General features: G+C 37.7%; 3 protein-coding genes across 4 annotated transcripts; 2 read left to right on the top strand and 1 right to left on the bottom strand.

The window, feature by feature from the left end:
• Window positions 1-38,972: 38,972 nt before the first annotated feature.
• LOC143711421 (uncharacterized) lies at window positions 38,973-44,160 on the top strand. Its single transcript, XM_077202867.1, has 5 exons — window positions 38,973-39,725; window positions 40,297-40,393; window positions 42,429-42,582; window positions 43,440-43,567; window positions 43,668-44,160. Coding segments are annotated over exons 1-5 (705 nt in total). The 5' UTR covers window positions 38,973-39,401; the 3' UTR covers window positions 43,670-44,160.
• A 304-nt stretch (window positions 44,161-44,464) lies between these two features.
• Window positions 44,465-55,687, bottom strand: LOC143711420 (leukemia inhibitory factor receptor-like). Of its 2 annotated transcripts, XM_077202865.1 has the most exons (14): window positions 55,487-55,538; window positions 55,119-55,245; window positions 54,065-54,237; window positions 53,630-53,766; window positions 53,508-53,541; window positions 50,757-50,897; window positions 50,574-50,653; window positions 50,254-50,473; window positions 49,885-50,019; window positions 49,688-49,786; window positions 47,892-48,035; window positions 47,598-47,747; window positions 45,617-45,701; window positions 44,465-45,274 (listed from the first exon to the last, which is right to left on the bottom strand). In XM_077202865.1, the coding sequence occupies exons 1-14, from the start codon at window positions 55,536-55,538 to the stop codon at window positions 45,235-45,237; spliced, it is 1,617 nt and encodes a 538-aa protein (XP_077058980.1). In that variant the 3' UTR covers window positions 44,465-45,234. The 2 variants fall into 2 exon arrangements, with proteins under 2 accessions (XP_077058980.1, XP_077058981.1); XM_077202866.1 differs by lacking the exons at window positions 49,688-49,786; window positions 49,885-50,019 and having other exon boundaries at window positions 55,487-55,687.
• Window positions 55,688-56,232: 545 nt separating this feature from the next.
• On the top strand, window positions 56,233-142,463 carry wdr18 (WD repeat domain 18). The gene is made up of 10 exons (XM_077202926.1): window positions 56,233-56,479; window positions 60,935-61,045; window positions 61,741-61,874; window positions 71,518-71,659; window positions 92,908-93,051; window positions 99,790-99,854; window positions 102,404-102,528; window positions 130,269-130,435; window positions 134,959-135,027; window positions 141,973-142,463. Exons 1-10 carry the CDS (start codon window positions 56,270-56,272, stop codon window positions 142,099-142,101), a joined length of 1,296 nt encoding a protein of 431 aa, XP_077059041.1. The 5' UTR covers window positions 56,233-56,269; the 3' UTR covers window positions 142,102-142,463.
• Window positions 142,464-144,179: the final 1,716 nt, after the last annotated feature.

Below are 144,179 nucleotides of genomic sequence, written 5' to 3'. Positions count from 1 at the left end.
AAATGCCTGCTCACATTTAGTCTAGAACTACAATAACCATCATGTTTACACATCTGCAGTTAGTCCCGATTTCTCTCAACATGGGGACTGGAGAGGTGTCAGTCAATAAACAGCAAAACAAAATAACTTTTGTTATTCGAAAAAGTAACGTAGATATTTTGCTGTAAATTCAAAAGTAATGTGTTATTTTACTAGTTACTTGAAAAAAGTGATCTGATTACATAACTCATGATTCTTGTAATGTGTTACCTCCAACTCTGTTGTTGGGCCAGTGTAAACTAGCAGTGATAAACTATGACTGTGTTAAACATAAGACTGGAACAAAGGTATGCCGAGGGCACTACATCTGACCATCACTGATGTCTGTGGATGACACTATTTTTGGAGCTATTAGCCCTGGCAGTGGCTGTCCGTGGTGTAAGCAAATTCACTTACCAGAATAGAAGCTTGAAAAACACATTTATAACAAGTTTGTTCTGGATATTAAGTAAACAAGATGCCCAATGTCACATCTAATTTTCTTAGATGCCAGCGTATTCCCGAATTGCAGCTAATGTCTGCCTTGTTTGCCAATGACAGTCCATATCAGTGATGTTGTTGTATAAAATGTGTTTAGAATTACCATGGCTATTCAAAACAATGCAAAACAAAATAAGCATGTTAAAAGTGTCTTTACCCTGAAGTTTTGCTCACTTGTTGTTCTTTACCAGGAAAACTGGAGTCCTAGTTACTCTAGCACGGAACCTGATTGAAAGCATGCGTGACATTTGAGTTCCAGCCTAGAGAAAGAGGCACATGTGTGAGGAATGAATGAAGATTGTAAACACTTAAAAAAAGTTAATTTTCATATTTTATTATTTTCCAGGGAGGCCATTTCTGGGAACCAGCGGAGTGCAATGGAAGCATGTATGCTGAGCTATCGTAACAACCTGCCATTAATACAGAGGTTATTAACTTCAATTAGACAAACAAACAATGTTTGGGAATAACTATAAATAAACTACAAATAGCGATGCTACCAACTTAATTACAGTTTTCAGTAAGTAGCTCGACTTCTGTAAAAATAGCGTAGCCTTTCTAGGAATGCCAACTTTTCTAGTTTGCTAACAACGTGTAAGACAAAATGCAACATTACTATTTTTTAGATGTTATATTTTACACATGAAAGATATATTTTAGTGAAACTGTTCATTCAAACAGTTAATGTCAATCAAATGGTTAAAAAATAATGATTACTTGACTCGTTTGAGTCCATGCAATGCATTTTATATCTCCAAATGCTATGGTGTGAAAATGAAAGAGCAAGCCAGGGAATACAAGCATGTGTCCATGAGTGTGTTAGGGTGTCTGGAACGGTCAGAGGGGTTCGAGTATAGTAGTGTCTGGGAGGGCTGGGAGGTTACAGGGATATCTGTTGTACTGGCTTACTCTGGTTTGCTCCGCATTTACTTGGCTGTGCTCCAGGATCTCAAGGCAGAGATGGAGAAGGCGGATCAGCTCACACCTTGTTTGTCCTTTCGTGCAACAGTCTTGAAGGGGCGACTTGGCCTGGTCTATATAGTGCTCAATTTGGACCCCTGAGTTCTTCCTTTCCATTTTGAATGTCACGTCAGACCATGGATTTCATAATATGTCCTTTGGGTATTTTTAAACAGCTGGTACTGACAGTACTGTACTTAATAGGCCTACTTAGATTTACATGGAAAAGCCAAAAACAGCTTTATGTAGCCTAATACAAAAACATTACACACCTGTATGATGACTTAAGAACTGACTGGAAAAAAACATGCAAAGTTTGAAAGTTATTTTTTTTTTTAAAGAAGAAAAAAAAAGGCAATTTTAGGGTACGTTGACACGACGACAATGTACTAAGTTTTCCTTTATGTTTTTTGCACGTACAGACAATATTGTCAAATGGCACAGGGCTCGGCTCGGTTAGCTTTTCCACTGCTGTTAGTACCGCTTCAAAGTGGGTGGGATTATAGGCTGATAGTTGTTGCGCCGCATCTACTGCCGTAACAACATCGTGACATCAACGACGAAAAATGCTGTATTCTGCTGCCAGGCCAGTAGTCGGCGATGTCACTTTGTAAAAAAAAACTACATGCCTATAGACTGAACACATAATACACATGCAAATGAGTCAAGTCAAGACACTTTATTTGGCATTTTGTAGTTTAACAGATACAATAACAGTGCTGATTTCAAAAAGTTTGCATGCAGGCCCCCAAAATGTTGTTACTGGAATACTGTGCACACACTGCCACAGCATTCCAGAAGCTTCTAGCTGGCACAGTAAGTGTGTTGAAGTCCGAGTGGGAAGTTTGCATTTACGAGGTGGGAAGTCATGTTTACGACGTCGGTTCATGTCATTTTCGTCGGAGTAAGATGGTGGTGTAGGCTACCTTATCTTAATGAACTACAAAAAAAATAAAAAAAATACAGCAAAGTTTTTAACTAGCCTATATTTCTATAACTATAACTATAAACTTTATTATATATGCCTATTATTATATTAGGCTACAATGCTAGTTAGACTCGTATTTTGCGCAGGCAATTAGCTTACTTCGTTGTAAATAAAAAAAAACCTGACCATATCACTGCTAAATATTCTGTCATGTTTCTGACACGTCCCAACTCGTAAACATCAGGTCTTGAGGAAAATCCCGAACATCCCGCTCGTATTAATGACATTTTGGCATTCATGCGTGTTCAACCATAAGACACGGGCATCTTTCTTCAGTGAGTGAGGACAATATTCCAGACGTGTCTGTCCCGTGACCCTGCCTGCGTTCTGGCTGTGGCTGCAGCAGATCTTTGTTTGTGTATTGTGTCAGCTGGGAGAAACAGGAGCTTGTGAAAGAGAATCCCAGCAGGAAGCAATGCACAGCTGTTCGGAACACAGGGTGTTTATCCTAAAAACTTAAGTCTAAGTTCTGATGACATTAAATTATTCGTATTTCTTAACATTTGTCTTTTGTGAACATTCAGGGTGTTGATTGGTTCCAAACAAATTCCATTTAAAAAAAACTTTAATTTAGCTTTTGTTAGTTATTTTGATTTGTAGCCAAACAAAACTCTGCATTTGGAATTTTTATGAACCAAAAACCATATTATCCCTCACCTTTTGGATGTCTTTGATTATTTTAAACTGGATGAAAAGCCAGCTTGGCCAAATGACCAAAGGCTATACATTAATTTGTAGTACAGAAGCAGCACAAATGAATTGCACTTTTAGTAACACTGGGTTGAAAATTTAGGAAAAAAAGACCTCTGCACCTGGATGTGCTTATGATTATTTATTGAAGGAGGTCAGAGGTCCTGACCACCTCCCCAAAACAACTTCAGATAACAGGAAATCTGGTGCATTAGTATGGAGCACCTCCATTTGCTCAAATGATGCTTATTAAAAGGCTGCTTATGGAAATGTACATGTAAAGGATGTCTGATGTTATTCTAATTATCATTAAACACATATTTGCTTGTTAACCCCTTATTTGACTATTAGGTAGATTCATGTGGCCAAGCTGCTTTACATTGGGGATCTGTGTGAAGTCTGGATCATTCTCACTGCTCTATCACAAAGTAATTTTACACAGCATTTTATGTGGTATTTATGTAGTGAAACAATTTAGTTACATACTACTGCTTATTACTGTGTTTTACATTATGTATACAGGTTGTCTGAAATGTTGTTTGTGGTCCCAACAGTTTTACTCCCAGACACATTTCAGCCAAGAGGGTCGTTGCAAACGCATAAAAGGATTTAATCGCAGTAGTCTCTTCTTTAGCTCAAAACAATCACTTGAGAATATTCAAGAAAAAAAAAAAAAAACACGTAATGCGCACATGCATGACGTCATCTTCTTCACAAATTCTCGTTTTTGTTGTTTACACGGAGAACATTTTCAAAAACTTGGATTTTTAAAGCTGTTTTCATGCAGTTTGCGTCCAGGCACCCCTAAAAAACCTGCTGTATTCTCCTGCCAGGCAAGTATTTGGAAAAGAACTTTGTAAAGAAACACTGCCTATAGACTGAACGCTTAATACGCCTGCGCATGATGTCGCAGTTTTCACACGTTCTCGTTTTTAGTTTGCATGGAGGCGATAATGGTATAGTTTTTAAAAACTTGCAATTTGAATCCTGTTTTCAAAAGTCTGAGGTTTCAGGCCCCCAAAACGCCATTGTGATGTAAATGAATTGCTAAACCAGATTAGTTGAAAGCTGTGTTTTGTAAACGGACCAGACTCCAAAACAAAACTCAGACAGACCCCTTACAAGTTCTTACAGTCGACTGTACACACATTTGAGGATTATATGAAGAATTTTATTAGAAGGAAAAATCTTATTGGTTTATGGTAGATGATTTTGACAGTTGTATAATTTCAAGGAATTAAAAAACATATTTTATTTTATATATATTGTTTATTATTCTATTACTTTTAGACATACATTTTACATGTTCATAAAAAGAGATGACCAGACCAAATTTAATACTTTCAAAAATACAGCACTTGTTTGAAAAACTGAATTAAAGATGGTTAATGTTCCGATTAAAAAAATAGCCTGCACAGCAATATACAGAATTATAAACAAAACAGCCAGACAAAGCATCCATTCATAAACCACATACTAAATATTCACATCATACGAGAAAAACAAAAAAACATTTTCTTTCTTAGAGCCTCGTTTTGACAATCATTGTATTTAAAATAAAAAGAAGCAGCAAATCAATTTGACCGAATCATTAAAAGGAACTGATTCAAAAGAGTGATTCATTCTCAGTTCCGACATCACTGGTCTCTTGCACAGCACGTTCTATAAATGTATTCTAACCCTGTCTCATGTCAGCAGCATACTGTAGTTGGTGTGACACTAAAATATCAAGAGTGACGGTCTGGTCTATTTCTTTCTTTCCTCACATGGATGTGGCTGCAAATTCTGAGTCATGCAACCTCAGTAATGTTTGTGAGACATGCCTATGCTAATCAAGGCCTGTGACGTCCCCATGACACATTATATATTACACAACGTAATAAAAGACACCTGGACTCAGCAACCCCTTGATCAGCTAAATGGGGGTCCTCTTACACTTCCTAGTAATCTGTTCCATAGACCCTTCCAGGAGACGGAATGTCACCAGAGCGTTTGAGGGAAGGAAGTTCATGCGGTCCTACGTCTGAATCAATGACACACAGAGAGAGAGAGAGAGAGAGAGAGAGAGAGAGAGAGAGAGAGAGAGAGAGAGAGAGAGAGAGAGAGAGAGAGAGAGAGAGAGTGAACAGACTTCTGGAAAGGCCCTGCAAGTCGGTATGCACTGGTTCAGACCGGTTTCTCTTCCAAAGTGCGGACGAGTAAATAGCGGCTTGGAAATCTGCCAACATTACTCACCATTCTCTCTTATGGGCAAGAGAGAGAGGAGAGAGGAAGTGAGTGTGTGCGGCCTGACACTTCCCAGAGTCCATCAGTTTGTCTCTGTTTCAGCACACTCATGCTGTCAGATGCTAATATGCCTGTGTTGACATGAGATGAGCTCATGAAGAGAACCAATTTGATCTGTTATAGCTTTTCCATCTCCTTCCTTCCTTCCTTCCTTCCTTTTCTTTTCTTTTCTTTTCTTTTCTCTTTCCTTTCCTTTCCTTTCCTTTCCTTTCCTTTCCTTTCCTTTCCTTTCCTTTCCTTTCCTTTCCTTTCCTGTCCTGTCCTGTCCTGTCCTGTCCTGTATGTAGATAGTGGTTAAACATGAGATATAATTAATTTGGGGTATATCAAAGGGCAATCGTTGAGTTAAAGGGAAAATTAAGTTTCAGAACTTTATATTTAGGCTAAATTTAACTTAATCCTGTACTAAAGCGCTGCTTTTGTACATTTTAACTGAATTGTTTGCCTGTGTTTATTGCCTGTTGTCTTTTATAATGGCTACTGTTGTTCATTTAAATATCTTTGTTCAATAAATATTTTATATAAATAATATGCCATATTTGGTATTGAGAAATGGTTTGTAAGTGATGGTGATATGGACTTCAGTGACAGTTACATTATTACGCCATTAGATGGCAGTCTTTATGAGTGAGTAAGAACAGTCTCCAGACAACTTAAAGGGGCATTCGGCAACTCTAGCTATTTCTTCGCTGATTTTCACTTTTGTTGTCGCATGTTTTCTCAACGAGCTCCCCCTACAGCTGTGAGGCGTATATTTCACAACAATGTCGTAAAAAAACTCACTTGCGGCACCCTCCTCCCCCTTTCTACCGCTGCTCATGTACATTTGCTATTATCGGAGCCGGCCAACTTTATCGTGTGGAGCTGTGTCTACTGAGGTGGGTAATACATCATACACATTGAGGGTGGCGTGTGTGTTTATGTCGAATTGCCGTAAAGCAGTTAGTGTTTCTCGCTCGTTCTCGTTTCTCACGAGACTTCATATTTCCAACTTACCGGGACGTTAGTCCCCATGTTGCAAGGTTGGTTTTATGCCTAGGAACTTTGGGGAAAGCGGGGAAAGTCACCATTCTCACCAGAACAGGTTATTAAACCATCCAAATTGTTTATAAACGGTTTTATTAAGTTGAAATAGTTGTCGAATGCCCCTTTAATGAAATCTTTGATGAATTAAGTAGCCTAAATGTCCCATATAATATCCAAATGGCATATACGTATATCACAAAGATAATACTTGTAATGTAATTTTCTGGAAAGTTATCTGGAGACCAGTGGACTACGTGTCTACAACGCTCTCCATGGGATAAACTAGCGACGTCTTGAGGACGTGCCCTCGACGTTTCTGGAACGTTAGCCAAGATTCTAAAAAATGGAACTTCCTCACAGCGTTGACATAAAGTATATCGACCTGAAGAATGAATGCTATATCAGATGCAGGTAATAAAGTTGTTTAGTCAATCCCTCTCTCATATAATCCTTCGTTACTAGTTCTAACGTGACGTTTTAGTAACGGAGGCTTGGGCTCAACTGTTAAACTGTCCAACTTTAGATTTGAGTCCGTGTATATAAAAGAAATATTAAACCACCACTTTTGCAGTGTATTGCTGGATGGAGTATTTAAAAAAATCATGTTTTTGTCATTTCATGTCTAAACATGTTTCTGTTTGACAAGGTGATGTTGATATAAAGAATGATTTGGTGTAGCTAGGCAAGATTGAATCTGTTGGTTAACCAGGCTTCACCTGTGAGGCACGTCGAGGCCTGTCCCTCTTACAGAGAGATGAACCTGTTCAACAGCACCTCTGTTACACACCGAGTCTCCAGTGCTCAGGCAACATTTCTGAAAGGCCACTGATAGTCTGTAGATTAGTCAGTTAGACCGTAAACAAGTACCAGAAGGTATTGTTCCTGAGGCCATGCAAATATTTAAACCCTGCCCTAGTTTGAACAGTTTGTACAGTAAGGATTTCCCTATGCGGACTCACTGTAAAAAACGCTCAAAAACAAACAGCAGCACGTAACTGATGTTTATGTCAAAGAAATTGGGTAGAGATTAATTCACTTTTATCCACATGCTCAAAATAAAAAAATATAAATAAATGTCAGTAAAAGTTTGCAACTTTTAATAGACTTATATGTTTATGATTCACATGGAGTGCCGGTACACAAGTCTCCATGTGCGCACGAGTCGTGTCACACTTCAGTGTAGTCAGCAGAACTGTCAATAGCTGCATACTCAGAACTGTCGCCCTACTCAACCGATCAAACTCCATAGGATATGAGAAGTTTGGCCTTAATTCATTCTTATGGGATTCCTCAACCTCATATGCTACATGTGTATAAGACATTGATGCATTAATTTATAAAATTGATGCTGGGACAAGGTGTTTTTTGTAACATATTGCGCTGAACACATGAGTTTAACTTTCTAGCTTTATATATATATATATATATATATATATATATATATATATATGTGTGTGTGTGTGTGTGTGTCTGTGTGTGTGTGTGTGTGTATATATATACTTTTTTTGCCATTTGCTATTGGAGTCAAAAGAGAAACTCATTAATTAAGCCTGTTTATTTTTTAATTTAATTAGTTTATTTTAATATTCATGAAGAATGAAGAAGACATGAAGAATTTTTTATAAAGAACAGAACAGAACAAGTGTCATGCCAACTGTTACTGAAAGTTAATCGTCTGTGTCTGTCTGTACTGCCCTTCTCATGACCTTTACTGAGGTTTTTAGTAAACAGGTCTTACTTTAAACCGTTAGCGCCCCCTTGTGATTTTTCAGTCGCATTGTTGTCTGCAAATTAATAACTGGGTAGGACTGAATGCTTATATATTGTACTCTATAATAAACACTAATGTTTTGCGTGTATCACATAAAAGCAGGAAATGTGTTGAGGTGCAATTTAAAACAACAACAACAACAACAACAATATTAATAATAATTTGTATTTTTATAATAAATATAAAAAGTATTTTTATAATAAACTATATAAATATAATATAAACCGCATTGTTTGCATCACATAAAAGCAGAAAAATGTGTCTTGCTATAGAATAGCTGCAAAACAAAACAAAACAAAAAATTATTTACAGTTTTCATGATTTGCATCACATAAAAGCAGAAAAATGTGTCTTGCTATAGAATAGCTGCAAAACAAAACAAAACAAAAAATTATTTACAGTTTTCATGATTTGCATCACATAAAAGCAGAAAAATGTGGCTAACCTAAGAAGAGGTGCAAAAAAAAAGAAAAAAAAAGAAAAAGAAAAAAGTATATCTTTTTTTATGATTTGCATCACATAAAAGCAGAAAAATGCGTCTGGCTAACCAATAAATAATGTATATACATTTTAATGGCAATTTAAAGGATACAACAATACATTTGTTTAAAGAAAATTCTTTTTTATTTTTTATAATAAACAGTCATATTTTGTTTGCATCACATAAAATCAGAAAATTGTGTCTAGCTAACCAAAGAAGAGGTGCATAAAACAAAAGGTATATACAGTTTTCATGATTTGCATCACAAAAAAGCAGAAAAATGTGTCTGACGTGTCTTAAAAAGAATCACCATTTTCGAATAATGTGAACTACACAAGGAAAACGCATCAGCTATAATGAGAATTTGGAAGCAAAATGGAAAATCCGAATTCTTATAAAAACAGGCTTCACATTTTTTGTTAAAGAAATTTTTATTTTTTTATTATCTTTTCACCCTTTTTGATATTTCAGTGAAATATGCAGCAGATGGATCTCATGAAATGTATCGAGGTCTGCAGAGGGACGACTCTACCCTATCATAGTAAAATGGTCCTTTGTATGTCACCTCACACCTGTACAAATTCTCACGACTCCATTTATGAGCGAGAACCGTGTACAGTCCCACAGCAGAGAACGTACCTCCAGGCTCTCTGTGCACTTGTGGAGAGCTGGTGTGTTTGTTGAAGCCTGTTGCACCGTTCACCTTCCATGTGATCCTCACCGCTTTAGACTGTAACCCGGTGATGAGACACACAAGTGTCACTCTCTCCGAGCGCTGCTTCTGAACTCCAGCAGGCAGAAGAACAAGCACCTTCGGAGTCACCAGGCGATCAACACGAACATGTGGAGCTAAAAAACATATCAATAAGATGAAGATTAGTATGAAATGAGCAACCAGGGGCAAAATTACATTTAGATAGACTTCCTAAGGCATACTTTCTAGGGTATGTAATAGTTAAAAGCACATCTTACCCTCCACAAGAAGTCGAAGTCCTCTGCTAAACATCTGGTTCATTTTTTCCTTCTCACCTGAGGCAATGCTGTAATAGATAAGCTGCTATGAGCTACATGATCAAGACATTGCACGATTTAATTCATTTTTGTTTTTAAAATCTCACCGTAATAGAAAAAGAGAGATAATTATGATAATCACACCCGGTGCCTTCCCATTCAAATTCATTTCTGTTTTGTTTCTTTATGTATCATATTTGATGTGTGCTGCTGCAGTATGATTTCCCTCTAGAGCCAGTGAAGCTTGATTTGTTTCAGTGTTGGCTCTTATAAAGTTGACACAGTTGACGGTTAAGGGAAGAACGTCCCATGTGCTTAAATGTCGTGTGCAGATGGTCCATTTAAAAGCAATCAACCATTACACTGCTGAATTCTTTACAGGCTAAATGAATTAGGTTTCAGGGAATTATTTGAATTATACATATTTTTAATATTATTGTACTTTATTGCTATAAAGTAGTTATTCATTTTGTTTCCTTAACAACGCTGGAATGATATACATTTATTTCAGTTAACAATAATAGCCATTATGGGCAGGCTGTATGTTATGTTATGTTATGCTGTTTTGTTTTTTAATGAATTCATATCTTTCACTTTTGAAAATCACACTGAATCATTTATACTTCATTGATCATGCCACGTGTGTGAGGATCAGTAAAAAGATCCAAGTGCATTGTTAATATATTATATATATATATACATAGTACACACACACACACACACACACACACACACACACACACACACACACACACACACACACACACACACACACACACACACACACACAGTTAAAATCGATATTATTCAACCCCCATTGCAAATCAGGTTTATTGGCAAAATGTACAGACTTTCAGCTGTTTGCACTGAACAAATGAAACAAAAGTAATTGAAATAGCTCAACACAACAAATGTTTCAAGTGGTTTCCCCAAATTCAGCTGAAAATGCAACTTTTAATGACTTCTGCAGTCTCAAAAGTATTCAACCACCTGAATAGAATCCCTTCAAATAGCACAAATCTGCAAAACAGGCGTTGTCTCAAACACACCTGATGCAACTAATCAAGGGCTTCATTAGTTGCACCAAGTGTGCTTGAGCTAGAACACATGAAATATTTGAACTGGCTAGGTTTGTTGAGTGCCATGTTTGACTGCATTTAAGAAATATGGCTCAAAATAATTGTCCAAAAAGTTAAGAAAAGATATCATCATGTTTCACAAACAAGGAACAGGATACAAAAAGATATTGAAGACACTAAATGTTCCTATAGACACATTTGTAAGCATAGTTCACAAGTTCAAAGTTAAATGAACAGTGGTTACACTACATGGACGAGGCAGAAACAAAACTGGAACTTCTCGTGCCTATAGATCAGCGGTATGTCTGGAGGAAGAATAATGAAGCATATGCTGAAATGAACACTCTGTCTACAGTTAATCATGGTGGGCCTCGGTGATGCTCTGCGGCTGCTTTACATCCTCTGGCACTGGAAACCTGCAGAGTGTGGAAGGCAAGAAGTATCAGGAAATCCTAGGAGAAAACGTCAAGCCGTCAGTGAGGAGGATGAAACTTGGTTCTTGAAGATTGGAGATTGAAGCTTGAATCTTCCAACAGGACAATGATCCCAAGCAAACCTCAAATTCCACCAAGGGCTTGGTTACAGAAGTCCTGGAAGATTCTACAGTGGCCATCACACTCACCTGACATGAACCCCATAGAAAATCTCGGGTGGGATTTGCAGAAGGCGGTTACAGCACGCAAACCCATGAATATTACTGAACTGGAGGCCTTTGCTCATGAGGGAAGGGCTCCGATTCCTCAGATACGCTGACAGAAGCTGCTGTCTGGTTATACATCTCGTTTGCAGCAGGTCATAACAGCAAAAGGGTGTTCTACGAAGTAGTAAAGATGCTTGCCATGAAGGGTAGGGGTGTCGAAATTAATCGTTTCTACGATGCACCGCGATGCAGACGAGGACGATTCGGTATCGATCAGTAATAGACCATAACCGATTATAATGTAGCTACTGACGCTTTTCTGACATAATTTTTCGCGTATGTGCTTTGTCGTGCAAGCATACAATGGCAGAGGGAGAAGAGACGGAGTGCGAGTAATTAAAAATGCTCCAACTAGTCTTCTTTAAAAGCCTACATCTGGGCACATTTCGCCTTTTATGAACAACCTGGTAAGCACGACCTGGAGAAGACACGTGCTGTGTGTGCCCATGTCACGCACAAATAGAATATGCAGGAGGTAATACCACTAACTTGATAAACCACGTTAGCAGTTTTCACCCTGAGCTGTAACGCCTGGCAGAGTCTGACTGCTTTAGAGTAAGCGGATGAGCTCCAACGTCACCTGAATCCGCAGCCAAAACAAATCATCCACCTGCCACAATAATTTTCTATGATTTAAGTATCTGCACCCGATGGTCAAATTACAATTATTCTGTGTTGTTACGCGTGATTATAAATGGATGATCATCACCTTCAACAGCGGACTCGGCGACGGTTGATGCGCGCATCTCTATACACTGATGAATTAGCGCTGCTTTTAAATGAACATTTCTTTAAAACAAAATTGATTTTATATCAATATTTTCTGTAATCAAGAAATAACAGACCGCATTCTACATTAAAATTCAACCAAGCCATGTAATAAATATATATAGCCTAGTTATTTTTGCTTAAATGTAAACATTTTCTGAAGGGCAAAAGGATAAAGTGGACACTTGCTATTGTGTTTTATTAACATTTTTTGCATGATAAACCTGATACGAAAATATTGTTTTTTTTTTATGTGATATGCTGCACATAAAGTAGCTGTATGTTAAAAACATATTTTACTGTTATTCGGTTAAGAGGGACACAAAAACAGGAAAGAGCCGTTGGTTTACTGGCAGAGACAGATGCATGTTCTATCACAACACAGCAGCACTTCTGCACTTCTGATCTCCTGGGATCCAACTAATCCAATTAGAAGAAAGGTTGTGGGTTTTGCAATGTAAGCCAGAAATATTTGAACATTGAAAAGACAGTTTTCATTATAGAAATAGAACGCCTGAAAATGCATGTTTATTTTCCCCCATAAATACTGTAAAGTTCATTTGCACAGAGATGCATTTAAGAGAAGTTAAATATTTAAAACATACAATACAGCATTTAAGCCAAGTCAAGTCACCTTTATTTATATAGCGCTTTATACAATACAGATTGTTTCAAAGCAGCTTTACAGTGATAACAGGAAAAATTATACATTTTGGCTGTTGTTCAGCTGAAGACAGTTCAGTGTTGATTCAGTTCCGGTGTAAAGATCATCAATTATTAAATTAGTTAATTTCATCTATAAAGCAGTTCTGCAAAAAATTGTTTAATGGTCTAGCTCAGTTCAGTTCTCATACAACAGCGTCAGTACAGTCAGATCAATAATATTGTTGAATTTTTTAAGCATTTGTATTCAATTGTAAAACATTTGCGTACGGCTTTTGTCTGAAAACCCGCAATAATAAGTGCCAGTGTCATTTCGCAAAGTTGTGATGATTTGTAAGAGGTGAAGGAGGTTTAACCCTTCCCGGGTTAAGATGACATATCTGCTCTGGTCCAGTCGCGAGCCGTAGTGCACCTGTGAAGTGTTGGTCACATTGTAGGAGAGGATCAACTCTGGCCCCTGCCCAGGAGTCTGTTTGTACCAGCTCAAAACCCCCTTGCTGCTGTTGGGCATCAGTGGGCAGCTCAGTGTGACATTTTGACCTTGCTGCACAGAGATGTTCATTGAAGTCTTCCAGAAAAAGCCTGAAATGACATGCACACTTAAATGTTTACATAGTCAAAGTGTAAATAATACAATTAGATGAGCATGAATGTTCTCAATATGTTTAGTGTTACAATAATTGTTTTTTGTTCATTAACATTATACAATTCTTAAAAGAGCAGGAAAAATAATTAAAAAATGAACAAAAAAAAAACAGATATAAAAACCAGTATGTTTATTTAAACATCAAATAACAAACTAAATATATATGAGGAGAAAATATGATTTTGAAACACTTACAGTGCAGTGCAAGAGACAGAAGTGAAAAAAGCTTTATGTTGCTTGTTTGAAGATCCATTGTTTTATCATCTATATAAGTGAAGTTAGACGAGAGCTGTTGAAATGTGTCTGTCTGTATGATGCCACTTCCTGTAGGATGGTTATGGCAAACCGTTTTAACTTTTATTCATTTCCAGGATATGAATTCTTGATATCAACAATTCAATTTTAACTAGTTAAAATTATAGTTATTGATATCAGGAATTAGATTTATACTAGTAACAATGGCAATTTTTGATATCAGAAATTACATTTCCACTAGTAACAATGCTAATTCTTGATATCAACAATCACATTTTTACTAATTAAAATGCTCATTCTAGATATCAAGAATTGTATTTCAACTAGTAAAAACTATAATTCTTGATATCTGTAATTGTATTTTCACCAGTGAAATGTCACCATAGGCTGCCATTCAAAATCAATTGTTGATATCAATAATTGATTTCTTACTAGTTGCAATTCCAATTTCACATATCAGAAATACAATTTGACATCAATAATTCCATTTTCACTAGTGACTATGTTAATTTCTGATATCATGAATGTGATTGTTACTAGTAAGAAGCCATTTTAGATATCTGAAATAATATTGATATCAGAAATACATTTTCAGATATCAAAAATGAAAGTTTTTACTAGTAGCAATTAAATTGTTGATATCAAGAATAGACATTTCAACTAGTGACAATTGAATTATTGATATCAGGAATTCACATTCTTACTAGTAACAATGTAATTATTGATATGAAAAATTATATTTCTACTAGTAAGAAATCAATTGTTGATATCAACAATTAATTTTGAATGGCAGCCTATGGTGACATTTCACTAGTGAAAATACAATTACAGATATCAAGAATACAATTACAGATATCAAGAATCTAATTGTTGATATCAAGAATTAAATTGTTGATATCAATAATTAAATTGTTGATATCAAAAATGTAATTGTTGATATCAAAAATTGAATTGTTGATATCAAAAATTGAATTGTTGATATCAAGAATTCATATCCTGGAAATGAATGAAAGTTAAAACGGCTTGCCATAGGATGGTACGTTCAGTCCCTACAGTCTTAAAGGGTTAGTTCACCCAAAAATGAAAATGATGTCATTAATGACTCACCCTCATGTTGCTCCAAGCCCGTAAGACCTCCGTTCATCTTCAGAACACAGTTTAAGATATTTTAGATTTAGTCCGAGAGCTTTCTGTCCCCGAGAGCTTACTGTCCTTGTCCAGAAAGGAAATAAAGACATCATCAAAGTAGTCCATGTGACATCATGGGGTTAGTTAGAATGTTTTGAAGCATCGGAAATACATTTTGGTCCAAAAATAACAAAAACTACGACTTTATTCAGCATTGTATTGTCTTCCGGTTCTGTTGGGGTTCTGTTGTTGTAAAAAATGGTGAGCAAGGACTTTTCTCAAAACAAAAGTAGCAAAAACCATCGGCTTTATTCTACGTTAACAAAAAAAAATGTCCGTGTTTTTGTTCCTGATGTCAACTGTGGTGAAAACAATGAAGAAATCTCACAGTACCTCAGCTCCCTTAAATCGGAGACAAACAATCGGGTCACAGCAGTCAGCACGATGAGCAATGCCACTCTTCGTATCACACATACACGCAGCTCGTGAAAGCAAAAGGGTGATTCTATAATTGGAGATACATTTTGCATTTCAATAAAAAAATAAATAAAGGTTGTTGTAACGGTAAAGAGGCAAAGGATTCAAGTGCAAGTAAAAGTGGTTTATTTAAGGAACACAGAAGGATGATGGAAGTCTCTAGTAGAAGGCACAAGGTAGCACAGGGACACTGTGGGTGAGTCCGCCACAAACGGTAGACGAGTTGAATTGAAGAGCGTGCAGTGAATCCAAGTGACAGGAAGAATGGAGGAATCGCTGAGACAACCAGGGAGCCAAGACGAGCGAAAAACCAACAGGACTGGAACAACCGGAAACACGGAGAACAAGGGACAGGCGGGACCACTGGTACATCCAACAACGAACTGACAAAGACAAGGTAAAAACAGAGGGATTAAATAGGGCGCGCTGATCGACTACAGTTGGCGTGCTGATGAGCCGCAGCTGGTGAAGATCAGAGGTAGTGGTCAGCGCTGCCGCCCACACGCATAAACACACACCCACAACATATACACGAGACAAGAAGGAAATAGCGATTTCATCAACCATGACAGTACCCCTCCCTCTAGGAGCGCCTCCTGGCGCTCCCAGAACTCCTTACCTGCTGATTGTAATCATCAATCAGGGAGTGATCCAGTATGTCCCTAGCAGGAACCCAACTTCTCTCCTCCGGACCGTAACCCTCCCAGTCCACCAAATACTGAAATCCGCGTCCCCTCCGTCTCGAGTCCAGAATACGATTCACCGAATACGTGGGTTCCCCATCTACGAGTCGCGGCGGTGGAGGAACCGGGGCCGGCGGATTAAGGTGAGAATGAAATACAGGTTTCAATTTGGAAACATGAAAGGCGGGATGAATTCTCCTGTATGCCGGAGGAAGTTTGAGTCGGAATGCCACCGGACTAAGGATTTTGGTGACAGGAAACGGGCCAATGAATTTGGGAGCGAGTTTATTAGACACGGAGCGGAGCGGAATGTTTTTGGTTGAAAGCCACACCTTTTGACCCACAACGTATACGGGAGGCTTTGACCGGTGGCGATCGGCCTTAGCCTTGGTGCGCGCCCCCACCTGGAGCAGAGTCTCACGGGCTCTGGTCCATGTACGGTGGCACCTCTGGACGAAGGCGTGAGCGGAGGGGACCGCGAATTCGGATTCCAGACTGGGAAAAATTGGTGGCTGGTACCCTAGACTACACTCAAACGGAGAGAGGCCCGTGGATGACACTGGTAACGAGTTGTGAGCGTACTCAACCATAGACAGTTGTTGGCTCCAGGAAGAAGGATTCTTGGACACCAAACATCGCAACACTCTTTCCAAATCTTGGTTGGCTCGCTCGGTTTGACCATTGCTCTGGGGATGATAACCCGAAGACAGACTGACAGTAGCTCCCAGTAATCTACAAAACTCCTGCCAGAATTTGGACACAAATTGGGGGCCCCTGTCGGAAACCACGTCCATCGGGAGGCCATGTAAATGAAAGACGTGATCTACGACAGTCACCGCTGTCTCCTTGGCAGAGGGTAATTTAGGCAAGGGAATGAAATGTGTCACCTTCGAGAACCGGTCCACTACAGTTAAAATAACTGTCATGCCATTAGAAGGCGGGAAGGCGGTGACAAAATCTAGCGCTATGTGGGACCAGGGTCTCGAAGGGACAGACAGCGGTTGGAGCAGCCCATCAGGAGGACGGTTAGACGTCTTACCAACGGCACAAACCGAACACGCCAGCACAAAACTGTGAATGTCGCGAGCCATTAATGGCCACCAGAATCGTTGCTTTACTAAACAGCTGGTGCGGTTTACTACTGGATGACAAGCCACGTTGGAGCAATGACCCCATCGAATAACGTCGGACCGTAACCCCTCCGGCACAAATAAACGACTCGGTGGACACCCGGGCGGAGGCGTTACCCCTTCTAAGGCCGTCTTGACCTTCGTTTCGATCTCCCATGTGAGTGTGGAGATAACTATTTTCTCGGGTAAAATACACTCGGGAGTAGCTGGGCGTTCGGATGGATCAAAAATACGAGATAAGGAATCGGGCTTGATGTTTTTGGAGCCCGGGCGGTACGAGAGAGAAAAGTCAAAACGTCCGAAAAAAAGTGCCCATCGAGCCTGCCTGGAGTTGAGTCTTTTAGCAGATCTAATATATTCAAGGTTCTTGTACCCCCGACCCTTCTAACCAATGACGCCATTCCTCCAACGCCAACTTGACTGCCAACAACTCTCGGTTACCAATGTCATAGTTACGTTCGGCAGGCGATAGACGATGGGACAAAAACGCGCAAGGATGAATCTTGTCGTCTGCGGAAGAGCGTTGAGAAAGCACTGCACCTACCCCCACCTCTGACGTGTCGACCTCTACCACGAACTGACGTGAGGAATCAGGGGCGACTAAGATAGGAGCCGAAACGAAGCGGCTTTTGAGTTTAGTGAACACAGACTCGGCTGTGTCAGACCACCTGAACGTCACCCTGGGAGAGGTCAAGGCGGTCAGCGGTGCGGCTAGTTGGCTGAAATTGCGAATGAAACGCCGATAGAAGTTGGCGAATCCCAGAAACCTCTGTAGGGCCTTACGGGAATCTGGACTTGGCCAATCCATCACAGCCTTAACCCTGTCAGGATCCATACACACTCCCTCAGACGAGACGATGTACCCTAGGAAGGAAGCAGACTGTGCATGAAACGCGCATTTCTCCGCCTTGACAAAAAGCCCATTCTCTAGCAACCTCTGAAGCACTCGTCTGACGTGTTGAACATGTTCCTGGAGAGACGATGAAAAAATCAATATGTCATCCAGGTAAACATATATGAACTGGTCTACCATGTCTCTCAACACGTCATTGACGAGTGCCTGGAAAACCGCTGGGGAGTTGGACAGCCCGAACGGCATGACCAGATATTCAAAGTGACCCCTGGGGGTGTTGAACGCGGTTTTCCATTCATCCCCCTCTCTGATGCGAACCAAATGATATTATGCGTTACGTAAATCCAGTTTTGTGAATATAGATGCTCCCTGCAACCGCTCGAAAGCTGAAGACATCAGCGGCAAAGGATAAGTATTCTTTACCGTGATGTTGTTCAACCCTCGGTAATCAATACACGGTCGCAGAGAGCCATCCTTCTTACCCACAAAAAAGAATCCCGCCCCCGCTGGAGAAGAGGAAGGGCGGATGAATTTGGAAGCTAGAGAATCAGAAATATATTTCTCCATGGCCTCCCTTTCTGAGACAGAAAGTGAGTAGAGTTTGCCTTTAGGCGGAGACTTACCTGGGAGTAAATTTATAGCACAGTCATAGGGACGATGCGGAGGAAGAGAAGCAACACGGGACTTACTAAACACCTCCTGCAGATCGTGGTACTCCGCGGGCACGTTTGACGAATTCGCCGCCTCCTTCTGAAAGACAGAACTGGACACAGACAAACAGGCAGACAGAAGACAAGATTTATGACACGAAGTGCTCCAGGCTGAAACGGAGTTGTGTCCCCAGTCAACCCTCGGGCTATGCTGTATGAGCCAGGGGTGACCGAGGACAATGGGTGCCATGGGTGAGTCCAGAAGAAGAAATGAAATCTGTTCGGTGTGATTGCCGGAAGTGACCAGTGTCAGGGTGTGAGTGCAGTGAGTTATAGCAGGGAGTTCTTGTCCATTGAGTGCACTGACTGCGATGGTGTTCTTAAGAGTGGTGATGGGTAATCCAAGTGTGTGTGCCAAGGTGAAGTCTAAAAAGTTACCCTCCGCTCCAGAGTCCAGAAGGGCTTGAGTGGGATGGGACCGGACTCCCCACAGCAGTCTTACCGGGAGGAGAGTAGAGGACGAGGTCTTGCTTACGGTGATTCCGCCCGACAGTAGCCTCTCTATCACTGCCGGGCTCGGTCTTTTACCGGGCAGGTGTTCAGGTAATGCCCGGCTCCACCGCAATAGAGGCAAAGACCTCGGGATCTTCTACGCTCTCTCTCCTCCCGGGAAAGCCGAGCTCTACCCACCTGCATGGGCTCGGGATCGCAGACTGGGCTGACCGCATCACTGCAGCTGGACGGAAATTCCCTGACGCTCGCGGGACGCTGAGTCGTTCTGTTACGTTGCTCCAGTTGGTGTAAGCGGGCGTCCACCCTTAACGCTAGCTCAAAGAGTCCGTCAAAACTCCCAGGCAGATCCAGCGTGAAGATCTGTTCTTGGATGCGGTCAGCCAACCCATGCAGGAACATGTCCCACCGCGCTTCCTCGTTCCAGTGACACTCGGCAGCCAGGGTTCGGAAATCGATGGCGTAATCAGATACGGAGCGGTTCCCCTGGCGAAGATCGGTGAGCTGACGAGCCGCCTCCCGTCCGGTAGTGGCTCGATCAAAGACCCGCTTCATTTCTTCCGATAGTGTCTGGAACGAGGAACAGCACTGATGTTGATTTTCCCACACCGCCGTCGCCCACAGCGCTGCACGACCTGTGAGTAGTGTCAAGACGAAAGCCACCCTCGCTCTCTCAGTACTGAAGGTTTGGGGCTGTAAGGAAAAAAACATAGAGCACTTAGTTAAAAATGCTTTACAAAAGTTCGGTTCCCCAGCATACATCTCGGGTGCGGGTAGTCGTGGTTCATGTTGACGAATGGGTGCTGAAGGGGGTGGGGGAATCGGCGGTGGGCTGGGCGCAGTGGGACAAGCCAGGTGTTGGAGCTGTTGGGTGAGCTCGGACACCTGTGCTACCAAGGCTTGAACGGCACGTCCGGTGACTGCCAGATTCTCCTCCTGTTGATCCATTCTGGCCATATTACGAGATAGGAACTCGTTTAACTCCGGCGTGCTACTCGCTGAATCCATCCTTGGTCAGTTCGTTCTGTAACGGTAAAGAGGCAAAGGATTCAAGTGCAAGTAAAAGGGGTTTATTTAAGGAACACAGAAGGATGATGGAAGTCTCTAGTAGCAGGCACAAGGTAGCACAGGGACGCTGTGGGTGAGTCCGCCACAAACGGTAGACGAGTTGAATTGAAGAGCGTGCAGTGAATCCAAGTGACAGGAAGAATGGAGGAATCGCTGAGACAACCAGGGAGCCAAGACGAGCGAAAAACCAACAGGACTGGAACAACCGGAAACACGGAGAACAAGGGACAGGCGGGACCACTGGTACATCCAACAACGAACTGACAAAGACAAGGTAAAAACAGAGGGATTAAATAGGGCGCACTGATCGACTACAGCTGGCGTGCTGATGAGCCGCAGCTGGTGAAGATCAGAGGTAGTGATCAGCGCTGCCGCCCACACGCATAAACACACACCCACAACATATACACGAGACAAGAAGGAAATAGCGATTTCATCAACCTTGACAGTTGTCATACAGACCCATTGTTTAAGAATTACCTTGAAAACACTTTAAAGTTGATATATTCTGTGCTATACAAATACAGATAGTTTATTATTTTCTCTATTTTATCAAAATATCACCTGTTCATAGATTTTCTCATCAATTCTGTTACGGGCGAACAACCAAATATATAGAAGTAACAGTACATCAAAAAATTATAAATCTTTTTAGTTTAATTTGTCATGTAGTCCTTTTATTCAGGCCTTTAAAACAGATACTAAATGTTATATTTATACAACTTCAAAATTAGATTCACCCCCGGCAATAGTGGATTATCCAAAGGGTGCAGTTTTTAAAAAAAATCAAATTACTTGAACATTACAGGGTAGAGATAAAACTATAACATATATCTTACTCTTCCACAATATAAAAATAACAATATTAAGTAGTTTGATATTTCAATGTATTATCTCATTAATATTCAAGATGAAACACTAAAAACAGAATTGACACATCTGGCAACAGAATTGACGGGGGTAACAGAATTGACCCAAACCAACCAGAACATGCCTATAACAAGAAAATAACTGCTGAGTTATTGAGAAATACTCGACCAGATATCCCTCTGGATCTCTACATGCCGTGTCACATGTATTTTGTAAATTTCCTACCGTAAATGTATAAAACATTTATTTTTGTGAGTGAATGCAGCACAATCGCGAACATAAATTGACAACTTTAAAGGCGATTTTCTCAATGTTTAGATTTTTTGCACCCTCAGATTCCAGATTAATTCAAATAGTTGTATCTCGGCCAAATATTGTCCTATCCTAACAAACCATACATCAATGGAAAGCTTATTTATTCAGATTCTCTTTAATTGGAGATACATTTGAAGTCCGAAGCCATTTATTTTTAACAGCTTTACCAAAATTTTACTCCAAAAACACATTTTATTTTATTTTAATTCTTTTTAAGAGTCACAAAATGTTAGAGTGTAAAACTAGAAAATATTTTATTTTAAAAGCTATTTCATGATGCTGAAAGTCATGATATCATACTGTCCTTAGTGGGTGGTATTTTTTTCAAACAAGGGTAAAATATGCATACATACAAATTTCTGGTTGGGGTTTTAATTATTTTCCTTATAAATTATTATTGATGACAGTTTCCAAATTATGCTAAATTAATTTGTTTAAAAGTAACTTTTATTGTTGAAAAATACCAATCCATAAATCCTGTGTCAATTCTGTTACTACATGTTATTGTCTCTTTAAATTATGCTTATCTGTCGCATCAGTATCCTAAGCAACGCAAGATGATGTCACTTCCCTTTTGGTATTAAACTCTGAAGAACTAGGAGGTATGTGTTTTGTTCTCTCTGAAGCCATGTAATCTTACAGGCACTTGCACCAAGAGTTCTTATATAACATGTCAAAACTGTTTCAACAATCTCATAGGGAAAGCAAACTTCAAAGATATTAACAAAAGGAGGTATTAAAAGTTTTTAAAATCATCTTTAGTATCAGGCCATGTGCTCTTAGCCTTTATGCTAGCAATACATTGTCTACATTCCATATACTACACACTTACCAAACACAGGCTTACCTGTGGGTAATGTGGAATCTTAGACATCCTCTTTAAACATAACACATTCTTTGACATTTTCGTTTCACATGTATTGGCACTTTAAACCAAATTAATGTAATCATCCTTTTATCTTATAGGCAATCTACCCTGTGTTTCTCTCTTCAAAAGTCTGACATCAGGTACCACAATAGTGTCAGCTTCTGAAATGTCAGAGTCTTCAGATTTCACATTACCCTCCTCACATACCACTCCACCATCGACTTCCCCAGGTAAGCCTGTGTTTGGTAAGTGTGTAGTATATGGAATGTAGACAATGTCTTGCAAGCCTGAGTCTGACAATTCTTTTTCTTTTCCTGCATGTGTAACCTGCCTTGTGGTTGAGGGGAAGGTACAGTGTCTCCATTGATCCCTGTGAACCACCTTTGTGGAACCTCCCTGCTCAGGACGTACAGTAAAGACGGATAAACTTTGCACTATCAAATACGGTACGGACTCCCACTTATCTTGGATTTTGTTTCGTCCTCTAAACTTGTGGTTACGCAACAATACTCAGTGTCGCTCATGTCACCAGGTCTAATGAGCGCTACTGAAGCCTTGCTCTCATAGACCCTCTTCCTTCTCCTGGAAGCTTCTTGAGCAGCAACCTTCACCGTCTCCACTGCACTTCTTAGGCGTTCATGGTTATTCTTTACCCACTCATCTAGATCATCCGCCTTATCATCAGTTAGGTCTTTTCCTCCTAGTACATCCATGGGCAGCCTTGCATCCCGTCCAAACATTAAATAAAATGGGGAGTAACTGGTCGATGAATGAACGTGGCAATTGTAGGCCATCGCAAGTTCAGGCAGGTTCAGGCAAGTTCAGGCAAGTTTTCCAATCTTTCTTCTTTTCCGCAGGTAATGTCGTTCTCCCGTAAAGACTACCAACTGCCAAATCTCCTCTTCTTTCTCGAGTACAGCGTTACACACAGGTGCTATACAATGATCCTTCCTCTGTTGCTCTTTGATGGATGACCAGCTATAACCATCAACACCCTTCCGTATGGCTGCTTGTTTGGCAACTCGGACTACAGACTTGTCAACCCCTTCTTCTTTACCTGGCCACAGGCATCCCCGTACCTCGTCTGATGTCAACCGAATATCAGCCTCCCCTTTTTTCGTCTCAGAGCTCCGATTCTAATGTTCCTTCGGTTCAGAAATTCGTTCTACGCTGCAAGCGCACCTGGATGAGAGTTAGAGCCGCTCTTTGTCGCTCCCGAAAACGGACTCGTAGAGCTAGTAATCGCCATCAAATCAAAAGCCCCAGGTACGTCTGTGGGCAGAGAGTATGGTTATCGACCGCTAACCTACCTCTTCAGTCTGTTTCTCGCAAGCTTTCCCCTCGTTTTATTGGGCCCTTTCGTGTGTCTAAGAGTATCAGTCCTGTCACAGTCCAGCTTAAACTTCCTAATCATCTCCGCTGCATTCATCCCGTTTTCTATGTGTCGTGTATCAAGCCGGTCGTTCGTTCCCCTCCATGCTACTCCTCTCCTCCTATTCTCATCGAGAGTCCTCCGGTCTACACTGTCTGTAGGTTGTTGGACGTCCGCCGCCGGGGTCGAGGTCAAAAGTTCCTCGTGGACTGGGAGGGTTATGGTCCTGAGGAGAGGAGCTGGGTACCCTCTCGAGACATCCTAGATCAGTCTCTCATTGATGATTTCCTACGGTCAGGGGGCGCTTCTTGAAGGAGGGGGCACTGTCATGATCCTTTTTCTTTCTCACAGTCACACATTACGCTATTTTCCCATTTTCGCACACACCTCCTCATTATCCTTGTTTCTCCCTTCAGCTGTCTCTCGTTTACTCATCGGAGCTCTCTCCCCATCTTCACCTGAACCCTTTTCTTCTGATTAGTGTTCCTATTTCTTCTCCTCTCTCTCCACCTGTCTTTGCCTGAGTATTACATTCTCTAATGTGTATTAAGAGCCGTTTAACCTTGTGTTTCCTATCATGTCCTAGTCCTGTCGTGTTGGGAGCTGACTCATAAAAGGTGATCACAACTGTGCCGGAGAATCGCCGCTTGCCTCTACTCTCCTTCGGGAAACGCCAGCCCGCTCCACTTCCCCGTCATACGGAGCTTTCCTCTGAGTATTTCATTTCTTCTGGGCTGACTGCTGTTTTTGTTATCTACAAGCCGAGACTTTGTTTGACCTTTATACTGCTATCAATAGCGCCAAGTTTCCCTTTGTGAAACCTTTTCTGTTGATTATTGAACCCTCTGGCAAGCTCTCTATTAAAGTGACATTATTTCTCAGCATCTGCTTCCTGGTCCTCTTACCTTCATGACACTGAATTCCTCATTATTATAGCTCCAGAGGCCCCTTTTCTATCCCTTTTCTGATGTGCGTCTGAGAGCAACTTGTTTTGGTGCGTTCTCTTTAAATGCAAATGAGACACTTCATACCCCGCCCCCTCTCCAGGTTGCAGAGGTGACACTTGTTTCAGCTCCACTGCCATTTTTGTAGTTTGATAGCAGAGATACGATTATCTAGCGGCACAGAAACGTTTTATTCACACGTTATTAACAAAATGTCAACAACGGAAGACGTCCATCAAGCCTTACATGTTCGAGCCAGAGCCGGAGCGAGATGAAAATGAAGAAGACGACGAACCTGCAGAACAACGTCTTCATATGGATGTATCACAATGGTATGTTACTGTATTTACAGTAACTTCTCCATCCATGCCCACTACTACATTTCCATGAAAAATAAAACTCAAATAGGCACTTCGAAGAGGTTCTGATGCTGGGAGATGGTGTAATGAAGCGTGTGGGTTACTACATCCAACAACCGAACATTTTGACTTTCCTTCTCGTAACTTCTGCATCCTTGAGCTTGGGCTACAAAATCGCAGCGAGAAATTAAAATGGCGGATTGCTCGAAGTGTTGGGCCGGGAGTCGATGTCCTTATTTGGCAGTTCCGCTGCAAATACTGTGACGTAATTGTTCAAAAAAACGTCATAGAGAATAGAAAAATCGGAACAGGTTGCAAAATATGACCAAAACAGAATATAAAGATATCAACGAAGCACCTGAAGAGGCTAATTTTAACTTTTCTTTATAAACACTCCAAATATACAACAAAATGCATTTACGAGCTAAAAAAGTGGATTTCGCATGAAATGTCCCCTTTAAGGGCAAGTAACTCCAACTTGAAGGAACTGTAATACTTGTAATTTCTTTCAGATCCCTTTAGACTTCTGCTCGCGTAGGCAATGACACGTTCAAAGCCCCCCTGCTTTTGGCTCCCAGTCCATTGAGGCTCCCATCCGTCGTAAGTATGATCGGACACTGGAAATCAGGCAAAGCCAGCATCGGAGGTGACATGAGACAACTCTTTAGCTTGCTGAATGCGGTCTGACACTCCTCACTCCAGACAAACGCTTCTGCCGACTTGCCTTTGTTACCTTTTCCCACCAGGGCATGTAGGGACTTTGCCAGCTTTGCGAATCTTGGAACAAACTTACGATACTAACTCATAAATCCCAGCAGCTGTCTAACCTCCCTAACATTCGTCGGTGAAGACCACGCATCCAAGCACTGAACCTTGTCCTCGTCCACCTGAACTTCCTTCGACGAAATTGTGTGTCCCAAGAACCGGACCTCTGGCCCGGTTTCAGCTTCAGTCCGTGCTGATGCAACCTTGAGAAAACAAGCTCCAACTTCTCACAATGACTCTTGAAATCCACAGAGAACACGATAATATCGTCAAGATAGATCAAGAGAATGTCAAAGGCCAGATCACCAAATGCTGCACTCATCAATCGCTGAAAAGTGGCCGAAGCATGAACCTAACGGCATCCGTGATTACCAAAACAACCCGAACGGTGTTGCTACAGCAGTCTTCTCCCGATCTAATTAATTTACCGCCACTTGGAAATAACCCGCCGTGAGATCCAGTGTAGAAAACAACTGTGCATTCCTCAAATCATCCAAGGATTCCTCCACACGTTGAAGGAGGTAGGCATCCTTGAATGTGACTTGGTTGAGTCCCCTGTATTAGCAGAAACGAACACCTCCGTCTTTTTTATCACAATGACTGCAGGCGAGGCCCACGGACTGCGACTCTCGATCAGTGCACCTTGACTGACAAGATCTTGCACATGTCACTTAAACTCTTGAAAAACGTGAGGTGGGACTCGCTTGCGTTGTTTTATTGGCTGTGCATCTACGGTAGGTATGTTATGTCACTGTTGTTGTGTATCCATAGTCTGTGTCGCTCTTGGAGAAAACATCACTGTAACGTATCAGCAGAGCATTTAACTCCTCCCGTTGCATCTCAGTCTGTCCGGATTCATCTGAGCTGGAATTAAAAGTTTTTCGGGCTGGCTCTCAATCTTAATGCTGCACTGTACATATCGTTTAATACGTAACTCATCATCATCCTCTTCGAATTCAACCATTTGCTTTGGGACTATTTTTTGAGGTTTAGACACAACTGCAATCCTGGACCACTGCATCAACCTGACAGTTTCTTGACAGAGATTTAACTCTCGCACCAGAACTTTACAGGCAAGTATCCTGGGTTCGAATCCACTGTGAGACACCAATGTGTCCCTGAGCAAGACACTTAACCCCTAGTTGCTCCAGAGGCGTAGGACCTCTGACATATAGCAATTGTAAGTCGCTTTGGATAAAAGCGTCAGCTAAATGAATAACTGTAAATGTAAATGTAAAATGTAAATGTAAATGCAGTGGCCTTCCACAATCTTCAGAATCAGAATCAATTTTATTGCCAAGTAGTGTTGTGCACATACAAGGAATTTGCTTTGGTAATAAGGTGTTACCGAGGCTGCTATAATCAGCGCCAACTTGAGAAAAATACAGCATGACATGAGGAGAGGTGAGGAGAAAAAAAGGCGACCCCCAGACTATGCTCCTGTAAGGAGAACAGTCTGGGAACAGGAAAAAACACCTCAGCAACATTAGCACATAAACAGTACACTCTACAAACAAGACATTGCAACATGGTTGGGAGTGGGGGATGGAGTTACTCCAGCCCAGGCAAGCAGCATCCGGTCCTGCAGCCATTACGGCGCTGGACACAGACCCGTCTGTCAGACTGGGGGTACGAAGCGGCGAAGGCGTGGGATGGGGTGTGGGGCAGGTGCATATCTGTGTATGTGTAAGTTCATGTGTGTGTAGGCCTGGAGAGAGTCACTAAGCCAGCCCCATAATCTAGGAGCCTCAGTCCGCAGGATTGTCATAGCGATACACAGCAAGTTGCCGTGGAGACAACCTTGATCATGTCCCAGGCAGAGTCAACAATCACCAGGTGTCTGAGGAGTCGGGGAAGGAACGCAAGAGCGGCTCACTGCAGCGCTCTTCCGGGAGAGCTGTTGTTCCAGCAGCGGCCTTGGCCAAGGCCAGTGCTGGTTGGGGGGTGCCGAAACAGATAAGATTGGGATTGTTTGGTCTTGGGGCGAGTAGCCGCATTCAATTTATACAGGCTATTCTCCTGGTCCATTTTGGTCTCTGAAACGATCCATATGCCTTTGCAAAGCTGTGAGCTTCTCCATGATGTTATCCATATTGTGGTTCATAGACCCAGTCTGAGTGCTGACAGCTCTGCCCACCGCTTCAATCATCACGGGCAGCCTTGCGGGGCTTTTGACAGCTGTCACCGTCTGCTTAGTTCCTCGATAAACCAGGGCAATGCCTAATCCAATCAGCATAAGACCTGTTATCATGTTGCCGAATAGGTAGATATCTTCAATGACCTCCACGGAAAGAGCCGCCAGACACACGTCCCGCCACCTCTCCCACGCGTCCATCGTGTAGCCAGCTGCGAACGTCCCGGCAGGGCAGTCAGGTTCCCCCGAACCCAAGCTTCTCGTCGAGAAGATGGTGTCAATTGCGTTGAGAGACCAGTTGATCAAATCCATAATTTCTTGGTTTTGGAGAGCAGTGTAGCGAGAGTCTCTCAAAGTACAAGACATTAGACGTGACGAAAGAAGCAAAGCAGGAGAGGTAAGGGGAGGGAGAGGGAGAGAAAATGCGACCGCCTTTGTTGAGAGCCAAGAGGGAAGGCTCACTTCTCATTTAAGGTGGGATTATCACAACTTGCTTCCCAGATACCTTAACAAATCCTATCCTTCCCTCTGGGCCCAAGAGTCCTTCCTCTTTTCTCTCTCTTGCTATCACTCGCCTGACATTAGTATCTGCACGTTGGCTCACTTTACTCTCATTGTTCAGACAGTACAAGGTTTTTCAATTCACTAAGCACATACATCCCCACGATTCCAACCAATCCCTTCATCTCCTTCACATCAGGGTTTGAGTCTGCGAGCACAAAAACACACTTCCCTGGATGCAGACTTCCCATGCACTCTATATCTGCCTGTAGACGTCCAAGAACAGGAATGTCTAGTCGATTCGCAGTAGTGAGGCACACCCAGTTAGCAGACGACAGCTGTATCTCTTGCCCTCTGAAATTTTGTTTAAAGTGAGACTCTGAGATGGTGGTGACCTCTGAACCGGTGTCCAACAGGCATTTGGTGAGCACCCCTGCTATTTTTACATCCACTGTCAAACAGTCTCCAAAAGCACTATCCCTTAGTTTTTCTGGTGCTATATCTGCATTCCAGTCAGCTGTATGGCTCCAGATTGCTGAAGGCCCATTGGTGCTTGCCAAGTCACCCTACAAAGCTCCTCTTAACACCTCAGTCACTTCAGCCATTTGTGATGACGCAGTACCCCGGTTACCCAGCTCCTTACCCAGTACCCAGGTTCCCTACTTGTGTAACAGCTATATTGCCTTTCATTGCTTCCTCTTCCTCAGACCATGTGATGGCGTCCTGCATCAGCTGTGTAAAAGTCAAGCTTTGCTCTTCCTTGACACTTCGTTTCATCTCTCTTCTTAGGAAATCATCCCTTAGTCCAAGGACTAACTGCTCTTTCAGAACACTCTCTTCACCTGAAACTCGTCTGGGCTCTCTGCGCTTTACCTTTTGTAAATCATATGCATAGCCACGTATGGTCTCAACAGGTGCTTGTTTTCGATCATAAAAGTCTTTTAACCTTTTGCCAATAGGTACCTTGTCCCCATAGGTTTCCTGGAGCAGCTAGAAGATGGACTCCACACTGTTATCAACTTCTTCCAGCATGAACTTCACATTATCTTTAGCCTCCCCCTTTAGGTGCTGCTTTATCAGCTCCACTTGGTCTTCCTCTGGCACCTTCATGACTCGAAAGGCTGATTTCATAGAGGCAATCCACTCGTCCTTCTCCAGGTTTCTTGGTGCCAGTGAAATCGGTAAGTTTATGATCTCTTGAGATATAGATCGTTGCTGAGGGTGCACTAGTGGATGCTTGCTGCTCCATTACTGCTCTGGCCAGTGACAGGGCTTCTCGCTGTTCCGTTCTGTCATGATCCAATGCCCTGACTGGCTCCGCTAACTTCCTCTGCATTTCAGCAAACTCCTTCTTCAGTTCTTCCAGTTCTGCCATTTTTCTTCTTGCTCACTGACCTGGGACAGAATACTACAACAACAAAAAATTAGGCTAAGCATGAATCCTGTTCGTGACGCCAAATAAATTTCACTACAATGTAGGGGTAAGTATTTATTCAGCAATATCTTGGACGCAGTAGGAAAATGACCAGTACGATTAATTCCTGTACTTATTATTTTAAGTATGTTTTAATCTGCCTTGATAAAATATGCTTTCTTTTTAGCAACGACTGGTGAGGAGGAGGCTGCAGGACTTAAAGTGTACACAGTAGCTTTTCCAGAGTGTAATAAAATGTAATTAAACTTTTTTCCTACTAACAGCCTACAAGACAGGAGGAATGCCCCTACTCCAAGACGAATGCCCCTACTCCAAGACTAATTTATGATGACACAAAAAATACAATCACAGAAATAAAGCTTCACTTAGCTTCAAGCTTTTGTTCAGTCTCTTTCCTTTAAGCAGCAATACTCAAGTCAAACAGAAACAAATAAACATCAGTTCCAATAGAATATTCAAATGAAAACCAGTTTACTCAACAGTACATAAATAAATGTTAGGCAGCCTAAATTTCAAATCAGATACTTTTCCTCATGTCAGTCAACATACCTGAGTGAGATTCACAACCCAAGATTTAAATTTTACCTCGCTGCAGAACTGGGCTGGACTGTCCAGGTATGGCAGAGTAATCAGATCAACTATCAGGAACCTGTTTAAAGATAGCAAGTCTCTTCTTTTTTCAAACACAGGAAAATGAATGTTTTTAGAAAAAATAATAAGAGGAAAAATATTATTTCCACAAACTTTCTCTGTAGACGAGACAGTCCCTTGGAAAACCCCCCGAAATGGATTAACTCAATCGTGCAAAATAAATTTTCAGTTCACAAGTCCATGTGGTGAAACAACAATGAAGAAAACTCACAGTACCTCAGCTCCCTTAAATCGGAGACAAACACTCGGGTCACACAGCAGTCAGTAGAATGAGCAATGGCACTCTTCGTATCACACAGACACGCAGTTTAGCTGCGATCATGCTTAAAACTCGTAACAGCACAAGCTTGGTTCAGCTTCTCGTCACGCTTAAAACTTATGACAGCACAAGCTCGGTTCAGCTCCTCGTCAGCTAACCTCAACACTTGTCAACTGCTGTCCACGTAAAAGCAAATAAATCACTAAAAAACTGTTTTTCCCCCCGTCTTTCACTTCCGCTTCACTCGCGCTCCCGATTGTCTCACTCACTTCCCTTTGCGGTTGCCGTATTTTTCCAGAGAAAAACTTTCAAAATAAAAGTCCTTGAATACCTCCACATCAATATCTGCCTTGAATCTCTGATGTTTGTATGGAGAGATGTTTGAATCTCTCCATACAAATTAAACTTATAACAGAGCCACAAATTACCTTTATATCTAATGCATGGTTCCCAACTGAGGGTCATGACCCCAAAATGATACATGCAAATAAAAATAAGGCAATAAAATTATACATAGTTTGAGGGGAAACGAATAGGCTTATTAACTTTTAAAAGTGATAATAAATGTACTGTTGAGTAAACTGGTTCTCACTTCGTATGCAGCATCTTTTACTTTTGACTAAGGGCTGTGCATCCAATCATAGGTTATTTTGGTATAGAATAAACAATATTTAATAACATAAATATAAAAAATAAATATTGGCATGGTTTTCATAATGTAACTATACTCTTGTTTTTCTGGAAACAATATTTAGTTGTTTTTGAAAGTCTATGGACTTAAGTTTTTTTTTTTACGACTCTCTGACTTCAATACAGAAGTTAAGGCTGTTAAGGCATTCAAAATGTTGAAAAGGATACTTGATGTATTAGATGTATGATGTATTGATTTTATGATACAAAATGCAGAATTGTGATATTAATTTTTTATTGATTCAAGTGTTTTGTATGACTCTGTATCCCCCTATTGTTATTGTTATTGCAATAAAAAAAAAGAACCCAAAGCGAGTTTCTTTTCTGTCAACTTAAATTTCACCTCAGCGAAACAGTGCAATATTTCGTTATTATGACGTATGTTAACATTATGGATACCTGACGCTGTGATTTCATTTGTCCTGTATAGTGAGGCACCGAAATGAAAATTCTTGGCTGAAACTGAAAACCATACCTCTGGACTCCTGTGCTTTATCTGATTTTCTTATTACAGTTTTTTTTTTTATTATTTGCTTTGGTACTATTTTCACAAGTAAGGTGTACATTTTCAAAACTGTAGTACAAAATTCCAAACTGATCACACTTGTAACACAGCCAGTGTTTCATTTTCAAAAGTTGTATTCATTTGGATTGTAACCACTGATTCAAAATATAATGGTGCTTTTCCACTGCATGGTACGGTATGGCACGGTTCAGTACAGCACGCTTTGGCGTTTTTCCACTGCATCGTACGGCTCGGCTCGGTACGGTATGGCTCACTTTGTGGCGCTTTTCCACAGCATGGTACGGTACGGTACGGCTCGCTTCGGCTCGCTTTAAATGGTACCACCTCTGGTGAGGTTCCAAGTGTACCATACGATACTAAAATGTGACGTGAAAACACTGCAGATCACTGATTGGTTAGACAGAATCGTCACTACCAGCGTCATTGTATTTGCGAGACATCAAACCCGCTAGATTTAAATAGCCAGTAACAGCCACCGCTGTAGCACCTGTTTTGGAACTACTTGCTTGAAGAAAAAAGAAAGAAAAAAAAACTTCCAAAAAAGAAATGGCTGCATCGTGGTCAGTGGACGAAGTGCAGATGTTCCTCTCGTTGGTTGCAGAGGAGCGGACAAACTATAAAGATCAGTCTATAATCCCAACCACTTTCAAGAGGTACTAACTGCAGTGGAAAAGCAAACCGAGCTAAAGCGAACCGAGCCGTGCCGAGTCGTAATGCAGTGGAAAAGCGAAGCCAGCCGAACCGTGCCGCGCCGAACCGTACTGAGCCGTACCGAGCCGTACCATGCAGTGGAAAAGCACCATAAATTTCTCGTGAAATGTCAAGAGAACATTTGGTTTAATCACCAAAACACAACATAATCTTTTCAATTAGTCATTTCAACTTCCAGTGAATCCAAAAACAAACAATGCAAGATTCAAAGTGAAAGTAAAAATGAAAGTAATATGCTATAGTACTGTAAAAGACAGATCACACAGTTTTCACATTAGGCAATACACCTACATTACCCAACATTTACAGAATCTATAATTTCCGTAATATCTATCCTACATGTAATCAAGTGAAGTATCAATAAAGACATCCTCTATCATTTGGGCAAATTTTCTACACTACACTGCATGTCATCACATGCCCCATCCATGGCCTGAAGGAGGGTGGCGCGCTCAAGGGGTTGGCAATCATAGCCTTTCCACCTCCATGCTGAAAAAAAATCCACAATATGGTTGAGCAAAGGACAGTATGGGGACAGATAGAGGGTCATGAATCGGGGATGGGCCTAAAACCAAGCTTGAACCAACTCTCCAAGGTGGAACCTGACATTGCCCCACACAATTACATGTGACATTAAAAGGAGCCAAGTAATGGCCTATGTCCTACCACACCATCTTAAGAGACAGCTGTGCACATGGAGATGTTTCCTCCATGTTTTGGCCCACTTCATCAACAAAAATGTACTTGTCATGGTTCACCTCAGCATCAAGCACCATCACCCTCTGAAAAATATATTTTGGTTACTTCTTTTTACAGTGCAGTTCCGATATACATATGAAGTAGACGATGCATCAAACAGGAAATGTAATACAGTATATAGTGCTGTACCTGAACATTTCAGCCCTCTGTTGTTTCACCCTATCATTGTTTGTCTCAAAAGCCTTCAAGGCCATCACTAAGTCTACGTAGACAACTTAATTTGCATATTTTTCTATACAAGGCCATGTTGGGTAAATTGCCGTCATATCTATGTAATCTCCTGATGAAAAATTCAAGCAGTTTTCACCTCCAACCCACGAAGTGGCTTTCTTACCAGGTTCCAATGGTTTTTACTGAGCTGGGAAAAAAAGCCTTTTCTTACTTTGCACCATGGTCTTGGAATAACTTGCAAAATTTGCGACATCTAACTGATCTAGTCCCATTAAAGGAATTTAAGGCCATGTTAAAATGCCATATAACACAAAAATGTAACTGCCATATGTGACCTGTTCCTTTCTATGTGTGACGCTTGTTTGTTTGTTGATTATGCTGTTTTTTTTATTTAATTTGTAACTGGTGTGCCGTCTTGGCCAGGTCTCCCTTGAAAAAGAGATTTCGGTCTCAAGGGACTTCCTGGTTAAATAAAGGAAAAAGAAAGAAAGAAAAAGAAAAGGCACCAGGTACATGTGTTTCATTGATACCTGGTGCCTCTTTAAAAGGCATGCAACTGTTGGTAGGCTGATGGATGCCACACTGGCAAAGGTATCAGTGTTCTCCTCAATTGCCGGCTTTATTTCCAAAAAGCGTATATCATTCCTGGCCCTCAACATTTCCGCCACTGCCCACCCCTGCTGGTCGGTCACCACACGGCCACCCCCACTATGGGGTTTTCTGTCACTTCTAAGCATAGAACAGGTTATACTGTTATTAGATCAAACTGTAAACTGTAACATGTTTGATGAATTTACATGCATTACAATTTACTGTAAATGTAATGGTAAAGCATAGGCTAGTTTATATCCTCCACGCTTACCGGTTTTCTGGGGAAAAGTTTGGATGATAGAATTGGCAGTTGATCTTTTTAGATTTGGATCAAGTAATCTGGAAACCTCTGCCATAGTAAGGGCTCAGTTCACCACATGATCAACGATGACGGCCCAGACTTCATTAGAGACAACAGTTCTGCCTCCCTCTCTGATCTATCCTGTTCCGTGTTGAAAGAAATTGTCAGTTTGTCAATTTTGTATGTTATTCTTAATCAATTGAACATGTGATTACATGTTTGAAAAAACCCCCCAACATTTTTTAATGACTTGCAGTGTTTCTGATACTCAGATCAAAAGCAGTTTGTTGCTATGGGTGGTTGCAGGTCTGAGGTTGCTGTGATGCAATCAGGTGTTCCTCATGGGTAAATTTTGGTCCCTTTACTCTGTTGCATCAAAATTTTTCCACTTGGTCATCTTTTAAGATCACTTGGTCTTTCATTTTTATGCAGATGACACCCAGATTTACATACATTCAAAACCTGATAATAATGTGGCTGTTGCTATTCCGTCCTAATGTATTTCTGAGTTTAAAAAAAATGGATGTCTCAAATAATTTAACATTTGATCCTCATGTCCAGAATACTGTCAAAACATCTTTTTTTTTTTCCATCTTAGAAACATTGCCAGACTACATCCTATGTTGTCATTTCCAGTGGCTGACAAGTGAATTAACATTTTAGTATTTTCTCGCATGGATTATTGCAATCCTCTACTGACGGGGGTTTAATAGCTACTCTAAACAAATTACAGTTTGTTAAAAATTCTGCCGCCAGAATCCTGACTAGGACCAGGACAACGGATCACTTCACTTCTATTTTGGAGTCCTTACACTGGCTCCCTGTCAGGTTTCGTGTTGATTTTAAAATTTTCATGCTTTGGCTTTGCATGGTTTGCATGGTTTGGCTCCTTAATATTTGTCAGAATTCCTAATCCCCTACATACCAACGCGTGATATCCGCTCCTCTGAAGCTGGTCTTTTAACTGTCCCGCCAACTCGTTTAAGATTTATGGGTGATAAGACTTTCTCTTCATTTGCTCCAAAACTATGGAACTTTTAGCCCTCTGAGATTAGGAAAGCGAAATCTCTTAGTATTTTTAAAACATTTCCTCCATCAAAACATATTTAGGGTAGCTATTATTGGATTTATTTGACTACTTCTCATTATTGTCACGTTACAGTTACAAAAAGTGGAGAGGAGGACTCAAGTGCAGCAACGGATGATTTATTAACAAAAGAAAACAAAACACAAAGCAAAAACCCACAAGGGGGAAAACACAATAAATGAGACATTAAACAAAAACTGAACCTGAAGAACAAACACTGACTCTGAACACGAAGACCATCACACAGAAACTGGGAAAACATATGACAACGATCCGACGAATACTGCAAACAAGAGGGGACTTAAAAAGGGTACAAATCAAGAGGGAACAGGTGGAAGAACTCAAACACTAATCAGGTAACAAGGGGGAGGGATCAAACAATAACGAGAGCACATGGCCCAACATAACAAAGACACCCAAGTGCAATACAAGACAGGACAGACACGTGACAATTATTGTATTCTATACGATTTACTTATTGAATTGTTTTGATAACATGTTTTCATTTTTATAATGTATATCTGAATGAACTTCACTTTTATGAATACATTTCTTTTATATTATTGTATTAATCTTTTATCTTTCTTATTTTTTTAAAGAACTTTCGGATTTTGAAGGCGGTATAGACAATGGTTTATTATTATTAATTATTATTATTATTATAGTACCAAAGCTAGCAGCAAAAACTGCATATTTAGTGTTTGTTTGGATTTCTACGAGTCTGTCCACACACACATAAGCCTATTTACATTGTCCCCATAATTTAGGATTTACGCATGCATACACACGTTTACTTAGCTATCAAAAAGGGACATTCAATAGATTAAATGGTTTTTATACTGTACAAACTGTATTTTCTCTCCCCTTACACTAACCCTACATCACACTAAACTTTCTGCATTTTAAATTTTTAAAAAAACCTTTAATTACTTTATGATTATACAAGATTTATAAATGAGTATGGGGATTTTGAGGGATTTTGTCAGGTTTTGGTTACTACTGGGTTTACACACACACACACACACACACACACACACACACACACACACACACACACACACACACACACACACACACACACACACACACACACACACACACACACACACACACACACACACACACACACACACATGCGCGTCTCTCTCAACTGTAAACAAGCGCGGCCTTGTTGCTGTCAACATATCAACTATCATCAGTTGTCGTTTACATCAAATTTACATTAAACCTGGATCACTTCATGTCAACAACATTTTAGATCTGGCTTATACATAATTTAGCTTTATTGCAGTTCACTTATAGTCCTGTAATGTGACAAATTAATTTTTAAAAGTACAAATTTTCCATGTAGTCTCTAAATGAATATGATTTCATTAAATGTATATAAATGTATTATTCAAGAATTTGAAATATTGTTAATTTAGTCACATTATAGGACATTTCTATCATCCATGACATTTCCTTACATAAACAATACTAGCAATACATATATCAGAGTCTGGCATGTTTTGTGGCACCTGTTATTTTATCACTGATCAGAAACAGTATTAAAAAATTAGGTTTTTAGAACAAAAAATTAGAGAAACAAACACACTCAACCAATATAAGACCAAATTGGTTGAGTGTGTTTGTATCTAATTTTTTGTTCTAAAAACCTATTTTTTTAATACTGTTTCTGATCAGTGATAAAGTATAAAAGCCGTTATATGCTTTCTGCCTTATCTATACTGTGAATGAAGCAGTTGTTGTATTTCTCATCATCTCAGTTAATAATTATTAACAGAACATTAAATAAGACTGTGTACATAAAAGTCAATTTTGTTTTCTCAATCTGGAATCTGAACCTGATATTTCCTGCCCAGAATAGCCACAAATGTAGATCTAGAGATCTGTTGGAGTACGAATTCATTAGGTTAGTGAGTGAGTCAGCGCATTGGTGCAAAATGCTTGTCAGAGTGCCATGTTATTGTTGGCTGGGTTTAAGGCATACAGTAGATCTTGACAAAGAACAAGAGTAATGTGGAAAACCTGTTGGGTGTTAAGAGACTGCCAACATTCTATATATATTTACCCTATATTTACCCTGTTTAGCCATATGAAATATAAATATAAAAATAACTTTTTGAAATAGAGCAGTTTATTGAACCATTATAATTCAATGCAGTACAATGATGATTGAGAAATACGAGGCTATAGGGTTAATACTTTATCTTTAGTACATTATAAAATGTTTACATTTTATTTCATTAAATTAAGTAAGGAATAACCACAACCCTCATATAACAAGGGGTTTGGAAAATGGATGGATGAATGACACAACACAATAAATAATCTTCCCCCACCAGAACTGTGCAAAACCACCAGATGCTATTAATCTTCCCAAGACAAAATCTATTTCAAAATGCACCAGAATCTTGCAAAAGTTCATAATTCAAACACAGGAATCCATTACAAGGGGGGCCATGGCCCATGGAAACAGCCGCCACCCTTCAGCATTATGTAATCACCCCCCAACTAATGACTCATCACTCGCAGGAAACATTGAGCAGCAGAATTTCGAAGGTCTGTTCTAACTCAAACCAGCAAGCACTGCTCAAAACTGCTGCTCTTTAATGAGCAGAGGACGCTTATGTGCAGTCTATGAAGATTCAATATATACCAGTATATATATATATATATATATATATATATATATATATATATATATATTTATATATATATTTATATATTTATATATATATTTATATATATATGTGTATATGTGGTAACACTTTACAATAAGGTTTTATTATTAGCATTAGTTAACTACATTTGTTAACATGAACTAATAATAAACTGCACTTATACAGCATATATTAATCAACATGAACAAACAATGAACAGCTGTATTTGTATTAACTAATGTTAACAAAGGTTAACAAATACAGTAACAAATGTATGCTCATAGTAAGTTCATGTTAGTTAATACGTTAACAAATGAAATCCTATTGTAAAGTGTTACCATATCTTTATAAAGAGGATGTGGGCCACAGATATTATCTATAAATAGATAAAAAGATGATTTAACATGTATTTACAGAGTTCTTACAAGTACTGGTTAATGTAAGATAACTACATGGGTTAAGGTTAGATGTAAGGGTAGGTTCAAAGTTAGTACTTAGTTATTACCCATTTGCAATTACTATAACAAGTACATACAGTTTTTACATGGGCAAAAGGATTGTAAAATAAAGTGCTACCCCCTTAACTCCTAAAAGTTTCTGTATGTGTGTGTTTGTGTGACCAAAAGGGGCATGGACACTCTGTGCTTGGCAAAAGTTCAGGAAACACTGAGTTGCTCTTGTACAGAGCCTCTTAAAAAATGTAAAAAAAAAATAGAAAGAAAAAAACACCTAGCAGAGGTACCACACACTGCCAAGACACTCCCACGAACAGAGGAATGGAAACTGAAACACGCTCTTTCAGTAAAAACAGAAGGGAGGAGACTTTTGTTTTTTCCCAGTTTAACGGCGAGGGTAACCTCTAACTGATCTCACGTTGCAGCAAGCTCTGTGTTTGGAGTGCTGAGGAACTGGACGGCAGGTCCCATCATCGGCAGCGGAGCCACTCCCCTTTCCTGAGCTGAGCTTGGAGGGGAAACCCACGCTTTAAAAGTTTCGTTTCACTTAAAAGAGAGTCTTCGCTGGGCTCACACCTACCAGCTCAGTCTTTACGGACATCTCCAACCTGAAAGCGACTGTGTGCCTCAGGATGGCAAGCTCCAAATCTTCTCAGACTACTCGTAACATTGTGATCGCCTGCCTGGCCCTGTGGTCGATCATCTCGCTTATTATTATTGTGGTTTGGGCCACCTCGCCTGATATGAAAGGAGCGAGTCAGTGTCGCAAGGAGATGCAAGCCCTAACAGAGAGGCATGATGGGGCAAGAGTCGTGTGGACCAAAGACCGAAAAGCCCTTGAAGAGCTGGTGAGACAGGGATGGAGGAACCAGTCTGCCCTACAGAAGCAAATCGACCAGAACAAGGAGCAAATACAGATTCTTAATATCTCTTTGAACGTCAGTCTGCAAGAAAATGTGAGTTCATCATCTTGTTTTGGTTTACAAGCTGTTTCTTCTAGCTTAAACCTCAGTACGATAACAGATTGCGAAGTTATAATGACACCCAGATGTTTTACTCTGAAAACAAACATGCCTTTAAGTTAAATTTTTTAACATTTTATGAACTGGTTTTGTTTTGCATAACGAGCCCCAACGGGAAGTTGTGAACAGTTTAGGTCGAGTTAAATCTGAACAGTTATGCAAATATCTAACAAATCAAACCAATGTGGGACCAGGATATCAATCATAGCCCTTCCTGGAAAAACGTTCCCGATAATGTTCACATTGTCTCTGGGATTATTATGTTTCTTCCAAAAAAATATTTTCTTTTATTTAAGGGCGTTGTATTGTATTAAAAGAGGTTCTGTCTTGATTTTTTTGTGGCTATGTTTTGTCAAATGCCGTTTTTGACCTTTGGAGGTTGTGGCGTTCACTCACACACCCGTGAGATCTGTCGGCCACACCTTTATGTCTAAGTGCGAACCTCCACAGCCGAACCTCACCCCAGTTATGGACTTGTTTTAATTAACCTTCTGTTTCTCCACAGGTCATTCTGAATGGAAACATCACGATATTGGAGAGCAAGATTGAGGAATACAAACTCATCGAGGGAAACCTCACTACAGAAATCAGCTTGCAGAAAGGTAGGAAAATTCAAGTCAGAGTTTTCCCTCTCATCAGAGGAGCCTTGAAAGGAGCGCTCTCTCCCTCTGACGATATTCTTAGATTAATTTTCCCATGTAACCATAGAAACTCGCCAGAGACAACAAATAGGCAGGACTTGTTTGTGACATGGAATTCTCTACAGTGGCTGTTATAATAACATGAAGCACGCTAACTAGCGGTATCATTCCTATAAAACTCTTCTATTTTTGGTCAGATTACGTTTTAGATATAGACTGTAAACCCAAATAAGTTGGCAAAACTCAAATAATTTGAAGTTATCAGTTACATCAACTTTTTTAAGTTAAGAAATTTAACAATTAAGCAGAACTTGCAAATTGTTATTTTGTACTGATACATTTTTATTGCTCTTAACTTGAAATATGTGAGTAAGCTTATTCACACATTATGAACTTAAAATGATCATTTTATCTCTTTTTAAATATTTTTAGTCATGGAAACTTGGCTAGCTTTAACCAGTTAATTCAATAAAAACTACATTATCGGTAACACAATGAGAACTAAGACATGATTTATGTCTTTGAGAACATAAAACTTGTTGAAAGAGTACAGCAATATAATAATTTGATATAAACTGTTCTCAAACAAAGCTCATGCTCCACTTGTCACCATCATGGTAACCCCCCCCTGTCAAGTTCAATATAAGTCAAAATTATATGGCTGTTTCTGAGGCTTGGGGTCAGTAAGATAAAATTAAGATAAAAAGTTGTGCTGCTTAATATTTTTTTGGAAACCGTGATATTTCCCTCTTTTGATGAATAGAAAGTTTAAAAGAACAGAATTTATTTGAAACAGATTTTTTCCTTTAATGTCACGTTTGATCAATGAAATGAATCATTGCTGGATAAAAATAAGAATTTCTTTTAAACAAACAAACAAACAAACAAACAAACAAACAAACAAACAAACAAACAATCAAAACCATTACTGGCCCCAAATGTTTGAATGGTAGTGCACATTTATTCTACAATACAATTGTGTCAGGATAACAGAATTTAAAGGATTTTGCTGCTCCTATCATTATTTTGGTATATTATTTGATATTTTATTGGTATATCATTATATCCAGCCTAAGCTGATTTGCTGGCTTTATCTGGTCTCCCATCCTGGCCACTGATGTGTTGGGTGGTTTTTAGCTGGTCAGACTGGGAGACCAGTTGGCTGCCCAGTAAAACCACTTGGCCTAACTCGGAGAAGATCTAGACCAGCTAAACCAGGGACTATCTACAACCAGAGTGACCAGGCTGGGAGACTGTCTTAAACTAGTTAAGAACACCATAAACCAACTTAGACCATCTTAAGCTAGCTAAGATCAACTTGGACTCGCAACAACTGGGACCATTGCAAATTTGTTAAGACCAGAAAACCAACTAAGGTTGTTTTTCTCAGCAGGGAACAGTCCTGTTTATCCAAATTAAAATTGAGGATTTCAAATCCAGAATATTGTTTAATTTTTAAAGGATTTCCTGGCCTACTAAACAACTGCAGGAAACGACTCCTGAATGCATGAGATATGAAAATAACAGTGAATACAAAAGCGAGAGAGACTGCACTGATAAAAATCGCCCTGCTCGGCACTTTTATCCGCTTGATAAAGCGGCTATCTGGAAAAAGTAAGTTGACTTTGGAAAACCTTTTCACAAAACAGGATAGGTGTGATGTCTAGAAAAAGTTTCACACCAAGGCCATATTTTAACACCAGTGTCAAATTTAAGACAAAGCAGCAAGCGAACAACACAACCCAGCTACAGTCCAAAATAGTGCTCTGACATCACCAAGGCCACTTTAAGAAACAAACTGATAAGTTACACTGTGCCTAGACATTGCCTTATAAGCCAATGGAAAACATTTTTTCCCAAAGAATGTTTGGCATATTGTTTGAAGAGGAGTGCTAACATTGTGAGAGGGATACTATTGGCATTACATAACATATTTGAGTACAAAACAACATATGATTTGTATTGTCTGAAGCAAGTTTTTCCATTATCATTTCAGACCAGATTGAAGCCCTGGAGCACAATTTGACCCTGAAGGCCCAGGAGTTGGCATCTTGTGAGGCTTTGCGCCTAGCTTCTAAACAGCTCCAAACTGCCGCAGAGAGACAGACACAGGGCTGCGAGACCACAAAGCAATATTTACAGAAGCAACTGTAAGTCATACAGCATCTCTTCCATCGCTTTGAACTCCTTTTAATCACTCTTGGACTGTAAACCCGAATAAGTTGGCAAAACTCAAAAAATTTAAGGCAATCAGTTGCCTCAAATTTTTTAAGTTAAAAAATGTAAACTTTAAGTAAGCAGAACTGGCAGATTTTTATATTGTATTTATTCATTTTAATTGTTCTTAACTTGAAACATTTGAGTACACTAAATCATACATTTAACTTAAAACTTTCATGTAATCTCAGTCTGAACACTTTTATTAGTATAAACTTAGCTAGCTTCAACAAGCTAGTTTGCTAAAATACTAAGTTGATTATATGTTAACAATAGTTTGTTATTCAGTAGCACTTTCTGTATGAGTGCAGCAATATAAAGTTTTATTTGCTCTCAAATTAAGCTGCATGCACCACCATGATAGTAATCCTAAATTAGCCTAAAAAAGTTTTAATCACTAATAAATCACCAATGCATGCTGAGAAATAGGCATCCCAGCCGATTCAGTTAAACTTAAGTTATCAAGTTAAACTTAATAATTTTATAAAACTCAAAACAATGAAACAGTTCAGTTTACTTAAAATATATCAGTTCTGTGAACTTGAAAGAAAAAGAAAGTCCAAAATACTCATAAAAGTTAATTTGACTGAACTAATTAGTTTCATTTAAGTTTGTCCTACTCGAACCAATTCATTATTTTGAGTATTATGGTTGTCTTAATCAGAATAGAAAGCATGCGGTGTGAAAATACCCTGGAAAAAATCTTGCATTAGCGCACATTTATTGGTGCTGATGAGATTAAACTACCGTATTTTGCTGACATGTTTTTCTTTTTGTCATTTGATCACAGCACGAAGTGCAAAGACATGGACCACCATGAATATTATGTTGAACCCAATGGCAACGGAGCCCAAGGAATCACCACAAGTACTGTTACATTGGCCATGATTGTTTGCCTTAGTCTGCTTTTGGTACCATGTAAGTTTAATTGAGTCATATTCAGAATATTTCTTCTGTGTCTGTTGATAATGAAACCGCATCCTGTGTGTTAATGAGACTTTGCATGGTTTATTCTCAGAGACGAGAGGAAGGCTGTATGATGGATTATTTGCGTACATGTTTTGGTGCAACACTGTTCTGAGGACACTGCTCAGGTGCACTTGTAACCCTGGACTTGAAGCACATATAAATCTACATTTGGAATGCAAAGTGCCAATGCAAAATTGATGATAATTGATGTAGTCAATGAAGGTATTTGTGTTGCAAAAAATTATTGGTTGAAGACATGGAAAATTGATTTACTTTATTCAACAAATGTATGCTGTACTTCATAGGTGGTAACTTTTTTTTTTTTTTTTTTATTAGGTAAAAATATATGGATTTTTACGGTCTAGATGTTTCAGATTTTTATTTATTTTTGTTTGGAGTAACCAGGCTTATGTGCCAATGAGATATTGATATTAAGAGCTTTTTGGAAATTTGATCACACTGTTTTACCACTGTCTGTTTTTTTTTAAATGAATTTACGAGGACCTTTTGAAAGCTATTTTTGAATAAATTTATAAAGTTGACTCTTTTATTGTGACTTGATAAAAGACAGCCTTTGTTGTGAGTAACCTTTCCATCATCATTACTATGTCTGTCAACCTTTTTAACAAAAATCTGATGAAAGAGCTCCCAGAACATGTCGAGGGAGGGAAAAAAACAAGAGAGAGACGCACACAAAAGGAGGACTTTCAAACAAACCATAAAAAAAACACATCTACCTCCAAACTTAACCATTAAACTATGTTACCTTTGGAAAAGACACCTGTCGTTAAAATTAGAAATTGTCATTAAAAATAGAAATTAGACTTTTTTCCCCTGAAAGCTATACTTTTTGAATAATATTTTTATTTATTTAATTGTGATACAAAGATAAATATATAAAGTGAGTAATATTTGACTGTTCATGTGATCTCAGCATGTTGGCCTCCTTATTCCTGATTTTAAGATATTTCACAATGGTTTTAGTTTTCTATTTTTAAGAATCATAACTTGAAAAAAAAAACATGAAAATATGGAAAGAATACTATATACATGAATTTTGCAATTAATTGAAATATGAATAAGGTAATTGTTACACATGTAAAAAAAAATTACAATTATTTGTTAACCGGTTTGGGGCATTCAAAGGGGTTTTAAAAATCAATGTAAGGCTTATAAGACTTTTTAAATACTGCACAAATAAAATAATAAAATTAATACTGTATGGGGGGAGATCAGTGTTTACGATAACATCTTAAACCATTAAAATATTGTAAAAATGAAAATTTACTTTACAGCTCATACGGTACAGGTTTTGACAAAAACAAGTTTTATAAAAATAAATATGATTTAGAAAAACCTCACATTTAAGCCTTTAAGCCATTTTTTAAGAGAAGGTGTGAGTCAAAATTAGAAACTATTATACATTTTCATTTAAAATATGGCCATATGTAATATTCAAGATACCTTATCATTCTACATTTTTTTAAAGGACATTAGCTTCTTATCAATCCACCAGTTAACCTTTACAAAAAAAAGTAATTGATCTTCGCATTGGTCTGAACAAAAAAAAGGTGCTGAATGAAAATGCAAATTCAATCTCTGGCAGTAGATGGCACTTATGGAGCAGCAGAAATATATTGGTTTCTCCGGCTACCTCTGTAAACAAAACAGCGAGATTGTAAGTTGTAATATTTTCAGAATAAAGCCAAAGTCATAGTATTACGACGAGAATAAAGTATAATATTTTGAGAATAAAGTCAAAATTACCAAAAAAAGTTTAAACATGTGATTCAAGTTCAATGTGATGAATACTTTTCAAGATTCAATATGTGATTTAAAAAAAAAAGTAAATAATGTCAGTTTTTTTTTTACAGTGCTCTCGAACCAAGAAACTTGGTTTTGCTAAATCTATGCTTTACCAATAAAGCTACAGGTTATGTACAGTATAACACAATAACATATCTTGGTGGTCAGTAAATTAATCTGTGATAATCTCACCTCCTGACAGCAACAGAACAGATTATAGTACACAAGAGGGCAACCACACAGACGCTCAGGATGGTCTGGTCCTGCCATGATAAGCCTGAATTGAAAGGGCAGAACACATTTGCTTTTGGCAGGTATATTCTCACACCTCATTGTGTTTACTTCACAAAAAAGCAGATAAAGGTTTCTACAGGGCCCCTAAGGGACATGGTGGTGGAAAAAAATTGGGATGGGAAAAAAATTTTTTTCAAATCTTTTGCGTTCCTCCAGAAACTTTGCGTTCCCTCACAAAACTTGGTTCAATCGCAAAACTTTTGCGTTCTCTCGCAAAGATATTTGTGTTCTCTCACAAAACCTGTCATGAGCTCGGATAAACAATTCCTGTTTAATGTCCTGCTGGCAGTGTTTCATAGAGCTCTGTACTTTAACAATGGAGCGATTTGTAGAATTTGAATATGGACTAAAATATAAAGAAATGCGGTCAGTGCTTAACTCAAGGAGTTCTGTAAAGTTAGCAATACATTTATAGATTCTAACATCCCAGATCAATAACTTGTGAGCTAAACGTAGTTAAAACACAACACATATTTCCAATCATAGTAACATAGACAAGTAGCTACAACCAAATTTTGCTCAAAACGAGCTATATAATATATGACTCGATAAATGACTCGAGACAGTGGCAGGAAACAAACAGACTTATAAAGGGCCAAACACAGATGTGAGAAATCAGGATTGATGAGAAGGACTTAAAATATGGGTTAGGGGTAATGGCGCCTCCTTCAGGAGTGGAGAGTCTAGAGTTCATGAAACAAGCGCCCATGTATATCTATGCAAGCACCATCCACAGTTCTGGAGGGAGCATGATATGGAGAGCTCAAGGAGAGAGATCCCTACTGGCCAGGATGAAAATAGCGCTCTGGAGACCATTACACTGTGAGCAGTGTGGCTGAGAGACCGAAGAGAAGGTCTGCAAAGTGCAAAACCCAAAACCCTTTTGCACATTTTATATTATGAAAAATATTCAATAACTTCACTGTGACACACTGTACTGTCACCAAATTCAGTTCACACATCACTACTCTCCTGCTGGTTATACTACAACATAATACATTTCATAATAAATAATTATAAAAATTATGCAAGTGTTGTAGTATAACCAGCAGGAGAGTAATGTGTGAACTGAATTTGTGAACTCCATATCAACTTCACACTGTTATACAGTGTAATGCCATCAAATTCAGTAAGCAAAAGCTATGGTTGTAACTAGTATGTTAGCTGTGTCCCAACATCATTTGTGTAAAGAATAGGCCTACTTATTTTGTATGTGCTATTACTTGATAAACTAAGTGTTGTAGTAAAGCAGGAGAGCAGTGATGTGTAAAACTAATTTGGTGTGTAAAGGACGAAATTTTCGTATGCGTTTTTACGGATTCGTCATTCGGTGGCTTAGAACCGGAAAACACCTCTCAAAAGGCTTGCTACGGATGCGAAAAACGCAGAAATTTGAACCCGATCCAATTTTTTTATGATGGACGAAATATTCGGTGGCAGTGTGTAAACGTGATTGACACAACGTGAGGTCGTATTTATTTTTTAACGTCAAAAAAAAAATCAAACGAGAATTTCGGACTCAGTGTGCAAGGACATTTACAGTGAAGTTATTGAATATTTTGCCAATATTCTGTGAAGGAGTTAAGGAGTTAAGCACTGACCACATTTCTTTATAATTGAGTCCATGTCAAACTCTACATACCACTCCATTGTTAACATACTGAGCTGTCTGAAACACTGCCATTGGGACATTAAACAGGAAGTGTTTGTCTGAGCTCACAACAGGGAACGCAAAGTTTCTCCAGGGTACACAAAAGTTACGCAAAAGATTTGATTTTTTTTTTCATCTCACATTTTTCCACCACCATTTCCCTTCAGGGGCTCAGTAGGTTTCAGTTCAGCATAATCATTTCTCATTCTGAAATGACTGTTTTAGTACCCATTTCTTCTGAGTGTGTTTCAAAGTTCACCGTTGAGTTCGGCCCTTTACCAGCCATTGTTTCTCCGGCTATAGAAACGGTGTAAGAGGCCCCTGGGTGGAGGTTCTTAATCTTGAAGCTGGTTTCGTTTGCTTGGACTTTATGGAGTGCTGAAGTAAAAGGAACGGTGTTATAAACAATTTGTTTATAATAGATTATTTTGTTGGCTATACCAGTAAAAACTTGTATCTGCAGTTGTAACAAAGGTTTCATAGCAAATAGATGATCAATAAAACTACAAACTTTCGCCTTACTCGTGTTTCCCTGTCCTGAAATCCAAATGAGATAATGCAGTAGAAATCCTCGCTGCTCCGCCACAGGAATGGAAAGCCAACTCACCACCGCTGATTCATGTGTCACATTAGAAATATTCACATTCCCTGGACCTTTAATAGGTGCTGAAACAAATGCAAACATTCCATTGTGAAAATTAGACATCATTCTGGAGTATATCTTATATTGTGGTCTTCGTGTTTCAGTAACCTAAATAAAGTAAACAAGGGATGCATGACAGTACCATATCGGTTATTTACGGAGCCCCTGATGGGACATGGTGATTAAAAAAAATATGAGATCGGAGGGAAAATTATGTCAGCACTTTTGCGTTCTCTTCTCTCACAAATGTTTTGAGTTCCCACAAGAAACTTTGCCGCAAAATGGTTGCGTTCCCCCAAGATTCTTAGCGTTTGCTCATAAAACTTTTGCTTCCCCTTGAGAAACTCTGCGTTCACAAACAAACAAAAGTTTTGTGAGCAAGCGCAAAGATTCTCAAGGGAACACAAAAGTTTTGCGAAAGAACGCAAAGGTTTTGTGAGAGAATGCAAAAGCATTGAAATATAATTTTCGCATTTATCTCATGATTTTCCATCACCATATTCCCTTGGGGCAGGCTTCCTCAAATCTGGTCCTGGAGGGCCACTGTCCTGCAGAGTTTAGTTCCAACCCTAATCAAACACACCTGAACAAGCAGTCAAGGTCTTCAGAGTTACTAGAAAATTGCAGGTAAGTGAGTTCGATTATGGTTGAGCTAAACTCTGCAGGAAAGTAGCCCGCAGGGCTGAATTAGAGGAACCCTGCTTTAGGGGTCTGTATATTGGCCAATATAAGATATTTTTTAAATTGATAAAGTATATACAGTATATGTTGTCCAAAATGTCAGGTGTGGGGTTGAGGAGATGAAGCAAGGACTCAATTGCAAGAAAAATGGGTTTTTATTAACTATATAAAAATAAAAACAAATGTAAACAAAACTACCCCATATGGCAAAAAAAAGGACTTGACTGACTTGACTTGACACAAGGGGTAACACACCAGGTACATACGACAACGAAACAGCACAGGACTGCAAACACAGGGAGAATAAATAGGGAGACCAAACAAAGGAGGTAACGAGGGAGGACATGTGGGGCAAATTAATCAATCAGGAAACGAGGGAGGACAGGTGGGGCAAACAAATCAATAATCAGGTAACAAGATGGGAGGGGCTAGACAATCAACAGGAGAGCACATGGCACAAGGAAACATGACAAGCCATGTGCTCACACCAAACATGGCTTGAACACAAGCACATGGCCAGTAAAACAAAATCACCAGCCATGTGCTCACACAAAACAAGACAACATGAAAGCACACAGCTAGTGTAAACAAGCTGCGTGCTACACAGCACAAGACAAAACATGAGTGTCAGGGCTCTGTCACAAAACCAAGAAATAGACAAGACAGAAGTGACAGAACCCTGACATATATTAGATATTTAATAGTGCAATTTCCTAAAATGTAACATTTAGCCGTCATCTAACGAATACTTAAAGATAATCTTGAAAACACTGTAAAATATAATTGTATCAAATCTCAAAATATTGTACGTTATAATGTTTTACTTGAACCATTTACTGATTTAAAACTTTAGTGTTATTTCAAGAATTTATTTAGACAAAATAGTATGAAATTTTAATATTGGCCATTTATTGGTCATAACATAAAAAGTTAAGTTAATATAGTTATTGATAATGGACAAAACCTTATCGCCACATTCTTAGTCTGAGCGTACCTCCCTGTTCTGAGTAAAAAGGACACATATCAACAGTTTGAAGATGTTTCTTTCTCAGGGTGTGAAGAAAGTAATAATGACGTACAAACTTCTCCACCCCTGTAATTAAAACCAGAGACACGAATTAGCATACACAGCACATGTTAATATGACACATGAACATAGTGCTCTACATTGGATGAATGACTTATCTCTACCTTTTTCAATGTCCTTGAACGATTTTTCTATAAACGAGCTGTTTACTGTACTTTTACGGGTCTCACCGTTTTCCAGCTTGTACCATTCTAAGCAGGTTTTATAATCCTGGGTGATATTAGAGGCCTTGTCACAATCTGAAATTTAAAAAATTCTTACGAGTTTCCATTTTACAGTTTTTTTCTCAAGGTTTTTCAAATTTTTGTTACATGAGTAATTTATGACTTAACACTTTGGCACCCCCTTCACCAAAAAACCCACACTTTTCACTTGCTTCCTGCTGTAAGCGCAGACACTCAGACATTCATTCACATACAGTACATGAAAACCCAAACTAACACACTCACAGTTCACACTTGCAACACACTTACTGCTCAGATGTTTCACAGCGGGAATGATGATCTCCACTGGAGGTGAACTTCCAACCTTGTTAGTTGCAATAATAGAAATCCTGGCCTCTGAATATGTTATTGAGGTTTTATAGGCTCGATCCAAAGTTAGCTTTTCCTTTCTCTTTGGTTTTTCACAAGGCCAAACATTGATGTTCAGCTTGTACTCTACACCCCCAACAGACTCTTCAGCAGATGGTTCCTAAAGAAAATCACATTGGAGCATCATTCAAATCAAATTTCATTCATCTTACACCAACAACAGAAACATTTCTGATGTCCTCTGTTCTTCTTATACTTACATCCCAGGTGAGATTAATATGCCTGGTCCCATTCATCCATTTTTTTTCTACCCAGCATTTTACAAGTGGGAGGCGGATTTCTGCAGAAAGGTGTTACATCTGTTAACCAAATATTTTCAGATGCTTTCACTGATTAAAAACATCTTATTTGCACTGTATTGGCAGATACATCTGAAATCGAACCTAAGGGAACATCCCGCACCGGGCTCCAGTCACTCCAGAGAGTTTGTAGTGAGTCTTTACATAGATGTGGCTGCAGTTTGGCCTGCCGTCTCAGTTGGATCTGGTAGATCGTCTGTTTCTGTAGATGTAGCTTGTAGGAATCTAGAGACATATTCATCTCAGTCCGTTTTTATGTTCTGGACACTAATCATTTAAAGGGGTCATACACAATCATATTTTTTCCCCCACACCAATATCAATGTATTTAGTATAACTAAAAGTAATTTCGCTTTTCATTATTACTTTCCAACATTTCTATGACATAAGATCCGTTGTTTGCTGCTGTACCTTTAAGAATGCATGTAAAAATCCTCAATGTATTTGTCAAATTGTTAAAGACTCAAAGGATCAGAGACTGCATAAAAATTTACCTCTGAAAGGATTTGCAGAGTAGAAGATACTACACAAATCCACCTTTGACAAACTTTCCCACATTTTACTGTTTATTTTAAGGTTTTATGAGCTGTGTTTGGAATAGCGGACATTGCTGCCATATTGTTCTTAATACCATTATTTAATGTGCACATAGTATGCACATATTCTGCCTGAATAGAATATCACTATGTACGGTGGCCGAGAAGGGTCACAACACATACAAATGCCACAACAACTACATATTCAGAAAACAAGTCAAGTCAAGTCATACTCATTTATATAGCGCTTTTAACAATCTAGATTGTTTCAAAGCAGCTTTACAGAGATAAACATATAATTTAAGGTAACAGAGATTGGTTTAGTTTTATTGTGGTTCTTGAAAAAAGTTTTTTCCAGCTAAAGTTAGTTTTGATTGATTCACTTCCGTCTAAATGATCATTTGTTATTAAATTAGGGGCCGCTAAGACGACACCGTTCTCTCTAAACAGACTTTAAACGTGAACCTGTGATAGACGCTGATAGCGTTCACACGCACATTATTAAGAATTGATTCTATAGTTATGTGCGTTTGAATATATGTGCGCAGGTTTGTAATTCCTTACAAACCATGCCTAAACAAACTACTTGTCTTGTCTATAAATTTTGATGCAGAATTTTATTTTATCTTATCACTTTGGGTATACGCGAACCGAAAAATTCCACAACGCTTTATCTGTAGAGTGGTATAGGGATCCTCCATAGGGAGAGGCTAGTTGGCACTTCAGCACTGCATTGTCATCAGGTTTACAAACACATACAAACGCCACAACAAACATATTCAGAAAACATCTCCAAATTCAGAAAACACATACAAACGCCACAACAACTACATATTCAGAAAACACCTCCAAATTTTAGAAAACAAACGCCACAACAACTACATATTCAGAAAACAACTTCGGCGATTTCACATCACGTACGCTGGAAATATTCACAGCACGAGCAAATAGGGAAACGAACTGCAAACTGCAAAGACACAAGCGAATTGTTTCCAGGGGGGCCATAATCAGTGACGGACCCGCATCCATCACGACGGGCAAAACTTGGGAGCGTCCCCCAGTTGCACAGCACAAAACGGACAGAACATTTCAAACTGAAAAATAAATAAATAGTTCAGATATCAGGACAACAATGTACAAACGCCAGTAATGCATCTATTTAGTGACCAGAAGCGAGCTAGCCAGCTAGTTTCCAGCTAACAACGTTGGCAGAACGTTGTCTGCCAACAATTATCTGTGTGGACTAATACATTATGGGGACAATAACTTAATATGTTGAAAACACACAAAACAACTTCGGTATCAGAGCACATTGACAAGTCTGTCATAATAAAAGAGAAACACTTACCTATTGTAGCCATAGACAACAAAAGCGTATATTCACAACCGGATGTCTTTGCAGTTTGCAGTTCATTTCCCTATTTGCTCGTGCTGTGAATATTTGCAGCGTACGTGATGTGAAATCGACGAAGTTGTTTTCTGAATATGTAGTTGTTGTGCCGTTTGTGTTTTCTGAATTTGGAGGTGTTTTCTGAATATGTAGTTGTTGTGGCAGATTGCATGCGTTTTCTGAATTTGGAGGTGTTTTCTGAATATGTTGTTGTTGTGGCGTTTGTATGTGTTGTGACCCTTCTCGGCCACCGTATCTATGGCTTACTACACAATGAATGCCAAAATGTGCAGAATACACAGTACAACAGTGCATGATCCAATGTATTCCTTAATCCGACACACTTGACTTGAACTTTAGTTGAATTATTAGAAAATAAGCTCTATACCATAAAAAAAGTCTTTGTTAATAATAGCGAAGCTGTAAGTTTAACTACTTCAAGAACAGCAACGTTACTACCTCCAACTGAGAAAAGTCATAGCTTTTCAGTTGCAAAACTATTTTACTGATAAAGTCTCAGGGCAGTTAACAGAGAGAGTTATATCTCTTTGCTTGGTCATTGTCTTTATGGGTTTTGGTTCTTTTGCTGCTGTAGGATGTAAGGACCTTTGAAATAACTGAAATAACTCAACGAAGTCCAATGCAGTTGTAATGCGGTCAAGGCCTGTATGGAACTACTTTAGCTGTGTGTTTACTGGAAAATAATTGCACACTTTAGAATGTTCATCAACCAGTCAGAATCAAGCATTCAACAGCCCTATTAACAACATTAAAACTTGAGTTCTGAAAATTACAGAATGTTTTCAGAGTACACTGAATTAACTTGTTTTTTATAAATGCAAGGACAATTCAATGTATCATTCAAATGACCTTATTTCTGCACTTTATAAACAGAGTAAGGAGTCTAACCTTGGATAGTGCTGTCCTCAGTTTCAAATGTCGCCTATAATTGCAGAACACAGTCATCACGTTAACAAAATAACAGATTCACTTCAGGATATGAAAATATCAGATTTTCTGAAAGGTCTTACATTCTGCCATTCAGAGCCTCTCTCCCTCCATCTGATCTCGTATTTAACACCTTTTCTATCCTTTGGTTTGCCCAGTGTGAGAGACAGGATTCCAGCTGACCTTTTCATGCTGGTAATCTGAGGTGCACTGTACTTGACTGTTGACAACATGAGAGTGACACGTTAGGGGCGACATGCCATGCAAAATGTTATGTTATGTTATGTTATAAATAATATAATTATTTATTTACAATTAAATGTATAAAATATAATGTAACTAATTATTAAAAAATATGAATTAACTATTAATTTAAATAATAAGATAGTAGCCTATAATATGACATATTTACCATTTAATATACCAATTTATTAGAAACGTGCAACAACTTTAAGATGCCACCATATAAACTGTCAGAAAATAGCAGTTTGAATAGATCTCTTAGACTGGGTTCTTACCCAAGCATTCAAGGATGACTGAGATTTTGCTAGAATTGCAGGTGAGATTGCCCACTTGTGTTTGTACCCATATGTCCATCTTTCTTGTTGTGATTAGTTCCTCCAAGAGAATATATTTTTCTGAATGATCGCCAGAGTTCGCAAACATAATAAAAGTTTTCTTTTCACTGTCCCTGTGCACACCAGGAATTGAGAGTTAGATTCATGCAGACTGACATACATAATAAAGCCTCTGTATCTGTTATTTAGTATAGTATAGCAATAATAGACACATTGTGGCAACTCATTTTAATCTGTTCATCATAAAGTAATCGAGTCTCTTCAGAAAATTTGGACTAAACCGCTCGATTCATATGGATTAGTTTTATAATCTCTTTATGAACTTTTTATAGTGTAAATTGCATAGACTATCAATGGAGGGACAGAAATCTCTCAGATTTAATTTAAATTTATTATTTTTTCTCCTTATATTCCCCTTCGACCTCTCCGATCTACTGGCTGTGAACTCCTCTGTGAGCCGAGATTTCGTCTTTCATCTATGGGTGGCAGGTCTTTCTCCATTATAGCCCCTAAATATGGAACTCTCTTCCCCTGATTCTTAAGACAACAACCACGCTGCATGAATTTAAGTCTAAACTCAAAAACACATTTGTTTAAACAGTATTATCAGTCATGGCATATTTTTCTTAAACATTTTCCATTACTCTGTATTACAGTCATAATGTTTTCTTACATTAGACTTTTGCATCTGACCTTTGCTTCAACTACCCACCTTCTATGCTGACTGTGTTTTTTGTTTCAGTTATTGTTTCTGTTTTGTATTACAATCGCAATGTGATATGAAACTGCAATCGCTCATTTCTTGGACTGGGCAAATGTCTATTGTCAATTTATGTATGAACTGATTGTTTTGTTTTTTACTGTTATTGTGAAGCGTCCTTGAGCTTGGGAAAGGCTCTACATAAATTAAACATTATTATTATTATTATTATTATTATTATTATAAGACAATGAGATTTGTTTGAGTTACTTTCAATGTGTTGTTTGAACTCACCATATAAAAAGAGTGTGTGTCTGATTCTCCTTAGGGTTTCTCTTATCCCATTTACACATAAAGTCCTCTTCTGGCAAAGTTGAATTTTTGTAACACCACGGACTAGTTGTAGGTATACATCCTGCTGCTTTAAGAATATTTACACCATGTAAAAAACAAAATCTGTAAGTTTGACTGTTGTAACTCACCTGATCCCAAATGAGTTTCTTAAAAAAGTTTATTATGCTCACCAAAGCTGCATTTATTTGATCAAAAATACAGTAAAAACAGTAATATTATGAAATACTTTTACAACTGAAACATATTATTTTCTATTTTAAGTTTGAAGTGATTATGAAAGACAAAAGTGAGTGGCAAACTACATGTACCTTCAGTCAGACTGACAGAAACAACAAGCAACAGCACAGCTCTTATTCCCATTCTTGTGTTAGGAAAGGTCCAACTCCTCACTCATAAGAAATGGTAAATACACAGGCAGTTCAAGATGATCTTTGTACCCAGACTTCACCTTAACAATTGTTGGGTTGGAAATCATCTACTACAGATACACGAGGGGTTAGTCTTTATCTACTTGTGTGTCTTTCTGGGGCAGAATGAGTGGAAACCACAGCACAAAAGCAGCAGAGGAAGCTCATCTCACCTCATGAGAAAAATAAGATTTGGTTTCCTGCTACACTAGTGTTTTGCCTTCACTTTAAAAAACGTGACGATGTGAGATGGAGATGCCATGAAATCATAAACCTAAATGTAAAACCTATTGAGATCGCTTTCCGACAAAATCATCATTAACCCGACGTGTGTGGCTTTTAGTAAAGTAGTAGCCTACTTGAAGTAATTAGATAATTGCATTTTTATATTTGATTGCATTTTATATTATATTAACAATTCACGTTCCATTTTCCTTAACACGCATATGCTTGAAAACTTTTCATGACCTCAAAAACTTAACTATGTAGCCAAAATACAACACTTGAGCCAATCAGACAAAGGCAAAAATACCCTTTCACTCACGACCATAGACAGCTCACGACTTGTAGGGCTTTGCCTTTGATAAACAGCATTACCCAGAGTCCCTTACTTTATCGGAAATGACGTTGCACAGACCCGTCCCTCGTCGCCTTGCAAAATAATCGCGCTTTGTCTAATCCAACATGTCTGCGCCCGCAGAGATAGTTCTATCCGCAGATTCAGCGGGTCAGCTGTTTAACTGTGCAGTTTTTGACCCTAATTCCGGGGCAGAGTTCTTGACCTATCGCGGGGGTAACACCTCCTCCAGGTCTTTAACAGTTTTGAACGGAGAGTACATATTAGGAGCTCAACTCTGCAAGAACTTCATAAACGTGTGGGAGATCCAAAGAAAGGTGGGTAACGTTAGAGCTGATGCATACTGGAAATAAACATCACTGGTATTATACTCAATAAGTAAGTAAAAAAGTAGAATTATTCAGGACTTGTTCTTCAGTGTAAGTTTAAAAAGGGTTGTGTGTGTAACAGTTTGAACGGCTGACATGTCAAGCCGGGATGCCAGGTCTCAACAACAAAACCCGCTCAATAGCTAATCAAAAATCAAAGCTAGACCAATCACAGCCAAAATCATCCCAATGGCGTTCCGCTAAAACAGGCAGTAGGCTAGTGATAAAATACATTTTAGATAGTGAAAATATTCTATTCCAATTTTGATACCACAGCTAAAACTGCTAGCCTAACTAATATACATTAAAACATGATTAAAATGTACAAAAATAACAAATAATCAAATTCAAAGCAATAGCACAAATAAATACACTAGAACAGTTGTTTTCAATAGGTGAGGCGCGCCTCCCCTGGGGGGCGTCAATGAGCCACAGGGGAGGCGCGACACGCGAAGAAAAAATAACTCCGTATGCAGCTCTATTAATATCGCAGGGCTTAAAGTATTCCGGCAACGCATGCGATACATTTTTGTATGATCACGCTCTTATTCACGCAAATGCTTTTAAACCATTCATTCGCGACAAGACAAAAGATAACGCGCTGTCAGTGAATGTCCTCCTGACACACACAGACACACAGACACACACACGCACGCATGACGCACAGAAAGGCGCGTGCTAGAGTTCTCTTTCGCGCTTGAACGAACAATAAACCACACATTTATGCCAAAATGTCCGTTTTGTCGAGTATCCTCACAAGAACAGTCTTAATGAGTTAAATAAAATCTTAAATGGATAGTAAAGAGTAGTGAGAGAAAGAGATCCTGTCAGCAGCGGCAGATCTTAAAGTGACATCAGCCAATCATTCTCTCTGTCCGTAAAGTTAACCAAAGAACAAAGGGAACAGAGAAAATTACTCACTGCTCTTGACTAAAGAACCCTAGTAGCTTTAATAAGGATTAATCTATATTTCATTTATAATTTATGCAGTGTCGACTGTTTTATAACCTTATTCAATTTCTGTCTATTTCATACGTGTTACTGTTAGACAGGAAAGGTACAGGTAAATATGACATTTATTATAGGTTTAAGTGAGGATTGTTTTAAGTTAACTTAAATTAAAAGTTGTTATATTTTGAAGCCTAATAAATGTTTAAAATTTTTGGGAAAATCCTTTTCAGTGAGACATCAGTAGCTTTATTAATAACAGTGATACTGTCCTGCATTCATAAAAAGATACCATAAAAAAATTCAGACTCAGGACTTTAGCCCCTGATATCGGTAGCCTAATTGTGCGTGCGTGTATCAGTTTTAAAATGCATCGTTTCATTGTCACAAGTCAACAAAAGTCAGCATTAAGGGAGGAGACGGGACCCAGCAAAAATCTTAGGAAATATGATCCTGAGTAGTCGGGGTCCGAGCTGCATCTCTCTCTCTCTCTCTCTCTCTCTCTCTCTCTCTCTCTCTCTCTCTCTCTCTCTCTCTCTCTCTCTCTCTCTCTCTCTTTGTGTGTTGCAAAGAGGTGCTAGCAAATGATAGCATGAGACCATGCAAACTTCGGCATCACATTGAAACTATGCACACAAATTTAGTGAACAAGCCAGTTGAGTTTTTTGAGAGGAAGCGTGATGATTTGCAGTCACAAAAAAGCATAATACAGTGGTTTGGCAATATATACATGAAGGCTAGAGAAGCATCTTGTTTCCTCAAATATGGCAGGCAAACCCCATAACATCATAGTAACATGGCTACTCATTGCATAACACATGTTAAGCATGTTTTGTTGACTTGTGGTTAGGCCTACTGATGTTCAGTGATTTTAAAAGTAGCCTCAATTAGGCCTGCATGAAGTTGGAAATGTTTTGCTGTTGCAAAGAATAGTTTATGAATGCACTTTTAAAAAAGTTGTGGAAATAAAAGGTATTCAAATGCGATGTTGAAAAATATTTACATTTTATCAGTTTTTATTAAAACTCATCATTGCCTGGAACACACAAAAGATGGCATTTACTGCAGAGGCGTGTGTGTGTTAGGGCAGGCGGGCGGGATTTTGGGGAAGGAGGGGCTCGGCTGTCCTAACCAACTGTAAGGGGAGGCTCACATTCACCCAATTTGAAAACCCCTGCACTAGAACAAAGATACAAATGAAATTGACTACTTTTCAGGCAGGTCTAAGTAGTTTTCAGGTAGGCTATAGTAGTGGGGTGGTGATGGCGCAATGGATAAGACACATGCCTTTGGTGTGAGAGACCCGGGTTCGAATCCACTGACACTTAACCCCTAGTTGCTCCAGAGGCGTGCGACCTCTGACATGTATAGCAATTGTAAGTCGCTTTGGATAAAAAGCGTCAGCTAAATGAATAAATGTAAATGTAAATTGAATGTAAATAAATTAAATGTAAAATAACACTGCATAGTCTTCACTGTATAAGTTAAATATAGATTAATCCTTAATGAAGTTACAAAAGTTTTTTAGTTGAGCAGTGAGAATTGTTTTCTATGTCTTTTGTTGTTTGAGTAACATTTAAAGCACAGACAGCAGCAGGAATATTAGCCGTCACTTTAATACCTGCATCAGAGAAATCACGTAGATCTAATAAACTTGGGTACGACATGTATGTAGCTTAGTCTACCTCGCAAGTTCCTATAGAAAAATAAAACGTCTTCAGCATGCGTTAGTGGTAAAAGCGAAAGAGGAGAATATGGACTTTGTCATCATGGCTAGAGAAAAGAGGCCAACTTGGCATGCTAATTTTGTAAATGGAGCTTGAGGTAGAAGCTTTAAGTTTTAATGCCATGTCGCGTTGATCAATATGGCCTTTCATGTTGCATTTTTAATGGCTAGTCAGTAGATGTAGCCTATGTCGTAGCAGCAAACACACTGAGATGATCATGCTAAATTTCTATCACTGTCAGAAATTTATCGCAGGCTATCTTTGGTCACAACAGAAGAATTGGTTTGACAACGGAAGAATATGCAGGAAACTTACATCCTCTTAAACTCCTATACCTAAACTCCTAAGCTAGGTCGGCATGACCAGTCAAATGCTATGGTTGCAAAGATTGATTAAAAAAAAAGAAAGATAGACGAGGTATGGTTTTGACACATTTAGAACAAAGACAGCACTTTCAAATACAATATCTTACCTCTTACAAACACTGTTTCTTGAAAAGTACCTGGTACCATGAATAACTAATTCTGAGAAACATTATCACTCAGCCAGTAGTTGGAATGCATCCAATATCTAACAAAACAAAATAAACTAAGATATCTCTCTTAATGTATATGAAGATGTGAGTACACCAACATACTCTTGGAGAATACTACACGTGAATATCACTCAAACAGAATAAAAGATAAACCTAAATGAGTAGCTAAAAATAATGAGTATATGAATATTCTGTATGATGGAGGTTAATATATGAAGTATGGATATCTGAATGCAATTCACAGATAAAATTAATGAGGAACAATTCATAAATGAATAAAATGGATAGGAAAAATATGAATTAAGAAAATCATCACAAACATTGACCGTTTGGATACACCAACATGCATTTTCTGAGCTTATTAAAATAAATGACATGAAAGGCTTTGTACTTTTTAAAAATTAAAACTTTGTTACATGTAGCATCTAATTGAAACCAAAAAAAGGTTATTGAAATTGTGAAAAAATGTGACCTAAAGTATAAACTTTCCTTTATACATAAACAGAAATATTATACAAAAATCAATGTTATTTGTCAGATGAAATAAAGTCCAGTTTTTCCATTTTTAATAAGCATTATTGACACATATCAGATCATGATATAAATAGTAGCCTAAATATTGAATAAATTGTTGTATAACAACAGCGCATTAGGTTATCATTGCCACCAGAGATGAATTAAGTCGCTGTTTATATAGATGATTGTGTTGTGACCCTGGTTTCACCCTTTTTTAAATACAAGAAGTAGCCTACTTATGTTTGACATGTTGCTAATCTGCAAAGTTGGGGTAGATTATATTTCCCAAGTAAATCTCTAACCTGAGACAAATCTTTATGACTCCTAGAGTGTTTACATCCAATCAACCAAGCATGAGCACACAATGTTTGACAGCCAGATGTAGACATGCTATAACTGTTTTGGTTTAATAAATGAACACTGGACACAAACTTTATTTCGCCCTCACCATCTCTCTGCCGTTGTGTAGTTAAAACTGAACCTGTCAGAACCATTCAAAAATACGAACAATAGAAAACTTGTACCAGCCAGAAGTATGTGCATGTCTCAAATAAAGGCATCTTCAATGGCTGTGACTTTGAATCTATGACACTCTATTGCAACAACTCTTCTAAATGCCCAGAACAAAGCTGTTCTGCTCTGAATAACTTTTTGATTCTGCACATCATTAACTTTCAGGACCAGCTTCAGCAGAAGATTGTGTGTCCTGGGATTGTTACGTGTCTCTGTGCATCTCCTAATGGCCTCTATGTACTGGCAGGCATTGCTGAAGCTATATACCTGTGGGAGGTGAGGAGATTTGTTTTGGTTATCAAAGAATATGATATTGAAATGATATTGACATGATTCTCATTCAGTTAATTGATTAAAAAATACATTCAAAATTTGACTTAAAATTCACAAAATATTTTTGAACAAATGTCAGGTTTGTGCAACTGATATCATAATAAAACTGTGATTGTGTGTCAAGGTCACTATTAGGACATGTTAGTTCAGGTTGTAAAGTGTCATATGGTGCGACTCCCCAAAAAACGTAGGAAAATTTATGAATTAACAATATTTAAAAAAAAAAAGAAAAGAAAAAAAGTTGATCTTAAATATGTTTAAAAACCTTTATGGAAATAATGATAAAGATGTGTGCACTCATATAATTAAGACTTTAAGGAAAATAAGGACATTTTACTTGATGGTTACTCCACATTATTTAGTAATTAAAATACATTTCTGTTAAAAATGGCATCATTATTATTATTTTTTAAACCATATGAAACCAACATGAATGCAAAGAGTCAGAGTACATTTCTATGAACTTGGCACATTTAGTACTTGGTCTTTTAAACTAGATTTTCCGTATTCTTTATTGTGGACACACTTATTTGTCATCGAGTCTTGTGACAAGTGACTTGCAGTTTTCTCTGCATATTAAGCTGGGACAGGAGTCATATTTTTATTTTATAGCATTAACATTTAATACTTTCTAATAGGTGTCAACAGGAAATTTGCTGGCTATTTTGAGTCGCCACTATCAAGACCTGAGCTGCATCCATTTCACTGATGACAGCAGTCATTTTGTTTCAGGAGGAAAAGACAATCTGGCTCTCATATGGAATCTCTCCAGGTGTGTTAAAATCTTCACTAATCATTTCTCTTTTGTTTCCTCTGTTAATTGTGGATATGAGTGAAGTCTTGACCTCAATAAGTGACACCAAATCTACAGAGGTTCCCTCAGTTATCAGTTACACATGCAGGAGGTCATATTGATGTAGGTTTTTTGTTTGTTCTGACTTGAGTAATAATGAACTTTCAAATATTTGGCATACTGGTAGTAATACATGTATTTATAATTCTCTCATAATACACCAGCCCTTGAAGCGACACTATAAATTTAGTTAAAGACTCAGTTTTAGAGGTGACATTGTTCAATTTCGGCTTGTCTTCTCATATTCAGTGTTTGGCAGGAACGTGTAGGGGAACTCCATCTGAATCTCTGGAATATTGAGAGATGAGACTAGAATATTAATACGACACAATGAGTGGAACACAAACTAAGTGGTTTCAGAAAAGTCAAATCAATGATTCAGTAGTTTTCTCCGTAAATGAAAGACTTGAAAAGACTTCAAAATATTTCTCATATAATTAGATGGAAGATAAAAATAGAACATTACATGAATATTCGTATTATTTGTATATAAGGTACACTATAACTTTTTTGTTTAAAATTAACAAAATTTAAAGGTTAATATAATATATAGCATATATCATCAACCCTTCTTCAAAACGTGTTTTGTCTTGCCTTGATTCACTATGGTTAAGCCTATTGTAAGTGTTTATATTTTAGACCTGACTGGATGGTCTTCGTGGGAATTTGCCTCCAGGGAATTGCCCATTGTAAAAAAATCATCGGGTCTGTCTGTGATTACATGAAGAAACAGATAACAACTGAGACAGACTAAATCCAGAAGAACTGTGGCACCGTCTCCAAGATGCTTGAAGAAACCTGAAAAACTATGCTCAAGAGTATCTAGAACAAAAGCGGTTTTAAAAATATTGCATTTGATTTAGTTAATAGAAGGTAATTGATTAATAAAATCTATTTATGACATTATTTTTGAAAGCATCCTGACTTTACAGCATTTTTACACAAGTGACTAAAACATTCCACACTACTAAAGCTTTGCAGGAAGGTTTCTTCAAGCGCCTTGGAGATGTAGCAGCAGTTCTTCTGGATTTAGTCTCAGTTTTTTCTGTTTCTTCATATAATCACAGACAGTCTTGATGATAAAATGAATGGCAAAAGGAATGTTTGGAAATGTAAGCTGATATTTCCTACTGACACACTACAGCAAAATATACAATAACTGGCTTAAAACCATTTTTTGGGGGGTGAAAATACCAACGTGCCTAAGACTTTTGCACAGTACTGTATATATTTACACACACACACACACACACACACACACACACACACACACACACACACACACACACACACACACACACACACACACACACACACACACACACACACACACACACACACACACACACACACACACACACACACACACTCTCTCAAACCAAAAATTATTCAGACACCTGATATCATTTGTTATATTTAATGTAAGTGAGGTTAGCAAAATAAAGTAAACTGACATATTATACCCAAAAAGGTTTCATACAGTCGACTACCAGTAAAATTTATACAAATTTGGGAGCAAAAATTATTTAGACACTTTGACCATAGCATGTTTTGCTTAAATGCTTTTTCTTTAGTAGCAATTGGCTGAACTAAACTTGTAATTGGTGTGTGTGTGGTTCAGGTATACCCTCTGTTGTGGGGACATTTAAATATCTAAAATCCTTGTCCTTCTTGGGAAATATTTTGGCCCCCATTAGGAGAACAGCTTATAAATCATACTACAAGTTTTTTGAAAATGTAAAAATGCAGTAAGTGTATTTTTCCATGTTTCCATCTTCCATGTTACCGCCAGTAGATGGCACCATGGTTTCAATGTACAACAACAGGTGGAGAAGGTAAAATAAATCTAGATTAACAACCATACATCTCCACTTTGTTTCAAAATTGCTTTAAGAAAATCTCAATCAGAGTAATGATATAAAACATATGAAGAACGACTTTCAACCAGCTAAAACCTGCAGCTCTCCTCCCTGTAGCCTCAGGTGTTTAATCTCACTTCTTTCAGATGCTGTGGCAATTCAACTTCCTAGCTGTCTGTGTTCAGCCGATCTGTCCATCTCTATTAAACTGTGCTGCTATTGTTATTGATCTAAAAAAAAAAATACCTTTGAAGCTGAAGAGTTGAGACTGATAAGCAACGTCATTCACCTCATTCAAAGCTCTCTGAGCATTATCATTTATGAGGAATGCACAAACGTGTGATATTATTTTAAAGATTTACAGTTTTAGGTTTCTTGCTGGTATTTTTCTGATAACTGCTGACTTTGAACTGAATGTTGAAGGAGAAGACCAGCGATTTCTTGCAATGACAGACACTCAGGAATCCTAAATGAAGGTCCAGAGCACATTGTGTTTGTTTGACTGCATTAGCTAAGGTAAACCAGGCCCACGGGCTGCAATATATGAAAGGAGGAGGCAAGAGAGACCCGCACAGCCATCAAACCAGGATGAATAATTCAGCGTCTGTCTCTGAGTTTTGAAAGGAGATGACGCGCATCTATTATTCTGTATCGGTATCACTCGACAGAATAACCTCTCAGCCATCACTATAATCAACGTTCCCTGACCCTCACATGCTGCTGAGAGGTCCAGAAGTGTGACGTCACTGCGCTCTATTTGAGCTGCCTCATCTAAATGCCCATCTAGATGGCATTTTAGGGCCCACAAATGCATAGAACGGTTTTGAACGTGCCTATGATGACTAAATACTAATTTATTTCAACAGATAGTACAAAAAAGCAATCCATATGCACAGTGACCTGAATATAACTTTTCTATGATGAGCATGTTTTTATTTCTGAATTGCAGTTCACTTATTTTAAAGGGGCATCAACTCAAAAATGAAGGGTGATACAAATGTCCTGATATCATAATGAGAATTATTAAAAGAGAATTAATAAGATTTTCTTTTCAGTAATTCAAGCAGTTTGGCATAATCTTTTATTATTCAAAGTCACGTCTTTTAATCAGATAATTTGACACTTTTATGACATGGCACGATTAGTTCAGGTTGTAAAATGCTATTCAATATTCAAAACTAAAACGGTGAATATGGTTCATTATAGTTAGGATTGGTTAATTACATTAGTTAACACGAGCTAACAATGAACAATACTTCTACGGCATTTATTAATCTTGAAGTAAATCTCAGCATTTATACCTTTAAAGATTTTAAAATTAAAAAAGTTCTATTTGTTAACATTAGCTAATGCACTGTGATCTAACATGAACATTTTTGTTAACTAACATTATGAAAGGTTAATAAATGCTGTGAGAATAATGTAGCTAATAGCTATTCACTAATGTCAACTATTGAGATCTTATTGTAGTGTTACCACTAAAACCAATACTTAAACTTATTACAATTTTCCAAAAAATTTCAGATGACAAACTTAAAATAAAAAATAAAACTCAAAATAAAAATAAATTAAAGCTAAAAAGAAACATTCAAAACCCTAAAAAACTAAAACGATGACAAAAGCATTTATAAATATATAAAACAAACTAGAATTAGAATGAAAACTGAAAATAAAAGCTAATCCAACATATTGATAAATATTATAATAATAATATGATAATGATAAAATTAATACTAAAATAACAGTGATGGGGACTTTCCAAAAACGTAATTTTTAATCTTTAAAATAATAATGATTAAGATGTGCTACTAATTTTTCACTTGGTTGCACCAAATGACATTACATTTAAAGACTTTCTTGAGAATCATACAAAAGTTTTTCAGAATAGGAAACAAACACGAACACGAATAGGAATAGGTGATTGAGGAGATTCCCCCCTACTATGTAAAGCGCTTTTTATTATTATTATTATTTATAAGAACTTGGCACGTTTTCTTTTTCTTTATTGTGGACAATATCATTAACCCTATTACCTGGAAAAAGCTTCTCCCACTCAATGGCAGTTGTTCAGCTGGCACATGCTCCTCTGGAACTGCATGACTTCATTGGGATCATGTTTTGTTGTTTGTCTGATGCATTCATGTTTATCCTTAGCAACACACTAGGCTCTTATTGATTCATTAAGACAGCCGCTTAATTGTGTTTGCCCGTAAACGTCACCGCTTTGAACCGTGCCGTTTGTGTTGGCTGTGACCTTGCTGCTGAGTGAACAACAGCAAGCACAGCGTGGCATGAAGAATGAAGCGCTGTGAAGAACGAGGGGAATCTAAAGTGTGAGAGGAGGACACACGCTCACCTACAGATGCAGGACAGAACGAGAGACCTCAAAGTGATTGAAGTGGTTGCGCACATCCTTCTTTTTTTAGTGTTTAACCCAGAGTCACAACAGAGTATCTTACATCTGTTTTCATTGTTTTTTATATTATTTCATTGCTTTTGCTTACGGTATATTGCCCATGCATATGTTATGCATAGCATAAATGCTATGTAATTGTATATTTTTTTCATAAACTTTGTCATCTATACAAAATATCACAATATACACATTTTTATGGAAAATTGTCAGTTTAGAAAGTGAGTCAGAGAGTTGATTCAGTAACTGATCTGATGTAGTGAGATCATAATAGTGAAGGCATTCGTCAGAGTGTTCCTAACCAAGTCTTTTTGAACTCTTTCTTTATAACAAAAATGTTACATTATAGATCTAATTACTAGCTTGTTTCAAATTTTCAAAGAAATAACGTAAATGTTTAACAAACATAAAAATGCATTATAAAAACTGATCATTGCTCTTTACCATCTCACAAAGTTCTTTATGATGTCATAATGGCCTTTAATGGTGGCATATTGTCCTTCATTGTGACATTTTGTCCTTTTAAGTCACTGTGGCATTTATGATTTATATACAGTGCCTAGCATAAGTGAACACACCCATGCTAAAGTTGACTAAAAAGAGGAATAAAAATCATCTTTTGGACACCAAATTTCTTTGTGAATGAATAATGTATCGTAAATAAATAAATGTTCTTCCTTAAAATACAGGTTGCATAAGTCAGGACACCCCTATGTTAAATTCCCATAGAGGCAGGCAGATTTTTATTTTTAAAGGCTAGAGATTGGCATGGTGTTATTTCAGTTAGGCTAATAGCTGGTTTGATTTGCATTGAGAGATGATCTTATGGAAAGTATCCCATGTCAATCTCTAGATATTGTGAAGGGTATATGATGATGTGGGGAATTCCAAAGGCCAAGGGAACTTTATCAGGATGCATAGTATCCTGGATCCATTTAACATATCCTGGGAATTTAACATAAGGGTGTCTTGACTTGTGCAACCTGTATTTTAAGGAAGAACATTTATTTATTTACGATACATTTTTCATTCACAAAGAAAATAGGTTGGATTTTTTCTCATTTTTTTAAATTGAGGCATTAAGATCAATTTCCAAAAGATGATTTTTTTATTCCTCTTTTTAGTCAACTTTAGCATGTGTGTGTTCACTTATGCTATCCACTGTATAATTTTCTGGTATAACATACCAGGATCAAGGCTGAGCACTTTTTTTTTTTCCTTCATGTTGATATATATATATAAATTACACCTGTATTCTATTTATTTAGTTAAATTAAGTTAGATGTTTTGAAATATAATAAAATAATTTTAAGTCATCCTGTGACCTCGATTAGTGAGTTGAACCACTTAATTTTTTTTTGTGTTCCGCTCCGTCTCGCGCACAATTTAGAGTGCAAGCTTTTCAAAGTTTTTTTTCTGAGAGTGTGGAGAGACACCTTCGGCCTAGTGGACTGTCACTCACACTCAAGTCACTCGCACATGCCCTGTTTTACGCGCACCGTCCACACGGACACAAAAATTGTGCTGCATGAGGACGGTGTGCGCGGATGTCCTCGGGACCTCTTGATGACCAAAACGTACGAAAATTACACCACGCAGACAGTGCGCATACTTTGGGCTTTAGGCTGCTATGATAACTCACGTGAAAACGGTGGAAGTGAGCTGTGGATAGAAGGCATTGACCCTCACTCATGAATATGAAACTCGTTCAGATCAGAAATGAACCACACTCTCTCACATAAAAACGCAGATGTGCATCACAGATGTTGTTCAACAGAGGTCGACCCCTGAGCCGACGCAGCGGTGCTGCGTCATGCAGTGGTGCTGACAGAATGGGGTTCAATTCTGTCTCATCTCACTATATCCTTGTGTTTCCATCTGGATCTTCTTCTCTTCTCTCCATCTCTCTCATTCAATCAATCATCTTTTTCAAGCTAATCATTTGGCCAGATACATTCAATAGTCATTAGCAGTTTGACTCTACATTCTAACAAGTTCAGTTTACTGAAAGAAATGTTTGCCTTATTTTTGCAAAGCAAAAGTGAAGTTAAGTAAACTGTATCAGTTAAAGTTACAGAAAGCAAACTCTTCCTGCATAATTAAGTATTAGACACTTTAAAAAAGAATCCATCAATACTGCGAAGAAAACAAGAAACAAAATTCAGAATAAAAAAAAAAATCCAAAACAGGCTCATTGGAAAAACGTTTTACAAGACTCAAAACGTACAAATCAAAGCAGTTTCCAGCTGATATGAACATTTAGTAAACAGCAACAACTTGTATTCCTTTTCACGGAAAATTATGATTAAGGGGCAACTTATCAATTAATAAAGACTTATTCTTATGCAATTCCTTGCACAATACCACGTTATGTCCTCAAAATGCCTAATTTCTAAACTAATACAATTTGGAAATTTGCATCACATAACCAGATCCATATGTGTGGCTTTTCTGAAGTTGTAAACTTGCTCAGTAGCCTATAGCTGAGTAGACAGGTCTCAACAGTGCGAGCATTTCACTCGCATTTTTAACTAAAAATAGATGTGTGCGAACTGTAAAATGTATTTAGGTGCACGTGTGCAAATACAATTTTTTTTTTTAACAAAGTTTTTTTAAACAACGACGCTGTCTCTGCGCTGAACCAATTTTGTCTGTTGAAAATAATAATAATAATCACGTAATCAACACAAACGTGCCTTCTGGGCTGTTTACACCTGGCCACTTCATGCGTTTTCTCAGATCGCATCGTGAAAAGATCAGGTGTAAATGCCCTTCGAAACACATTTGAGAAGGATTTAAATCCGATCGCCTAAACCACTTCAGGAGGAGGTCTGGGCCGCATTCCAGACGAAACTGGACAAGTGTAAATGCATCTGGTGGTTGAAACCACATATGTAAATTTTACTCCTCCCAAGTCCCAACAATGCTAAAAAATAAATGCGTGAGAGCGTGATATTGCCTATACACTAGACACCATACATTTTAAAAATAAATAAATAATAAAAACATTCTCAAGTAAACACGCAGCGAGCTTGATACTCGACGTAGTAGTCATTATTTCAAAATACCAAGTGCAGAAACTAGAGTTACGACCGAAACAGTCGACCCTGAGGAGGATATGGAGGTGGAAGTCCACAAAAACTCATTTTTGACTACAACTTGATGTGCTGCAAAGGGCAGAAGCAAGCGGACATTTGTTTTGTTTTTAGCACTTTATACTTTATAGAGGTGTTCATACTTTTTATACATTTTGGAGTAAAAATAATCATATAATTATTAAAGGGATAGTTCACCCAAAAATGAAAATTCTGTCATTTATTACTCTTCGTCATGTCGTTCCAAACCCGTAAGACTTTCACTCATCTTCAGAATACAAATAAAAATATTTTTGATGAAATCTGAGAGATTTCTTTCCGTCCATTGACAGCTTAGACAACTGACACTTTGAAGCTTTAAAAAGTTCACAAAGAGATCGTATAAAGAGATACGATCACTTTATATGATTGAATTTCAGATTGAATTTAGGATTTTATTCACATATAATCATTGATCAGCAAACATAAACAAAAGCTCAACCGAACCTGCTTGACATGCGAGAATAAACCTCTTGCAGAAGCTCAAAAGTGCCAAAACCTCATTGGTTCTCGCATGTTAATCGAACATGCTTGAGCTTGCGTTTACCATAATTGATGTGAGTTGATGAATGTTTATGTGTATGAAAGCCTAAATTAAATCTGTTCATCATATAAAGAGATCAAGTCTTCCGAAAATTTAGACTAAATCACTCAATTCATATGGATTAGTTTTACGATCTCTTTATGAACTTTTAGAAGCACCAAAGTGGTAGTTACATAACTGTCAATGGAGGGACAGAAAGCTTGCAGATTTCATCAAAATATCTTCATTTTTGTTCCGAAGATGAATGAAGGTCTTACGGATTTGTAAGACATGAGGGAGAGTAAAATTACAGAATAGTAATTCATTTTTGGGTGAACTATCCCTTTAAATACTGTTTTACGGCAGAAAAAAACTCATGTACTTTTTGCATTCAAATGAATTAAATAATTTTGCTTATGTCTCTTCGTATCCCTTTATTATGGAAAAACACATTTTTAAGTAAATTTCCATTGCACCCCTAAAGATCTCACTGTGCTCCTAAATTTTTACATTTTTCAATGCTCCTTCTGAGAAAAGTTATCGTCAAGCCCTGCAGTAGCTCACTTGCAATCAGTGTTGGGGAGTAATTACAAAATAAATGTTACTGTAATATGTTTCAGTTACTCAGAAAAAATGAGTAATTAAATTAGTTACTTATGAAAATGTTAACGATTACAAAGCAGGTTACATCTGAATATTTTCTTTAAAAATCTAGAATTTGTTGAATAAAATTATTTTGTTGCTTTACCTGTTTTTGATGTGCACAATGCCTCCTGCCATTTAAAGGCCGTTTAGTAAAGCGATGCTATTCTGATGCTTTTGATTGGTTGTCTTGTTTGGCACCACATCTGCCAATGACATCAATCCACATTGCCACTGAAAGCTTTAGGCTACGACCTGTCTGAGAGTTGCCACTATGGCGAGTGATAAAAATGCATTATATACAGAACATGTATAGCTAATGTTTTTCCTCCTTGAATAAGGTTGGTAACCATGTCAGATCTAATATTATTTCATGTTATGATTTTAAATCTGTATTTAACCTCAGAACGATCTCAAAATTAAAAGAGCTGCTAAAGTCTGATTTTGTGGTGGCTGTGCTTTAAAATGATATCATTATCTTAATTCAAGTGATGAAGGATTTTGAAAGTCTGACAGTAATCAGTGTTGAGTACTGTAAGGTTAACTCTGCCTGGTGAAAACTGTTTGAAAATGATTAACAGTTGAAAACATTCGTTAGAAATTTAGAAAAGTAATCAAAAATATATTAAATGTAAAAAAAAAAAGAAGTGATTTAAACCGATGAAATGTAATCAGTTACATTACTAGTAATTGAAAGTAACCTTCCCAACACTGGTTATAAACTAGTACTTGCAAGGTCACACCACAAGCTTGCGAGGTCTTTGATGTTTTTTATAGAGAGTTTAAACATCAATCTTTTCTATTATTACACTTGGACCCAATATATTATATTTTAATATTTCACATTCATCAATTTAATCAACTCATCACACACATAATGTGATAGGATTGATGACACTCATCATAATTAATTATTGTTGTCCTGAGCATGTCATTTATAATAAAGACTTCATAACGGCAAGTTAATAAAAGATGGTGTATTGTGTTTCAGTGTTGTTCAGCTGGATTCGTCCCGCACACCAGAACCTCGTCACATTCTTTCCCGCCACTCCCTCCCCATCACCGACATCCACTGTGGCCTGATGGGACCACAAGCCCGTGTTGCCACTGCATCCCTGGACCAAACTGTTAAGGTGAGTTTTGTTTGGTCTCTCCTATGACCATAAAGGATGGAAATCGCATACATCATATCTGACATTAATGTTCATATTATAGTAATTATAATCCTATAACAGGGTCCCTCCCAGGTGTCCTTAAGTTCCATCCTACATTCAGTTTTTTCAAATTTAAGATCACAAAATGTCTTAAATATAAGTATAATATTAAATATAATACACTTAAAGCCCTGTTTTAAGATCGTTTCTGATGAAATAGAACGGTTAAGATTGAAATTTGGACACATGCTGCTGTCCCGAGAATTTTAGGTTTCTGTGTTAGCACCCCCCACCTCCACAATGGTTTCATAGGGGCACTGGAACAATATCATCCATAAAACGCATTAAACTTTAGTTTACAAAGACGTGAAACTCAACGAGTGGTCTGGGGTGTTCACTGATATGCTCACACAAAAATCGCTGCAAAAGATGCTTTCTAACAGGTGTTTTACCATTCGTTGTAAAACTGTGGACCTATTTTTCCAAACGCCTCACAACCGGACATTCTTCCATTGAGAGCTTGAATAATAGACCCTCCAGCCAGTTGGTGACGATAATGCACCTTTGCCAATGTTTGGATAGCGTAGCCTACGATACCGCGACTGGAAGACTACAGAAAGAATACAAACAATTCCGGCGGCGGAGTAATACCGTACCTCACAGAACATCCAATACAAGTCAATGGAGTTGGACAAAAACTATGATAAAACCGGTTGGAAAGCATCTTTTGCAGCGATTTTTGTGTGAGCATATCAGTGAACACCCCAGACCACTCGGTGAGTTTCAAGTTTCAAATTTCAATCTTAACCGTTCTATTTCATCAGAAACGATCTTAAAACAGGGCTTTAAGTGTAAAATACCGAACTTGTCCTTGAAGCATAATTTTCAAGTACTTTTTTACACCTCTTCATTTAAGTTTTTTTAAGAGAAAATTTTACTCACTTAAAAGTCCAAGTCCTGGCCAAAAACACACTTGTATAAGAAAAAGTAAAAAAGTACAACTTTAAACTGAACTTAAGAATAGAAGTAGGCTAACCTTGCAAAAATAAAAATGAGGAGTTTCTTGTTGAAGCACTTCAAATCATTTATTGTCAAATCTCGTCAATGGTGTTTTTTTTGTAGATTTGTTGTTAAGGTGCATATTTTATCACTCTCAATCTTTATGAATGAACTGGGAGTAGTAAGACATAGACATTTCAAAATAAGAGTCCCAGTGTATTTCGAGCTGATTTATTATTAAAAGTCCTCCATTTATTTATTTTTTTTCTTTCTTTTCTGGTTGTTACTGATATTTTGGTTACATAATAAAATGTATCTGGAATTTAAACAAACTCTTTTAGCTTCTTTCTGAGCCACCATGTCACTGGAAAGACTAAGAACATGTCTAATATATAATATGTAAATATTAGGGCTGGGAAAGTTAACGCGTTAATCTCTGCGATTAATTTGAAATCTTTAACGCATTAAAATAAATTAACGCAATTGACGCAAGCCAATCACGTCCATTTTAATAACTTCCTGTTGCGACAGTTGAGTGTGCTAACTGAGCCAAATCACACTGCATGATGGAGAGCGATAACGGTGGAGTTTTAGATGGAAATTTTACATTTAAAAAATGTCCTGATGGCGCTTTAGACAGAAAAGGTATGCTGGTATGTACAATTTGCAAAGCAGAATTTAAATTCCACCAAAGCAATTCGTCTTTACTATACCATTTAAACACAAAACACCCAGGTGTTATTGCCGCAACTAGCGAGGCTACAGGAGGCCATCGGGCATGCATAGCACGCAAGTACCCGTCCACACCTGCAACCACAGTGCCTTGTGAGAGGTTGTTCTCACTCTCAGGCCACATCGTCCAAAAGAATAGAGCTTCCTTGTCTCCTGATAATATAAACAAACTGGTCTGTCTTAAGCCTTGTTTATACTCGACGCGTCCGCACGAGCGCGAGTTTCCGCTGACTGCGCGCGCACCTCTCCAAACGGACGAGGCGTTTACACTTGACGCGCTCGCCATTGTGCTATTTTGTGAAACAACAGGGGGCGACTCGGAGTAATTCTCCTCTAAACCACCAGGAATCAGCAGTGAAGAAGTAGTTTTCCATTTATAAATTGCTGATTCATATAAGAGTAATAAATGCAGTAGGTTTATTGTACTTTCACTGCATGTAAACTAGTTAAACAACTGAAGCCTTATTGAAGAGTGTTTAAACCTTAATTTCATCAGAAGGGGTTACTTCTGCTATTGTAGGCTTATCTTGTAATTGTGAGCAGTTACTTTAGACAAGTGCAAACTGGGTGCTTAATGCAAATGCATTCCTATTCACAAAGTGAGAGACTTTTATGGTCGCCCATCAATGCAAATGTCTCTGTGTATAGAAGGATCATAAACATGTTGGTACACACGTACCAGTTCGACCAGATTCGGCTCAAAATAAAATGTAGGCAGCACTGTGTCTCTTAACATAGTTGTAGATGTTTAATACATCTGTTTGTCTATTTTTTTTGTCCAAATAACATTTACTGTAAATGTCAGACCACTTTTTAAAATGCATCTCCACATCCTTATAGTCTGCTAATGCCACTCACTCATCTTTGTGCTTTTTTAACGCCATATCCCAAGATTTTTTTTTCTATGGGAAGCTTTCAGTTTTTGATAAATCACTTGAAAAGCATTAATATTTATGAATTCATATTTCTCTGTCATACGCACCTAAAGCGGTCTCACTTGTAATCCAATTTATATCTTATTTAACTTGCTAAACTCTCATGATGACATCAAGAAATCGGGTCATGAATGGGGTACTTGGCTTAATGATGTGCTGTCTTTTCTTCCTTGTTTTATATGGGAAGATACTCTTATATTAATGTTTGCAGTGATGAGACCTTGGATTGTCATTCAGGGGAAGTTTGCATCCCATTTGCTATGTTGATGTGCACTTTTTACAGACCTTGTTAGGCATTTACAGCAATCCTGTCCTCCTGCTAAAACACTTTAAAAGGTGTAATTTTGTTTTAAACGCACTATAATGCGTGCTTCACCTTCCTCAAGTTCGAAACTTTGCTGAAATGTGATTTTCCTGCAAATGAATATGACATAGGGTCAGTAAGTGTCTGGGCAAGAAGCAAACTGCATAAGCAGCAAGTAGTAGTAGTAGTAGTCCCTGTGCTGCTGTTCACCGCTCAGGGCAGTTCTCCTGGATGGCTTCAGGCATCATGCTTGATTTGACTGAGAAGACTATGTGAACATCAATGCCAAAGAGAATGATGTCCCTGAGGGAGGGCTGAAGCCCAGTGCGATGGACAGTATGGGCAAGAACATACTGTTCCACCTGCTCTATGAACAAAACTGTTGATTTCGGAGATCCATACAATATTAGACGCATCTGATTGTTCACACCAGTTTAAACCTGTTCTGTGGTCGACTGATAGTTAATTGGCTGATAAATGTTCAAATGAAGTCAATTTAAAACATTACATAATTGTGGCAGATAAGTAAATAATTAAATAGACATTACAAAAACTATTTTTCTAAAATATATCTGTTAATTTCATTAAGTTAATCACTGGGCTACATTCTGTGCATATATATATATATATATATATATACAGTGGATAGCATTAGTGAACACACCCATGCTAAAGTTGACTAAAAAGAAGAATAAAAAGATAATCTTTTGGAAATTGATCTTAATGCCTTAATTAAAAAAATGAAGACAAATCCAACTTTTAAGGACACAAATTTTCTTTGTGAATGAATAATGTATCGTAAATAAATAAATGGTCTTCCTTAAAATACAGGTTGCGTAAATCAGGACACCCCTATGTTAAATTCCCATAGAGGCAGGCAGATTTTTATTTTTAAAGGTCATTTGTTTCATGGATCCAGGATACTATGCATCCTGATAAAGTTCCCTCGGCCTCACATCATCATATACCCTTCACCACACCTAGAGAGTTCCGGTTCCTGAGCGATACTTTTTTAAAAAATATATATATACCAATTTTATGAACTTCTTTTGAACAAGATTACATTACATATTACCTAAAAAAAAATTGCTTTTTTTTCAGTTTATTGACTTTTGTTTTACAGACTCAATGACTCATATAGGCCACTGGGGGTGGAATATATGCCTCGCTCTCATGCAATAAAGCTTACCACAAAACACTGGAAAAAGAAGCCGAATGATTATGAATGTGCCAGAAAAAAAGGAGACATTTTAATTGTTTATTAATAAACTAGTGTTTTCTCAGTCAGTGTTGGCGAGTGCGTGTGCGCCTATGGAGAGAAATGCACCACCTTTCATTTGGATTACATAAGAGTTTTTTTTCGATTAGAATGGATTATTGAAGTAGACATTTCATACTTTCTATATGCCTATTTCTCATGTCTTTGAGGCAAATAGCCTATATGCCGAGTTTCGGTTTGTGACACGCTCCAGTTCTTCTTGCATTCAAAGAAAGAGCAATTTTCTACTCTTAAATTTATTCAGTGCACTGTCAGGTGCTTCATCAGATTTGTCGTGTTGCCAGTCTTGGCAGCAATTATCTTGTCGCAAATATTGCACTGTTAGCATCGAGCCTGGTGAAATGTAGCTACACTTTTGATCTTTTCCACATCTTTTACATCTACACAATCATGCTGCATGCTTATTTGCTCACTGACGTTAACGATATTAATCTCTTAGGTATTGAAATTTGGTACCGAACGACAAGAGATTTTTTGATACTCTATGGTTTCGAGGCAATTCGGTCTGTGCCTAAAAAGTATCGAACTATGGAAAATTATGATTTTTAAGATTTTTTAAAAGATGTCTGTGTCTCATATGACCTTGTTATTTGTACACTCTGTGACTATACAAATCACAACATGTAAATAGGAAAATGTTTGCGTTATTTTGTCACTTATTCGGATTAGTATGCTAGCTGTAGCCATTTACATCCAGTCTTTGTGCTAAGCTAGGCTAGCGGTGGGTGCGTCAAACAGAGTTACAGCACGGACGGAGATGAAAAAGGCATGTATGGACTTATCTAACTCTGGGGGATACGGCGAATAAGCTAAAGTCCAAAAAAGTCGGCGTGTTCCTTTAACAATGCAAACAAAGATACAAATTACAAATACAATATAATATACAAATAAAATGAACAGTTTTTTATTTATTTTTGAAATTCTTTATTTTTTATTTTTTTCACAGTAGGTTTATTTAACAGTAGTATTCAAGTAAGAAATTGAATAAACAAGGGTAAAAATAAAATGCTAAATAGACTTCACTGTATAAAATATATACACTTATTCTTATTAAATGTACTGAAGTTATTCAGCAAAAGAGCAGTAAGTGATTTTCCTTTTGTCTTTTGTTGTTTGATTAACATTAATCACATGCGGCACCAGGTTAAGGCTGCTGTCACTTTAAAACCTCTTGCACAAATCTAATATACAGATACGCATCCGGTTTTCTCCCATATGTTTCTGTGGATAGTGTGACACATGTATTGTTCTCTGATGAGTCCACCTTCACTTTCTTTCCCACATCCGTGAGAGGTACGGTGTTGAGAAGCCCCAAAGAGGCTTCACACCCCGGGCTGTTGCTGCCCAGAGTGAAGCACAGGGTGGATCAGTGATGGTTTGGGCTGCAATATTATGGTATTACCTACTGTGCTTGATGGACCACTGCCAATGACTACCAAACCATTCTGGAAGACCATGTACGCCCAATGGTTCAAACATTGTACCAAAGAGTATAGAAGTACCAAGGGGCGAAACTCCGTTGCAGTTTTGGTAACAATCACTAGATGACGCTGCTGTCGCGCTGACGCCATTTTGGACTGAACCAACGGTTTTACCGTTAGCACAACTGTACAACATTATGTCTGAAAAAAATTGGAAACAAAGAAAACCGTGTTCTGCCATCAACTGCAACAACTACCAGTGTACAACCAATCAACTAGCATTTCATAGATTCCCGAAAGATGCAGAGAGGTAAAGTAGGAAAGGTTTTTATTAACATTAAAGTGAGCAGCGTACGTAACGTTACGTCTCCATACGAAAATAGCGGCATGGAGGTGTACAACAGTGAGTGCAGGGAAGTTGTGTGTGACAAGGAAAAGTGCAAAAAAACTCTTGTATACATGGTGAAACTATTCAATAGAGTAAGAATCCATCATATATTACAGACCCAAAATCGACAACTCTCACAGCCAAAAACAGAAGTGCAACAGAATTTTTTTAAAGCTAATTCATCTGCTAATCTGTACATTAACTCTCTTTTTCTGTATCAAATGTAAAATGTGTTTTTTTATCAGTCAAGATGAATTAAATTATAATAAAACTAAAGACTAAAACATATAGAACAGCTAATATACTTACCATTGTCATTCTATTTGTAGTAAATGTGTGGACTTTACTTGCACAATGTTGATTTGTTGTGTGTAATGCTGCCAGAAGTGATGTGATCTACTTACCATCACCAATTTTATTACTGTTCATTTTGTGATGATCTTCTATTACTATTAAATATTCTCTCTTGACTAATGTGTTGTCCCTTTCACCTACTCACTGTTCATTGTGTTTTGGCTTTTTCAATGAATTTGTTAATCATTTCATGAGGAACATGGGCTGTTGTTACTGGTGTTGTAAAATTGTGCTGTGTATGAAAACGGGAGTTTTCCCCAAAAGTTTTTTGGGGTAAATAAATAGCCTATTTGACAGCTTCATGCTCTATGACAAAAATGGTTTAATTAAAAACCAATCCATAAGCATTATTTTGTTGTACATTATTCAACACACTGTTTTAGTTTAGGCTATAGAGATATTAAAAACTAGAAACAACTATTTAGTATCCTTAACCGCTTTTGAAATGGAACCGGTATCGTTCAATTCTATGACAGCTGTGTTGCGTTCAGTCCAAGATGGCGGAGCTGCAGATCTGCGCATGGCATAGATATACATGTATATTTCTATGTGCGCATGGGCGCGTTTGTTGCAATGGAACGTTCTATTGAGTTTCGCCTCTTGGTACTTCTATACTCTTTGATTGTACCCTGAAGTGGTTGCCGTGTTTCAGTATGTTAATGCACCAATATACAAAGCAAGACTTATGACAGAATGGTTTGATGAACATGAAAGTGAAGCTGAACATCTCCCATGGCCTGCACAGTCACCAGATCTAAATATTTTTGAGCCACTTTGAGGTATTTTGGAGGAGCAATTCAAAAGTGTTCCACCAGCATCACATATTGACCTGGCCACTGTTCTGGAAGAGGAATGGCTCAAAATATCACTGGCCACTGTGAAGGACCTGTATTTGTCATTCTCAAGACGAATCAATGCAGTATTGGCCGCAAAAGGAGGCACTACACCATACTAAAAAAGTTTTGGCTCTGTATGATTTTATTTTTATGCTTGAAAAAAGTCTCTCATGCTTGTCACCAAGGCTGCATTTATTTGAACAAAAAATACAGTAAAATGTTTTTTATTTTTGTATATTTTCAAATGTAATTTAATCCAGTTTAATCCAATTAATCCAAATTTAATCCAAAATGAATTTTCATCCAGTTTTCAGTCTCACATGATCCTTCAGAAATCATTCAAACATGGTGATTTGCTGCTCAAGAAGCATTTATTCTTATTATTGTCAATATTAATAAACAGCTTTGCTGTTTAATATTTTGGTCGAAACCATGATACATTTTTTTCTGTAAAATTAGAAATGTCTTTACTGTCAAAATTAGAAATGTCTTTACTGTCTTTTTTTAATGTGTCCTTGCTGAATACAAATATATTTCTTAAAAAGACTTTACCCAAAACTTTGAAATTTATATATTGTGTAATATATAACATATAACACAATATATTACATACTATATAATAAATGTAGGTATTCAAATATTTATTTAAAGCTTTAGTCCTTAACTTCTGGCACATTAGCGGTTAATAAACAGAACTACATGCGTTTTGCAGAAGAACATTGTAGCTAGAACTACTTCTCTCTGTCTATGATGAGTGACGCAGGTACAGTTGATGTGGAGTGCCAAGAAGCATGACTTCAGTTTTGGAACTATTCAAGCACAGAGAGTTCTTAGACATCCATATATTAATCTCCGAAATAGGGATGCTCATATTGACCGTTTATCCGTTAACCGAAAGTAAAATTTTTAACCGATTAACACTATCAGTTAAACAGTTTAAAAGGTAAAATTTTTTTTAGTTTGCTGCATGGTTAAATAAATACTATAAACAAATACTATATAGCCTATATTTGTTAACTCACGGGGCCCGCAAACACACGTGCCTACAGACATATTTCGCTGAGCAAGCAAAATGAAGCAAGTGAAAAGAAGTACTGTGTGGGACCGTTTCAACAGAAAGGGCGAAGAAGAACTCTCAGGAGATTGTGAAAACTTCAAGCAGCCTTTTTCTCGGATCTCTCCACCCTGGTGAGGGCGTGACAGCACAGCAGCCCGAGTGGTCTTCTTTTCTCTCCTTTTTTTGTTTTTTGAATACTGAGCAAAACAAAAAAGCTGTTGTCACAGCTGGTAAGGTGCACAGTGAGAGCGCAGAGGAACGCGGTGCTGAACTGCTTGAACACGTTCAAAGGTAGGACGGAATTTTTTCCCACTAAAATTCTTTCAGAGGCTCCTGGGGCATATGACAGTGGTAACCCCGCTTGGCCTGCTTCATATGAGACCGCTTCAGCTCTGGCTTCACGGCCGAGTCCCGAGATGGGCATGGCATCACTGCTCTCACCGGGTGGCAATCACACCGGCGTGCCACCAGACCTTCAGACCCATCGTTGGAAACAGGTGTCCAGACATGCTGTGGTATTCACAGATGACTCATGCTCCTTGTGACAGTTGTTACGACCACTGGGCTCATACAGTGATCGCAACATAAAAGGGGGAGACCACACTGATCACTATATTTAACAAAGAATGTTTATTTAACATAAAATAGAAGTGTATCAGTAAATGTCATGGTTAACCAAAAGTGTAGTGTAGATCAGTAGATGAAACGGGTGGGGAGAAGAGGTAAGCGCGACGAGCGAGGCAACCACCAGCCGCACCGACCAACGGCCCGAAGAGGAAAAAGAAGACGCCAGCTCCCGGAAAGCCTCTTTTAACCAGTCAGGTTAACCTTTTAAACGGAGGTTCTACGTGACTTACCCCCAGGGGTACTTAACACCATCACTTCTGCATGGGTGCCATCCACGAGACGTGTGTACTCCCTAAAGTGGAACCTGTTCGTCGAGTGGTTTTCTTCTCGCCGAGAAGACCCCTGAAGATGTTCGAAAGGGTCTGTGCTTTCCTTCTTGCAGCAAGGGTTGGAGCGAAGGCTGTCCCCCTCCACCCTCAAAGTACATGCTGCAGCTATTTCAGCATGTCACGACCACATAGATGGCAAAACAGTAGGAAAGCACTACCTGGTCGTCAGGTTTCTTAGGGGGGCGAGATGATTAAATCCTCCTCGACCCCCCTCCATACCCTCTTGGGACTTTTCCAGTGTGCTTCGAGCACTTCAGGATGCTCCCTTTGAGCCTTTGTAGTCAGTAGACTTAAAGCTTCTTTCCATGAAGACTTTGCTGCTGGTTGCACTGGCCTCTGTCAAGAGGGTAGGGACCTGCAGGCATTTTCGGTCGACGAATCATGCCTAGAGTTCGGGCCGGGTAACAACCACGTAGTACTTAGACCCTGGCTATGTTCCTACCACTCCCTTCAGGCTAGTCAATTTGTATTTCCCACATAACTCCTTCAAGAAAGTGGCTTCTGCAGCATCCTCTTCCTAACAGAAAGGGCACGCTGTCCCAGTGTTATCCAATATCTCACTCTATGGGTTATCATGGAACAACAGTGACCCGATTCACTCTGTGTAAGTCTCCCCCTATTGTCCTTCCTGGCAAGAAGGGGTAGAGGCTTGCACAGGGCGCTGGATGGGGTGCAGCAGCTGTGACGCTTTGGTAGGAATTTCTATTAGTCGGTCACGACACACGTCGAGAGACTGACTGATAGTGAACGTCTCGGTTACATATGGTAACCCTCGTTCCCTGAAGGAGTGAACAGAGACGTACGTCCTGTCGCCACATCTGCTGCCACCCGCCGGGGCGGCCAGCTTATCAGGCTTGGCTCCTCAGCAAAAAACTGAGGTGCAATCACACCTGCTTCTCATTATATATCTGCGCTACGAGGCTGAGCAGCTGATGCAAATGATTGCACGCCAATGTGCATTGGCTTGTTTAGTTTCACTCTAAGTAGATTGGCCTCTCTAGCGAGATTCCTATTAGTAGGTCACGACGTAGGTCTCCGTTCCCTCCTTCAGGAAATGAGGGTTACCATATGTAACCGAGACGTTTTCTTCAAGTTATAGGCTAGAGTGAAATTATATTTGTATTATCTTGCTATATATGTGTAATTTTCTAAAAGTTACCAAAAAGCCATTTAACTCCAGCTCACCATTGGTGTAGCTAAACTGCTCCATCTCCAAAATGTTTGTACTTATGGGTCAGCGTTTGTGTGCAGGTGCGCAAATTTTCCCGTCAAGTATGTTTTTATTAATCACAACTTGTGCGTCGGAAAAGGCGTACGCCTCTTTCAGGACCAGCTTTGTGCGTACGCTACGGTTATAAATGAGGCCCCTGAGCAGCCTCCGTTACACCAAAGACAGATTCAAGTCGACTAAGTAGTAGTTAGTGATCCACGGTGTCGAAAACTGCACTTAGGTCCAAGAGAATAAGAATTCACTGAACCAGTCAGATGCTAATAGGTGTAATTATAGGTGTACCGCAGTTATTCAGGATAAGATAATCACACGTTTTGGAAAATGTATTCATGATGTACTCTCTTATTATATAAGTTTTGTACATTTTGAATACAAAAGTACAACAGTTACGTACTGCAGCTTCAACTTATTATGCACAATATTTACTCAGAAACAACCAAGTAATCACTCTTTAACTTATAAATTATCATACATGGATGGTGGAACCCTCCCAGAGATTCTTATGATTAAATTCAGAGTATAAACTGCACTTTTTTAGATCAAACTCAAGAATGTGAAACTCTAAATATCAAGCATCAAAATATCAAGGAGGTAACAGCAACATCATCCCTCCGAGGTCAGCCAGAGATCGCCCTGTGGACTCACTTTAAGTGTTTCCTGTGTGATCATTGAACCTCAGCGATGAATAATTTCCAGTCCTTTATGCTGATACACTGTGAAAGAAGTGGAGCAGTTATTTGATCCTTCACACTTTAAGCCTGAAACTTCAGCTCTCAATGCTGATCTATTTTTCAAGTCTAACGATATTCCGGTAAGATTTTGGTTGAGACTTTATGCCTGCTTTCATTGACATTGCTTTGACAGGATTATGCCAATAATCAAGCCCATTATAAAGAAGCCACAGGCATGACTGATCTACAGGCTACATGCTCTGAGGATCTGTCATGAACGACTGGCTCTGCTTAGTCTTTGTTTAAGCTCGAGGTGTGCCCGCGGCACCGCGGTACACAGGCCTTCAATGTCACACTGAGTGCACTCTCTCATTACCCAGAATCCCCCATGGGGATTTTGCAGGACCGGTTGCTGTCATTGCTGATCTCTAGTGAGGAGATATGGGAGAACAAGGTGTGTTTGGCTGTTGTAATAATAAAGGGGAGTTTACTAAAGGGTGACTCAACCCTCTCTTTCTTCGGACTGTGACTGCAACGCCATCACAGGTGCAGGATGTGGAAGTATCAGCGAACACCCCGAGATCGTTGTAGCAATGAATGTCCTGACAAAACATGCTTGTGGCTCCCGTATAATCAGCCTCGTCTCACGCTGTTGAAAGCCATTTGAACGCTGTGGCTGCTGTCAGGGTCTCGGGACCTATCTATATCAGAATCGATCAACCCCCATACCTAAGGAGTCTGCGATTTAAAAATTTGTTTGTGATGTCCGTGGGAATGCTGCTCGCACTGTTTAATTGGGCCAAGGCTGTGACACGTTCTGCTCTCGGCTGTTTTGAGTGATGCTTGTGTCATGGGCTTCCTGTGCAGATACTGTCATGGCTGGTTTAAGGCTGATCCTTATTGACTCACAGACGGCTCTACTGCCACATGCCTCCAATCACTTGTGGCAGATAGCAGGGGGTTCATCCGACTGTATTTCGACGTTGATGAATATTCGCCAGCCGTTGTCTTATTCTAGAGAGCTGGATGTGAACGTGAATCTTTTGGGGAAGACCATAGTTTAATATTTATGTTGTCTGTTTAATTTAAGTAACATTGTTATGAACCTATGCAACATTGTGAATGAATAGGTGTGTAACAATCTATCGTGTCACAATATATCGTAATACAAAAATGCATCAATATGTATCGTGGATAGTGACAATCTGTATTTTAAATAGTTGTGAAATTTCTGTGAGTTTTAGTGTCGGGACTACATTAAACTATTATATATAATGTTAAATATAATGTATAATAATGCAGTGGGGTCCTGATAATGCAAAATTACTTATGTTGTTTACCAGTAAAAAGTGGCCTACATTATTTTAAATATATCTAGCCAGTGACAGAGTGCAAGCATGTTCGTCTAAAATAATTCTGTATTTTGGCTTCAGAAACATGAATATTTTTATTCTGGTATCACTATTGTCCTGTGCATTGGGTTATTTATTAATTTCCATCCCCAATGTAATACCAAATTTAGCATTTTAATCAACATTACATTTTTTGTTAACCTTTTACTATCTCTCTTGTAGTATCGCATCAATATTGTATTCGTGAGTTCAGTATTGGGATATCTATGGAATCGTGACATGAGGGTATTGTAACACCCTTATGAATGCAGAATGTATTCATGTTTTTTTACAATTACTTTCCATGTACAGTAGTCAAGTCATCTTTTAGATAGCGCTTTATATAATACAGATTGTTTCAAAGGCAGCTTTACAGTGATAAACAGCAGAATGATTCAATGATGCAAACATAATTAAATTCTGCTGTAAAGCAGCTCTAGAAAGACAATAGTAAACAGTCATTATTCAGCTGAAATCAGTTCAGTGTTTAATCAGTACGGTAGTGTGTGAGAATCGGTGCAGAGAGTTGATGAGCATTGCAAATACAACAACACAAGGCTGCAAGGTGTTGAGAGGACTCAAAACTTGAACTTCGTCATCATCTGTCCTGTTTGCATGCTTTACCATCCACCACTTTACTGAACGATAGGGAAACCTTTCTGTTAACTGAACCAAAGAGTTTTGAAGATCCCATTTAAATTAGATTGAAATGCAGCCAAAATCTTGCTGGAATAGGTTCAAATGCAATAGTCCTTCATTTGATTTTGGGATAGTTTTCTTTTGCACTTCAAGTGGTCTTGCACCAACTTGACTTTCTAAATTAAACGACATGAACCTGCTTACACTTTTACCCCTGGTTTCACAGACAAGGCTTAAGACTAGTCCTAGACTAAAATGCATATTTGAGCTTTTTTAACTGAAAGCAACTTGCACTGGCATATCTTAAAATATGTCAGTGCTATTTTTTTTTTGTCTCAAGATGCACACCAGTAATGTTTTATTTCTAAGGCACATTTATAAAAACTACTTAAATGCCTAATTTAAGTAAGGCCTACTTCTGTCTTAATCTAAGCCCTATCTGTGAAACTGTCTTCAATGCTTATGTCCATCTATTTTTGTTATGGTTAACATAAAATAGAATAATTATTTATAAAATAAAAACAGTTAAATTTACTTAAACTAAAATTGAAAACAAAATAAAAAAATGGTGCAAAATAAAGATTTCAAAGCCATAACAACTATAATTTCTGTCTCATTCTGCAGTTCCGAATGGACATACTGTACAGCTCTTTCTTGTTTGTACAACAACCTGAAATCACTACATTTTTATCTACGAGATGGTGAGAAGCTTGTTGATCAGGTTCAATGTCAAAGTCGTTTTGCTTTCAAGTCAAATGTCCTGGCCTGGATTCCTTCTCCGTTCATGAATTTTATAAAGGTTTATATGAGGTCAGAAACTGATTTCAGTCAGCTGCAGATCTGCTGGCATTGAATGAACTTCATCTTCATTATAATGGATAGTGGGTTGAGTGTGTCATTGCAGAATATTGCATTTTATATATAAATAAATACAGCCTAAAGATATGTGACATGAATAAGCTATATGAAAAGTTTAGGAAATAGAACTGACAATGCAGTCATAACAGCATTTAAAGGACTTTTTTGTTTAATGTATCAACTAGTAAGTGAGCTTATTGTTTCTTTATGGGTGTTTCTTCTAGTATGGGCACTTTTTAATTAAACCCATTTCAGTGGAAACTGGTGCTTTTCAAGAGTGGGATGCACAGACGTCACTTATCAATGACAAAACATGTACACTTCTGGGGGAAAAATGGGTCCAAGCCAAAAAAGGGAAATATTTAGTTTCTTTTCTATTGGTCATAACTATTTTAATCACAAATACACTGGTCAGGCAATTAGCAAGAATTGCAAAAATACTTTAGTAACTTTGCAAGCAATAGCCTTCCCGTTTGTTTTCTAGAAATGTTTTAAGCTGTGTGGGTAAACTTGCAGACCTCTTTATACAGGAAGAAGAAACAGTGTTGTTCCACAATGTTTATGGCTTCAAAATGTTCATGAGAAGTTGAAAAATGTCTCCCAGTTAGTTTGAGTTTATTGTGAGGGCGGAGCATTGTCTTGTTACAAAAATAACATCTGATCATTCCACTTTACATGACAACTTTAAAATTGTGGGAAACGGCACAATTCTACAATATTCACATGTACTCCAAAGTAAAGACTTTTCTCACTTTTCATAGCTCACCAATACCAGCAGCTAGAAAGGTCCCCACACAATGGGACCTCTTCATCCTTGCTTCACTGTCGTAGAGATGCATTTATTATTATATTTCTCTCCAGATTTTCAAAGACACCTCTCTGGAGCATCACCATGCAACTCTTGTTTCAATGTGATTCATCTCTCCACAAAACTCACAACCACTAATGAATCTAACTTCCCATATTCTGCCAAAAACTTTATTCTGTCATTGATGTTTTTCTGAGACAGCAATTGCTTTATAAGTAGTGCATTTGCTTACATTTTTCTAATTTCTTGACCAAAAATTTGTGGGTAAGATTATGGATGCTAACCAGTGGTTGACTGGTATATATCGGACGATACTTTTTTTTTATTTATTTATTTTTGAAATATCGCCATTGGCCGATACGTTTTTCTGTTTGGCCGATGTGCTGGAAGAGGGAATTTTATTTTGACGGCACTGAGAACGGCAGCGCCTGAGCACATACTGCTCCAATTCTCCATCTTCATTAGTTATGGTCTGGTTATGGCACGATCAATAAACATTGAACCCTTGATTTCAAACTATGCTGCGCTATATTCAGTTGCCCACTATGTCATATTCATGTAATTTTTACTGTGTGCTTTTTGTAATATAAGTGGTAAGTTTGTCTTTACTTGAAAAAATATGATTCCCAGTGCACCATACATTTTTTTCCCATATTTTTTCCAAACAATTTTATTATTTGTGACAAAAAAAAATTATTACAGAATCAATAATTTGCCGTCTAAAGTCTGTTTTAATTTAGATATTAATTTTAATTAATTTTCTTTTTTTTATTATTTATTAAATTTGAATTAAAATAATTAAAATTATATATTCCATGGTCTGTCTGAATACACATTTCTGATTTTCTTTAAGGTGTGCAATAAAACCGTTTAGTGCACAGGTAGTTCCAAGTCAGTTTAATCACAGTTCTATATTTTCATTGAAGCACACACACACCATACGTCACTCGTACACATGGAAATCGCGTTGCACACACACAGAAACAGGATCACAGAAAATAATCAATGCTGTCCCGCGGCTTTTAGTAATACAATAGCTTCACTACTGAATCGCTACATTATAGTTCTCAGCAACAAGGGGTTACATTGCTCTTTTGAAGTAATTTTAAACTCACAGCTTTGTTGTTTATAGAGAGAGATGCTGAACAGACACAGGTATGCATATCTTATCCCTATTTGAGGTTCATGCGGCTCATGCGCAAAACTTGCAGCAGACACTCAAGGAAAAATGAAAAATGAAGCAAGTGTGCCGTAGCTACGTATTCCAGGTGTGTTAATGTATTCAAGCCATGCAATAGATTAGGCAGGCTAGCCATTTATTTCGTAACACAATCAAGGGTCCAAAAAACCCTTCAAACAAGTGATTTTACTGAACATAAGAACTACTTGTAAATAAACGGCACAATAAAAGAACAAAGAATAAACAAATAATAAAATCCTGGTGAGTGATGATCTACCACCTCTGTTTCAGCTGTGTGCTTCTATTCTATGGCACATGGAAAATCAAGACCTGCCAATCTGAGCGATCAAACCAGTCCAAGCACGGTCAGTGTAAAAAAGTGTCCGATTGGTCTCGAGTCTACACATCGTCCCTTCCCACTATACTCACGCACCATACCTGAGATCCAGTTTCCATTGGTTGAACTTTCAAATGCCATTGGAAACCACTGTGTCTTACAAACCAAAAAGTGGCGCCAAAGGATCTTGGATATACCGTTTATGTCGACAGCACTTTTTCATACAAATGTTTGGTATAGTTTGGTGTCTAACTGAAACAAATATTCTGGTTTTGTTGTGCTATTTGAGACCTTTTCAATGATATAACACGTTTATTGTTAGGTGCTATGATTTAACTAATCACAATCACAAGCAGTTATTTTTTCACGCTATGAAAATAGAGCATTTCTAATATGTCAGCAAATTTTAAAGCACTTGCTAAGCGATGGTAATTTTCCCTATATTCACTGTAGCCAAGCTTCTAAGCTTTAAACGACACCTAATTTGTGTTAGCACGGGTTTTGTAACATGACAACTTTGGATTTAAGAGGTTATGGTTAACCATTAATCGATTAATTGATAGGTAATTTAAACAACGATCGATTGTGGGAAGTTATTTAAATTGACATCCCTAGGTAAGACAATAAAAAGCTTAGTGTTTAGCCTTTTTTTTTTTTTTTCCCAGGAATGCACTATTAAAGCTGCTTCTCCAACTACCACTAAACAGTGAATTTTTTTTTCTGAACTCTCATCATGATATTTGTTGGCTCCAGTCACTCACTCCCATTTGTGTTCTGTCTCCTTTAGACAAAGTGGTCGTCATCAGATTGCCATCAGTCATGTTTTTTGATGTTTAATCCGTCCCACTGTTGTTCATTAGTCATCTGAGCTCAATAGCATCAGCTACAGTGGATTACAGTCTGTCAGTCACCATAGATTAATTATTCTGTCTGTCGTTGCCATGAGGGGATTCTGGGAGGTCACATCGCACAAAGAGCTGGGCCTGTTAGCACAAGAGGGTTGGAGATGTGTCTCTGTGTCAACTGCAGACCGATGACTTTTGGGTATTTAATTATGTGGTTAAAAACGTCGGAAGTCTGCATGGATTGACAAACTAGAACAGAGTTCAGGCAGGAACTGCCCACACCGATGCGCTGCTTGACCTTTGACTAGAGCATTGGACAGCCTGATTTATTATGGTCAGTTAATTTTGTTGAACATTACCTGACCTTTGCCCTACATGTTTAGAAGTAATGGTTTCTCATTAGGGCTCACACATTTTAAAGATTTGAATTATCTCTGGTGCAGGTCATAGACTGAAATACTGGCTGGATATATTAATTGGCTGATAATTGACCATTCACAAAATCAACATTGGACTATAAATCCCTGAAGGCCTCATCGACACGACAGCCAACGGCACTGATCCTCAACAAACTCGTCCCCATACCGGCGTGATGACTCCAACTTCCAACCAGATGGAATTGGATAAATATTAAATATTCAATATTCAAATATAGAATGTTCTGATGCAATCTGACTTCTGACCTGTAATTCTGACTGAAACATAATTATACACTGTTCGTTCATTGGCCAGAGGAGAACTGGCCCCCAACTAAGCCTGGTTTCTCCCGAGGTTTTTGTTCTCCATTCTGTCTCTTGATGGAGTTTTGTTTCCTTGTCACTGTTACCTTGGCTTTTGGCTTGCTTAGTTGGGGACATTAAATATTTAACAATATTATTGATCTGCCTTACTTAAGGTGGACGGTGATGCAATTTTCTTCTAGAAACAAACCTTATTGTATTATTTTCATGTTATCACTGTGAAGCTGCTATGATTGTAAAATCCGTATTGTAAAAAGCACTATATAAATAAAGGTTACTTGATAAAGGGGGGTCTGGGGTGGTCCGAAAACCAGTCAGTATCTGGTGTGATACTGCGAGATGTGTTGCACTGCATTTCCCTCACGCAGTGCAACACATCTCCTTCGAAAGAGTTAATCAGGTTGTTGAATGTGGCCTGTGGAATGTTTGTCCACTCCTCTGCAATGGCTGTGCGAAGTTGCTGGATATTGGCAGGACCTGGAACACACTGTCATATATGCCGATCCAGAGCATCCCAAACATGCTCAATGGGTGACATGTCCGGTGAGTATGTTGGCCATGCAAGAACTGGGATGTTTTCAGCTTCCAGGAATTGTGTACAGATCCTTGCAACATGGGGCCGTGCATTATCATGCTGCAACATGAGGTGATGGTCGTGGAACAATGGCACAACAATGGGCCTCAGGATCTCTTCACGATATCTCTTTGCGTTCAAAATGCCATCAATAAAATGCACCTGTGATCGTTGTCCATAACATACGCCTGCCCATACCATAACCACACCGCCACCATGGGCCACTCGATTTACAACGTTGACATCAGAAAACCGCTTACCCTTACGCCATACACGCTGTCTGCCATCTGCCCTGTACAGTGAAAACCGGGATTCATGCGTGAAGAGAACGCCTCTCCAAAGTGCCAGACGCGATCGAATGTGAGCATTTGCCCACTCAAGTCGGTTACGACGACGAACTGCATTCAGGTTGAGACCCCGATGAGGATGACGAGCATGCAGAATGAGCTTCCCTGAGAAATTTTTTAGTTATGCAAACCGATTGTTGCAGCAGCTGTCCGGGTGGCTGGTCTCAGACGATCTTGGAGGTGAAGATGCTGGATGGTTGGATGTACTGCCAAATTCTCTGAAACGCCTTTGGATACGGCTTATGGTAGAAAAATGAACATTCAATTCACGGGCAACAGCTCTGATGGACATTCCTGCAGTCAGCATGCAAATTTGCTATTATTACATTATATAATTCTAATAATTATAAATAAGTCTAAATCTATTATTTTAATCATGTTAATACATTTATAAATAATATGATAAAATTGTATTTTAAATATAGTTTTAAATTAAATAATTACAATTATTGTTATTATAGATTTATACTTAGTATATAGAATGTCAGTCACTCTGTCTGCTCTCTAGATATCTCCATGTTTTTCCTCAATAATTTACATAAAGTATTGATATATTAAATTACATGGTTTTTGTTCCGAATATCTTTTCTCAGTCAGTAAAAGTGACTATTCGATAATGGGCAGTTTCCTTTCGCTCTTGACATTTTATAACAGGGTCATGGGCATTGATCCTTTCCAGTCAAAATTATTTTACGGTCAGTTTGTCTTCTTTATGATGGGACATCAATCCAGCTGGACTCGTGCAGGGAAGGGTGTCAGAGCTCCTCTGTTAAATTATCATTGTACAACCTCAGATACAGTATGTTCTTGCTCACCAAGTAGAAACTTCCACTTCAATTTTATATTTCCATTGATTAAAGATCCTTTAAAAAGCAGCTTTAAATTAGATAATAATGGTCGTTTTCTAGCTACTAGCTCTGCAAGAATAGATCTTTCACTTGGACCAAAAGTTTGTGGTGTTGGCTCAGCAATCTCACTGCAGAGAACTTGAGCTTTCCAAAGATGAGCTTCTGAGCTGTCTAATGTCCACTTCAGCACTTTCTCTGAGACGATAACACTGCATTACCCCTGAACCAATTAGAGATCTTCAGACTTTTTGGCAAAAGTGTTACCGTTATACTGGAAGTTGGAACAGAAAGGTGTAGATGTTGGAGAGATGGAGATCTTTGTGGATTATATCATCCTGGGGGAAGCACAGTCCTGACATAGTGATGGTTAAGTCTTGTCTTTTGTTTTCACTCTTATCTGTGTCTCTTTATTCTTTTCTCTGTTTGCCTCTCTCATGATTAATTTCTAGATTGATCAATGCAAACATCAAAAACCTAATGAATTTATGTAGTAGTTTTTATCTAGCTGAATCACATCGAAAGATCTGACGCAAAACAACGGTTCGTTCACAAAGAAGATATCATGACTTTTCTCATGGACTCTCAAGAAGGTCAAGATTTTAATTGCTTTTCTTAATTTTTTGACCGTTTCTATCATAAGACTTCAGAAGGTTGCATACAAGTTTTATGGACCACGCTTATCATACTTTGTCAAGTATGTAGAGACATACAGGACCACTGTTGCATATATAGATACACATAACGTATATAAAAAAGAGGTAATCTAACTGAAAAATAAAAACATACATATATTCTGATTCACTGAATATAATAACACCGTGCACACTGTATAAAAGAAACATTTAGTGCAATCTGAAGCAAAAGAACATTAAACATTTTTTTTTGTAGATAGGTTAATACAGGTATAAACTAAAATGTGAAAATTACAATATTATACCTATAACTCAATTGTCAGGACATTAAGATAACTTTAAAGTCATTTTGATCAGTTTCACACTATGGTGAGTTCCAGTTTTTTGCCTTAGTAGGACAGTACTGTATTTTAAAGTTTTAAACTGTTGTACAATGTTCACAGAATACAGTGACTTGGTCTCAAGTGAGTTAGATGTTTATTGAGAATACTCAGGGTTGGCTTATTCATAGTGTGAATTCAGGACACACTTGTATCCTTTATAAAATTTATTTTTATATAAATATGTATATTTTCTTCTGAAAATCTGATGACATATATTGTACACAGGTAAAGGGGCCCAATATCAGTCTTTTCTGAAAATAAATTACAAAAGTAAAAAAAAAAAAGTGTTAAATACTTGTGGAAGTGGAAAATAGCTCTTTATTTGATTATTATAAAAATGTGTTTTTTATACAGAGATATCGACATCGGCAAATATCGGTATCGGCCTTAACAGCAATATTAATATCGGTTATCGGTATCGCCCACAATTTTCACATCGGTGCATCACGTTTTCATGTTGTTTCTCTCTCCTCATGTCATAGGTTTGGGAAATTTCCTCTGGGGAGATGCTCCTGTCCGTCCTCTTTGACATTGGCATCATGTCAGTGACCTTTGACCCCTGCGAGTATTTCCTTTTCTGTGGAGGCAGTGACGGCAATATTTTTCAAGTGTCTCTATGCAGCACGGTAAGCACTTTAAACGGCAGCATTTCCTGATCGCTGGCATTTATTCTGAAAGCATATGCAATGAGACCTTTGTAATAGAGTTTTTGACACTGTTGTGAAGTTGTTTTTGAGACATTTAATTGGCCCATATAGCACATTGACAAGCATCCTGTTGGGGTTTCATATGCAATAATGGACCCTGTCTTATCTTCACTGCATTAGATGGAGAAGATCAGTTATTTTTACTGGACTCCTGCTTGGCACCGATTAGATATAAATAGCGTCAAATCATTTTCCGTCAAATCTTCATTTCTTTTATTTCACATAGTCCACAGTGTAAACTTAGTCAATTTAAATTTCTGGTGTTAAACATTTAGGCTGTATGCTGAGATTTGCGATCCTCTATTCTGATCCTTCAAATGTCTTCTCAGCACTGCTGAAAACTAAAGTGAGTTATTTTAAGTGTTTTTTTTTGTTGAGCTGTCCATTTCAGTCCAGGTCAGGGCATCTTATAGAAAGCGCTATGTGCTGGAAGGCAAAAATGGATGTGAAACGAATATGTTTTCTCACATTCTCACCTCACTTCACCTTTACACCAGAGGACTCTTCTAAAAAGGAATTTAAGATGAAACGTATGCAGGTGTCATGGCCATTGTCAGTTTCACTTAAAGCCCATTGTTGGATCATTGGGAGTAGGTAATCCCCCATCAGGTTCTTTTGGCTTTGAGAATGTTTGAGGACCTATATGAGCTAAACCAGCAGAAACATCTGCTTATGGAGAACATTGGTATTGGGAATTTTGTGGTTTGTGGAAATTATTAAAACCCTCATGTTGTTCTAAACCTGTATGACTTTCTTCTGTGGAACATAAAAGGAGTTTAGCGGAATGTTCATGCTGCTGATTTTCTATGTAATGTAAGTGACCAGTGGCTGTCAAGCTTCAAAAGTGACAATATACATCATAAAAGTTGTCCTTGTGACATGTTCACTATATTCTATGAAGTCATATGATAGTTTTGTGTAAAGAAACATACATAAATGTATGTCTTTATTTACTAATAAAGACTTATTTGCTGCAGCTCCCGAATTCCATTCATATTGGCATATATACACTATGACTTTTCATGAGTTGTTTGTGATTTTTGTGGTTATGTATTACAATATGATTGTAACGTAGTTCAGATGTTATGGGAAAAAGGAGGCGGGAACAATCAAATAATTTAATAACAAAATAAAACAAATACAAAATTAAAGGTAAAGACGGCTGTCCCTCACGGTCGACTGCCGCCACACATAATAAAACAAAACATCAAATAAAATCCAAGCCAGTAATCACGCCACCGGCCTCGTGCCGCTCTCTCACGGGCCTCGGCCTCGTCCTGCTCGCCACAATGATATTAAAATTCCAGTACTGGCCAACGCCAGTACGCCGCTAGTTATTTTCTTTGTTATGGCTGATAACTGATAAATGACTGATATTTAAATTGTTGTTTAAAAATGTTAATAAATAATTTTAAATGCTGAATGAAGGCATCACATTATAATGTACTGTATGAAAAATAGTTTATTTTTTTTATTTTTATTTTTTTTTAGAATTTCTGTCAATGACATTTAACTGAAATGAGCATGCACAATTAAATATCCCATATTGTCCGTTACTGACAAATAAAAAAAAAATATTTAATATTGGCCGATAACCAATATGGTACCAATAAATATATCGTACATCCTTTGATTTTTGCATTGTGAACTTAACTGGATGAAATTCTCCCTTAGATGATAAGTGTAGATGGAAGAAAGGAACGTTTGGAGGAACCAACACTTGGCAGCATGATCCCATCCTTTCCTAGTCAGCACTTAATAAAGAGATTTATCTTACAATGCTCGCCATATGATAAAGTATTCCTGAGCTCATATTGAAAAGCTTAACAGGAGATGCTTGAGGCAGAATTTTTTTGAATAAACAATTTTCCTCTTGAGGCAGTATTTATGTTTTAAGTGTTTTTGCTCTGTATACATGTCTTAAGCCAATGTATGTGTGAGAGAAAGCATGTATTTCTGCATGTATTTCTAAACATCTTTAAACTGGGGTGAAACTGTGTGCGATTCATTCCCAATCTGTCCTGATACATTCATCACCATTGTTAAACTTTAATCAGGGCATCCTCTCAGTTTTTCATTTTGTTCCCCGCGTCTGGAATCTCGGCCAGCCTTCGTAGTCTACAGGGTTTCCTGATTTATTTATTTTTTCATGTCTCCAAAACCTTTCAAGATGTTCAAAGGCTATTTATTGGTAGACTTGAATATCTTTGACTTCTAAAGCTGTTTTTTTCACTTTCAATAATTTTGTCTGCTGTCTTAAAGTTGGTTTCAAAGTGAGATTAATTGGTGGGATATGAGAAGTCGGGATGGCTATTGTCAATTTTTAATTTCAAGTCATATTACAACTTACATCGCGAATGCAGACGTGAACTTGACCGTGTTTTTCTGAATGTGTAACTCTCATTGTGGATGTGCGCTTTCCCATAACAACAAAGCAGAAATATGGGCAACTTAAGCACAAAGAATTTACAACATTCTATTACAATACTGGGTAACACTTAATTTCACAGTAGGATTAGGATCCAATTCTCACTGTGAACTAGTTGCTTATTAGCATGCATATTACTAGGCTGTTAATTAATACTTATAAAGCATATAATAATGCCTTATTCTGCATGACCATATTCTACATCCCTTAATCCTACCCAATACCTAGATTTAACATTTTAAATTAACATTCAACTATTAATAAGCCGTAATTAGGAATTTGAGGCAAAAGTTGTAGTTAATAGTTATTTAGTTGTGACAATTGGACCCTGAACTAAAGTGTGACCGTAATAATTATACTTTTTGCATAAATATATGCAACTGACCCTAAACCAAACCAAACCAAATCCTAACCCTATAGTACGTACATGTAGTTACTCATTACTTAAATGTATAATTACGGTGTAACAAAGGCACCTTTAAATAAAGTGTAACCCAATATTGTTCTTATTTTAATGTTATGTATATGGCAGTTTGGTGCTGCATATCTTGCACTTTACTGTATTTTCATGATCAAAGTGATTCCAGGCATCACTTCGCACTTTCAAATCCATAGTTTCACTGTATTTCACTATAAACTCATGCATATCCCTAATAAGCGGTCTTAGGAGTCTTTGAATCTGGCATCCTGACTTCATTCCAAAACATCAGCCTCAATCTTCTCGTTCTAATTGGGTTAGACGGTTTCCTTTGAACAAAATACAATCACTTGCCAGTAAAATTTGTGGAAAACAAAAAAATCCTCTCGTCAGGGCTAGAGTCTTATGGAAAATTAGATTTCATGTCAAAAGAACATTATTTATTATTCAGTTGTAACTATATAAAGTTATGTTAACCTCTTCTCAGTCCAGCAGTTTCATTGACCTCTTCACCCCGCTACAAAGGTTAAAAAAGTGCTTTCTCAGCTCAGTTTCCTTACCCTTGTTTTTTAGATGATCTTGATGGTCTATGATGAACAAGGGTTGAATTTGTCATATTTTGACAGTAAAAGGCTTTCTGACAGGAAAGCTTAGAGTTCCCTGTGAAAGAAGAAAGATAGAGAGGGAAAATAAAGAGACGCAAAGAGAAAAATACAGAGAGAGAAAGTGTTACTGCTGAAGGTTTTTTAAAATCTAATCCTGTCAAGGCTTTCTGCCTCAAAGACATCTGTTTAACTTAAACTCATGCTCTGAACATCCCTGCTGTATACAAACGCTTGCTTAACTTGCTTTTACAGTTTATCTTCCCCATCAAGATTAGATTAAAGGAACAGTTCAACATGAAAATCCTTTCATTATTTACTCACCCTCGTCGTTGCAAACTCAAATGGCTTGCTTTCTTCTGTGGAACACCAAACCATCTCTTTGCAGTTGTAGCCAATCTTTCAAGCTTAAAAACAAACAAACAAACAAACCCCAAAAAACACCACAGAAGTGTCATATGTATAAAAGGAACAGGGTATTATATTTTAGTAAATAAAACATGACCATAAATTAACCCTCTGGGGTCCTTCATTTCAGAGTCACACTCAGGACCTTCGGGTCCAAATGGGTCGGAAGGGTGGGATTCATATTTATTAAAAGAAAATCATAATTTTTTTTTTTTACTTGTTTTTTATAATATTTTTTCTTTTCTTTTTTGGTGTTTTGAGAATTTTATGATTTATAATTAATATTTATCCAATAAATATGACCCATTTCCCCCCAGTTTTCCCCCCATTGAATATAATAGAAAATTATAAAAATAAAAAATGTTTTTTATTTTTTTTAAAGCTGTATTTCATTTTAGAGTCAAGCCTAGACCTCATGAAAGCAATTTTTGAAATGAGATGGATGCCATCTGGTGGACAAACTGAGCATTTTAAAAATGCAAAACACATAGGTAATCTGAATTTATTAGTTTGTTTATGTTTATGTTTATGTTGTTTAGCATTCTGATGAAGCTTTGATTTTTGAAAAAAAATTATTTAAATGCGTCGGGTCCATTTGGGCCGAAGGACCCCAGAGGTAAGACGTGGGAACATTTTATTATTTCATGGCCATGATTTTCTGTATGCGGGGATCCGTACATATAAGTGTCGGTAACACTTTATTTTCTTGTTACACATTACATGCAGTTACTAATTATACACCTTTTTATTATGGTAATAACTTCTGTTAAACTGTAGACAGTCAGCGGAAGATTTCGCTTTATGAACGCAATTATAAGCATTTTCGAAAACTGGGTACAATGAGATAACATTATTCAACCAAAACATTTAAACGGCATTTAAAAGTGTAAAAGCATTAACAAATTACTAAAACAGACCATGAATAACACCAAAAGCTTGATCCTTTCCACATCAATATTACGGTCGTATTAAATATCACTGTAGTAAGATATGTCTGAAACATTCCAGTAAACACTCGTAATAGAGATTAAAAGTGAAGGGGAGACGATTACATTTTAAAGCATCTTGAAAAAAAAACTGGAAAGAGACGTGAGGATTTCGGGAGGAAAACCAGAGATTTTTTCGTGCATTCCAGTGAATTATTCATAATCATAATTAAATCAGGAGAACAGAACACAAGTGCACAGTATATGTTGTCTTTTTTAATACAGCAGAATCCAAAGGGGAGAAAAAGAGAAAATAATCAGGAGGCAAAGAATGCAGTGCCTAAATAACTCTTGCCTTAGATATTCTTGTTGCACTGTCACAATAAAATACCAAGCATTGCGTTCTCCTGACATCTGAAAATAGAACATGAATGACATTATACAGCTCATTCAGTCGAACTGACTAATACGATTATTTGTTCCGCAACCTTTTTATTTGAAATTATCCGTTTCAGTATTTTTTAGTTGAACTTCCCCAAACCGGAAGTGCCTCCCATAATCTGAACGCAGTAGGCTTGTTAGGAAAAAGGTTGATAAATTATTCATAATTTCATGCAACTAACCCTAATTCTAATCATAACCCAATAGTAAGTACTCATAGTTAATTAATATTACTCGGTACATAAATAACGAAAAGTACAAAATTCAGCTTCGCCATCACAGGAATAAATGACATTTCAAAATATATTCAAATAGAAAAGGCTTATTTAAAACTGTAATAATACTTCTCAATATTACACTTTTTACTGCATTTCTGATCAAATCAATGCAGCCTTGGTAAGCATAAGAGATGTCTTTCTAAAACATAAAAAAAAATGACCCCAACCTTTGAACGGTAGTGTAAGTTGCCATATATGGACAACATCGGTTCTTAAGCACATTAACTCAAATCCTTGGGGTAGCTTGTAGCAATTTTTTTTATGTTTTATTTTACACAGGGGTCTCAAATATGTTTTAGTACAATGTTTAAGGTATAATATTTTTTAATTGACTTTGAACACATCGTGAAATTCAGTCATTTTAACCACAGCCCTCTTTTTAATCATACATCAAAAACTGCTATTCTTAAAACCTTTGATATATTCCAGAGGGAATTCATGGCTTGAAATTGCCAATTCTCTTCTGGCTTTCAGGACTACAAACTGAACGGCTCTATTATTTGAATTACAACAAGGTCTCTCAAAACTATTTCCTCCTCCTAATCACATGGATTTTATTTCCGGACCAGTGCGACATCTGTCTGTATTAATGTGCAAATCTGAATATGAAAGACGTGCTTTTCCTTCCAGAATGTCCAGAGATCTCCTCCTGGCTTTAACTCTTCCTGTCATGCATTATTGATGCTACTTATTGCCAGTCTTTAAAGGGGTGATGTAATGATTTGAGTCAGCAATGGTCTAGTCCAGGCCACCAAACTTATACAGCCTCTTGCTTAATTAATGCCATTAAGTGAATCGATCATACCGTTTAGGAGACAGTCGGGGCTAAATCCCCTGGTACCTTATGGAGGCTGCAGGATGGGCCATGATTGTGTGTATACCAGGCTAATTGATTCTTGTGCAACAAATTCTTAGCCAGTGCTCAATTAAAAGTTATTTTTTTCTTTTCAGCTACCCCAGTTGGCATAAAAACATGTACATGATCAATGAGTTTAAGTTGAAGCGAGACCCGTAACTCGAACACTGACTGACCCCAAGCCAGCAGGCTGTCGTTATTATCGGCCCATGTTAGCATATGGATTGTTTTCTCCACATTGAACATAAATGTTTCTTTTTCCCCTTTGCTCTTTCTCTCTCTTTCTTTCCTGCTTGGCAGAGTTTAAGCCGGGACAAAACCTTCCAGTCGGACAGCGACGGGAATCAGATGTTCAAAGGACATGGGTGAGTTTTTCTGCTCTTTGGTGTGACCCATGTGTCTGTCCTCCGTCATTACTTCACAATTTTATTTTATTTTTTTGCTGGAGCACAAAGTTCAATCAATGAAAGGAAGAAAGGTGAAACTTTCTGGCTTCTACTCATTTTGGATTAAATTTCTTCTTTCTTTCCTTTGTGCTGAAGCTCTGCCTGTAAGACGGTGCAGGCAGGAGGTGTAATCACAGCCTCCATTTACTGTGTGTTTTTCAGGTTACACACAGCCAGAATTGCAGAATTGGCATCTGCTGGTGGCAGAAAGGGTGTCATTTGGCTTTGTACTTTGTTACTTTAACAAGCACATGTTCATTTATTTGAGAAAAAAACATTTTATTGTTGCTTTGACTTAGTCTATATACTCTATACCAGTGGTTCCCAACCTTTTTTACTCCAAGCCCCCCCTCCTCTCCAAATCAATATTGTTATTCACAAAAACATTTGTATTCTAGTGTTATTACTTTTCAATGCCATGTTATTAATTTAAAAATAAATAAATTTAAAAAAAACAATCGTACTTTGCAAAAATGTAACTGCAGACATTCTTTACAACTTACAAGTACTTACTCTGCTCAGTTATACAGAAAATTAAAGGCACACTGTGTAAGATTTTTGGATCAAAATATCAAAAAAACACTAGAACAATGTTATTTATTTCGTTGATTTGTGTACTTGCATTATCCCAAATTTTTCTAAGAAAGTTAAAATCAAGAGAAATTATTAGTTTTAAACCAGGACACTGACCATGTCCGTGCGTTGCCTATCAATGACATCATACCGGCATTAACCTTGATTTCTGGTTTTATTTTGTAGAAACCATGGAAACATCAGAAATTATGCATTTTATTAGACAGGTGAGAAACTGTTTGGATACATTTATCGACAGAAAACGATTTTTTTTTACTGCTCAACACAGTTAGTCTTTTTGTTTAAATGTCGTTTTCTTGATTTACCGCGGGTACCTTATTTACCATGACTAATATCGATCTAGCTCACTGCAGTGTGCAACAAGTGTCTCATATAGTAGCCGTCAAGCGAACGCACCGAGTAGCATTATAACAATTTTCAACACACTCAAATGTATCTAATATGATAAAACAGCGATACGTTACCCCACATGCGCATGACAGGAAGAAGCAGAAGTTGTCTGAGACATAATAAAAGCTCCACTGCTCTCGAGCCGCGTGTCACACTCGTCTCTCATTAGCAATCACTCCAGCGGCCTCGTACCGCTCCGACGGCTTTTGTAACGTTAATAAATCTTTAATACATTACCGGTCATCCATGAATATGAATATGAATATTCTGCCCGAGTCCCGTCGTATTCTCCACCGACTGTAGAGATTAAGACAACAACTCCCATGAGTCCATGAAATCAAGGCGTCATCAAGCCTTTGTTTTGAATAAACAACCTCTAGTGGCGAAAAATTACATGGTGTGCCTTTAAACAAATAAGCACAAATCAACCTGCCATACCAAACACGACCACAGGGAGATGCCAAAGGATTACATATAGCTACTATACGGATCCATTCACAATTATTAAACAAACCAAAATACAAATGAAAAATAAAAACATTCCGATTGTGTGGAAACTCAGCGATCTAAAGGCGGGTCGATGTCATAAGTGAGCAGTTCTTCTGTCAGAGCAAGCAGTTGTGTCTATGTTTGGAGTGTCTAATGCCCATGTGTACTTAAACACCACTAATCCTCACAAACTTTTCTCCAAAGCGCGCTTCTTCGGCGAGCATCCATTATAAAACACTCACAGTACATTCATTTTGACAACTACGCGAATATATTGAAATGTTTGTCATGCAGAAATACAATGTCATAGCGATCAGCGAGCCAAGAGCGTACATGCACGTTTTCCCCCCGCATCAATAATAACAGACTCACGCATGCCAAATGTATGACTCCTGTATGTCACTGTACAATCGTCATCCATCAAACTTTATTAGCGACACTAGTTGTCTTTATCCAACTGATGAGAAACGGCTTGGGCTGCTCCGAAACTATCACAGAATACGTATGAGAAAGGTGGTGCTTTCATTTTTTTTTTTAATGTATTAATAAAATGAATTAACTATATTAATATATTTAAATTAATTGTAAGTTATCTCGCTTAATACTTTTAGTCAGCAAGAACGCAATTGATCTAAAGTGACAGTAAAGAAATGTGTGTTACAAACATACATGTATGCTTTGCCATCAGAGGAATAATCTTTTTCTTCCACAATATTAGTTTGTTGTTTGTAATGTATTTTGGATCAAATAAATGCAGCCTTGGTGAACATAAGAGATAGCATATTGAGTGGTTATATATTTATATTTACATTTTTTGTTTGTTGGATTGGAACCTGCTTCTCCTATATGAGCACCATGTCAAGTATTTATTGTAACCTTCACACTATGATTGCATTTTTTAAACACAATATATTATGTAGGCAGACTTGTAGAGCAGGTAAAACCAATTCTGCGCTTGAATTTTTCACTTTAACAGTCTTTCTCCTTCTGGACAGAAATCTGGTGACATGTCTGTCTGTGTCAATGGACGGCACACTCCTGCTGTCCGGCTCCAATGACGAAACTGTCAGGATGTGGGACGTTCAGAGCAAGCAGTGCATATGGTCCATCAACCACAAGGGTAAGCAACAAGCTCTCTCTCTCTCTCTCTCTCTCTCTCTCTCTCTCTCTCTCTCTCTCTCTCTCTCTCTCTCTCTCTCTCTCTCTCTGCTTGATTTCCCTGTGTACAGACAATATCTGCTCCTATGTACAATCACCCTTCAGCCATCCCAGCATCCTTCAGTGCTCAGCCAGGCTTGCTGACTCTTCTTTCCTCCCTGGCAGCTTGACCAGTCTTCTTCTAGCCCGCTCCAAGCTGACGTGGCATTAGACACCTGCGTCTTCTTTAGTCTAGGTGTCTGATCTCTGGCAGTAGCGCAGGAATGATGAGATTCTGCAGTGATAGTGACACAGCGTGCTCTGTTGTGGTTCTGATCCGTGAATACGTTCTGTCAGCACCGCTAGGGTTTGACAGTAGTTCACCCTCCACAGAACACAAAACAACCGCATGGGTTTCCTGGGTTAGATTTTTCTCTCTCTTCTTTCTCAATTATGGAAATAGTGCAAAAATTGGAATATGGAAGAATTCAACTTGAATTTTATCCTGCTAACTTTCTCAACTCATGTATTATTGTTCACAGTTCACCAGTGCACATTATTTATTCCAAATGAAAAACAAACTACTTTCCCTAAGATGATTTCTTTTATCAGCTGATATTTGGCTAATGCCCAGTAGACGTGTGTTTCTCAACCCTGTTCCTGGAGGTGCTACACAATTTCGATCTCTTCCTAATCAATCACACCTGATTCATCATCATGTTAGCATAGACTCCAAGACCAGACATAGATGGGTCAGATAAGGGAGACATCCAAAATGTCCACTGTTGGTAAGCCTCCAGGAAATAGGCATTTAGGCTTTTTTAATAGGTCAGTGACATAAAAGTATACAAGATTAATGAAAAGTAAAGTTTCTTTGAAAAGACTTTGATTTCATTATGATATTAGGACAGTTGTATCACCCTGACTTTGACTTTATGCCCCCAAAACGTCAGTTATTTTTTAATTCAAAACAAGTACTTTACCATAGAACAGGGTCGGGTTGCACCAGCCGTTCGTAAGTTCTTTCTTAAATTGGAACGTAGAGTCCACACTATAGGCTTAGTAACTACTAACTAGTTTGTAACTAACTCTGTACTATATTCCATTGCACCATTTGTTCGTAAGGCAGAATGTAGCTAGTAGGTTGTAAACTCTCAGTAAAGTAATGCGTAGTCGCATCATATGACGATTAGCCTCGATGAACCAATAGCAGCCTTCAAATACGTGAGCAGAAGTTGTATTGAAATGCCGTGAATTTCAGTTTATCCTTCATTCTAACTTATTTTGCCTCACGTTACTAATGGTAAAAATTTTAAACGATACTTGATCATGAATAACAGAAGTGTTTTTATATGTAAATAACATTCAGAAACTGTATTTGAAATGAAATGAATAAGTATCAAATAAATAAATATTGATACAAAAAACATATGATATTACGTTTATTGATTATGACTGATATTTGACATGCACAGCATGGACCGATGCACACAGCGGCGCTCTTTAGGATGGGTTAGTGTTAAAGAGCCGCTAACAAAGTTATCTTTTCACATAATGTTCTCTCTCTTAAAATGTAGGCAAGTATAAATGTCAGCATTATCATACATGTCTAAAGAATTGAAGTCTGTCAGGTAAAAGAAGAGATTTTTGATGTAGTTCAGTCTGTCTGATATTATATTCCTACCGTTACTCCTGATCGGAGGCTGCAGTAAATATTTAGTTGGAACGTTGAGTTACGTTTAAACTAAGTTTAATGGTGCAACGTAAACATATTTAGTAGTTAGTAAGTTGTAACTTAGTGCCCATTTACGTCAAAACTAGGGTTTATGCACAACTGGTGCAACCGGCCCCAGGTGTATTAATTTTGTGTGTGAATTGCCTTATTAATATATATATATATATATATATATATATATATATATATATATATATATATATATATATAAATTAACAAATATGGACACAAATATTTGTCATGTCATTTAACCTCATGCTCATGTTATATTTAATGTTTTAAGACACCAACACTTGGGCACTGGCAAAACAAACAGAAGTCACGCTCTACAGTTGTTTTTATTGCTTAATACCCTGGTAATTCATTTGATAAAAATATCATTTTACGAATAGTAAAATGCTTTGCAAATGCTATTTCATATCGACTAAATTCTTTTATTTTCCTTTGAATAAAATTTTTTGACTTAAATAACTGAATAATTGTGTGAATCTGTATTCCTGATACTATATCAATAACAACCCTTCAGTACTCCAAATATCCTTCAGCCTTTGAATGAGTCAGTGTGAAGACCTTGGCAGTTCTGATGGACTACTGAATTCTCTCTCATTTTTCTCCCGTGAGGTAAAATCAGTAATTAGCTCGCTTCACTCTTTCAACATACAGATGAGCTTTGGTCGTCCCGGGTTACATGCAGGAGGATGAAAGAATTTTTCCATTAATTTCATTCTGGGAGACTCCAGAGAAACTAACATTGTCAGATTACATTGCATAGCCACCAGTCCTCAACACATTGTGTTATTTCCGGTAGTGATGCACCGATCATGATTTTTCATGGACTATTCCGATACCTGTGTTAAGCAAATGTATTTGTTGTTTATTTGCTCTATAACAGACAAACTGGCCTTAAACAAAAAAACAAAACAAAATCAGTATTCTGTATCCATTTGAAATGAGAGAAAATCACTGCAGTTTAATCATGATCGAAAACAGAATGATCAGACTTTAGATTTGTGAAGTTATGCTACATTAGACACCTGCACAAAACAAAAACAGCAGACGGACTGAATGAATATGTAAATTCACTCTCTGACAGTAGGTGGCGCTCATGGAACAGTAGCGGTTTCTTGAAAATGCCATTGAAACATTTCTGAAGACCGTCAGTTCATCTAAGAGATGCATTCATATAAACCTCCACCCCAATTCAATATTTCTGTTTTTCTTCCTATATTTCGAGCATTTCGAACAGTGAGCTTGCTGTGCCTGGTAAAGTATTTTCTCTGTTGGCATCTGTGTTTTCTTCTTTGCGTCGATCTTCAGCGTGTCCAGTCTCTGGCCTGTGGTAATGTCCTGTTTACAGACGTAATATTTTCACACAAATGGCATTTGTGTGCAAGTCCAGAATAGAGATCGGCCAAAATAAAACTAAAAACCAGGAGTTTGTGATTTATGCCCGGTGCGTCTCTAATTTCCACTATTGATATTGAGCTGTTTTTGAACACAATTGTTTCATGCTCTGTGCTTTTCTTTACTTGATAACTTATTTTGGTTGAAGAAACAAATCTAATGCTGGAAAACTCTAAGGTAATTTGTCAAATGTAGAGGTGAAGGGCAAGCAGTATTGCAGTGAGAAAAATCAAGCTATTGTTGCCCTGGTGGTCAATGAGGGCTAAAGGACCACAGATGTCAGATCCCATCGAGCAGGCTAGAGCATTTTAAAGGCAATTAAGTTATCTTGAAATGAACAAATTAGCACCAAATTATTGTGATAACCCTTAGCCTCTAGTTCATTATCTGTCCTCTCAACTTAGAGAAAGAGAGAGAGAGAGCAAGTGAGTTGCGATGTGGGGTTACAGCAGATTTTGTGCATATATTCTCAAATTGATGCAGGCTAAATTACCCCGTTGACTTAGACGGCCTTTGATCAAATACCTGCAGTAATTAAACAGCTCTGAGAGGTTTAAAGGTTTTAGTTAATAACCAATGTGCTATGTGTCAGACTGACTCTCAGATTCTGAGACTTTTGTGTGGTTAAAAAAAGCTTTTCACTGAGAAATAGACAATCTTTTGGTGGTTTAAGGTTTTTTTTGCATTTTGTTATTAATCTACCCATATTCTTACTTGGGGTGGGCCATGATGGTCGACTAATCGAGGCATTGTTCAATCTAGTAGTTTTATTAGTGAGTAGTCCAATCTAGCTGTTGTTGAACAGTGTCTTGTATAAGCATGTCCCAGTGGAATCCAGCAACCGTTGTAAGTAGTGCATTTGGCTTTACCAGATAGCACCATTTATAAGTTAACCTATATATATTTTTGGTCTATTTGTACTAATGTGTACCAACCTAAAATGTAAGCGTAAATACTGATAACAGATTATGCTACAAAATGTTAATATCGGTAACAAATAGTTGAAAAATCGATTACCGTCTACCTCTACTGTGTACTTATTTGATGCACACTGCAAATGGCATAATGGACAAACTTAATATTTAAGAACCTTTTTAACAATTATGAGGAATAGTGGTATTATAGATTTAAAAGATGCCACCATTAGAACAGCGAAAGAAATGAGAATCTGTTAATCTGTAAAAAAAAAAAAAAAAAAAAAAAATGTACGTCAAACCAGTTAGGGCTTTATGTCTAGTAATTTATATGAATTTGAAACATTTTAGTCGTACACACATCATGACTCTTTCTTTGAGTTTGTGACAGAAATCCACTCTCCTGGGTCTGCTTGCGCCCAGGACAGGGTCCAAGCATGTCGACTGAACTAAAGGAGACGAGTCTCAAAATGGGTGCTGTGTACTAGCAGTAGCTGGACGAGGGACAATGAATCTCTCCTCAAGGCTCTTGATCATGGAGGCAATTAAACCCAGTTTCACGCCTCATCCCTAGACGCAGATGATACCCCACTCTTCCTTTTATCTGTCTTCATTAAAGCCAGCAGGCGGCCTGTCAAATGACAGAACGAAAAGAGAGCGACCCAAACAAACGCCTTAGCCAAAACTGCTTGAACTGAAGTGTCATTTTCAGACATTTCATGTTCAGGAGGCTGAAGGGCATAATATTCAGTTTACTCTACTAAAAATGGACAAAGATTTTCTTTTTTTGTAACCTGCAGGAATGTTTTACTTTTCATTTAGTCTTTATGCTTGACCTTACTTTTGTGAATGTGGGATGTTATAGTGGTTAAGGCGCAGGAGGTAATTGAAAGGGCTGCTGGTTCAATACCTTTGAGGAGCGAGCTATGAGGCTCACTGTTGTGCCATTGAGCAAGGCACTTATCTGAGGTTGCTTCATGGGGCTTTTCCCTGTAATAAGTTATTGGAAACGTTCTATTGTGAAAATTGCCTCAACAGATTCCACTGGCCCTGGTTGTTTGATAGTGAGACAAGTATAGTTTGGTTTGGCACCCAAAGTCTATTAACTGACTGTCTGATGCATATTGCTGAATACACTCTGGCTAGACCATGATTGGCTTATTTTACATCATTCTTGAGAGTAAGAGAGCACAGGTTTTTTTTCAGTCCTCCATTAAACAATTTTTTGTTTTCAAGCTACGATGTCGAGTCAAATAATTACTGGATTTGCCAAGCTTTTGCCTGCTTACTGGCTTCAAGGAGTTTTGATTTCTTTAACGATTTAAATTTCTTTAATCGACATTTAATTGCTCACATTTAACTGCAGTTTTATGGGGGAGAGGACAGTTTTGGAGAGTGTCTTTGATTAGTTTGCTTGACAAACATCATGTCTTGCATACAAACATCATGTGAATTTAGGCCCGATCCACACTACTGCCTTTTAGTTTAGAAACTTAGAATTAAAACGAATACGATCTCTGTCCACTAGAGATGCGCGGTTGGCGGTTATAGCCGCGGAATCCGCGGATAAACCACAGATTTGGCGGATGACGTGACGAAAAAAAATATTTTAATTAAATTCGGGCGGGTGGCGGGCGGTTTCTAGTCTCGCGGCTGTCATCAGCAGCGCCTTGTATCAGCGGATGGCGGGCGGGAAAATTGGTCAAAAGCGTTGGTGCGGATGGATGATGAGTTTTGTGATGCGGTTGCGGATGAAATAATAGCCCATCCGCGCATCTCTACCGTCCACACCAGCGTTTTAGCTGCGTATTAGAACTGATCTCCGTCCACATTAAAACGACTGAAAACGCGGATCACGTCACCATTCACCTACAATGGGCATGCGCGTGCCGGTGTAAACAGGAGATGGATTGACTCTTGCCGATCTGGACATTCAAAAGTTTTTGCACCATTCTTCAGGAACTACAACTTCATTGATAATTATCCCACTATGAGCTGGTTCTTCCCGGCTTAACTCAAATACGACGCTCCATGTACGGTCGATACCGCCGCTGCACACGGGAACTGTCATAGATCGCTGGAATAATAGCTCGCCTCCGGCGCATGTAGGCAGTTATAGCATTGTGAAATGCAGAATTTACTTGCTCTAACGTAACTGGTAGTCCAGGCTGTTGTTGTGCGTTTTCTTCCATTGTATGACATCCAATCAGAGAGCCGAGCGTGAGCCTCTGCGTCATCGTTTCTAAAGTCCTCCGTTTTGACCCGTCTACACTAAAACGCCCTCCGGAGATTCAAAACGCAAAACGGGGTCGGCAGCGTTTCTAAACTTCTCCGTTTTAGATCTTCGTTTTTGCCGTTTTAGTGTGGACAGGAGGTGCAAACGTAGCAAAAGGTCTGCGTTTCTAAACTAAAACGTAGTAGTGTGGATGGGGCCTTAGTGTTTTGTCATACTACACCACTTTGTTGTAAATAGTAGCTAGAAAAAAATATTTTGAAATGTTACACGAAAGTTAAGTTTTACTTGGTTACTCCCCGGGCATCGATTGATTAGTTCAAAAGTTGTTGTGACATGCAGAAGAGGTCAGGTTTTTTGACCCCTGTGTTAATTACACAGGACTAGCAATTAGCTACTACTCATCTAATCTCTTAATCCTATCTGACCCAAACACCAGAGCACTCTGAAAGAAAAGAGGGTATACAGAACATTCAGATGGCTAAAAACCAACTGGGGTCAGAACAGCTCCATTCCCATCCCGTCTCCTGCTCTCTGGCTGTCTGCCTGCCACTGGATTATCAAATTTATTAGACATGGCCTCAAATTGAGTTCATGTTTCCTGACCTGCTGATATTATTCTAGTATGTATTTATGTATGTATACGTGTGTACAGGGCCGGACTGGGACACAATTTCAGGCCGGGAAATCCTACACCCATCCAGGCCATGCTATGCACCCAAATAAAATTTAGAAACACGGACAACCCTGTTTTTCCCCCCTAAATTACATATATTTCACAGTATATGACCATCACTTAAAAACATAAACAACCGACCTAGAAGTAAAGCAGTCCTAATATCAAATGGATCTGTGCACATAACGTTATACAAGCATTTACTCTTGAAGTCCAAAGCTGTTTCTACCTCTCTACTTCTCACTCATAAATGTATATAAACTGCAGAATAGAGGTTAAACAAAAATGTTAGCTTAGAAGGTCAGCAGGTTGCATAAGACTTTTTAATAAAATACATTTATTAAATACATTTTATGAAATGTATTAATAAAATTATTCATTCAAATATTTTTATAACCTTATTAAATGTATGCATCATCTTTCATGTCAAATTCTTACATTTGATCAATAAATTCAGTCATAATAATAAGACACTATAGGGCTGTTACCCATCAAAATAAATAATTTGCACTGCAAATTTACAACTGCAATAAATAATGTTATGAGATGTTGTAAATAAATGTTTGAATATACAAAATAAAAAAATGCAATACTTAAACATTAAACTAAACCGCCAATAGGTGGCGACAAGTGACCGTCTTAATTATTGAGTGATTGAGTCATTCATACAAAAGATTCGTTCAAAACGCTGAATCATTCAGTAACAAAACACAGGGCTGCTGTTGCTTTCCTTTGGAACTATTTTCGTCGGTGCAATAGAACAAAAACAGTTACTATTGTTTGTGTCTAAAATGTAAGTAGCAATAATAAATATTAACTACGCTACTGGTTTACTGAACAATAAATTCGATGTAACATTTCCAATCGTGATAGTGCTACTATTCAGCGAAACAGCTCCCTTAGTTGTGTTATGTTTAACTAAATCTTGTTATAAAAAAAGACAACAATTAGAATTTTTACCTCAGATTTCTTCTGTGAGTTTTCTGTGTGCTGTTTCACTCATTTGTTTTGATTTCTCCACGAATGTAGACGATAGTAATAGGGGCGCTATCGCTTACATTTGCTAGCAGTTCAATTCTAAGTTAACGAAGAAAAAGTAACGTTACAGTAGGCAACTGACCTGCACTTGAAGCCCTGAACAGGTCAGTAATTTTGCAACATTTTTCTGCTTCTTCTTGGAGTGCTTTCTTTTTCTTTTTCTCTGCTCCACCTGGCCGTTTTCTCTCCATCATCGGGTGCTGCTCGCATTTTTTGCTTAACCGTTTGGCTGAGGCATAAAGTCGAATCGTAGTCTTGCCAGTCAAGACTAACAGATTTGTGATTTTATTTTTTATTATTTTCATTAATATTAATAATAATTTTATTGAATGACGAATTCGAAAATGATCACTGGTAAAGGTAGTAATATAAAATATAATATAATAATAAAAAAATAATAAATAAAAAAACGCTGGCTAGTAGCAGGCCAAATTAGTCGCCAGGCCACCGGGAAATCTCCCGGTGCTCCCGATGGCCAGTCCGGGCCTGCGTGTGTATGTATACATATATATTCGACTTGCGCTGCCGTTTAAACTGACAAGCTACAGTGATCTGTCATGTCATGTCACATTTAAGAGTGTCAAATTTGTGATAAAATGGACAGAATTTGAAAGCTGAGACTGAGATATCTGAAGTAACTAAGCACAAAGCTCTTTGCTATTGTTGGATGGGAGGTGAGCTACAAAAAATGTGGACTTGGCAACCCTTGCTTGAACTATGGGTGATTCACAGGGTCAAATAGAGCCTACTTTAACGTCACTATTTTTTTTAACTATTAATGCTTTGTCACGTTAACTTTGTCAGCCCTACATTCAATACAAGAGAGATTTTCTTCACACACAGTATGAGTTTCAGTCTGACACTGTTTTTCCTACTGCCTTTTAATTGACAGAATATAATCTGCCCTGATTTTTAAAGTAAAAAGAGTGAAAATAATTGCTTTTATCTTTTTACTGAGATCTGTTAGTCTATTCTGTTTTCAGTTGAAACAAAACTTCACTAGACATTCCTCCCATTAGCATGTCTCCCATCCAGTAATCGCAATAACCTTTGTGCTTTGTTACTTTTATGGGGGTGCTGGATGGCATAGGCAAATACACATAAATTGCACAGATATCAACATAAACATAATATTCAATAAAAATAAACCTGAATAAGACTAATAATGGCATATGTTTATGAACAAAGGCCAGTATCACTGATACTAATACAGATACTGATGTCTCAATGAAATATTTCATTGACTCTTCAATGAAATAACAAATTAATATTTATTAGTCTTTAAAAAATAACTTTTAATTTAAGTGAAATTAAAAACAATCTTCACCTAAACCCATTATAATAAATGTCATATTTACCTCTGCCCTTCCTACCTGTCTAACAGGTATGAAATATACATAAATTGAATGAAGTTATCAAACAGTTTGCACTGCATAAATTATATATAGTTTAATTCTTATTAAAGCTACAAAAGTTCTTAAGTCAAGAGCAGTAAGTAATTTTCTATGTTCCCTTTGTTCTTTGATTAACATTAATGACAGACAACATTAGAGGCTGCTGTCACTTTAAGACCAGCCACTGCTGACAGAGACATAGATCTCTCACATCTCATTTTCTCACAACTCTTTACGTTCGTTTGACATTTTGGCATAATTGCGTGTGTTTATGCTTGCCTGTGCTTAGTGTGCGAGTCACAGACAGCGTGTTCTCTTTGTCTAGCTGCGCTTTAATGCTTTAAAAGCATTTGCATGAATAAGAGCGTGATCATAAAATGTAACGCTAGCCAACAGATGACAGAAAAAAACAGATGCTGCATTAATTGTTAAATATTTGCCACTGAGTCTTCTCCTCCCATTTCTACCAATGATGCTTGATTCAATTTCCCTACTACCTGCACAGACATCAACAGCGCAACTGGGTTGTAGTGTAGGTTGCCACACCAGGTTGAGATCACAAATGGGTTGAAATTCAGATGATGTGTTGATTGTTGATAAGGTGCGTTTTATACTATTTCTGGCAACTGGACAACCTTGGAATAATATATAGATGTGATTATTCATATAACGAGGTTTGGGCCATACAAATTACGGGAGTTTCCCTGGAGAAATAACAAAATGGGATGGGTATAAAATACGGGAGAAACCCGGGAAAAACGGGAGTGTTTACAGGTATGCCGGACACCCAAACCGGCTTCATGATATAGGCCCCTGTTCTCTTTGTGTTTCAATAAATCTGTCAACATTTGCCCTGCCAAAGTTTTCACTGGCCCCACCACATAAATAAATTGAATTAAATGGTTATTGTTTTTGTTCTTTTTGAAGGTTATGATGCTAAAAATTTAAATACCAGTGACATTTCACTTTTCAGGTACAGACACTAAAAGTAATCACATGTAAAATAACATACAGTGCATATTCTTCACTGTATAAATTAAATGTAGATTAATCTTTATTAAAGGTACAAAACAGTAAGTGATTTTTCTTTGTCATTTGTTGTTTGATTAACATTTAAAAACAGACAGAAGCTGAAATATTAGGCTGTTGTCCTTTTAAGAGCGAATGCACGTATCCAATATACAGATATACATGCATTGTCTTTCTTGATTCTTTACGTTCACTTGATTACTGACTTTATTTTGTTTATTGGGATACTCACCAAGATGGGCATTTTGAAATAAGTTTTTGTGAATTTGTCAGTTCAAGTGGTAAATTGAAGTGAAAAAGATAACTCAATTGAGTATTTGCATGCTGTCTGAGAGGCAGCTTTCTGTGCAAGTGCTTTGAATGTGTGCGCACAGAAAAGTTTTCGCACAGTGCTCCAGTACCGAATTGAGTTCTCTTTCACGTCGTCTTGTGCTTGAATATTTAAATTGGCAATGCTTAAAAACACAATTCCGTCAACTGTTCTTTCCCGAGCGTCGTTCAAACTGGGAAACTGGCCATCAGGCAGTCCTTTTTGTCGCTTTTTGTTATTCCTTTGGTGCCATTTCCCTACTTCTAACATGAAATTTTCCATTGGAAAAGGGCTACTATAGTAATTGAAATGCAGTTTGAAAAATACCATTGAAATCAGGTTGAGTCGAAAGTAGGAGTACAGAAAAAGCTCAAAGCCTTATGGAGGGAGACCTTTTGGACATTTTGCAGAATTACAGCCACAAATTTTATATCCATTCCACCTCATTCCCTCTAGGGTGTCATCATGCCCGGAGACTCTGCAGTGAGCTGGCAGAGCGTGCATGTTACCCACCTCCTTGCGCTTCTCCCTGTCACTCCCAAACCCTGCGTTATGTGACCCGGGAAGCCTGCACACAGGATTTATGACCGTGTGTTAGAGTAGCCTGCACCATTAGTGAAATTCTAGGAGTGGAGCCAGTATCCGGGCCATGAATCAATTGCCATGATTGAGTGGGAGATAATTATCCAGGCCTGATTGCCCACAACAAAGAACAATACTTGCACCTAAGTACGCAGCACACAAACTACATTTCATGACTCAGTGAAGTTTAATTCGAGTGTTTATTGCTCCAAAATGTAGTGGGTTGCCTTTTAAGGCAGCATTCTAACTGACAAAGAAATTAAGTGACTGATTTGCAACAAATTATGCTGCTCAGATGAAGTTTAGCGTTAGCATGCTGATAACATGATACTGGTGCATTGTACACACACATTGGGTAAAAGTTCATTTTAAGTTAGATTTTATCGTAACACTTTGTAGTAAGGTAATTTGTTGACATCAGTTAATGCATTTTAAAACATGAAATAATGTGCAGTATATTTTTTACAGCATGTATGTAAACTTTGTTAATGTTTGATAAATGTTTATGTTAGTTCATAGTGCATTAACTAATGTTAACATAAAGTTTTGATTTTAAATGTAGTATTAGTAAATGTTAAAATTAACTAAGATTAATAAATGCTGTAGAAGTATTCTTCATTGTTAGTTCATGGTGCATTAACTACTGTGAACATATAACATTTTTGTTTATTTACCGTAAATTGCCGCAAATTTACCTGATTGACTTTTCCTGTGAATGTACAAATGTGGTTCAGAGACCTTCCTTTGAGTATGCTATAAAGAGTGCATCTGCTGCGCGATTGAGTTAACCTGGGATTTGAGTGGCCCGTAGTGACATAATTCGCTGTTGACTCCAGAGGAGATTGCGGCCGATTTGGGACATGTCGTAAGCGTAAACCACCTTGGTGGCTTATATACACTAATGCCTCTCTGTTGTCCGTCCGGACTGACACATGCTTGCCCTGTATCAATGGTCGCAAACTCTGCAGGGCCAACAATATTGCCAGAAACTCGAGGCAGTTGATGTGCCACTGCAGTCAAGGTCCTGCCCAAAATCCCGATGCTGTTTGACCGTTGCACATGGCAACCCAGCCAGTCTTGGACACATCTGTTTTGACAACAACATGCCTCGACACTTGTTCCAGTGGAACCCCTGCCCGTAGAAATGCAAGGTCTGTCCAAGTGCTGAATAAGCAACGACAAATTTGGCTTGATGGAGGTCCACGCGAGGTGTGCCATGTCTCATATTCATCAACCTGAGCGACATATGGCTGAGGATGCCATATACCCCAGAATCCTCTGAAAGTTTTTCAGTGGAACCGTTGTTTTTCGAGACACGCTGTCATAGCGACTGAATCCAACTCTATTCCAAGAAAAGAGATGCTCTGCATTGGGTAGAGCTTGTCTGATCACCAGGTCCCTGTGTATACACAACAAATCTTGAGAGTGAGCTAGAGAGATCAGCTAGTTGAGAATGTGAATGGCCACTACCCTTAACTTGACATGGGCAGCCTTCGCGACTTCGACTGCAATACTCATCCAGAAAATCCACTGGGCGCAGCATACAAGATGAGAAATGAGGATGAGGATTGCGAGTATTAGCCTGCGCATTATTCTAATCATTCCCGGAGGTCTCCCACTTATAATACGGGAAATTCCCACAAACATTGATTCACTTTAGCATGTAGATTGTATTAGTAAATTAATCCATACAGGTTATAAAATCGAATTAGTCATTTTAAAACATTCTGCAAGACACAATTTCACAAACAGCATGAGTGTTCAGCTGTGCCACGTCTTCTATCTCTCAAAATTGGTTGCTCAAGGCAAGCGTCAAATGCGCTGAAGGCGGTGATACTACACTCTCGCTTTTAGGAGTTGGGACATGACGGAATATTCACATGCATATTCGGGCCAACATTGCATTGTCACTTAAGTTTACCATTCGCTCGTCTAAGTCTTACCACGCTAAACATTCAAGCGATTTTAAACTATTCAGTACTCGCACGCTCTCTGAGAGATGGTTTTCTCTGCATGCATACATAGAGTAAAGCCGCCTCACAAACAGCCTGTGAGTAACAAAAGTTCCTTTATCACGGATTATATCGCTTTTACTGACAAAAACAAGCAAAATGATGTCAAAAATGTCGGTCTTGGTGAGTATCCAATGTTATGTCTAAAATAAGCATTAAATGCATGTGACAGTATAATGAAAACAGGATCCGTGCACTAGCTTTTAAAGTGACAGCAGCCATATGTGTCTCTCATTAATATTGTTGTCAAAACAACAAAAGATAGCTTTAATTATAAGGAATCTGGATTTATAGCCGATGTATTTAATTTAGTCAGGACTAAAATACTACCCAATGTTATTTTACATTTAATGACTTTATTAAGTTTCTGTAGTATCTGTAGACCTATTCAAAAACTTTTCTCTTTATTGGTAGGCTATCTTTATTCTATTGTATTTATTTGTTTAAAATGATGTACTTTGTTTGGTGCACATTCCAACACTTATTTAATTTAACTCTCATTGGTGTTAATGACAAAAACTAAATAGTTTTTCAGTTATCACAACTGTTATAACACTGTTTATTCAATAAAGATATTACTGTTACTAAACTCTGCTCAAAAGAAATTTAAATTCCAAAGTGATCCATATCGTGATGCGTATCGTATCGTGGCTTTAGTATCGTGATGCGTATCGTATCGTGACATTGTTGGTGATACACAGCCCTACCGGCCAGTCAGTCTGACATATTCCGATTTTATGCTGGTCAAATGCACTCGGGCGCCCCAAACATCGCGCAACAACATCAGCATCACACGTGTACACGGAACGCACATGTAGGAAACCTCGTGAATTACGGCCATTTCACACCGCAAGCTTGAGCAGCGCGTTTTTTTTCCCCCGGCGTGCATGTTAATCAATGAGTGCATTCACACCAAGAGCAGGAGCAGCACGTGAGCGTCGACCAGTGAAGCGGGGGTTTCTGTGCAAAGTCTATTTTTGCTGCACTGCTCACGCTCAATTAAAGTGAAAGCAGACTTATTTTGGACAAAATAAATATGAGTTCACCCAAAAAGTGCCCAAAATGCACAGAATCTGCATGGCTACTGTATTTTAACAAGAACTGGAGTAGGCTATGTCAGAAAAGAAAATTGAGACTCAAAAATATTTATAGAAAATGTACCCATTTAAACATGTTTTTATTATTTCCCAATCGTTTCCCTGCACTTGCTCCACTTGCCCGAGCTTAGCGCTTGTTTAGCCTGGCTGGACATGTGGCAGATGAGAGAAGAACTGTTTGCGAAATAAAACTTGCCATTGATGTACAAGTGATTGCAATAGGCCTGTGTGTGTGTTTTGAGAAATATCTTTATACTGCAAGGCTATATTTATTTTATTTGCTATTTATATACTATTTTATTGCCATTACCTGTTTTCATACAGAAGTTTAGTTTCCTAAATAAGTAAATATATCACATTTTTTTTAGTTGAATATTGGAAGTGAAAATGGTTCTTCCATACCATAACACCGCACTTAGATATGTGTGAATTTCCCACACCAGGAGTAATAATTTATATAGTTCTATTTTATTTTTTTTGTTCAAAAAATGTTCTATGTAAAATGTTCTATTAAAGAAAAGATAGAAAATAAATATTTGTGTTTGCTGTAAAGAAATCGGAATCGTCTAAAATCGGTACCGGCAGGCCAAACTCATCAAACTCCTAAATCGGCCTAGAAAATCGTAGTCTGTGCATCTCTAATTTTTTTTAACTCTTTTATCTATTTTTGTCTGTGAATTCTAAAGCAACATGGATTCTTTACAGGAAAGGAAATCCCAGAATGCTCTTAGACAAAGTAAAACATATCCCAAATAAAGTGAGATAAATGTTATAAATGTTGTTAAATAATTCATTCAATATAGACATTTATCTGTAAACATTTGTTTTAAAATATTTAAAAACGGACTATATTTGCGTTGTGTGCTTTTATTCTTATTTGGAACAGAGCTACTTTCTCTCATGAAAGTTCATGATTATTCATTAGCTATTTGTTCTTCAAATACTTTTTTTGTCTAAGCAGATTGCATTTATTAGCACAACAAAAACGACCTTTGTGCCAGACTGATCGAATCATATTAGGTAGATCTGCATATATGTGCTTAATTTTAATTTTTCTCTGTCTCTTATCCCTTATCCCTTATCCCTCTCTATTCTTTTTCTATCGCACACACATACAAAAACATCCTGATTTGGATGCATTATTCAACTCCCTTGTCAAAAAACAACAACAAAACAAAACAAAAAAAACATAAATTGGCACATTTATCTTGATTCTTCCGATCTAGCGGCCAAAAGCAGTTTTGTGGAGGTTGCATACTTTTCACTGGTCGCCTTCTGATGGGGTTTAAAATAATATAAAAGCGATCATGCTTCTATAGTAGTGATATATTTCTCTCTCATTTTGCTGAATAGCAACCTTTGAAGAATCTTTGAAATGTCACTTCTAGTCTGGTACTTTCCCCAAGACAGACATTTATGGCATTACGTACAAAGTAGTCATGCCACATTTTGTTCAGCCAACCTGCTTCCAGGTGTTTTTCTTAAAAGGCATTTCACGCTGTATTCGAGCAAATGGGATTGTGCAGACTGCACAGCTGAATGGCTGGTAACATAATGCAATGCATTATTACAAAGCCATCAACAGACGTTGCCATCATGGTTTCAGTGGTGTGTATAATTCACAAAATGCTTCATAAATGGGTCTGAGGTAATTGACGTGTTCAGACTGCGATGCTGCTCATTATTCTGCCGCCTCATTGTCTTAAAGTAAAGCTGAAAATTCTGAATGATTCGTCCACAAAACACTAAACTCACCGATTGATCCAGTTAATGGAGAACAAGATTATCAGTTAATATGGTATAAATCAAATTACAGTCCTATATTTATACCATATGACTTAATCATATTATACCATATTAAGGTATATTATGCAACATATTCAATGATAATCGTTTTCTCTATTGAGGGATTAATTGGATCAATCAGTGAGTTTGAGTGGTTTGTTGTGTTGACAAATTATTATAAATATCTTAATCTAGTAAAATAATTGTATGTAGTGTTTTTTGCATTATTATCATTAACATAATATTGAATGCAAACATTTTTGTTTACTGAAATCATTTTAATTTTAGTTTTGGGTAAATGTTACATTTGTAAAAGTTAAAAAAGCCACTAGATAGCAATAACCGTTTTTAAATTTTAAAATTTCAGTTAGTGCATTAAAATTGGTAACTAAAATAGTAAATAAATAACAAACTTGAAAATTCAAATTAAAAAATAAAATAGAAATAAAATAATGGTCAAATTTCACTTTCTAAATTACAATAAACCTAGGTCTTTTCTAAAACTTAAACTTCAGGTTCATTGTTTGGAAAAGTGCGACTGGTACTCTACATTCTTCAAAAATGTGTTATGTTCCTCAAAGCCATACAGGGTCTATTCATGCATTTTCTGTGATTGGATAGCTGTTCCTGAAAAGACCAGGTGCAAATACCCTCCGAAGTGCTTTCAAGACGGATTTATATCCAATCACTCAAACCACTTCAAAGCACTTTTGGTTGTTGAAGCCACATATGTAAATTTTACTCCTCCGAAAATAGTTATAAAATTTTAAAATAAATAAATGTGTCCGAGTGTGTTAAAGTACCGGCTCCAGGTAGCCATATATGACAGCTTTACTGCAAGATGCAATGCCACAGATATGGCCCTCCGCAGATGAGTAGCTGAGTACTAGAGCCCGACCGATATGGATTTTTGGGGGCCGATGCCGATACCGATATTAGGGAGTAAAAAAAGCCCGATACCGATATATCGGCCGATATTATTTATGTGTATATTATAATACAGTAGCAATATTATTTATGTGTATTATAGTACAGTATACCAGTCAAAAGTTTGGACACTTTCCTATTGGTGTGTACAAACTTTTGATGGGTACTTTACACAGTAGCTATAAACAGAATAAATATATTTTATAAACACGTTTTGCAATGATCACTCAAATGTGGTAATCAAACACTTGTGTGACACATATATGTAATGGAGGCAGGGGGAATGATAGAATGAGAATTATACAGCTGAGCTGTAACCAAACTAGTTTGCATTGCATGTTATATTATATTATATTATATTCTAAATACTGTTGCATAATCTTCACTAACGACGACTTTGTCTTTTAATTTAGTCATAACTTGTATCAATAAATATATAAAAAGTGTCACTGACAAAACCTTATTATCTTCTATTTTTACTCTTAATTCCTCTAATCTCTACCAGTGGAGGAAGAACTCAGATCTTTTTACTAAAGTAAAATGAATAATATCATAATGAAAACGTTTTTAATTACATATGTACAGTACTTTTATACTATTTTAAATAATTAGTAAGCAAAATGTACTAAACGTGAAACTAGGCTACTCTTAATGCAAAATGGCCCTATATAAAGTGTTATAATTATATACATTTTTGGAATATTGCTTGATGTTGTAACGTAGCATTATCAGGCAGAATGAGCTTTAACACTGTGTCTACACCGGACGCGGCCGTGCTCGCGTCGCAACAGCTGTTTCCCCTTGACAAAGCAGAATCAGTTTACTGTCGGAGATCGCTCGCGCCACGCATTTTAATCAATGTTTCATCAACCAATTGCCTTAATAAATAAGAAGAAGGCCTAAATATAGCAGACAATATAATCAGGACTTCTCAGCTGCGCGCTTGCAATAGTCACAAGCTCACACAATACGTGACAGAGGCTTGTAGCAGAGAAATCAATTCTGTGAATTACACTGCGCAAATCACAAGTAGGCTACTACCCACCGGATGAAGAAGGGTTGGCTCTCAGTCTCCACAGGCTACATAAAATATTCATTTTATTTTATTTTATTTTATTTTTCGTGTTTGCATTTATGAGGAAAAAACAATGTTACAGACGCGACAGTTCAGCACTACGGACGTGAGCGCTCTGAAAGCGGCACTAATGCTTTGAAACTTTCACATAGACATCAAACAGAAAGCACAAAACCTTTCGTTTCAAAGTGAATTTCGTTTCGTATTAATTGTATCTTAATTTTAATCAATGTTTCATCAGCCATTTGCCTGGATTTAATTTATAAGAAGTAAATTTAGCAGACGATAGATAATCTCGACACGGAGGCGCCTGCGGGTGAACTGGAGCTCGTCTCATGAACCGAAACTCAGCGTATAGACCTGAGAACTGAAATATATCTATATTGAAATGTCTACTTTTAAACAGAACAATTCAAAACGAAAGACAGACAGACTCATGTAATCGTATGAAATGTGCATTTCTCTCTGGCGCACGCTCACTGAAGATCGCGAGTCAGCATCGTCAACTTCATTTTTGGCTGACACTGACTGAAAACACTTGTTTATTAATAAACAATTAAAATGTCTCCTTGCTATATTTGTTGTATTCATAATCATTATTTTTGCCAGTTCTTGTGACAGCTTTTAGGTGCTTTATTGGCAGCGCCACCCTTACATGAATCACCTTACCCGCATTTTTTAAAATATTCATTTATCGGCCATTATAAATGCCGATACCGATAGTTAGGAAAATGCCTAAAATCGGCCGATAATATCGGCCCGCCGATATATCGGTCGGGCTCTACTGAGTACCTCTTCACCAAGCATCAGACACCTGCAAATGAAACTGAAATTTCAGCATTGCATACTGAACTGAACACACAATCATCTTCATTACCAGTGCTGATGCTGCTCTTTCTCCTATTGCAGTCTTAATATATAAAATTAGGTTGACATGAATTTGCTTGTAGCGCGGGAATTGAAAATTATATTCGTTTTGCAGAGACACATTTGTGTGGCCAGGTGTAAATAGAACAGATTTAACAAATCATATCAATCCGATCAGTAAAAAGGCATGAAGTGACCAGGTGTAAACACGACCAAAGGTTAGGAACAACAAGAGGGTGAGTGAATGATGACAGAATTTACTCACCCTCAGTACAGTTTAGCTCTGACTGCTTTGATGTCTCTCTCTTGATGTGGTTTGGGATTGGTAAAATGAGCTTCGGGGAAAAAAATATGATCACAATATCGACTTGCTTAATAATTATGCACGCAGCCACGCACTGTATATCCTGCTCCTGCCGATCGACTGTCCTGCACAGTTCATCTCCAACCCTAATCAAACACACTTGCCTTTAATTTTCAAGTGATCCTAAAGACCATTATTGGTTGCTTCAGGTGTGTTTGATTAGGTTTGGAGATGAACTGTGCTGGACAGTGGGCACCCCTGGTATATGCCGTGGTCAAATAATTATTCTGATAAAAAAAAGCAAGAAAACTGGAATTGTGCCAAAGTATGATGTGAGGAGTTCCCTCAATGTTTCCATGTGTTGAGTGCTGTGAATCCACCTGCAGGCATCCTTAATTTTACTACAGGTCTTAAAACCTTCATTAACATTCATGTTATGCCTCCCGCATACTCTACCACAAAATAATGTATGAGTCAGGCTCACCCTGTGCTTGGTTAAAAAGGTCTTCTTCATGTATGTTATCTTTAAGCCTTGATCCAGAAGAGTGATTTTAAACCTAATTCAGCATGACACACGATGTTGGATGCACCAAACAATCTTTTTCATCTCTAGTATTGTTTTTTTACATAAATATTAATCCAATGTTAATTGAACCTGCCAGCAAAATCTCTAGCCGAAAATTGTTCATTTCGAGACTTTCTCTCTCACACAAATTTGATTGTACTCCTGTTCATTGCACTGATGTGCCAAACGCATAAATACTGTAATCTTTCTTTCATTGAATGTGCGATTAAACCTGTGTTTGCCTTTATTTGTTTTAATAAGTATCAGTGATTTAAAAAAAATAGTCACTCAGTCACTTTTTTTGTACAGTCACTCAGAAAACCTTTTTGGAGGTCATTACATTTTCCCCTTCTGATTACTCAACCACACTAGAGATGCAAACCGAGAAGCGAACTAAATATAAATCAAAGTCTCAAACAAATGAATAATTAAAATTTGAAGGGAATCAATCATTTCCCAAATCCCATCTGAACAAAATATTCTTGTGTGTTTCTGTTAGTCTGAAAAACTAAACAATCATGGAGCTTCACTGTATTCCAGTACGTTCAAAATACACCAAACTTTTTCACAGGGGTCTTTCAAAGGGGATTTACTTGATATAAAATGTTTGTCATCATTAAATTTGAGATGGCTGCTATCATTACATCAAACTCACAGCATATTATGTGCATCATCTTTGGGATTTCTGTGTCAACTAGTGAAATTCATTGCATTCATTTGTTATGTACTTGCTAGCAGACTGACATGGAATTTGCACCCACAAATTTTTATCATAGTAATCATATAATTTATGTCTAGTTCTTATTAGATAATATAATCTGTAGTGACAAAAAAATCTATATCTCGGTTATAAATGTACAAATCTATACACACTCTCTCGAAATTATACATGATTATATATGTATGCTATACTGAAATATTTTTTTATAATACATGTGTGTGTTTGTGAGTGTGTGTATTATATACTGATAATTTTATCTGTAATTAAAATATAATTTTATATACACTCACCTAAAGGATTATTTGGAACACCATACTAATACTGTGTTTGACCCCCTTTCGCCTTCAGGACTGCCTTAATTCTACGTGGCATTGATTCATCAAGGTGCTGAAAGCATTCTTTAGAAATGTTGGCCCATATTGATAAGATAGCATCTTGCAGTTGATGGAGATTTGTGGGATGCACATCCAGGGCACGAATCTCCTGTTCCACCACATCCCAAAGATGCTCTATTGGGTTGAGATATGGTGACTGTGGGGGCCATTTTAGTACAGTGAACTCATTGTCATGTTCAAGAAACCAATTTGAAATGATTCAAGCTTTGTGACATGGTGCATTATCCTGCTGGAAGTAGCCATCAGAGGATGGGTACATGGTGGCCATAAAGGGATGGACATGGTCAGAAAAAATGCTCAGGTAGGCCGTGGCATTTAAATGATGCCCAATTGGCACTAAGGGGCCTAAAATGTGCCAAGAAAACATCCCCCACACCATTACACCACCACCACCAGCCTGCACAGTGGTAACAAGGCATGATGGATCCATGTTCTCATTCTGTTTACGCCATATTCTGACTCAACCATCTGAATGTCTCAACAGAAATCGAGACTCATCAGACCAGGCAACATTTTTCCAGTCTTCAACTGTCCAATTTTGGTGAGCTCTTGCAAATTGTAGCCTCTTTTTCCTATTTGTAGTGGAGATGAGTGGTACCCGGTGGGGTCTTCTGCTGTTGTAGCCCATCCGCCTCAAGGTTGTGTGTGTTGTGGCTTCACAAATGCTTTGCTGCATACCTCGATTTTAACAAGTGGTTATTTCAGTCAAAGTTGCTCTTCTATCAGCTTGAATCCGTCGGCCCATTCTCCTCTGACCTCTAGCATCAACCAGCCATTTTCGCCCACAGGACTGCTGCATACTGGATGTTTTTCCCTTTTCACACCATTCTTTGTAAACCTTAGAAATGGTTGTGCGTGAAAATCCCAGTAACTGAGCAGATTGTGAAATACTACCATGCCAAAAAACAACCATGCCACTCTCAAAATTGCTTAAATCACCTTTCTTTCCCATTCTGACATTCAGTTTGGAGTTCAGGAGATTGTTTTGACCAGGACCACACCCCTAAATGCATTGAAGCAACTGCCATGTGATTGGTTGATTAGATAATTGCATTAATGAGAAATTGAACATGTGTTCCTAAAAATCCTTTAGGTGAGTGTATTTTACTTCTATATAGTAAAATTTATTTTAAAAATTGGTTGGTAAGTTTATTTTATAGATATCAAATTATTATTGTTAGCATAGGGCTGTGCGATTTTAATTGTATTTCGATTTTGGCTCCCAAAGATTATGAAAACAACAATATAATCGAGGTAAAACGATTATTGTGCTGCTGCTGCATTCTGTCCAGCGCACTTTCCTTCACAGCGGTGCACTTTCGTTCCTCCCTAAACTTAAAATCCAAATCTGCCGAATAAGTGAGTGATGTAAAATGCTGTCTCCAGTCTGTTATGTCTTAGGTGAATGCAGAGCCGGACAGTAACGGAGTACATTTACTTGAGTACAGTACTTAAGTACAATTTTGAGGGATCTGTACTTTACTCAAGTATCATTTTTGGGGAGTACTCGTGACTTTACTCAAGTACTTTTGAGAGGCAAATATTGTACTCTTTACTCCACTACATTTCTATCCATAACCGTGAGTACCCGTTACTACTTCTAAAAGAAAAAAAGAAAAATCTCGGAAACCCTCGATTTGTTGTTTCCCTCTCAAACGTGATTGGATTGTGCAGGCACCACTGATTGGGACAGCCTATCAGCAATCACCTTCAGCTTTCCGCCAAAGTCAACTCCATGGTCAGATTTAGATTAGAGACAAAACCATGGACGAATCAATGGATGAAGACGCAGCAGGTCCATCCCGGGAATGTGCCGACCCGTGGCCCCAACTCGCCAGACTATTTCAATTTTCTGAATTTTCTGAAATTTTCTTAAATGTTAAATAAAGCCACCTGGTAAAAAGATGAAAATGACTTGATTTTACTTTCAATTCCTTTTAAATTCTCCAAGGTATTAACATTCACATTTTTCATAACTCCATGTAGGACGTTTCTGTACATAAATGTAAGCACTGTGGTTAGGGTGGCCATTTCCATAACACCAAAAAGGAGGACACAGACATCCCAACCTTCAAGAAGTCATTTCACGGCTAGGGCACGCAAGGTCTCTCGCTCTCTCACTCTCTGCCGTGCGCGCGCTACACGGTTTGGAGCACATACAGTAGGCTATGTTCTGTCTCGCATGCGCGGCTCTAGATTACAAGAGATTTGAACTAATTTACAGGCATAAGGGAGCTGCTATCAATTATGCGGGATTTTTATAGGTTAATTTTTTTAAACAATTCAAGCGCAACTCCAAAAACGAGGACAAATGAGAGTCCGGCTTGAGGCTGCGCCGGACAGGGAGCTTAAAATCCGGACGTGTGGCAGTAGTAATGCAATATTTAGAAAATGTACTCTTGATACTAAAGTACTTTTAAAAACAAATACTTCAGTACTTTTACTTAAGTAGACATCTGACTGTAGTACTTTTACTTGTACTTGAGTAAAATTTACCAAGGGGTATCTGTACTTTTACTCAAGTAATGAAGCTGTGTACCCTGTCCGCCTCTGGGTGAATGTAAACGCAGAGAAAGAGCGCGTGTAACAGTATATTGGGTTAGTGCATTAGCTTTTAAAGTGACAGCAGCCTAATAAGCCTACTGCGGTCATCACTGTTAATCAAACAACAAAAGACAAAGATTACTTTGATTACTTATCTGAATACCATTGTTATAGCCTACAAGCACTAAAGAGAAAAACTATAAAGAGATTACTATGAGAAAAACCTAAAGCACTATTTATTACATCACCCACCTATAATCGTGTTAAATAATCATGATTTCATTATTGAGCAAAATAATCGTGATTATGATGTTTGCCATTATCGAGCAGCAATATGTTAGCATAACAATTTCAGTGTAGCATGCACTCTGTTTAACACATTCTAACTTTAAGTAAATTCATTCCACATAATATCCCAAAAAAGGGCAGAAATGGCAAAAGCAAGTCTTCAGATTTCATTCGGGCCTAGTTACTGGAAACATTAGTTACATGAGCAAGATGTTGGTATTGTAGGCCTGAAAGAGGGCTTATGTAAAACGTGGGCTCTGCATCCTCTCTGGTCCAGGTTGAATTGATGAAAAGACCCGTATAATTTAATTGCATTTGAAGAGGAGCGGCTTGTTTCCAAAACCGCACTGCCGAGAGACCAGCGCGCCCTCCGGGCGTCTGCCGCTGCATCACTGCTTACCTGTTTTATCATAATTGTTTTGGCATCGTTCAGAAACGGGGATTAATGTACACACAGTTCACTGAGCCACTGCTTTGCAAAAAGCCTATTTATCACCGTCTTTTGCAGAAAGCACAGGGAGCTTTGGAAGCTCAGATTGTGAAAGTGCCTTTGTGTTAATTTGACTGGCCTCAATAAATCAACAATTATAAATCGAAAGGCTTGAGAGAAAATAGAGGGAACAAGTGACCTTTTTTGAATGGCTTCAAAATAAAAATGAAGGAAGCCTGAAGTTGATCTCCATGTCGTTTTTGTTTTTATGCTTACAGCAGAACCCTGCTTTTAATTAGACCACATGGGCACACACTCATGCATTTCATTTCTTTAATTATTATCATATTTTATTATCTTATTTTAATCTAATGATGTCTTGCAACTTTTGCCTGGGGAAATGAAAAGCCCTTAACAAACAATTCCAGTCTGGCGAGATACTTCCCGTGTGGCCAGTTTTAACTTTTGATGTCATCAGCGTCTGGAATATCTCAGACCTTGTGAGTGATGGAGCTCATTTTTTAATTTTTCTATAAAACGCCAAGACAGTTTATGAGTCTAATCTAATCTGCCAAAAGACTGTTCTGTGTGATAGATCTTCTCACTCGGTGTCTTTCGTGAAATTATTCAATGATTAATCTTTAGAGAATATCAGGCTGACAGGACAAAATTGTGCTGTTGAAAACAGTTACTCCACAGCGTCTTTGAAGATACTTACCTTAATTATGTTTGCTGGGGTTTCATCTGTTTTTGATGGAAAATCACTGGCATTTTCTGGGCTGTTATGGAAATGTCTGAGCTCTTGATGGTGCATGTCTGATCTTATGGTTGCATGATTCCATTTTTTGATTCTTAATCATTTTAGACTGATATTTTGGTCCAAAATGTGTTGCCAACTTTAATGCAGCATTTAAATAAAGCATGCATTGTATACATCTTTTTTTCCTTAAATTGTCTCCAAAAGGCCATATTGTAAATTTGTGATTCTACAAATCAAATTCTTACAAATCTAATGTACACCCGCAAGTTCTGGAAGTAATTTTAGGATTTGACTCTAAAATGCTTCTAATGCTTCTATTTTTGCTTCTATTTTGGATTTTTCATATTTTATTTATTTCATATTGTATTTCATTTCTCAGTTCAACGTTTTACTCAAATTAATGTTAGTATAATCTATAATGGAAAAATATAGTGTTATATATTATATAAAATATATATATAATATATAATATATATATATATATATATATATATATATTACTGTATAATATGTAATACTATATAATAAAATATACACTATCCAAACAAATTGGGGTCTTATGTTTTTGAAAGAAGTCTCTTATGGTAACCAATGATGTATTTATTTGACTTTTTTATGTTTATATTTGATTATACAACATTAATATTGTGAGATTATTAAAATTTAAAATAACTATTTATCTTAAGTGTCATGATCCTTCAGAAATCATTCTGATATGCTGATTTGGTGCTAAAAAAATTCTTGTCAATGTTGAAAATAGTTGAGAGAAATTTCAAATTTTTAAATGTATTTGTATCTTTATAACATTTTAATTGCCTTTACTGACATTTTTTATCAATTTAATGTGTGCTTGCTTAATAAATGGATTTAATTCCAATGTATTTGAACAACTTTTGAACAGTAGCGTATCATTTGTTTTCATTATATTCAAATATTTTATTTTTTATTTACTAATCAAATGAGAAACACTGGCGTTATGAATTAATTTGTACAGAGGGTCAGATGTTCTTGCTTCCATTGAAGCATTGATGCTATTTAGATCATTCTCATACATCTGCTAGAGTACATGATCATCTGGTTTACACTAGCTTTGGTTTGAATCCTTCAATCTGCTTTGGATGGATGTTTAGTACACAAGTTAATGTAGTTCAGTTGAGACTGGTGCAGATGATTTGTGTTTAGCTCTTGTAAGGAGAACAGTAGACAGCAGATGCCAGAAGCTCAGTTGGACCTGGTTGTTGTTAATTAAGCTCAGGTGAACCGCAGGAACATTGTTTCATTCCTGAGAGTGTGTAGACACTCCGTTAACTCGATAAAAACAAAAACAAACGTTCTCCTGCCACTGTGTCTTGTTCAGTATGAAAGAGGTTTCAGACAGACAGATGGTTTCAGTGATTTGGTGCTAGTTTGTTCTACACTGACAGTAATGGGCAAATAAAAATGTCCGACATTGTAAGCGGGGAGTAAAGAGCTCTGTAGTGTTTCAGTGCTGGAGTTGTAAAAGATTATCTGCCGATTTTATCTCCTCTGTTTCCAATCCAAGTAGGGGGAGAACTGATGTGGGGAAAAAATCATGAAATTCATAACTTTGAGATTTTCTGGACTTAGATAGTCTGGATAGTCGACTTGTCACCCCAAAAACACACACACATATATATTCTGACTACCAGGGTTAGAACTGCGATGTATATGTATGTATATATAAGATCATAAATATCAATAATAATCTCTGTCAATGGATTTTTTAACTTTTAACCTTTTGAATTTGGGTCAGTAAGTTTTTTTTAATGTTTTTGAAAGAAGTCCCTTATGTTAACCAATGCTGCATTTTTTTAAATTAAAAATATAGTAAAAAAAAAAACGTAATATTGTGAAACATTACAATTTAAAATGACTTAATGTTTTCTATTTAAATGTATTTTAAAATGTAATATATTCCTGTTATGGGAAGGCTGAATTTTCCGCAGATTCCTTGCAAATTATTGTATGATGATTTTGAGCTCAAACAATATTTCCTTTTATTGCTACTTTATTTATTTGTTTGTTTGTTTTTTGGTGGATACCATGATATATCTTTTGAAGAGCAGCAGTTCACAGCAGAAAAAACAGCATTTTTTGGAATATAAATCTTTTGTAATGTGATAACCTTATTGTAATATATGCAATATTAAAAAAATATTTTTTTAGAAGTTTGTATATATTTTATTTTGTCATCAAAAATGATAAATGTAGCCTTCTTTTACAACCTTTGTGTGAACACATGTAAGAGATGCAGAATATTTGCAGAGATATTTCTTTAGCTCTTTCACAACATTAAATACATCTGTCGCCTTTGTCGCCATTGGCTTTTGGCTTGCTTAGTTGGGGACATTAAATTTTATATTTAACAATATTATTATAACATTATTTTCCTGTTATCTCTGTAAAGCTGCTTTGAAACAATCTGTATTGTAAAAAGCGCTATATAAATAAAGGTGACTTGACTATGTTCTTGCATATTTCATTGTTTTCAGGGCTCACTGAGAAAATGCTTGGTGTTAAAATGGATCTTTTTTTTTTCAGTATTCACAAACCTTTACTAAACTGCTACAGTTTTCAGAGAGAACTGATATTTTTTTCCACCTTGTCTCCTCAACAGGTCCTGTGACCAATGCTGCTATCATACCAGCACCTGCCAACATGTTCCTTTCTGACAGTCGTCCAGCCGTCCCACTGCCACGGTTTAGTCGCCACCTGAACCCGTCCGAGCAGGGTGACGGCACGGGCACCGGAGGCATGTGTCTGAGACTGGGAGCCAACACACAGGTAACATCTGGGGATATATGTAATCAAAAAATAGGATTAGGTCCACTGAGACTATTTATGAGATGCTAGAATTGCTCATTTAGAGCAATGTTATTACATTTACCTATCAATTCGTATTCAGTATGCAGCAACTTGATATACCCTGGTAAATGCAAAAGGTCACTAGCAAAAGTTTACCCAGAGGTCATTTACAAATAACAGTCTTAAAGATGCTGTAACAAAAACATTTTTATTTATATTCATTTCTATAGTATATAATATTATATATGATCTATCTCGTATGAGATATTTTTTGCATACAGTATATCTTGATATTGATTTATTTTTTAATTGTTTAAAAGGGTTATTCTTTATTTTGTTCTTGTTTTATGCCAATTTGACAAGTTTACTTAAATGCACAAAATAAACTAGATAATCTGGTTTGAAATAATTGAAGTCTTTTTTTTCTTGCACTTTTCTTCACTAAATTAACACAAGCAAGATTTATAAATTATTTGCAGCAGTATTTACCTGTATATTCTTTTGAGTCAAATCACTGAAGCAGTTTGAAAATGAACAAATTATATATTTATGTATTTTTGCTGCTGAAGTTTAAATCAGAGACATCTATCTTAAAGTAGGTATGGAATAAAAACTCCCATTTTGTAAATCCCGGTTATCAATCTTATTGTGAATTATTCAATTCAATGGTATGTTTCATTTGTCAAAACCTCAAAATGCTGTTGAAACTTGTGCCTAATGACTTTTAGTCCGCTTAAATTCTGCTCCTTTCATACAATCGACAGCAAGTTCGCATTCACGTTATGACTTCATCCAATCAACAACCAATGAATCCAACTTAGTCCTTTTCTATTTCCTATTTCTTTTCAAAGGGTTCAATGCTAGCCTAATGACACACTCTTTAGAAGACTCACTTTAAATACATCTACTAAATGACTAAATGTAAATACAAAAAATAAAAATTGGCAACAAAAACATTGCTAATCAATCAAGAATATTCAGTGTCATCCAGCCCTACTTTCCACCATCCTCAAAAGTGTAAGTAAGTGTAAGTTCTTTTTCTTTAGATCAGATGTTTTAGTTTCACTGACACCCAGCTGCGTGTGGGTGAAATGATTGGGTCAAAGATGTTTAAAGGGTTAGTTCACCCAAAAATGAAAATTCTGTCAGTATTTACTCACTCTCATGTTGTTCCAACCCTGTAAGACCTTCGTTCATCTTCGGAACACGAATTAAGATATTTTTGATGAAATCTGAGAGCTGGATCACTCCTCCATACTAGTTCATAGGCTTCTTCAGGGATTGAACTTGCAGGCCCTGAAAGGTTATTACAGACATCGTTAAAATAGTCCAAGTGACTACAGTGGCTCAATCTTAAGTTTATCAAGCGACGAGAATACTTTTTGTGCGCAAAAAAACAAAAATAACGACTTTATTTCAACTATTAATTTCCTTCTCTGTGGGCCTCGAGTCAGTTCACTAGTGTAAAAGCGTAGAGCTTCTGTTGTTGTACGTCACACGCATCACACACATGACCAGCGTCGGCCAATAGTGAGCCTACGTGTGACGTAGCTCTACGCAATCACACTACGTTAACTGACTAGTGGCCCATAGAGAAGGAAATGAATAGTTGAAATAAAGTCGTTATTTTTGATTGTTTTTGCGCACAAAAAGTATTCTCATGTTCAATCCCTCAAGAAGCCTATGGAGGAGTGATCCAGCTCTCAGATTTCATCAAAAATATCTTAATTCGTGTTACAAAGATGAACGAAGGTCTTACGGGGTTGAACAACATGAGGGTGAGTAAATACTGACAGAATTTTCATTTTTGGGTAAACTATCCCTTTAAAGCAAGTTGCACATATGGATTGGTCTCCTCACCCCCAGCAGTTTTCAAACATGACGAATGTACAGCTGTTAGCACCTGAACATAATTTCTCCCATGTCAAAATCAATTATAGACACATAAATTAAATGCTAATACAAAGTCTTACATTTACCCACCACCTGCTCTGTGGCTCCAACCGTTGCGTTTTTTATCTTTCCTTCTCTCTGCATATCTGCTGTTTTCCTCTTCCTCCCCTCCCTCTCAGCTTGTTTACCGAGCGGCTAATCTTCCAGCCTCTGGGAGAGCACATGCTATCTGGAAAACACGCTTCTTTCACCTCTGCACAGCGAGAGGGAACCTAAAACAAATGTTTTGATAAGTGCATTAATACTTCTACCACGACCCAAAATAACACGTTCCAACTGCGACCCAGAGGCTGCGCCCAACATCACACATTCGGTGTGACCTGCGTGCCATACAGTGTGTAAATTAAAGCTGCTCTGAGAAAATTAATTTCTTTTCGGAATTGTTTCCGTTATTCACTTGGAGGGCGAAGCAACGACCCCGCTGTGTGGGGGGGCACGCTGCAAAACTCCTGAATTAAACCATGTGACCCTCTAAATAATCGTGACCTATGGGGTGTGGGTGTGTATTAACAGCTTGCCGGACTAAATTCTGATGGAGGTCAAGCAGAATGGTTTCATCAGATCAGTTGCCATCAGTTGAGCTTAGGTCTGCTCCACTATGTGCTAATGGAGTTAAGCTTAAGGATTAATGTTTTTTTTTTAAATGATTATTACCCTTAACTTTATATAAATATAGGAAATCTATTATTTGGACCTGAATTAGGCAGATCATGGTGGTAGGCTAAAGGCTGTTGTTGGGGGTTCTGCAGAGGTTGACCGTTTGGCTTTCATAGTGAATTCTGAGGCTTTTGGTTGCACTTCCTTGTATGTGATTGTATGTTTCTTGGGCATTTTTGGCCCCTGGACATTTAGAAAACACACTTGTCACACTGACTCTGATACGTTTAATTAATTTGTCCACTAACAATGAACCACCACATTGTCATTTCCACCTCATCTCAAATTATGTTTTGTGTTTAGTAGCATTCTGTGGTGGAAAGGTTGGTAATGGAAATTATGTTTTGAACATATTTGCAATAAAATGGTCGACACATTTTATCCTACATACACACAAATAGCTATTTTACACTTTTTAATAAAACTACAGCTTTCTTGGAAATTATGCAGTAATATTAACCTTGATATTTCTTGATTTCTTTATTGATTAATCTTGTTTTAACCACGTACATTAACTAATTTTTATTTTTGTTTTTTTTTCATGCAGTAAATTTCCGGGATAGTTTCCACCACAACAAACAATTTGCAAATGTGCAAATTGTTTGTTGTAGTGGAAATTATGCCACAGTTGTGGGACCAAATTCATAATTTCCACGCAATAAATATTGCAATAGTTTATTTCACTTTTTAATTTATATTTCAATTCATGAAAGCATGGCAATTTTAATGTGACCTACATACTGTATAGCAAAGAAATACTTTTTTCATTGTTTTCTTTTTTTTCTGTACACTGTATTTCAAAAGTTTAAAATCTTTTAATGTTTTTGAAAGTCTCTTATGCTCACCCAGGCCGCATTTATTTGATCAAAAATACAGTAAAACCAGTAAAAATGGGAAAAAATATTACAATATACTGTAAAATAACTATTTCCTATTTGAATATATTTTAAAATGTATTTTTTTATTTTTTGCAATTGCAGTTTTTTGCAATTTAAAAGCTGAATTTTCTGCAGCCATTACTACAGTCTTCAGTCACATGATAATTTATTAATCATGCTAATATGCTGATTTGATGCTCTAGAAACATTTCTTATTATTATCAATGTTGAAAATAATTGTGCTGCTAATATTTTTTGTGAAAACCATATTTTTTGCATTTTACAGTTGCATGTTTTTGAAATAGAAATATTTTGTAAAATTGTAAATGTCTTTTACTCTCACTTTTAATCAATTTAATGCATCCCTGCTGAATAAGAGTATACTTTTTTTTTTCTTACTGACCCCATAAGTTTGATCAGCATTGTAAACGATAAAAAAATCAACCTAGCCTCCACATTGAGAAATGATGTACCATTACAATGTTAGGAGTACAATATTCAAATTGGTGAGTGTTGTGGGAATCCTTTGAGAGCAGAATCAAAATACAGTGCTGGACACCAGCACCAGCTTTACTCATCTTCCTGTGAAATCAGCAGACTCAGACTGTATCCATCGAGGCAGGAATAGTCAATTTCCTAAGACGTGCACTGATGGTCTGTAAATCAGCAGAGTTAGGTGGCAGAATCTGGGAAGGGCTGTTAAAAAGAGATTGACCTTGCTAGGATTTTCATTGTCAGCCTTAATAATCTCGTTGGACCCTTGGAACAACGTCATGCTCTCCACAAACCCCGGCCACTTACTCACTGTCAGTAGTGATCAGCCTTCTTGAGACAGCCATGATTAGACCTTGTTTGTAACTGACCCTCACAGTTGGCACAGCCTCTTCAGGACACTTGCGTCATGGGAAATGCCTACACACAAATACCTTATTGGCACACTCAATCATTGTTGTAGCTTAACATACTATTGTGATGATGTTTAAAGTGTTTCGCTTTGTCTTTTCACTGTCTCAGGAGCCGGAGGGGACGTATTTGGAGAAAGCAGACGAGCTCTACTCTCTGATGTGTGCCATCACAGACAAGGTAAGCAGGGAAGCGTACCATTCAATCATTGCTGTGAGCTGAATTTAAGCAAGGCTTTCAAGGTGGAGACAGGTTGGCTTTGATTCTTGTAATGATCCGCATGAAGAGAGAGGAGACAGAGCAATCTTCACAAGTATTGTTGACTATTCTTGGCTTTGCAGAGTAATCAACGTAATTGACATTTTAAGATGGCTAATAATTTTGACCACCTGGGTAATTAACAGAACTTCTCTTTTTTTGACGAATTTTGATAAAACATTGCTTAAATTAAACGTTTAGCAGTTTATATTTAGTTAATTAGGGACCAAGCACCAAAGGTGCGGAGGCACCTATTGTAATCGTTGGTGTTCTTATTATTCTTATTCTTTCGCTCTTGAAGTCTATGGCAGCCCATAGAAACGATTGCGGTAAAGTTGTTTGGTTTGACATTCTGACAGAGGACAGTCCCAATATAAAATACACCAATTTTGGTGTTTCTAAGTCATTCCCTCTAGCGCCACCACCTGTCCAAAGTTTCACTTTTATTTTGCTAATAGCTTCTGAACCGTAAGGCCAATCAACAAATTTCTTTTTTCGTCTGATTCCTGAGCTCATGACGATTCGATTGCATCCCATGAGGTCATTTTCCGTCATAAAAACATGGCCGCCATCTTGAATTTTCTCAAAAAGCTACTTTTTCGAACTCGTCCTAGACGGTTTGTCCAATTTGCACGAAAATTGAACCAGATCATCTTCAGGCAGTGCTGACAAAAAGTTATTAAAATCAAATTGATTCGTCAAATCGTTTTTGATAAACGCTTGAACAAATTTTACGTAGAGCTTGCAAAAACAGTCGTAAGGCTGTATCTTCGCAACGCTTTAGCGTATTAAGACCAAACTTGGTCCATGTCATCACAAGCATGACCTGGGGCTACATGCTGCGTTTCGGCGCAGCGCCACCTACTGGTCCGGAGATACAGCTTATAACTTCTGAATGGTTTGTCCAAAAATTATAAAAGTGGTCTCGTTAGATTCAGGGCGTCATGTCGAGTCGAGCGATATCCAATTTTCCCAGGTCGGCCATTTTGGCTGTCGGCCATTTTGAATTATGTGTTAAAATGCTGTATTTTCTGAACGCATGAACGAATTGTTACGAAACTCGGTATGGGTCATCACTACGATGCCCTGAAGAAGCATGAGAAGTTTGGAAACAGCGCCAACTAATGGTAAAATTTATTTTTCAAATGCTTATAACTCTGGGTGTGGTTGACTTATTTTCACGGGAGTCATCTCGTTAGGTTCCTGAATCCTTGCCGAGTCCACAGATACCAAACATGCTAGATTTTGCCTAACGGTTTGTGTAGCGTTGTGATTTAGCGCTGAAAAAACATTTGCCGATATCTTCGAAACCGTTAGTCCGATCGAGACTAAACCACCGTCAGAAGTTTGGAACCATAGCTCGTTAACCATACTTTTAGCCCAAATGCCAAAATATTCATAGTAAGGGGTAGTAAAATTCAATCAAGTTCACGTGTCAGTCATTTTTGACGTGTTTTTTCATATAAATGTCTATAACTCCGAAGTTAATTGAGATATTTTCACCAAATTTGGCACACACATGTATGGGCTCATTCCGAGGACACATGTAAAAAAATTTGAGATTTTGCCTCTTGGTGGCGCTATAATAGAACAAAACATGAATTTCCCATTGACTTCAATACAGTTTTGTGATGTAAAATGCTATACTTAACAAATGCAATGCTGTAACATTATGAAACTCAGAATTTGCAACCAGCACCATGTCCTGAAGGTACTCAAAATATTTTGAGACAGCGCCACTTTTTGGTCAAAAGTTATAATTAAATATACAAAAATGCTAATAACTTTTGAATGAATTTGCCTATTGTAATGACTTTAGTCTTAATTGATTCCTTGGGTTATGCTGAAAACAAAGATACCAATTTTGCCAAAGTCAGCCAAACTTCCTGTCCGCCATCTTGATTTTCATTAAATACCGACTTTTTCGAACTCCTCTTAGACGTTTGTCCGATTTTCACCAAAATCGAATCGTATCTTCTCCAGACCGTGCCGACTAAAAGTTATGGCTTTCGTGTTGATAGACAAAACCGTTTTCGTATACCGCAGCATAAAATTTGAGGCATGCTGCCAAAATGACTATTCAGACTTTATCTCTGCAATGCCTTGACATTTTGAAACCAAACTTTGTATGTGTCATTGTCACCTCACTCTGACCACATCACATCGATTTCGTAACTGCGCCACCTATTTGTTGAAAGTGATAAACCATTAAATTGTCTTATAAGTTACTTTACATCAGCCATTTTCCCAAAATTCTCTTAAAATGTCTTTAATTGCTCCTTGCTGCAGTTGGTCTGCCAGTCCCACACATAATGGCATCTGTTGCCGCTTCTTGCGCTTGGCCCCGGTAATGGCTGCTTGCAGCTATATTTAAATTTAGCTCCAATTTAATTAGCTATAATAAGGGGTCTTTTTTTAAGGCAACAATCACTGTGGCTGAATCCGAAATCGTCCCCTATACCCTCAAATAGGGTGCTATTTAAGGGGACAGATTTTTTTTTTTTTTCAAAAATTATCGACTTTGGTACCAAGTCGGTACTGAATTTTTAAATTGTGGCGCATTGAGCGGAATCGTAAACACCTCTGATTGGCCATTGTGTTCTCGTGCTCATCGGATATTTCTGTGATTGGCTACAATGATCACATGGAAGTGTTTGAAAGTGTTTTAAAAAACGGCAGCGGTCCGCTGATAGACGCCTGCTTTCAAACGCTCCCGTCTGTATCTGTGCAAGTGCTGTTTAATGTTTTAAACAGAAATCTTTAATTGCAGAAACAGGCGATATCGCTGTATATTAGCACGACTGTGTTTCGTCCATAGGCAAACAAAGCTGTGCTGTTATAGTGCCATATCTCATGGCTACGAGTGTGATATTGCATTTAAACAACAGTTCGATGGCACAAGTTTGTAAATAAATAAGAAACGACAACGGAGTGTCTTTAAAAACCTCTCTTTTGTGCACAACTACTTCCTTCTGCCACTGATTCATATCTCAAGTTGACACTTTAACAGTTTAGCAAGCCTCCGTTACAAATTCTAAAACATCACTTTAGAACTAGCAACGAAGGAACACTGAGTTGCTTCATTGAAGCTTATTCTTCAGGTTAATCTTATATTCATAATCACAAAATCATTTTGAATGTCCGCTGAGGAAAGCGATATATTTTGTCTTTTTCCTTTTAACAATCTAGCGGATATATAAAATATAAATATTAAAAGTCTTTGCTGAGATCTAATGTTGTAATAATGTAGCTCACTTTCACTGAAGTTGAAATCACAATCACTAACAGACCCTTTCCCAATACTAAATATTTGCATAAAATAATATTTATTGAAAAATAATAATTAAACAATATTAGCCATTATAAAAGTATAAGAAATTTGTACAAACAAAATTCAGTCAAAAGTACAAAAGCAGCGCTAGTTAATAGTACAGGATTTCAGTTAAAAACTAAAGTTATGAAACTTACCTTTGCCCTTAGCCAAATTGATTTGCTCTGGAACGAGTAATAGATTAATAAGACCAAAGATTGCCCGTTTGATATGCACAACATTAATTATACCTTGTGTTTAAACACTATCTACCTAAAAGCCAGTGGCAAATTCCTGAAGGACTAGCCCAGATAAAGCTTTTCTCTGCGGTTACATGAGCGCTGAACGGCCGCTGGCAGTCTGGAGCTCAATCTCTGAAAACCTCAACATATTTTCAAATAGGTGCTATGTTTATATATAAGTTGCTTATTTGAGGTCTAAATAACTACATTCTCGCTTCAGAAAAACTCTACATTCTGTGACACAAAAACAACAACAGTCTTTGTAAAATTATGGTGTTTGCTCGTCTGCCATGACACTCGCTTTGAGAGAAATGCTGCAAAGCGGAGTGATATAAATGGTGAAACTGTTCCTGTGGTGACACTGGTAGAGTATCGCATGGCTAGAACAGGCTCTCAGCCAGTCAGAATCGAGAACCAGAAACTGTTGTATACAATGTAATGTAAAATGAATGAATAATGACTTAAAATTAATTAATTATGTGAGAAGGAACTGCAGAGATTTAGGAACGGGTTGCATGCGTCAACAGTCAATTATACAAAATATTTGACCGCAGCATGCTGTGATTTACAGGGGTGATCGATATACTATAATCTTTTATATAAAGCATCTCACTCACTTCCTTCTACAGGAAACGAGCCACTTGCACACCTCTGTCAGTCTACTCTGATTTATACTGCTGATAGAGCAGCTCCACTGGGCCGCTCTTATCCGAGGGTTCGGACTCTCTCCATGGGATGTTGAAAGTGTAGTCAAGAGCTATTTGAGAGCCTGCGGAGGAAAACACGATCAGACTTGGCTTGAAGCTGAACTGATTAACACATAAAGCCTGAGAGTTTATTTTTATTGATCTCAACACTCATAAAAAGGAAGCCTTTAGAGTAGAGGTGGGGTCTTTGGTACCTCATTCTACTGAAAATGCTAGACTGAATTGCTTTCAACTTGTTTTTTTTATGCACCCCCTTAATTAGAAGAGGGTGTCGGCATACTTTCGGCCTATTGAACGTCAGTTGTTTAGGGTATTAGTTACAGGGAGCTGCAAGCAAAGCACAGGCTGTGTTCATCATAACTCTGTCCAAATACATTTATTTTAGGCTCTTTAAAATGTCAAAGTACAGTGAGTCCAGATGGTCCCCGCAGTCCCGTCCATCTGGAGGGACTGAGGGATGTTTTGGGGTTTGTTGCCATTATCCGTCTATGAACACGTTCAGGTCACCATAGAGGTTGTTTCCTCATCCTCATGGATCTCCTGACGCTTATAAACTGAGTCCGGCTCTGGCAGGACCATTAAGTGGATTAGTTTCACTCACTCAAAAGGGAGTTGGATCCCGCCGGCAAGCTCAGAGCCCGCTGTTTATTCAGGAGATGTATGTAAATAAATAAATAACTGGAGAGCAAGAGTTTTTTTTTCAACCTCCCACCAGCCCTCCCCCACCCACTTAATCTGGGTGAAATGTGCATCGCTGTCACTCGGCGCTCGCCTGCACGGGGGAATCAAGCACAAAGGGAATGTCAATATTTTCTATGCTAGATTAGGGATGTTCTAAAACGGGATTTGATGACCTCAGCGAAAATCTATGATGGAACTTGAATCCTAAACCCAGGTGCAGGTTTTTTATTTTTGACATGAAAAAAAGCTCACCTCCTCATTTACACACAGTTCATCTTCTGGATTGTATATGCTTGCGATTTATCTCTTTTCGATTAAAGGAATGTTCCTGGTTCAATATAAGTTAAGCGCAATTGGCATCTGTGACATTTCGTTGATAACCACAAAAAAATGATTAGACACTTCACCTACATATTAAAAACAAACACAAATCGGTTTATAGTAATGCTCTCACGGTTGAAGAACTATTATATTATATTAAGTTGTGAAGTAGTGCCTGGAGTGAAAAAACTAATGTACATGTTCTACTTTTCATCTGCTTCATCTACTTCTACTTTTCTTTTTGTATCATTTGTCATCAATGGAACATACCAAATTGTGAAGACGTCATTTTTGGCCAAGTGGTCATACTAAGCTTGCACTTATTATTCACAGCCTATAATTCAGTAAATCACTAGGTAGACCTGCCACATAGTGATTTAGCTATATTATTAGATGTCATTTTGTGTGAAAATGGCCAGATGGAAAGAGCTGTCCTCTGCAAGCAAAGGAGGATATTTAAAAAAATTACTAAATATGGTCAATCGGTTTTAGATATTGCTCATGTGCTGGATGTGAATGGTCATAATGTCCACATAATTATTTTGAAGCACCGACAGACTCTACCATGCAGAATGTAAAGTGCTGTGGCGGGTCAAGGAACACTAGTCAGCATTTTGACAGGAGGATGAAAATCACCTGAATGTTGGGACCACCTCAAAACAGCTTCTAAGACCTGGATGAGACCTCCAATTTCATCTTGAACTTTAAGCAAAAAAAAAAAAAAAAGGCTGGATTGAGAGGTTGTGTACCAGTAAATAAGCCATTTTCTTAGTTTTCTACTGCAACAAACAACTTGCATTTGCTATAGAACATGTGGACTGGAGTGTGGAAGATCGCAGCCATGTTCTGTAGTCCGATACGTAAGGGATAATGTACATTCAGCTGGTTGTTATCGTAGAATAAGCCCAGACAAGGTGATCGGAACCCTGACGCGAAGCAGAGGGGTCTTGCATCATCCTGAAGGGGTTTATTCTGCAATAACAACCTGCTGGATTAATTATCCTGCTTATTACACAGCTACTTGCCACATAAGAAAATAATCAGACATGAATTTGGCACTTGAAATGGACCAATAATTGTGAATCCTGCTGAACACAATATAGACAAGTATGGAAGATCTGTTTGGAGATCAAATGTGTTTTTTTCCAACATGATTATGATCCTAAACACACCACACAATGAGTTGTGGTTATGGCAGTCACCAACACAACACAACGCAACAAAATTGCCGAATTTTGCTCTAAAATTCTGCCCTAAAATGATGCTTGAGTCATATTTTACAGTCAAACTTGCCTATACCCCACCATGATAACATAAATTTATCTGCTGATTATATTATTGGAGATATTTGTACAATATGTTTGTTTAAACCTATTCATTCTGAAGATTAGTGCCTCACATACAAATGAATGTCCACCCTAACAGTAGCTAACAAAATAATCTATAAAAATCCTCCTTCTGTAATTGTGAACAGCTGAAAAGGTCATGTACAAGTCATTGTTAAAAAAAAAGTGTTGGAACTCTGTGTCTGTCAAAAAGATGTGTCATGATAACTGTGTTTTTTCCCCCCTCTCTCTCTCTCTCTCTCTCTCTGTGGTGCTGCCAGAGCATGTTTGGTGATGGGGAGAACACTAAGGTACGAGTGTCTGAACTAGAGGAGGAGATGAGGACCCTGAAGAAGATCAATAAAGATCTGTATGAGTTCTCCTCTCAGCTCCTGACCAAACCCAACTAGAAGAGCTTTCAGCTGCAGAGGTCCTCCAACAGGACAACTGTGCCAGTTTGAGAACAACAGCATGGGAAAATGCATTTAAAAAAATGGAACTCTTTGCAATGGACTGAAAAATGGCAACTGTTTTTTCCTGCACTATTTTTCTGTCCTAAGGGCAAAAATTGTTTTTCGCATCAATCTCAACACAAGCTCACAGACCGGATTTATATTTGTAGTGTGTTTGTTTGATGACATTTACTTTTTTTGCATTATTGTAGGCCTATAAAAGAATCTGAACTTGAAATATTTGCTGTTTATGTTATAAAAGATTTTGACCTGTACACTTTATTAAAAAAAGTTCAGTAAAAAACAATTATTCATCCATATGACCATTTTTCAGCCTCTTTGTTAGGTTTCTAAATGCCGTCCATTCCGATCATCACCATATCTTAAAATAAAATAAAGTCTGAATAATCTACATTCTGATTTGATTTTAATAAAGACATTTAGGGAATTTCTTTAAAAATTCTGATAGTAAATTTCTATTTATTTATTAATTTCTTTAAGTGCTACTTTAGTTTTACCCCTTCACAGTAAATTTGAAACGATAAACTAATAATTTGATAGATATTTAACACTCAGTTTTGGTGTGCTTTGTATAATGCAACAATCACAAATTAATATATAATTATATCTCATAACATTTCTCTTATTTTTAAAAGGGAAAATGTCAAAGCACAACAGGGTTTAACAGAAAGACACATTAAGAATTTCTAAAATAGTTTTTTTTAATTATTATTATTATTTAGTTACTAACCTTTATGTGCTACTGTAGTTCAACCCCATCACAGTACGTTTGGAAAATATATGCTTATAATTTGATTGATAACTGCAGTGTCACTCAGTTTTGGTTTGCTTTGTAAAATGTGAATTACACATTATATAATATCCAATAACATTTCTCTTATTATTAAAGGGGGAAATGTCAGAGCATAACAGGGTTGAACAAAGACAAATTAAGAATTTTCTAAAAATGGCAAGTTTTTTTATATATATATATTAATTGTTGTTACTAATCGTTAAGTGCTACTTTAATTCAACCCCATAACGGTACATTTTAAGATTATATACTTTATATGAATGATATACTATAATTTGATGGGTAACTACTACTAACTGCAGTATCGCTCAGTTTTAGTGTGCTTTGTAAAATGTAGATCCAACATTATATAAAGGAAAATGTCAGTATAACAGGGCTGAACAAAGAGAAATGAAGAATATATTTTTTACGAAATACACAAAATACATTAAAAAAATTGTATATTTAAACATATATATATATATAACAAAGTATTTAACCAATTTGAATTTAATGGCGATGAATGGTAGCATACAAATTGTCCGTCTATTATTATTTATATTATTATTTATATAGTTTATTATTAAAATTGTTTATTATTATTTTTTATTTTTTTTATTTACCTTTTCCTGCACCAAATAAATGTATGAAATAATGTGAACAAGTTTAGTAGTATCCTGTTAATTTTATCAGTATGACGGAAGCACATACTATGAAAATTCAGATTCCCATAGACTTCATCATCAGAAAACACAATCTTTGATCTTTTTTATCGTCCCACCTGTTACCCAACATGGGTCATTCTCAGTTAAGTGTGCCCAGCTGTACATCCAGCAGCTGTCAGCGAGATTATTGTCCTGTAATTTGAAGCTGACCAGATTAGCCGTGTTCATACAGCATCGCACCATATGCTTGCTTAAATGACGCTTTCCATTTCACTCCCTGCCTCCCTTCTGCTTTCCAGTGCAATCTAAAACTTTATAAACACCTTTCCCCTGCACAGCGGCTTATTTTCATTCCTTGTTACAGGAGAGTAAAGCTGCCCTCGCTGTGACCCTCACAGACGTCTCCCAGGATTTAACATTCTGGAAACATCCACCGAATTTTAAAGAGGAAACATTATAGCTTTTAAAAACTCAAATAAATGAATCAACCAAAAAAAAAAGAATCATCAGTATTCCACCGGCATACTGTTGCGAATGCAGAGAATGCTTGATGTCTATCTAGTTAACTCATTTAGACC

This window comes from Siphateles boraxobius, unplaced genomic scaffold (genome assembly GCF_051911475.1).
Source record: "Siphateles boraxobius isolate OS27281-9 unplaced genomic scaffold, OSU_SipBor_1 5, whole genome shotgun sequence".
NCBI lineage: Eukaryota > Metazoa > Chordata > Actinopteri > Cypriniformes > Leuciscidae > Siphateles > Siphateles boraxobius.
Note: the sequence above shows the minus strand (reverse complement) of the source record. Positions and strands in the feature narration are given on the sequence as shown.

What these genes read in the sequence shown, in the direction of transcription:
- LOC143711421 (XM_077202867.1), top strand. Translation starts at nt 39,402, where the DNA reads ATGGCAAGCTCCAAATCTTCTCAGACTACTCGTAACATTGTGATCGCC. An exon ending in AGAAATCAGCTTGCAGAAAG is followed by an intron (nt 40,394 to 42,428) that starts GTAGGAAAATTC and finishes TTATCATTTCAG; the next exon opens with ACCAGATTGAAGCCCTGGAG. An exon ending in CAATATTTACAGAAGCAACT is followed by an intron (nt 42,583 to 43,439) that starts GTAAGTCATACA and finishes ATTTGATCACAG; the next exon opens with CACGAAGTGCAAAGACATGG.
- LOC143711420 (XM_077202865.1), bottom strand. Translation starts at nt 55,538, where the DNA reads ATGGGAATAAGAGCTGTGCTGTTGCTTGTTGTTTCTGTCAGTCTGACT. An exon ending in CGCTGTGAAACATCTGAGCA is followed by an intron (nt 50,020 to 50,253) that starts GTAAGTGTGTTG and finishes TTTAAATTTCAG; the next exon opens with ATTGTGACAAGGCCTCTAAT. An exon ending in AACACACTCAGAAGAAATGG is followed by an intron (nt 45,702 to 47,597) that starts GTACTAAAACAG and finishes CTTTCAATTCAG; the next exon opens with GCTTATCATGGCAGGACCAG.
- wdr18 (XM_077202926.1), top strand. Translation starts at nt 56,270, where the DNA reads ATGTCTGCGCCCGCAGAGATAGTTCTATCCGCAGATTCAGCGGGTCAG. An exon ending in TGTGGGAGATCCAAAGAAAG is followed by an intron (nt 56,480 to 60,934) that starts GTGGGTAACGTT and finishes ATTAACTTTCAG; the next exon opens with GACCAGCTTCAGCAGAAGAT. An exon ending in GACTGGGAGCCAACACACAG is followed by an intron (nt 130,436 to 134,958) that starts GTAACATCTGGG and finishes TCACTGTCTCAG; the next exon opens with GAGCCGGAGGGGACGTATTT.